Raw genomic sequence first — 143473 nt, 5'->3', positions numbered from 1 at the left:
TTTTTTTATATAATGCATGCATACAAAAGTGTTAAAAGCGAACATTATTATGTAACTATTATATAAAAAAAGGTCATCATTTTCGTGAGCTTTTCGCGAATTAAAGGATTTTTTAGTATGTTTGCGAAAAACTCACGAAAATTATGACTTTTTGGGTTACATAAAAATGTTCACTTTTGACACTTTCGTATGCATGCGTTATATAAAAAAAAATTTAACTTTCCCTTAACCCTTGAGGTTCCATTCCCGATGGAAAGCCACCACATTCACTGGCGGAAAAACTATTTTTGGGGCGGTAACTTTGACAGGACTGCCATTCGTTTTGATGGGATTTCGTTGATATTTGGACGGTGCTTCGAAGCCTGGTCTGTGGGCAGCTGCTCTTGATTGCTAATGCCAAAATCCGATCGTGAGTGACGTCAGGCTGAATCCATGCGCAGCGAGGTATCGTAGATTGGATAGTGTGATTTAACGCGGGGGTGCTAAATGTATTTTCCCGCCTACCCCTTCCCCGACCGGCCCCTAACGCCTTTACAGGTCCGGCAATAATTAATTGCATTCGGCCCTTGTCCCTGCTCCCCGCACAGAGAGGAGGTCCGCCGTATGGACATTCCACAGTTAAGAAATGTCCCTCAATAAAAGGTTTATTTTTAAGGGAAGTCACTTCCTAAAAGTTTGTCTTTGAAATTTTCAGGGGCTGTAGGTAAAATTACGAACAAAATTATCTGAAAAATTTGAAAAAAAATTTAAGTTTACCAGGAAATTCGTGTTTTATCGAAGGAAATTTGGCAGCGCCTGAAGGTTCATACACCGTTTTTCCTCAGCTTAGCGCTGCCGTGCTAAGGAAGAGCGACGCATATGAGCCTTCAGACGTTGCCAAGTTTCCTCTGATAAAAACCGAATTCACCAGGAGAATTTCGAATATTATTTTCTAAAATTTTCAGACAGTTTTGTACGCAATTTAATCTAAAATATCTGAAAATTTCAAGAGAAAATATGCATGAATGTTATCATAAACACATGTTTTATCAAAGGAAATTTGGCAAATCTCGAATGTTCATATGGCGTTTTTACTTAGCACGGCAGAGCAGAGGTGGTGGTAGTGTAAGCATCTGGTGAAGTATCTAGTGCACATACCGTGCGCTCATCGTGCCTAAAATTTGGTGCAGGATTTGGCGGGTGAGTTTTGGACGAAAATATCAAATTTTTAATTTGTTTTACTGAATGATTGGTGGTGCTGAGTGGTGGTAATGATTATTAGGAAGATTTTTTCAGAAACTCTTGACAAATTGCTACGAAAACGAAATGCCTTTCCAGTACTTTTTCCAGCAAGACGGTAAGTAATAGACTAACTGGACGTACTCATTTTATGCTAAAAGATTCCAAAGACGGTTAGGAAAGATGTGCTCGTTAGTTGAGGGCCGTAAGAATGAATGGGAAGTAAGCGCTAGTGACGTCAGCGGCGACGACCGAGCTGGTGGACCGAGGAGATCGGTGGTGGGGCACTTTAACTCATAAACCCTGTCCACAACGATCTTTGTCACGTGCCCACGGCTAACAAGTTAACATATTTTGGCGCTTAGTTCCTTTTCGTTTAATGTGAATCCTCACTTTTCCATTTTCCCAAAAGGAATCACGCCCATTCGTACATTGTTTCTTATGCAACTCAAACGAGCACATCCCTTATTTCCCACGCCTCTAGTTCCTTTTAACATAAATACGTCCATTTAAAGGCAACCCATGGGAAACCCTTTAGACTATAAAAACCCTTTAGTTTAGAATAACAACCACCCAATTAAAGCAACAGGGTTGCTCCATTTTCCTTTTGTCTATGGTTTTGTCTATCAATTCCAAAAATCACCCCGCTGATGTGGATGCATCGTGCCGTGGTTCCGGGACATAGCTAATTGAGTAGTGCTTAGCAAGGATCCCCTACAGTGGCGTAGCGTGAATTGCTATATATCGATTGTTATGCCTTTTAAACCTATGGTAAAGAATCGATTACGAGGTGTTCACTGCGAACACCCTAGTTATCGATCCTTTTCCATAGGTTTAAATGGCATAACAATCGATGTATAGCAATTCACGCCACGCTACTGATCCTCTATGCTGCCGAGCCAAAAGAGAACGCCTTTTTCAGAGGATTTCGTTCGCAATTCGATCTAAAAAGTCTGTAAATTTAAAAGCAAAATATTCGTAGTTTTCTTCAGCAATATATGTTTCCTAAGAATAAATTTGGCAACATTCGAATGCTTATATGGAGTTTTTACTTAGCGCGGCAGAGTAACAGACGAAGTGGACACGAAGCAAAACGACGGTGAAACTACCAAACCACGTATCTCGTTTGCGGTGTTTAAAAATCTACGCTCACATTTTACTTTTTTGAAGTAGACCAAATCAATATCATTCCTTGAAATTTTCACGGAATTTTCTCCGCACAAAGAGGAAAAATCACAGAAATTTTCAAGACTGGATGTTAAGTAGTTTTTCATTTAAAAAATAAAGTATGAGGGTGAGTCTAAGGAGGATAAGTATGGGGTATGTGTCTCTGGGAGGATAGGGGGCAATGGCGATTGGGCGTCGCAGAGCGCGAGGCGGCGCTATAAAAGCGACTTTATGTATGTATGTATGACAGGAAGTCTGCGACGTCGCAAACCGAGATACGTGGTTTGGTAGTTTCACCGTCGAAAAGTGGAGAAGGCGTAACGCGGGAAATTTGACTGGCAGCGATGCGGCGAGCGCGTAAAGCACACACGGCGGGATCGAGGGGAGGGGAGCGGCGACCTTGAGCCACTAGGCCTAGTGACAGGTGAGGTCCCCGTCATTCATAAAAAGCCGGGATTCCTCCCTGCCCATTCACCATTCACCCTTAATCCGCTACCCTTCTCCCTGTCGCCATTCTCGCTGTATTAACTCCACTCAAATCTCAGCAGGCCATTGCAAAAACACTCTATTTTAAAGACCACACAAGGGTCGTGTTCATAGTCGTTCTTTAAGCAGCTCCTTTCCTCTGGCAGCCCCGAATAGTTTGCATTGTCCTTGACAGAGCTTCTTGCACATTCTCAACGTAAGCACCCTTAAAATTTTGACGTATTTCTATCAAAGAGAACTATACGCAGGTGGGAAAGATGGGGTCTGCTCGTTAGTGCTTGGGCCATAAGAATGAATGGGAAATATAAAGCGCCAGTGACGAAGCTGTCGTCGTGGCTCCCTGCAGTGGGCATTGACTCATGAGCCCTGTTCACAACGCTCTAGACACATGCCCATGGCTCATGGGTGCCGCATTCTGATGGCTCACAATTCCGTTTGCTGAATTGGAAAAGCGGGATTTTACATTGTGTCAAACGGAACTATGTGCAAATTGTATGAGCCATGGGCATGTGTCTAGAGCGTTGTGAACAGGGCTCATGAGTTAATGCGACGACGGCTCCGTCACTGCCGCTTTATATTTCCCATTCATTCTTATGGCTCGAGCACTAACGAGCAGACCCCATCTTTTCCACCTCCACATAGTTCTGTTTGATAGAAACACGTCCTTTTTTGCAACCCTCGAGTTAAATTCAGCAATATACCTAACTATCGGTCAGGTTGGCCTAGTGGTCAGCGCACCTAGCTCTAGGTCAATAGGGTCCGGGTTCGAATCCCGGTTGGGGCGTCAATTATCACGGAACTGACGAGTGCATCTGCAGGAACAGAGTCTATCTCGCCCTAATCCCTGAAAATTAGAAAAGTCTGGAGCATGGACTTGCCAATCCCTCGATGTCTCCGGACAATAGGATACGGTCTAAGTTGGCTGAAGGTGCTAGACACAAAGCCATTAAATCAGCAGAAAAAACTTTGAAAATGGGCCTTTGAAACGCATTACAATGATTTACCACGACAACGAATACAAAACAAGAAAAAGTGCACTGCGAATTTTGTACAAAGGTAGGATGGTGTTTGTCAAAATCATGGAACTTCCCCCTGTATTTTGTACTTTTTGCAGTGGCAAATCATTGTAATCCGTTGCAAAGATCCATCTTCAATGTTAAACTGCTAAATTTCACTCAAGGTTGCAAAAATTGCCATTTTTATGAAGCTATACCGAGGACCTGTTTGAACTTCCCTTAATCAGAATGTAAACCATTCGGGGCCTCCTAAAGAAAGAGTTGTTTGAGGAACAGTTTTGTTTCAGGATATTATCAACAAAACGACTTCTTAACAGGTGGGTTCAACTGGAAAATTGGCAACACCATTAGAAAAGAATCATGGGAATTCAGAGACCTAGGGACCCAAGAAGTTAACTTTCCGGGACTGGAAAACTTTGGAATCTCATTACTTATTAAAATTGAAGCTGAACTCTTCTGAACGCACTTATCCCGCCACACGTAAAGAGTCAACTTTGCGTGGTAAAAAGAATCCGCCAAACTAAGATTTATATCGAGCCGGCCCTCTCCCAAACTTTCGCTCGGGCGGCACCTCTCATCGTTTAGCTTTTATCAGGGGGCCCGGCCATAATATCTACTTTTCGGTAGCGTTGTGAAGACTTGTGCTAGCTCTGTTGTGTAATTTTATGCCCGTACCAAAAAATCAAGGCTCCTGATTATGTCTTTGCTCCTGATATCACGGGACTTTTTTCGGAGGTTATAGACCACCGGCAGTACCGGCACCTACAAAGAACGACCTAAACCATGCACCCCAAAATTCGGACTTTCGAAACAGTCACTTTTGGGCAATGACGGATCTGGTACACTTGGTACGTCACAGTGTGCGTCAAAACCCGGTCTCTTCATCGCTCACTGTGTTTTTCTCCATGAGGGGTTGGCAGTCGCCTTTTTAATGCTACTTTTGAGGCAAGCGACACCGAAAAAAAAGGAGGTGCTGTAGTAACACCACAGATTTTAAAAACATGTGCGACAACTCTTGGATGTTGTCATTAACACTCTGGTGTCAAAGGATGTAAAGGTAACATCCTTGGATTACATTACATTGACACTCTGGTTTTACAGAATGTTACTTTTACATCCTTTAACACCAGAGTGTTAATGACAACATTCAAGAGTTGTCGCACATTTTGTAACATATCCTTTTTTTTCGGTGGACGATTTATCGACAAAAATGCTTTTCAGAAATGGAATCCTTGGACTTTTAAATGCCTATAACCCTCATCAAAACCAAGAATAATTTATAATTTATAATTTGTATTTTATAATTAATAAATCAACGGTATCAACCCTGTTTTTAAGGGGATTTACCGGTTTAAGTTGTTGTTTCACCCTCAGATGCTCCAAGCCGGGTTGAATTGACTATAGCACCATGAAAAAAACAAGGGGAAAAATGCAAAACAAGACGAAAAATACACAATAAAACACCGAAATGTTGCGGCTCAGAGCTGAGCCATGTTCAGTCAAATAAATGATTAAAAAATAAAAAAATTCGAACAAAAACCCGAAACCTTCATGACGGTGGCCGAGATTCGAGAAAGACAAACGAAATACACAATAAAGCACCGAAACGTCTGGGTGTTTTATTGTGGATTTTTAGCCTTGCTTCCCGTTTCCCCTCATTTTTTTTCATGTTACATTTGACTATTTCTATCAAACGGAACTATGTGCATTATGACGTGAGCCCTGTTTTGCTTATATTCTTATGGCTCTCAGGTCTCATGTCTTACTGCACATTCCGTTCGGCAGAAATACGTCCAATTGACCCGTGGCTTTATGAAAGCAAAAGTCCCGCGGGTTATATGCTTGACTGGTACATACAAGCTTTAGAAATAGGTCTATAGGTACATCGTAAAATGTAATCAGAAATGAAATTGAAAAGGAGGAAAAAAACCGAGTGTTAACGTAAAAGGTATGAGAGATGTATTTGGGCTGGTTAAAAGTTGAAACTTTTCTCTGGAATCCGAGCGACATCTCATTGACAGCATGGAGCGGAGCATCGCGAGTTCACGCCTCGCGCCATCGCGCCTTCAATTTTACAGATACAACATGGCCATCCATCAAGCACGAATAGTCGTATCTCTGCGCCATCATCAACGCGCACCCTTTCCCTCGCTCTATTTTCATGTTGCTGGTTACGTTTGTCTCATTAGTTACTGCCGTGCTAAGAAAAAACGCCGTATGAACCTTCAGGTGTTGCCAAATTTTCTTTAATAAAACACAAATTCCCTAGTAAACTTATAAATATTTTTCTTCAAATTTTTGAGAGAATTTTGTTCGTATTTTAATCTAAAGCTCCTGAAAATTTAAATGAAAAATATTTATAATTTTCCTCAAAAATAAACGTTTCATCAAAGGACATTTGGCAACTCTCAAACGTTCATACGGTTCAATGTTCTTCCTTAGCACGCAGAGTAGTGGTGCTTTAAGGCCTATAATATACTTAGACATCATTTATTACTCATCAGATCGCTATATTTACAGATAAGTCTCTCCGCTCTTTCACAGGAACCTATTCTACTACACAAAGAAAAACGGTATTCATTGCAACGAGGAAAAATGAATCCTTGAAATTTTTTTATGAAGCGGGGGAAATACTCGTTATATTAAAAAAGAACTTTTCTTACCAGTAAAATATTAGTTGTGTCAACGGGAGTTTTCCTGTCGCGCCGCAAGTTTCTGCGTCGCGATGGAATATTTTAATTGTGACACTCTCGTCGTCACAACTGAAATATTATTTTAAATCTATCGTTCATTTATTGAATTTATTCGTGACCAAAAAATTCTGGTTGCGACAAGTACTCATAGATTGTCTCGACTGAAATGTTACTTGACGCGGTAAGTTATGGCTATGTAAGCTATAGTAAAGAATCGATTATTAAGGTGTTCGTTGGGAACACTCTATTTATCGATCCTTCTCCATAGGCTTAAATGGCAGATCAATCGATTAATCGCGAAGCACGCCACGCCACCATGCGATGGATAGAATGGTTGGTCATTTAAACCTGCGGAAAAGGGTTTAGATCTATTATGTTCTATTTTTTACCATAATCTATTATTAATCATAGCTTCAAATGGGATAATGTCGATAGTTGATGATTCACGGCTCGCTACTGCTTCCAATTAAGTCTAGCAAAAAATGAGAGTGTGCGGTTTGAAACAAGGAAAAAAAATTGTGAACAAACGTTAATGCGCGGTGAAAAAAATAAAGATGACGCAGATCCAAACCTTAAAATACCCTAAAACGCTGTTTTGCGTGAGCAGAGCATGATCCGTTGAATTTCGAAAACAAACAAGCGGAAAACATTGTTTTTGTGGTTCAAAAACGCAAAAAAGTAAGGTCGCAACGAGGGTCAATAGCTCGTAATAGTATCTAGCAGGCAGTGGCGTGGCGTGCTTTGCGTTATATCGATTGATCTGCCATTAAAACCCATGGAAAAGGATCGCTAAACAGGGTGGTCCCAACGAAAACCTTAACCATCGATTCTTTAGTGTGGCTTCAAATGCAGAAGTATCGATGATCAATCATTCGCGCCTTGCTACTGAATGAGAAGGGTGATCATACCACAGCTAAGAGGGCTGATTCTGCATAGTTCGGCGCAAATTATATCAGAGGGTTGAGACTTGTATAGATTAATCCAAAAGGGAGCCTGCAATCGCGAGAGTGAGGAAAATGGAGACAAAGTTCAGAGACCTTCTCATTGAGATACGTAAGTCAACCTCGATGCAAAGGAAGGAATTTTTTATTGTATCTCCTCAAATTTTTACTCTAAATTCGATAATTGATCGGGGAATTATAAATAATGAAAAGAATCATTAGTAATTTATAACTTGGCCTCAGTGTAAATGTTAAAGCCTTGTTGCCGCTCAGCTCAACGTGGCTGCTTTCTTTTTATAAGAAGCGCTACTTTCAGCGGCTCGATTGTCGAATCGATATCGAATGATCATGATGGATAAAAAGCCTTACTCATGTACAGCCATGCTAACGAAGAACGCCGTAGGAGCCTTTTGACGTTACCAAGTTTCCTCCGCGATAAAAACCGAATTTACTGGAAGAATTGTGATTATTATATTTTCTAAAATGTTCGGACAATTTTGTACGCAATTTAATCTAATATTTAATTAAATATAGCAGGAAAGAAAAATACGCAACTCCACCACTACATATTAAGGGTTTTATTTAATGTATTCATGTCAAAAGGAATGAGATAAATATAAGAAAAATAGAGAAAACTGTGGACATGAGATGTGTGCCCACAGTTCCGTTTGCTCCATTAGTTCTTTTAAATACCTATTGACACATTCCTCTTAGCAGAAATTCGTGTAATTCTGTATTATTTGCCACACAGAGCAGCCGAAAAGTCCAAAAATGAGCTCTATGAGGGCGTTTGAAGTTTCAGAATGAGAACTCGCGGAATCGAGGAACATAATTCAAAGTTTTGATAGACTTTCTTTGAGATTAGTTTTCTTCAACATGATTACAAAATGGGTAATTCTCATAACATGCGATTGAGTCAGGCAAAATGGGACATAAAAAGACAGCTCACACTTTTGACTGTAGCTACTCAGAGCACATCTCAGAAAAAACAAATACCAGCTTCACTGAAAACTTACCATCTTCCGGTGCTGGGACTCTTCCTCCCTTCTCACCAAATAATACAAAAATCAAACTATTCAAGTAAGGCATGATGAAGTAATATGAATCATGTTTGAAGCTGGCAACAGCGCATTTGAAAGCTATTCTTCCTAGTTCATTGTAGAGGCAACGCACATGCCACTGTTTTCCTTATGTGCTTCCGTGCTAGGGAAAAACGCCGTATGAGTCTTTAGGGCGTCACGAATTTTTTTTTTTTTTTTTCGATAAAATGCGAATTTCCGGAGGAAATTTTGTACATCTTTCTCGTAATTTTTCAGAGAATTTCATCCACAATTTAATCTACAGTATCTGAAAATTTCATGGAAAAACTTATATATTTGCTGAAAAATAAATATTTTACCGCGGAAAAGCTGGCAACCATGCGGTTTTTTCCGTAAATGAGCTGCGGGTCGATTGTTGGATCGTTATCGAATGATCCTGATCGATAAAATTCCTATACTGCCGTGCTAAGGAAGAACGCCGTATGAACATTTAAGAGTTGCCAAATTTCCCTTGATAAAACATGTATTTTTGACATCATCTATGACTATTTTTCCTTGAAATTTAACTCTTCTTTTCCCTGATCCCGTCACGATACAATTGAAGGAAGGATAAAAAATAAATATGTTTACAAAGTTTAACATTGATGATTTATTCATTCAGGTGGTTCATTATTTTACCAGGTGGTATCCCTCAATTCGAGGGCAAGAAACTAGGAAAAAAATTTACCATAATGAAAATTCAACGCTGTCAAATCACAAGTTCAAGGTGAATTAAGACATTGTTGATTATAAAAACCCTATCTACAGATCAACAGTTAGTAGTTTTTTGGTGGAATTCAGTCGAGTTACTGCGACGGGATGTGTTTCCGAACTATTTTTACGGTTCTTCTCGTAAGTTAAGCGTCTTATTTCCTTTAAAAAATTGCTGCGTAAACACATTCTTCACACGTAACATCACATAACTTTCATTGAGTAGAATCAGAGAACTTCTAAAGGGAGAGTATGGCCGTCGGTATATTTTTTATCCTGGAATGTCTTGCCGCTTTTTGATTGGTCTACGAGTTTTAGGTTCACTCCTATTGGTTGATAGACTTTAGGAATTTAATGCCAACCCTCTTACAACAAAATACTTCAGGTGTACCCTAGGCTACTACTACTTGGCAATTTTAAACAAACTTACTACCAATTATAAAGCGGCACACAAATGGTAATGCTGTCCTTGTAACGGTACTAAAAGTAGAATCATTGGCAACCGATTTATCTCAACAGTAAAAAATGGGTCACGTGGAGGTACGTTTAATTTGATTTCAATATTTAGTTGCAACCGCGAAATGAAATTGAAATGATTTACACGCGTAAGAGCCGCTCTCACAGCGCTCTCCGGCGCCTAACCGCCACAAAACTCGGTCCTCCCTCAGGTCATCAGGGAGTTGGCACTCCCTCATCTCATCCATAACCCCCTGTTGCCAACCTTTCACCCGGCGTCCCCTTCCTCTCCTCCCAGGAGGAACCCAATCAAGCATCTTTTTTGGCGCCCTCTCTTCCATCATCCTATTGACATGACCGCACGAGTTGTTTGGTCATGACGTCGAACACGATGTCATTTTCGACCTCCATTACTTGACGCACTCTATCATTACGGACCCGATCTCTCCTAGAAATTCCTGCCGACCTCCTCCAGAGCCTCGCGACTAGGCTTTCAAAAATTAACCGCACTATTTTCTATGAAGTACACCTTGAACATACACCTAACTAAATAGGTATTGGACTAACTAACGGTAACCCACGAGAAACTCGACAGCTAGTCCATCATTTTCTCCCTTAGTCTATAGGAACAGCCCCTTTCAATCAAGAGGGTCGCTCCATACTCCCTATGTCTTCTTTGTCTTTAGCTTTGTCTATAAATTTCGATAATCAGCCAGCTGATGCTTTGTTTTAGATCGTTAGCGTTGTTGGAGCCCTTCTCATCCCCAATCCGACGACCCGTAGAAGAAGGCGAGATGGTGATGTAAGTTCGGATTTCAATATGAAGTGATTGCTTTATTTATTTTTTTATCTTTTATTATTTATTTTCTTTTAAATTTTCAAAAGCATCGAATTACTCAAATCTTATATTCCTCATATTTTCTTTCCTCAGAAGTGAAAGAATTTCCTGGTTGGTCATGCTCGATCGTCCCTTTAAATTCCATACGAAATGCGGAGGAATTATAAATTCGTCGCTTGGCTCACATAAGGGAGTAACTGCACATTGAGATGAGCCGGGAAAAGCATTGAAATGTATGGAAGACAGGGCGAATTGCAGAGTGTAATTATGCCCTTATGTCCGGTAGACGACGAATTAACGCAACGTTTAGATAGTAGAAGTCAAAGCGAGAGGAAAGGGGTGATATTTCGATCGATCTGCCATTTAACTAAATGGAAAATGATCGATAAATAGGGTGTTCGCAACGAACACCTGAATAATCGATTCTTTTTCATAGTTTCAAATAAAGAAATATGGATAATGGACCATTCACACTTGACCACTGGAAAGGGGGAAAAATTCATATGTGCGATAGCTAGGCACTGGTCACGAATGAACTACATTTTCCAATATAGAACTACGATTACTATTTCAGGTTCAAAGAGGACCCATCTAGACGGGGAAATAATAAATGGCGTGTATCGACGGTGAAACTGCAAAAACTTGCATTTCGTTTGCGCCATTTCAAAATCTCCGCTCTCATTTTATTCAATCAAAGGAGAAAGAATAAATGTCATTGCTAGAAATTCTCCAAGAATGCTCTTGAAACAAACGAGAAAAATCAGGGAAGTTATCGAGATGTGACGTTGAGTATTTCTCCATTTAAAAAATCCCCAAGTCTAATAGAATGATTGTGTTAAAAACTGAGTTGTGGATTTTTGCAGGGCGGTCCTCCTCCGCTGAATTACGGTCCAATTGCACGTGGAAACCAGCCGTCCAACGAGCCGGCGACACCGGGTAATCCCTACGGACGCGGTTGCGAAAAACCTGAACAATGTAGTAAGTATATTTCGCCTATTTCATCGTACTCTTGAAATTTGTACCTCCCTTAAAGTTTGTGAAAATTATCACATTTTTTCTTGCGAATTTTCAATTTTTTTTCCTAGGGTGGATTTTTCTGATTCTTCTCAAGGATCAGTTTTCGAGGTTATTTTGTAGACTCCACCCGAGATTCGTTGAAACTGTCCTTTTCATAATGCGACGTTGAGGAGTTAAGGACCTACTTAAACTTCCCTGAGAATGAAAAACTATCCCTAACCTAACTCGAGGTTATTTCGTCATATTTTCTCTAATAATTGTCCAATTTAGAAACCAAGGATATCCTCGTACTAAGTTTTCCTAGTAGTATCATTTTAAAGATGAAATTCACAACATTTAAGACACTTGCAAATCCTCTGTTAGAAGAAAAAAACCGATATGTATAGTTTGCGAACAAGGAACCGATATTTTATCTCAATGAACGTTGATTGATAATATTGAATTTGTGCTGTTTTTCGCAGATTTTGATCGAATTCTGTACGACCGGGAAAAACCCGCAATATCAGAGGCATTGTATAATTAATGACAAACTTTTCTTGCTTGGGATCCCCGATTGATCAGTCGCTTTCAATTACGCACGTTTGCAACATCGATAACAAAAAAATGACTCCCTCTTATTTTTCTATCTTCAGCCGCTGATATGATTCCAGTATACGTCTTTAAAGCATGCGAGGCTATTCCTCCACGTATCGCGTGTAAAATATAGAATGAATTGCAAAAATAATTTTCAGTGCTGGTTTTTTTTCAATTCAATATATTGTTGCTATTGTTATTCTACTAACATATTATTATTTTTTTTTCTTTTTTTGTATTCTCTTGTTGTAGGGGGTCCACCGGCGAATAAAACACCCGGATGATAAAACAAGGTCATAGTTCCAACTTTCAAACGTTACAGAGTCTAGGGTTCACGGAATGCGAAATCTTGAAACCATTATTTTTATTATAACTATTTTAAGTAAATGTCATCAAACACGCTCTCACGGAAATCCCCTTCTGGCAGGGCCGTGCTGGTCGCAAGTGAGGAAGACTCAAAGTTTGTCGGTCGGGAATTTGTGGCTGCCAAAACAACCACGGGTTGCATTTGTATTATAAGGGTACCTGAGAAACCTCCTACCTAAAGGAACCTAGGGAACCTAAGGTACCTAAGGGAAGACCTGAGAAAACAATATGAACTGTATTCCCCAAATATACACATTTTCCAAAAAACTTTGGCCTTCCTGGTTTTTTTTCCCCGTTTTCCTTATGAATTTGATTATTTTCATTGATTTGCTTTAACAAAGAACGAACTATTTTAGACCTACCGACTGTGCAGGCATATGACGCTGTACAATCTCCTTCAGTTTTGACAGTTATGCAATTTGAGCTACTCACCGCGCGGTCGAAATGAAGTGTCAAAATCACAGTGTTTGACGGATAATATGTAATAGCCTATTACATATCCGTGCATATCCGTTACATTATCCTATTACTAATAGGACCATTTCCACTGCCTTTCTTTCCCCCTCCCTCATTCTGAGGAAAAGTATTTGTTTCCCACTCTCCTCCCACCCATCCTGGTTTTTACAATTACGGCCTTATTCATCTCAAGTATAAAGAGAAAAACTTGCGAGTTGGCAGTACAATTTTGAACTTTATATGTGGATCGACGGCATGGCCGACAATTTCAAGCAGAATAAATAGAGAGAAACCACGCGATTTACCTGTGCAGAATCTACTTGCATGTCAACGGTGAAAGTCGGCAGTCGCATATCTCGTTTGCGGTGTCTGAACATCTCCGCCTCTACGTCATTTTTTTAAAGGAGAACAAATTAAAATCATTCCTTGAAGTTTTTGCAGAATTTTCGTCGCACAGAGAAGAAAAATTACGGCAGTTTCCAAGAATTGCCGTTGAGTAGATTTCCGTTTAAAAAATAGTAAAGTATGACAGGAAGTCTGCGACGTTGCAAACCGTGTTATGTGATTGCCGACTTACACCGTCGATGTGTATTATTTTAACAGAAATATTATTACTCCATATTTATTATTAATATCCGTCAGCTTTGAAAAACAAAACAAAAAAATCCTCTTTTTATGGACATGCGTCAGCCATCCTCACCTCTGCCGAGATCGCCTTTGAAAATTTAACATATATCTGAAATTTCATGAAAAATATCCTGAAATTTAACCGAGATATTTCCTCGTGGAATTTCAATTTCTTATTTTCTATGTTTACCATCTCAGCTCAGCAGAATCTTCTCCACCGACGGAGATTATTTGAGTGTCGAACTCACAAGCTAAGCAAGAGAATGTCAGATGCATTCGGTAGTAGCTCCCCTACTATGATGACTGCTCGCTCGTGAAAACCGAACATTATAGTTTATCGATTTTACCTCCCGGTGAATACAGCTCAATTTATATTTCTCACTTCATACCTGCAAGCTTGTTCTTTCGAGCTACTCCTCGTATTCTCCAGCAGAGCTCATCGGTAACTTAACCGTTGGAAAAATCGATTACCAACTTTCATGACCGAACGATTCGAACTGTTACCGACTATGTTTGGCGATTCATTTCGACAGCCACCGACTGATTATTGAAATTGATAAGCCGAACAATTGATAAGCCAAGCAATTGATACGGAAGACGATAGGAAAATGGAGCAACCTTTTTGGGTTGAAACGGGTCATCTTCGTAGACTAAGGGGAAAAACGATGGAGTAACTATGGGATCCCTTCTAGGTGGCAGTTAGTAAATCTACTACTTACCTCCTTTGTCCATTACAACCATCTGCCTCCATCAATAGGATCACTCCATTTGCTCCTGGTCAACTTTGTATATTGATTTGTCTATCAATTTCAGTAATCAGCTCGCTGAGCTAAGAAAGCATTATCTAGGTCCGCGACGTTGTCGACCTCCACGTCACAGTTAATTTTCTGACTAGGAAACTTATGTTTTGTAACAACAAACGTGTTTTCTGAGTTAGGCAATCGATAGAATCGATTCATCGGTAGAAATACTTGATGTTCTTGATATGGGTAACATAGTCTTCGTCTCATGAACTGTAAAGGATCCGAATCAATGCCGGGGAAGATTTTGAAATTTACAAGTTGGTTACCGTCCAGAAGTCCTCCTGGTGAAATCATTTTGGAGAGAATAACCACGACCAAAACGGAGCCACGTATCTCCGTTAACGATGCTCCACACTTCCTGTCATACAATATTTTTTTTTCTGGGGGGGGGGGGGGGGAGCTAGTGAACGTAATTTCTTTTTAGCTTCCTTGGTTTTTCCTCTCTGCTAGCAGAATATTCTGCCAATTTCAAGCCATGAAGTCGGCTTGTTCCTCCTTAAAAAATGAAATAAAATAGGGGTGGAAATTTTGAAACGCCTTACTTAATGGAAATACGTGGTTTTGCACTTTAGCCATCGACAACCTACTCTGCCGTGCTAAGGAAGAACGTCGTATGAGCCTTCAGACGTTGCCAAGTTTCCTCAATAAAAACTGAATTTACTGGGAGAATCGCGAATATTTTTTTCCAAACTTTTCAGACAATTTTGCACACAATTCATTCTAAAATATCTGAAAATATCAAGGAAAAATATGCATGAACGTTGTCAAAAATACATGTTTTATCAAGGGAAATTTGGCAACTCTCGAATGTTCATACGGCGCTCTTCCTTAGCACGGCAGTGCACAGGAACGGTTACGCATCGTTTCCGAATAACCAAGGATACCCGTCGAAAAATTCGGTTCTCTCCGAACGGCGGTAAAGTCATCCGAATTTATTTGCTTTCGTCACATATGGTTGCTGGCGGGGCGCTAACGATCCGGACGCGATAAATATCGGAGCGTCGAGGCTAACATATGTGACACGATCCCGGCATCTGTATCAACGGCGAGGCACCCAACATACACACACGACGATGAAAATAATGCCCGCATCGGGAAAGCAGAAGCAGCGCTCGGGTTTCGGGCGGGCCGTGGGCGTGGGGTATAAACATAACCTAAGAGGAGCAACAAGTCCTGGGCTTACCTGCGCTGGCGAGGTCCATGGTGGCGTCGGACGGGTCTTGACGGCTGGAAAGTCCGAGTCCGGGGTCTCAACGGGAACGGCACATTTCGGGTTGAGGCACTGGCCACGGCGGAAACTCGACTCGGGAGGTGCGAAGGAAAAGCGGAGTGGCCGCCGACGTCCGGATGAGCAACGGGAATGAATGTAGGGCAATCGATAAAAACGTTGGGGACGCCAACGGCGGCGCGGCGCGGAACGGCGCTGGCCCGAGCGGGAGGACGAGGAAGTGCGATAACGGACGGCTGCGCTCGCACTGCCGCCGCCACCGCCGCCGTCGACGGAGCCCCCGACGCCAGGACTCGCACGCCTGCGCCGCGACGCCCGGCAAACCGCCACCGCCGCCGCCACCGCCCCGCCACCCGAGTCCAGTCCGGCCGAGCCGAGGCATGACCTTAAAACCGAGGCGTTAATATTGAACTTGACTTTGCAACCCTCCCCTCCCCACCATCGCCATCGCCATGCAGCCAGGGATCGTTCTCCCGGGGTAGGGGGGGGGGGTGGTAGTGGTGGTGGTGAATGAAAGACCGTTAGGTGTGATGCCCATCCTGCGAGTATGGACGGAACCATGAGTTTTTGGGGGAGATCCTCGCAATTTGGGGAGGCCTCGGATACAGAAAGATAATTCGAAGGATCGTTTCCCGGGGAGGGGGGGGGGGGGGTGAATGAGGGACCCATCCTGCGAACATGGTCGGAACTGCACATTTTTGGGGGAATGAAAGACCGTTAGCTGTGATACCCATCGTGTGAGTATGGACGGAACCGCGACATTTTTTGGGGAGCTCCTCGCAATTTGGGGAGGCATCGGATACAGAAAGATAATTCGAGGGATAGTTTTCCCGGGGAGGGGGAGGGGTGAATGAAAGACCGTTAGGTGTGATGCCCATCCTGCGAGTTGGACGGAACTACGACATTTTTGGGGGAGATCCTGGCAACTAAGGGAGGCTCGCGGGCTGATTATTGAAATTGATAGAAAAATCGATGAGCGAGCGGAGGGAGAGTAGGTGACGGTCAGAGGGTCATTGAAAAACTCATTTCCACGTGGAGCCAGGTCACTGTCCGTATGCACTTATTTATGCCAACATCATTGGTGAGTAGGTCGACGTTGATACAATCACGAAAAAAACGGTGTTCAAAGGTGAAAATCTCCGACGTATTCTGATTTTAGCCGCTGGCTTACTATTGGCAAATTATAGACGGATTGAAATTAGAGGTGACGACTTCTTTTGGCGTGCAGGGGAAATTGGACAGCGTCTTCGTAACAGAGCAGCACCTTCGTATTCAAAGGTCAATGACTTTCCTATCCATGATTTTAGACTATGTGCATCATCAGGAAGTCGCTATGCAGATATGACCCCTTCCAATTTATACAGGCAGAGTGATGTGCGGTCGTCATGACGCCTTCATTTATTTGATTATGCAATTTTATTCCGTAATGCACGAATAGTTGCATCGCACGAGCCGTTCGTGTCTTCGAACAGAGTATCGAAACAACTCGTTTAAAAGGTTGACAGCCTGCAACATCGGGTTGAAAGCTATATTTTTTCTCAGGAAAACCCTCCCTCAAAGATTTTATATCAATAACGGAGGAAAAGAAGAAAATTTCCTCCGAAAAGACTGTTTTTTAAACTCTTCATAAATAAAATGAGGGCGCGGAGACTTGTAAAGTCACAATCGGATACTCATTTTTCGACTTTAGCGATGAAAATATTATTTGTCATCCTGTGTTCAAGTGTCGATGAACTTTCTTAAAATAGGACAAAAGAGAACATGGTAAAGTAAGGCAATCCAATGAATTCCAGTTGGACCCGGTTCATCAGAAAGGAACCAACCCACATTAAGTTGAAACTGAGAAAAAGAGGTTTGAAGTTTTATTCCTGCATAAGGCTCAATATAAAAAATCAACTTTAACCCTTCTTTTCACAAAAAAATTTGTGTGTTAAGACTTACAGTTTTTGGCAGGAGAAAATATACGGCTAGCAAAACTCAAAAACATTCTTGACTCAATTTTTGGAAAATGTGGATTGGTTCGCCTTTCTGATAAACTCGGTCCAATTCTATATTTCTGCGATATAGTGCCACCGTCTTAACAGATTATTGTTTCTTAAGGCAAGTAGAGCTCGTTGAAGTTGCAAATGTCCCAAAAATAGTTCGTCTTTGCTAGGAATTTTAGGATGCACATCCGTATAATTTTAACTTGAAACATTCTTGTTAGTCTCTGCTACGCGCACTGAAATCCTGAAAGGGTGTCCCTGGGTAAGGGCACCAAAATGCCCCTCCTCACGGATTTTGAATTTAATGGTCTAAACCCTTTTAGAAGATCCTAAAAACATGGTTTTGGGCAATTTTTACCTCTTGACCCCAACCATCCCCCTCCAGCCCCGAAAAACCCATTTTTCGGGGAATTTTAGGGTATTTTCACGTTTTATTTCATATCTCCCGTATTTTTCGATGAAAATGCACCAAAATTTCACCAATTACACATCAGACCAATAAGATTCTTGGGTAAAAAAATAAAATTTATCGTACCATATTTTGACCCCTAAAAAAATTCGTAAAAATCGTCAATTTCCATTTTTTTTTACAGATTTTAGCGGTTTTAAAAAAAATGAGGACACATAAATTTTTTGTTTTTGCCTTAGTATGTACGTAATATACCCAGTTATTACCAAAAAAATTTCAAACCTTCACGGATAGTGGCTCCCACCGAAAAAATGGTTTGTTTGGCGCCAAAAGGGTCAAAATGGCTATTTTGGCAACGGAGTACTCGCACGCTATCAAGATAGTAACACTAAAAACAATAATTTTTGGTTTCAATGTTTCAAAAAGCATGCCCTAGTATCGTCAGAAAAGGTTTCAAGTCGATCGAGTCCTTGTGCCCCACGTAAAGTACCGGTTTTAGGCGCCAAAATGGTCGATATTGCTATTTCAGAACAGAGGTTACTCGCGTAGGGTGGCCCTAATTTTTGACTTTCCGGGGGTTAAAGTGCGGAACCCTGCAAATGGTTTCATTTGATGAGAGAGTAACGGGGATGAAATAAAGTGGAGAAAAAAATATTTTAAAACGCGCCTCAAAGAACCTAAAGCTCCGAGCGTGGCGTGCAAAGACGCGTTTTTTCGTCATTTCGCGAATTTTTTTCCTCCCTTTGAAATGTTTCTACGGCTTTAAAATTTTTCAAAGTAATACACTGTTTAGATTATTTTACGAAAAAAATAACAAAATTTACCTCGCTACTTTTAAAATGCCCCGTTTTCCCCTTCACAGTGGCCACATCGTGTAACTTCGTCTTGTATCAAGGCGCCGTAGAAAACGCGTCCCATTGTTTATCGTTACAGACGAATGTAAGTTGAGAGAGGCCAGTCATAATGCCTTCAATTTTATTCATACATATTTTTTTGGGCAAAATGAGAGACGACGTTTCTCCATTTGCGACGTTGCAGACTTCTCTAGAAATTTTATTTTTCTTTCGAGAAGCTGGTCAACATAAAACTTAAATTCTCCATGATTTTTCAAATTCGATAGCAGAAGATTTGGTTCGAAATTTAAAGTCGTAAATTTGGATTGTTTCTCATGGAAGAGATGAATTAAGAAGGGAAATTTTGAAACACCGCAATGGAGATACGTGGTTTCGCACTTCAGTCGGTGCGATACGGACATCCATCAAGTTTAAAAAGTTGCATCAAGTCCCCGTCACCGCCGACCAACGCGTTTGTCGATCGAATCAACTACAGGTAGTATGGTACGCGTAGGAAGTCAAAACGCCTTCAAATTTTTGAACGCAATACGGACATCCGTCGAGGTTGTATAGTTGTATCAAGGCGCCGTAGCAAACGCGTCCCATTGTTTATCGTTACAGACGAATGTAAGTTGAGAGAGGCCAGTCATAATGCCTTCATTTTATTCATACATATTTTTTTGGGCAAAATGAGAGACGACGTTTCTCCATTTGCGACGTTGCAGACTTCTCTTAGAAATTTTATTTTTCTTCGAGAAGCTGGTCAACATAAAACTTAAATTCTCCATGATTTTTCAAATTCGATAGCAGAAGATTTGGTTCGAAATTTAAAGTCGTAAATTTGGATTGTTTCTCATGGAAGAGATGAATTAAGAAGGAAATTTTGAAACACCGCAATGGAGACGTGGTTCGCACTTCAGTCGGTGCGATACGGACATCCATCAAGTTTAAAAAGTTGCATCAAGTCCCCGTCATCGTCGACCAACGCGTTTGTCGATCGAATCAACTACAGGTAGTATGGTTTGCGAGGAAGTGAAAACGCCTTCAAACTTTTGAACGCAATACGGACATCCGTCGAGGTTGTATAGTTGTATCAGGCACCGTAGCAAACGCGTCCATTGTTTATCGTTACAGATGAATATAAGTTGAGAGAGGCCAGTCATAATATACCTATTATATGAAATCACTTCCGATTTTCTTCTCCATGAGCTTTCATCACCTTTTATTCGTTCGTGATCACATTATTGAAAAATATAGTAAGGGATTCTAGAAGCGTTTCTTTAATTCCTTACAATAATTCCAATTATTATTACCCTACTTCCTTTAATATGAAAAGGAATCAGGGTAACAATAATCGGTTTTGTTTGTTTTTAAAATGATTTCCTCTTTGATTATTGACGCTGCCATGCGCACGATTCTGAGTTGCATATCTCCTTCTTTGTCTCACTTTTTTGCATACCAGGCATCTCGCATCTCCTCTGTTTCTACAGTTCCTTTCAAATCTGATGCTGTATCATCGTTACTAATCTCGCCAAACACAGTGCGGCCGCCGGATATTAGCGCCTACAAGTCTGCAGAAATACTTCACGCATTGCGCAAAACGCATAGTGCGGTCGTCGGTCATGGTCAGCGCGAGAGCATATGAGCGCCTACAAGACTGCAGGAATACTTCACACATTACGCCAAACCCGGTACGATCGCTGGTCGGCGTGAAACGCACACGAGGACCTTTGCGACAAAACAGCTTATAGGTACCCATGTCAACGTCGCTGATGCCGCAACCTTTCCTTTTCTAACAAAAATCCGAAATCACACACATTATAAAATTCTCTGCCGATGTATTCAGGAAAAAAGTAAGAACATTTGAGGCGAATTTCAGAACAAAGCTTGCAGCTCTCTAATTAACAGTTGCATGTATGCATAAACTTAGCAACGTTAACATGGGTATAAGCTGTTCGGTCGGAAAGGTCCTCATATGGGCCATTCTATGAAAACTGTCCAATTCGATCTTCCCAAAACTAAGAATTCAACTTGATCATTTTGGATCGAGGGTTTGTTTCCCTGGTCAAGTATGGTATCAAGCTTAAACCTTTATTATGGTACCTTTTTTCATCGGGCCTTATCCCCACTTCTTTTTAAACACAAAATATCCTATGCGGTGTGACGGTCGTAACAAATTTAAAAAAAAAAAAAAAAAAAAAACGGCGAGTATACTCCACCGCAATAAAGTACAATCTCTAAAGCCGGTATACGTGCAATTGGTAGTAAGAACTATAAAGTGGATACAAAGATTTTTCAGAATATTACAAGCTTCAAAAATAAAAATCGCGACCCACAAGAAGGTTCAATGGAGTAAATTTGTGTTTTACATCCTTCCAGAATTCTCTTAATTCCGGCAGTGACTGCTGTACGATCATATTTTAATGTGAAAACTTCACTCAACGGGATGGAACATTTTGTAGCCATTTCCACTGCCCCTAGCGCCCGTTTTGTCCAAAGACGTAAAGACGGAGCGCTAGAAGAAAGAATGAAGCCACCTATCCAATTGGCTACAGAGGATTGGCGGCAAAATCGGGACAATTTTGAAATTCAAATAAAGAGCGGCAACGGAATAAAATTGCGGATACAAAGTGTTCTAGGTTGATTTTTCCTTACTTCTCTTACCCACGTGTATTTTTTTTTTAGCTTCAAATTATTTGAGGTCTGTCATCGACCGATTTACCTCGTTTGGGAGTAATGATCATCTGGGACTGTGACGGCTTGTTTGAACCAGCGCGCGGCGGAACCACCATGAGCAACAGAAAAATTAACTTTATCTGAGATCCTCGCTTGTTACCGACTCTGCTGAGTCAAAGTAGGTTTATTATAAAAAGTCGTTCTCCCAACTTTATTGATTTCTTCGTTTTAGACATTTAAAACTACTTTAGAGCAAAAAATGTGGAAAAATCAAGAGGAAAACTTCAATTAAATTTCCGCTTGCCGTCATGGGCTCCCGCAATTATTTACACACTCACACAAGCACAGAGCGCAAGGGCGGCTTCACTTCTCACCCTCCCCCGTCTTACTAGATACGAGTGCTTCGTCTTCATGTCTATGATTTTGACCAACAAAAACATCTGTGACGATTGTGACGTCGTAACTTCAGGACAGCATATTTTGGGCAAATAGTCGCGTGGAAGACGCCTTCTTTCTTTTTTTTAAAAAACAGAATTAATTGTTTATTCGACTGGAAGTATTTTTGATGCAATCATCACCAAAATTGAAACTGTTTATCAGATCAAAAAAAAGTTATGAGGCTGTAAACATTGCAAACCTGACAATCATGACGGTGACAGCCGTCACATTTTAAGTACCTAGTAAAAGCTGAAACTGAAGCTTAATGCATCGATTTACACAATTTTAGCTGTCAGAATTCCTTCAAAACACTTACTTGCCATAAGATTAGGTAAAATGTGAGATTTTTGAACACACATCTTAAAACTACTCTCCAAGTTCGTGACTGAAATAGGACACTTTTCGTAAAAGTGCCTTTATTAGCGCCTACTAGACTGTAAGAATACTACACGCATTGCGCGTTCACTACAGTGCGCGCTTTAATCGTTGAAAATTCGTAATATTTTGGTGCCGGATCTATCACGGTCCACACTATTTCCGACCAGTGGGCACCCCAAGCCTGCAATCCTAGGATCGAGGGATTGTAGAGATTTTGCATCCCTGAATGGTATTATCATATCGACGGTGAAAGTCGGCAATCACATAACTCGTTTGCGGTGTCTGAAAATCTCCGCCTCTAGGTGCGTCATTTTTTTAAAGGAGAACAAATTGATATTATTTCTTGAAGTTTTTGCAGAATTTTCTTCGCATTGAGAAGAAAAATCATGACAGTTTTAAAGAATTGCCGTTGAGTAGTTTTCCATTTAAAAAATGAAGTATGACAGGAAGTCTGCAACGTCGCAAACCGAGTTATGTGATTGCCGACTTTCACCGTCGATATGGTAACCAGTGGTCTTAAACAAACATGTGACTGAATCTGTTAAATGAATGAGAAACAAATAAAACACTCTTTAAGAAAAAACAGAACTTTTACATTTATTCACCTTGATAAAAAATATTTACATACATACATTACATACATTCACTCTGATGGGAGAATATTCCTTCAAAGAGGGATCAGAGCGATAGCAAAATCTCAAAGAGCAGACAAAGGTGTCACCAAGAAGATCCAGAGCTCTAGGTAGTGAAATCAATTAATTCTAGAGGTAATATTAGGTATGTTTCAAACCTCCTAGATTCCAGAAATACCTTCTTGAATAACAAAAAATTACACTAAATTTGAACTAAAATCTTTCCAGAAAAACAAAGTATAATTGTCATGAAATTGCTTACCCTAAACATAACGCTGCACATAATCTTAAAATTTTGCTAGGTTTCAGAAATGAAATGAAGTTATACCTCAACTTTCTTAACATACTAAATTAGAGGGCCTAAGAATCCAGGAGTATCAGACATCTTAAACACAGGGAAAAAAATGTTAGAGAATTCTTCGCTGGCCACAACGTTTGTACCATACCAAGAAGTTTGATGAAATAAACCAGACATGAGCAAGGCTGTGTTTTGCGAATTTTTTAGACGAAAATTATAGGACCATCAGTCACACTCCATTATTCAAGTTCTGGAAGGGGGTTCTCATAAGCGTTAGGGATTTGCGATTTTATTTCGCTAGAAACACGATGGTACCACTGCTCTTCTGTGAAACTGACTCTCAAGCCCAAAGAAATCTCTTAAAGTAGAGAACATACCTAATGGAGGGTGTCCCTTTGCTACGCTGAGATTCCATCTCTATATCTATTCAAACTCTTTATGCACTGATAGGGAGCAAATACATTGGCAGGGTTGCTTTGGTTCCAGCCTCATAGTCTCAAAAAGGCAGCCCTGCTAATAATTTTGCTCCCTATCTGTGTATTGAGAGTTTGACTAGAACTGGGGAAAGAAAAGAAGAGACAAAAGTCACACAGTCTGGATGCATCAATCATCAGTTGGCCCATTGGTTGGCATGTAAATATCTGTTCAATGGTGCAATTTTTGGATGTGACATTTGTCTCTTCTTTTTTACCCCCAGTTCTAGATAGAGCAGAGGACTCTCAGTGTAGCCGCGATGGATATTGGATACCCTTGCAGTCTCAATTTTAAGAGCTGTTTTTACAGCTAGAAAGTTCATTTCAGATAACACCATTTGCACAATCGTTTTTCTAGTGATTATTTTACTTAAAAAAAAGAGAAAAAAAAAAAGAATTTAATCTGTAAATTTCTAACGCATGGAAGAGCTACATTGCTGTAAGTCTGGTTATACTTTATGATTAAGAAATCGAGGTTCTAAGCTTTAAGTACAATTGAGAGATTGAGATAACGAGCCTATCTTATTTAAGATAATTAACCTGCTCTTAATAATTACACTAAATGAATTACAGGTACTGCAGTAACCTAAATATGATGCAAAATTCAGAGGAAGAATCGAATATTATTAACAATTAAATCGACAGACTTATGTATATATATTTGTGCGGTAGCTGAGTTATTGCCTACTTAAACTTATTTCACTGCAAAGCTGGGCCAAAGTGTCTATTTGTTAGATTAAACTGAGCAAAATGCAACGAAAACTGATGAAAACTTATAATTTTCTCCAAAAAAAAAATTGTTGGAGCAAAATAAAGTTCACATAAGAAATAAAAAGAATGGGCTCAAAAAGTGGGAGCAATAAAAAATTACAACATTGAAAAGTGAAGCAAATAAACAAGTTGTAAGAAATGTAGTACAAGAGATTGAAAGATAAGTCATTCAAAGTAAAAGCAATTAATAATATTTTCTGAGCCAAAAAAAAAAAAAAAAAAAAAAAAAAAAAAAAAAAAAAAAACCAATCGAACACTTTTGATGTGTAGGGAAAATTATATGTTATTCACTCCATTAGTTTATTTTCAAAGTTAAAGTGCTAGGAGGCTTTGAGTAACTCCTTTTACATTTGAGTGTACTCTTGATACAATTCCGGTGATTTTACTGAACTCTTACTGATGTAAATAATCGAACTAGTAATAACATTATCAAAATCATAAGATTTCAAAATCTATTAATTTGCAGACAAGATAACACGTAAGGTAACATGCAGCATTTGGTTTTAACTTTAATTACAGCTAGCTAATGTTACATTTTCAGGGCATGATACTGACTCAAATAAAACATTTTACAAAGAATAATTTAGTTTTTAATTGCTCAAACGTTAGAAAACACATTGCTCCGTTTATCTAACCTTCGCATTGCCCATGCTACGTACCAAGATCCACCCATGGAATTGTACATTGCTGGATGAAATTCTCTACCCTTGTTGTCGATTGCTTTACAAGAAAGTACTGCTGGAAATTTTTTCCTTGGCAAGATGAAGGATTTCTATGGTATGGATTTTTAAAAGGTGCATCAATATACAACTTCCAGCTCTTCCCTTACTAAAATTTAACAATCATCGTTCTGGTGAGAATGTTGCATTTCATTAGAGGACTCTCTCTAACTTAAAAAAAAAAAACGAGATGAAGAAGATTAAAGACAAGGGATACACTCAGAAGAAGAGAGAGAAAAAGTCTGTCTTGATTATTCGCCTCTAAGTTAGTAATAAAAAAACTGAAAGCACATTGCAAAATAGCTTGAAAGCTCAACAAAACCAAAAAATGTGGGTAGTTACAGAAGAGGCATAACAAATAACAATATGCCTGGAATGTTAAGTATGGTACCATCCTTTCGAAGACTAGAAAACTGAAAATAATGTAACAGAAGTAACTTAAAATAAAACCCAGAATCAAGGTTTCTGATAAATTCAAGTTTTGATTTTCGTCTCTTTTATTCCATTATTTTAAGTATCCTGGTTGAAATAGGGGCCGATGCTATCCTTAAAAAATCCAAGGCATAATGTCATCTATTTTACCTCAGCCTTGGTTACCCTATTTTTGTGTTTTGCTCTGAAACCAATCCTCCAGTTTTCTGAGTAAAATGTGCAAAATTGGTAAATGAACAGCGATATTACTTTTGAAATTTCTCTTCAACTTGCCCAGCAAAATGGACACAAAAACGTCCTTACAGCAAGATTTCAAAAATAAAGTTGTAGCAATGTCTTTCCGCTTGTAATGAACGCAGGTTGGTAAGAAACTTTAAAAATCCTGAAATAATAACCTTAAAAGTAATAAAAAAAACAAGAACTCATTAAAATATCATTGTGATGAGAAATAATCAAAGAAAAACGTATCATATCGGGAAAGGTCTCAGAAATGAAAGAACATCTCTCTTGAAGCTCATGAAATTTACATACATATACATAATAAAATACAAATTCTTAAACAAAAAGGAAAACTTATAAATTTACAGGTAAAGAGATCTACTCTGAGTTCCAGGTGATTACAATTATTGGTACAATGTATTACACTTGCAAAATATCTGAAGGCAAAAAGCCATTTCAATGATTTAACCTAACGGTCATGATTTCTATTTAACAACCTAACAACATGAGGGCATCTGATGAAAAGATATTTATATGATAGAATCAATTTGTTTAATTTTTAGATTCACTAGGAGTTACTTTGTGAAATTAGAGTCCAAAAACGACCTTTGATGCTGGTTCAAACTTTGAAATGAGAGTAGAGGACAAAAAAATTCCCAACGTGAAAATGAAAGTCGACCATGAACAATAAAGACTATTTTTTACCAAAACTTCGACCAATAGCTCTTGAGAGTTTCTTATAAAGCTTTTCCTCTGTGGGGCGATCTGAATGCTAAGAGCAATTTAAACCACCGTTGATAAACACTCCAAATCTTACTTAAAATAAACAATATGCAAATAATCAAAGCAAGTGTTTCCTTCATGAATCTAGCTTAATCTAAAATTAAAAGTGAAAAGCTGCTCATTGCTTATCAACCAAGCAAGGATGTTTAGCAAGCATGCTCTGTACGAGAAATAATGGATACTAAAATAAGGATAAATGTTGGTTATAAATTGAAAATGTTCAAGAGAGGGAAAACTTGCGACTGAGAAAATTTTATAGATTTGAAAATAAACTTCAAGGAATAAGATTAAATACAGAGCAATAAAGATGCTATTATTGAATTTAAGAATAAATAAAGAAAAAGATACGGTTAATATTTGAAGACACTGGGAGAGAATTCTTAATCCCTAAATAAACAATAAAAATAAAAGATGTAGACTCTTGAAAGTACTTACAAGAAATTGACATTTAATGGGTACAGTAAGAGGGAACAAATAGACAAAAATACGAGAAAATTATGAGTTGATGTGATTTTAACCAAGTAGCTAATTATTACACTTTGACTAGTTTGGCAAAAAACTGGTTGTAAATAGAAGTGAAATAAATCTAGGTTTCAAAATCCTCAAGCTCTTCACCATTCTCGTCAAACTCAGAGAAAGATTCATGTAAAATGTCCTGAATGTTTTTACTCGATAAAACATCATGAAGAACATTTTGTTTTTTAGCGCTGCTTTCTTCTGTCTTAGATTTGGGCCGGTTTTTTTGAGGAGTGCTTTGGCGAACTCTGTTTTCCTTCGTACATGAGGTTGACAGGGCAGCTACCACTGATTTGGTGTCGCAAGCTTCTGACAGAGTGTCCTCGGAGGTATCTTCTAATTGCAGTCGAAATTCTTCATCTTCCTTGGGTTTTGAATCTGACTCATGGCTAAACTTTTTTGCAGGGGAAATTTTAGCTGCAGAATCAACTTTTCCGTGAGCTTTTGAATCAGCAGAAATCTTATCTGTTGAACAATTTTCATCGGAAGTCACTTCAACTCGTCTTTTTTTCAAAGAATTTTCGGCAGATTTGTTTTTAGTCCCTGAGACAGTTTCAAACTCTCCTGTAAATATGTGAGTCAATTTGACTTCCACATCTGACAGTGTTGAGTCTAAGTCTTTGCGTCTTTTTCTTTTCTTGGTCCGGCTACTTTGAGAGGTTTGACTACTATCGAAATCAGACTCTTTGTCGGACTCAGAGTCACTGCAGGTTGCGTTTTCCTTTCTATTGGATTTAATATCAGAATTTATGTACGATTTCCTTGGTTCTTTCCGTCCTTCTTTTGCTTTAACCTTTGAGGTGTCACAAGCATCAGAATCTTCCGCAGGTACTTCTGGTTTCTTTTTAAGTTTCTTGGTTCTAATATCTGCAATAGACATAGAGTCTGAATCACTATCTGTAGACATTGGACTGTTCTCTTTCTTAGATTTGACATCAGAGTCTGAATCATTGTTTTTTGGTTTTTTCTTCCTGTGTTGCACTTTAGCTTTTGCAGTACTATGGGCACTAGGTCTTACGACAAATGCCTCAGGTTTCTTGTTCAGCTTCTTTGACTTGATTTTTGCTAGTGACTGGGAGTCAGAATCAGAATCACTATCAACGGTTTCTGGTTTCTTTTTAAGTTTTCTGGACTTTAAATCTGCAGTAGACATAGAGTCTGAATAACTATAAATATTTTTCTCCTTCTTTGACTTGATTTCTGCGATAGACATAGAATCAGAATCAGAATCAGTGTCAATGGTTTCTGATTTCTTTTTGAGTTTCTTGAACTTATTTTTAATAGACATGGTGTTGGAAGCACTATCAATAGTTTCCAGCTTCTTTGCCTTAATTTTCGCAATGGACATAGAATCTGAATCATTATCAATGGTTTTTGGTTTCTTTGTACGCTTCTTCAACTTGATTTCCGCTTTGTGCATCAAACCAGAATCACTATCAATAATTTCTTGTCTTTTCTTCAGCTTCTTAGTCTTTACTTCTGCAACAGACATGAAATCTGAACCGCTATTAATAGCTTTCAGCATCTTAGACTTGATCTTGGCGATAGGCATAGAGTCTGAGTCACTATCAACAGATTCTGCCTTTTTTCCTAACTTCTTGGGCTTCATCTTGGCAATAGGCATGGAGTCCGAATCGCTACTCTCAGATTCTGAACAAGATTCAGTGCCATTTGGTTTTTTTACTTTATTCAACTGTTTGTTTGGGTTTGAAAGTACTTTTGAAACAGTTTTTGAACTTTGCCTTTTCACTTTACTTTTTTTCTGAGACTTCATCCGAGATTCTGATCCTGAATCAAAATCTGAGGCTGAGTCTTCAAGTTTCTCAGATGTATTTGACTTGATCTTTTTATTCAAGCGGGTTTCAGAATCTTTCGATTCCATTTTCTCACTTTCATCTGAGTTTTTCTTTGTCTGCGATTTTGGAGCTAAGCATTCGAGTGGTTTGTTCCTTCTTTTGGTTTTCTTGGTAGACTTTAATTTTTTGTCCCCCTCTTGTGCTGATTCTATTTCCGTTTCGGTATCTCTTTTAATTGATACTTCCTCAGATTCAGCCTCTTCTTCTGACTGATTAGAATTGTTTCCTCCTACAAAAAGTCTACGTTTGACTTGCGTATCAGACTCAGAGTCAGAATCAATATAGATTGCTTTTCCTTGCTTCATGGATCCACTAGCTGCGGAAAGAAGGGTTTCTTCATCAGAATATTCAGGAGAAACTTCTCTTTTCTTTTTGACAACCTTCTTTTGTCTCTTTTCAGTCAAAGAATTTGAACTTTCACTTGATATCATTGCACTGCTTTTCTTACGTTTAATGTTTAGATTAGAATCATTAGAAACACTATCTATACCTATCATTAACTTTTGTTCTGAGGCTGGGGGACTAGAAGAGTTGAGGCTCCTGTCCTCTGGCTCTGACAGATCCCAGAATGACCGTCTGGTTCGTAGAGAACGACCTGTGATGAAACAGAAATTATTCAAGAGATTAAAATCAAAGTATGGCATGACAGGGACTACCTCATGCTAAAAGTCCCAATCTGATTTTTACTTATGTTTTAACTAAAGTATTCTTTAGCATGGTTTTTTTGCCCGGTAAGGTACTGGATGCTTCTCTAGCTTTCTCTCTGAAGATGAACTTAAGTAATGGATCATGAGACAGCCTACAAAATGAAGCACAGCAGTAAATGTACACTACCGTGCTAAGGAAGAACGCCCTATGAGCCTTCAGACGTTGCCAAGTTTCCTCTGATAAAAACCAAATTTACTGGTAAAATTGCGAAGATTATTTTCCAAAGTTTTCAGACAATTTTGTACACAATTTGATCTAATATATCTGATAATTTCAAGAAAAATTATGCATGAATGTTGTCAAAAATTTATGTTTTATAGAGGGAAATTTGACAACTCTCGAATGATCATACAGCGTTTTTCCTGAGCACGGCAGTACACTCATTGAAACTTTCTTAGAATACGATTGACACATTGACTTATACTAGATTCAACTCATAAGAAGAAAATAAGTGTTCTTGCCAACGTTAATGCACGCTTCTCACTGACTTAAAAACCAGAGTCTACTTGAGTCAAATCCAGCACTGAACTAATTTCCGTTTATTTTACGATGGTAAGATTTTCCGGTGTAATAACTTTTTTTGACAAGATTAAAGGTACGTGTCTTTATCAGAAATGGAAGAAAATGTGTGTGAAACCAGGCTTTAGGTATTTGCCAGGTATTCAATGTCTAATGTGGCCTACATTCACTGTGTTTTTTTTGCACAGGAGAAATTCGAATTTACAGTTTATAATGTAAACTACGGAATTCCTCACTTACAAGGTTGATTTTGAAAGTTTTTGATGTGTTCAATGTGTTTTGCATCAAATTTTGAAGATAAAACAAGAACTGCAGTGCTTAGCTCATTGCACGCTGTACTGTTGTGTTCAGGGGAAATGCCGTATAAGCCTTCAGGCATTGCCTAATTTCCTCCAATAAAATATTAATTTTCAGGGAAAGTGGTGAAGAGTTTGCTTCAATTTTTTGGAGAAATTTAAACAAAATCAGATCTGAGCTATCTGAAAATTTCAAGAGGAAATATTCATGAACCTCCTTAAAAATGAACATTGTATCGGAGGAAATTTGACAACTCTCAAAAATTCATATGGCACATTTTCATGATATCAGAGTAGTTGACAAGCGTAAAATTCTGAGAATTCTGCGTTTTGGTTTTTTGTTATTAATTCGGTCAGATATGATGATACCAGTCTCATTCGAGAGAATTCTCGGTTTCATCAAATTCTAACAGAAATTTGAGTTTAGATACAGTCTGAGAAATCCTTTAACTCAAAGCTAAATGTACTGAGGATTGAAAAACTGGCCATCCATGGTCACAACGAGTCCTGAATTTTACATTCAAAATTTTCATCATTTCTTGAACTCAAATGACAGGAGTAGCACTACCATTCTAGCGGAGCATTCTGATTTTTCCCCATTGAAAGCATCGTATAGAAGTCAAATTTTTCCTAGAAAATGATAACACAGCGCAAGGCCTCACACTAGTAAACTTTCTCTTCAAGAGGAAAAACATCAAAAATAAGGCCTGCATCCCGTAACTAACAGAATGGTGCTGGGTCCATAATGTTTTTAGGAGAAATCAAACCTAGCAAGAACAAAACTTAGGATGAAAAAAAAGAATTAAAGAAAAAATTGTTTCAAAATGGGTAAGCTGAGAACTTTTTGCAACTCAGGTTAACTTTTTTTAAACAGCCTTACGAAATTCGAATTAAACTTTTAAATACTAACTCGTCACTTTAAAATCTTCTAAAAAGTTGTTCATTTAATTTTGATCATGTGTCTCGATTATCATACAAATATGTAGTATCAAATGAAACACTGTGCTTACCCTTTGATATGATGACATTGCAGTTTAATGCTGCAACTTCATCAGCAAGTTTTTTTTTCTTTATTGCTTTTATCACCTTTTTATTATTCCATCTTCCTGAAACATAAAAAATTGCATATGATGTTATTTTTCAAAAATTCACTAGGGTGCATAAGAAAAAAATAAAAATAAGTTGGAGATGCCACTGAGCTCTGGTAACGATCAGTTCCACTGAGTGAAAACAAGTATTTTCACTTCAGAGTAAAATTTTAAGGGGCATTTTGGCTGGTAAACCTAATTTTTGATAGCCATCCACACTTTAAGGACCAAAATGATTTTTAAAATATGCACGCATATTGCATTATCATTGCTTCAGCAATGCGCAGCGGGTTTTGTTGACACTCCTAGTTTTTAAGAACAGAAGCCTGATTTGTAGGCGCATTGTGCAAGGCACCGAGCGTCCTGTGAAAATGGAACGTTAATGAAAAAAACATTTTTGCAAAAATTTGGAGGAATTTTATCTGTTTCTCGTGGTAATATCAACTTAGGCTGTTATGAGATCAATTCCCGTTTCACAAAAGTGCTTTCCTCCAAGTTCTATGATGATACGATCAAATGTATTAAGACTAGCTTTTAAGTCTGATCATCTTCATTGTTTTATATTTGTATATTGTATAATACCTGTTAAAAAAGAGAGAGAGAGAGAGATCAATTAAAGGCAAGAACTGATCAAAAGATTTTGAAGCGTAAGCTATTGTTTCAATGGGCCTCGAGACAAGATAAGAATTTAAGCAAAATGCTACGTGTTTACTCTTCAAAATTCCACAGAGAAAACGAATGACACAACAGGGAGTCTAAAATCAACCCTTCAACAAGATGTAAGTTTTTTCTATCAGCTTTGGCAAAAATAAAATGGCATTGGCAAAAAATACATACGGCAAAAATACAAATGACGTCATTTGTTTCGTCGCACTTCCATTTAATCTGCGTTCAAAAGACTTGATACTATCTGGCCCAAGAGTTGATTTCAAAACTTTCCTGGGTGTGAATTGTTTTCTCTGTAAGATTTTGAAGAAAAAACATGGTAGATTTCGCTTTTCTTAAGACCTTGTCTAGTGATCCATTTCATGAGTAATTCTTGTCATGAATATAAAATTTTAACACTCAAACACTCTAGAACTATCTAAAAGGCTGAGGTTTTATTTCTTCTTATCAGCATATAATTGAGGACAGAGGAAAAATGAAATTGCATGAATTTAACTGATGAGATGAAGAAAGATGAGACGAGAAAAAGATTACATGAAAAAGTGAAAGGATACAAAGAAGGAAAGAGGAAACAAAAGCATCCTGAAGACTTCACAAAACCCCTTAAAGTAATTTACAATCATCATTTATCATAGTCATACACATACAAAATATGATAGAAAATTATAATTATAATTATTTTACCTGATAAATGAAGCAGACGATCACTGGATTTCTGTGAAGAGAGGAAACAAAGAATATTAGAGGAAACATAGCTCAGTATCGGAGCAGAAATCTGAGATTGCATCGAAATTTTTGTTGGCCTCTGCTGGAGAAAGATATTCAAACGCGAATACATCTCAGAAAATGAAATGATTTCGTAATTTAGGTTTGGCTGGATTTTCAAACCGATTGTGTTCATTGGAAGCATTGGCCAATCTCTTGCATGGTACATGTACATACAAGCTACTCCAAGGTGCTTGCGTACTTAAGTTGTTTTTGTCTCATTTCATATCAAATAAGTTATGGTATTTTTAAGGATTAGAAGTGATTTTTGAAATTTTAGATCCAATTTTTAATGAAGCCGATTTGAAAATGTGTATTTTGAAAGCATGTAGCTGAGTTGGAGAATTATTAAACCTAGAATTTTTTCCAAAAGAGAAAAAAAAAACACTTCAAGCCATTTTTCGCAGGACAGGCAGTGTTCAGGTCAAAGAAGGATTTATTTTTTTTTTAAAAAAAATGAGATATTTTTGCTCTTGTGAATGTATAAAAGATTACTGATTGTTAGCTATTGCTATTCCTATCATACCAGACAGATTAATTATACCTCTATGTTGAAAAGTATCTGTTAAAGTTCATTCTGTATTTTTCAGTTTTTTCCCGAGGGAGAATTTGAATTTCATAAAATATAAATACTTTCACATTGCGACTGTTGGAGATTTGGTCTTGAAAGAATGATGAAAATTTTCAGAGAGTACAATAGACAAAGGTTACCGTCTCTCCACTTGGAGAGAGAGGGAAAAAAAACTGCAGAATTTTCTGGATTTTTGACACGGACTTTGCTGATTTTGACAGAATAATACTGTGCATTTCTCGGTTTAATTTCTGGACAGAATCTATTTTGTGAGAAAAAACCCAGTCCTCTGCTCAGTTTCAAATATTTCCACAACGTTTCTTAAAAAAATGTGTGAGCCATGATATGAATTTCCCCAAAAATGTCCATTATCTTCTTCTCTTCTGTTTTACTTCTTTCAACTCACTTTTCTAAAGATGATAACAACATAAAAATTGCAAGTAACTCTAAAACAGAGCAACAGACTTAGAAACCAATTCAATTATGGAAGCCGAAACTGGTTAGGCTGAAGACCTTACCTCTTTTAAAACTTCGAATGATTGTAGAGATTTGGCTTGTTGGCAAGGCCAATTCCCCACAAACTTTAGCCAGCGTGGAATGAATAGCACTTTGGGTTTGACCGCGCAGCACTTCAATTTTGATGAATCCTACTTGGTCCTCTTCTGTAATTGGTACCTTTTTCACTTCAGTTATTTTTTCTTCAGGGGAACTTTTTTCTCTACGGGATTTTTTCCCGTTATCACTTGTGTCTTCCTCGTCAAGAGCTAGAAACATGTCATTTTATTTGTGAGACAGGATGAGAACATACCGCAGGGAACAGAAAAATTGAAGAGAAGTTTGCTATTCTAGATTGCATAGATTTTGACCCATAAATAATTATTGAAGTAGGTAATGAAGATTTTTGGTAAAAACTTAGAATTTTAGTGCCTCTAGAAATTCATGGGAATCTCATCAAGAGGTTTTTGAAAAAAATGGGCAATGAACTTCTGAACTTCTATCTAATTTTTTGACAATTTTTTTGTGTCCCCTTCTGGTTTGCCTCAGAATAAAATTGAACAGAAAGACAATGTGCATGAGGAAGATAAGATGTGATGGTGCAGTTTTATGAGTCAGTTTTGCCAATTGTTCCATTTGCCTCATTCCTAAAAATTGACTGTTTGCAAGTTAAATCAAAAGTAAGAAAAACAATTTTTCGTCGCTCAACAGTTCTAAAAAAAGTGACCAAAAATGCCATTTGAACCACAAACCTATAGTTTGAGTCCAGAAATATAGAATGATTTCATCATAACACATCATGATTGAATTAGAGATTTTAGAAACACCCCACCTCCTTTATCTAAAAAGGTCTTTGCAACACTTGCTGATGAAAACCAAGATTGTCCTAATTTCTATTTTTTCCTGCTGAAAATAATCTCTTGATGTTTTCATAAAAGCGTTATACAAATTCTATACATTTGACATTGAATGGATAAAAAGTGTTTCAGAAAAAGGGGATGGGTTTTCCTTCGAAGCTTTATTTAATCCCTCTTAAGGCTAGACTGACTCATTAAGATTATTAGTGAAAACATGAAACTCAGGCTTTTGCGTGCATACAACCTCATGCAATTTGCCATGCTCAGACATAAAAAAAACATGAAGTAGCAACTACAGGAGAAAACAAACTGATGTGTTTCTGAATCGTAAGCTTAGCAGCTATTAAACTTTTCTAGCTACAGAGACATCAACTGGTGATGAATAGCAAATACGAAAAAACAAATTACGGAGAAGAATTATTATTTTGCAACAAGCTGGTGGTTATCATGCTCTGAGAAAGTGTATGATTACTACAGAGAAAGAAATGAAGTGCTCAGAAAATAATCTGGATTTCTACATAGTCAAAGTGGTTGTGTTGAAGAAAATTCTGTTAATGCAAAATATTTGCTGAGTAATTTTTCTTAGCATTGATAATGAAACAAGATGTTAACTATTGCGGTTCACTTTAGTTGAAAGAACTGAGTAGCCAAGGCTAACGTGAACTTTGGGGAAAATCTCCAATGCAGATGAATAACTGATTATTACGATATGAAACGTTTTGACTTGTAGTGCTGGTTGTGAGTATAATTTTTAGGTATAAACGTATAAATCATGTATAAGAACACCCACAGAGGACAGGTAACAAATTCTAGAAAACCTGATATAGAAGTTTAAGCTATCCAAAGCCTTCTCATTCTTTCATTTGAGTGATCCAGACCCACGATTGTGAAACAACTTTTAGACTAGTTTCCAAGTTAATTTCACGTCATAGGAATTATTAATTGGAGCCGAAAACAAAAGAATTTCTGCAATCGTAATGGATCCATTTATTGTTAAGAACAAACTAAGAACACCAGTGCTTCACAAACTTTAGTTGATTCTCTCCTCCTTTTATTTTTGCTCCACTTAGCTACGATTGTAAGCTGAACGTTCAATCAATTTCCATAAATTTCAGGGGACAAAAACAACTCTACAGGAATGGATTTATGATGGAAAGAAACACATCCTGCTTTTGAAACGTTTCCTTTGAAACAAACAGATTAATTTCTGAGCAACAGCTTTCTCTAGTCCTGATAAGTCCACAATTTTGTTTCATAGCAGAGGGACATTGAATGATATGAATCATTAAATTTTTTTCATTTTAGAAATGAGAGTAACACCCATGTATTTCCAGAAATCGATGGGTTGTGTTGATTGTGAAACAAAAAAGGGGCTGTGAAAGATGCTCCTTCGAGGGGACATCCAAGAATCTCACCAGGAAATACAAAAAAAAAAAAAAAAAAAAAAAAAAAAAAAAAAAAAAAAGGTGAGTTTTTCTACTTAATCTTAACCAGGGACCAGTTCTATAGGACCCTGGACTCCCGTAAGAGTCAATGTAAAAATTCGTGAGCAGGTACTAGTGCTGCTATCTCGCGTAGGATCCTCGCAACTCACTGCTGTTATCAGTTGTTGGACTTCATTAAAATCCGTAGGATCGCGTATAACTGCAAAAAATCGAATTTTTCACCGTACTACTACATGCGGCGAGCCCTTCCTTGTCGAAAGGGGTCGAAAAAACGCCAAAAATATACTTATTTTTCAAGAATTCAGCCGCCGTATGTGTTATTTTTCAATCTCCGGCTTAACCTCACTTTTGGAGCGGGCGATGGATGAGTCGAGGTTCGGGGGGAAGGATCCTCTGAGTTGACTAGGATCCTACGCGAGAATGCGCTGCAATCACCCGCTCACAACAGAACGGCGTCCTATAGAACTCGTCCCTGTCTTAACACACAAACTTAGGATTCAAAATCTTACCTTCAACTTTCACTCCATGCTCTATCAGAAATTTTTTCAGTTTGTTGATTTTCATCTGTCTTGTGGGGCAGTCTTGCCAAAAATTTTTGTAGTTCTGGATTCTGTGACCAGACATCGAAACGTAACCCTTCAGTTTCTCTATGAGCTTGTCGTTCTTGTCTAAGGGTAATTCAACCTGAAAACACCAGAAAAACAGCGTTTAGTAAAAATCTAAAGGTACAAGAGGGCACAGGAAATAATAAGGGATTGCTTTCTCTTTTTTTAAACATCATTAGATCAGTTTGTAAGTTTGAAAACGTGATCAAACTTGCTTTATGGACAAGGAAGGTCACTCCAAAATTAGTTCTAATTTATGAAATGCCTACCTCTTGCAATTTAAAAAAATCGTGTGCTCAACTTGACACCAAATATTTTAAAATCATGTGACACATCCATTTCGACACATTACATGCTTTAGGGTATTAAAAATATTTGACCCTGATTCCCATTCAGTGCGCACACAACACTTAACAAAATCGATTTATGAGAAAATCGCAGCATTTATGGCATAGAGCAGTTTTTTCTTGCTGGCATGAATATACACCAGTCTATTGGAAAAAATGTAGACAGAAAATAGGCATGAACATATTTCAAAGTTTCAAAAGCGTAACATATTGATGTAAACAATCAAATAAAAAAAGGACTGCACGAAAACTTGAAATCTAAAAAATCTTGATAAGTCACATGTACCAGTTTCAATATACTCCTAATGTGTTTTGGATGTTGGAGCATTCATCTTTTCTTTGCTTCTATTATTATTATTTTTTTTTATTAGAAATTGGTACATTAGCCTGAAAGATAAAATGGCTTGATACAAGTCAAATTAAAAAAAATTACCCCCCCCCCCAAAAAAAAAAAAAATTACAAATTTAAAAACTCTTGTAGTATGCATTTTGTAAGAATTTTTCTTGTTTTCATGTGATGGTCATTTTCACTTCTCTCCTTACTTAAATATCCCATTTTTACCGCTTCCTTGTTTGTGATAAAAAATTACCGAGAGGGAACTGTCATGACTCGGAGTTCAGAAAACAGCCTTCTACAAGACTCGAGTCTACCTTTTTTTGAGATTTTTCGCAACACTTTTTTTTTGGGGCTGATAGGATATCACTCACATCTGAGGCATGTCTCCACAGATTGAGGGTTGAGGAACATCTTGAGAGATGTCCTTGCAAGACATTCAGATAAAATTGAAATTTGTATGCGTCAATTAGTAAGATTATGTTTGAGCCTTCAGAAATAAGAAGATCTGTCGTACAATGAGCACTAAGTTTCTACCTCCTATATTTAAGGTGCAACTCCTTTGAAAAAATGGTGAATGATTTACATAACTACACTTCTACCTCAAATTCAAGGATGCAAATAGTTAAAGGCCATTGCGATTTTCGAAGAGGCCTTCACAATTTTCTGGAATGCACTGAGTTTTTGCAAAGTTTACTACAAACTGAGTAAGATTTTTTAAGTCTATTTGATTTGAAATTTTCATTCAGATATTTGGACGAACTGTCAAATCGTATTGTTTGCAGGAGCCAAAAAAAGAAAAAACTTATCAGTGTCCAAAATTTGGTCTTGACCCGTCGGTTGTACAGTTGAGAACTATTTGCATCTCTACTCAAATTAGAACAAAAACAAAAGGTAAAATTTCAATACAGATGAACTAACCTCTTTCGACGTGGACTTGCTCTTTTTGGACTTAGTCGCTTTAATGGTGGCGCTAGGCTTTGGTGGAGAGATTGAACCGTTTCTTTTAGCAGTTTCATTGAACGAAGCACTTGTGCCTTCAACTTTTGGACCCAGTTGAACGACAGGTGAGACTTCAAGGGCTTCTTCTGGAGACAAAAATTGTATCGGACTACTACTTTCCCGAGTGCGACCATTAGACAATCTGCTCGACTTTTTGACTGGTGAATGGGTGGTGTCATCTGTTTCACTGCCACTGGTCCTTTTCCTCTTTTCATTTCTGCTCTTAAGCATAGAGCTTGTTTTAGAACTAGACACAGATTCTCTGTCACTGCCAGCCAATGCCCGTTTCTTCTTTCTCGACAATGGCACATCTGAGTCAGAGCTAACCTTATCCGACTCGGAGGTTATTTCCTTTCTCGGTCTGCCCCTCTTGGCAGGACTATCTGATTCTCTAGAGCTTTTCTTGGGGCTATCCTCATACTCCAGCTTTTCAGGTTTTTTCCGCACCCGCTGAGAGATTTTCTGCGGTGACTGCTCACTGCTCTCTTCCCCAGACTCATCTGCACTGGCGAGCTTAACTGGTTTTTTCCGGGCTCTTGGCGAAACTTTTTGCGGTGATTCTATGCTGCTTTCATCTCCAGACTTCTGAACATTTCCTTTCTTACTTTTAGAAGCGACTCTCTTTGGTGAGGTTGATTCGGATTTAGAATCATCATCTGTTTGTTCGCGGTCAGACTCACCTGGCTTTTTTCGGGCTCTTGGTGAAACTTTCTGGGGTGATTCTTCATTGCTTTCATCTGCAGACTTGTCTGCCTTTGGTTTTTTGCTTCTTGGAGATTTTTTGAGTGAGGGTTCATTCGCCACTTCAGTCTCTAACTCTCCTATGGGCTCTTTTAGCATAGAATCTTCAAGAAGATTGCTCTTTCCTTCTTCTGCCTTTTCCTCTGAGTGTACCTCCTGTTCAGACTCTAGAGCTTTATCAGTTCCATTATCGTTCTGTACAGTATCTTCTTCTGGGATATTCTCCTCATAACCCTCAACGACAGCTTCCTCAGAGGTTCCAGCTTCTTCAGGGGCTTCAGCTGCCTCAGAGGCTAATGCTTCACTGGAGAATTTGCCTGTCTCTTCTGGTTCAACACCATAGTCTTCATCGGAAAGAATATCTTCAAGACCGTCAGTTCCATTAGGGAGGGGAATCGAAGAAATGACATCATCGACAACAGGATCTGCGGCGGCATTAGTGCCATCTGCCAAGGACTCCATTGCTTCTTGGAGTTCCTTCTCTACTATTGAATCACTATTAAATAAGTCCTCGTTTACTGGGTCAAGTTGCTTGGCCACAAGCTCACTATCGCCATGAAAATCAATTGAAAAATCCATTGCTGATCTAATTCGATAAATGCAAGAGAAGGACTTGTTTCATTTGATCATTCACCGCTACCACAAAGAGAAAAAGACGCTTGTAATAACATACCAACAGTATGTCGAACCTGAAACAGAGAAATTAAAAATTCACTCAAATTTCATGTGATGAGCACCTGAAGTGAAAAAAATTTACTTCTCTACATCAAAATTATCAGGATAAAACTGATAAAGAGACTGCAATCTTAACAGTTATTCATTGATTTATAATATGATGTAATCACTGTAAAGCTATTCATTGTTATCACAATGTTGAAAAACAAAAATACACCATTGATCAAGATAAAGAATGCATCATAAATTATATTCTGTATGGCAATTTTGACAGTTTTCTCACATCTACAGAAAATTAAACCTTTGATGTTGATCTTTTTCTTCAATTTTCATCGGGATATCCTGAATCTGGGAAAATAAATAAAAAAAAGTTTTAGAGTATGTGCAACTAAAATTTTGCTTGGAGTTTTTTCAGAGTTACTCTCCGTACTCGCTTTGTCCTTTGCCAGAGAAACAATTCAAATGCAATTAGTTTCCCTCGGCGAATAGGTGCTTTTACCGATTAGCCGGAAATGTAGGTTCCTACATGCATGTAGTCCATTCTAGACGTTGCCAGATTTACATTGAAAAAGTTCGAATTTTGTGGATAATGTATGAAATCTTCACAGAATTTCACTTGTATTTTCACTTACTGATTTTGAAAATTTCGGAGAAAAATATTCAAAACTCTTTTCTAAAATAAATACCTTCTTTGTCAACCGCACATTGATGCGCTGTTTTTCCTTGCCACAGTAGTATAGTGCAAGAGTTAAAGGGAGCCACAAATAATGAATGCTACAATAAAATGTCCAAAGACAATGCTGCAGGTTTAATGAAGATAATGGATATTTGCTCAATGCATCTGCACTTTATTGGCAATAAAAAATCCTAGATCATTGGCTTAATTCAGCTTACTTACAGCCTTATGCTAAATAAACTGTCTTTTGGACTTGGGTTACAAGCTTTGCTACACGTGACACATATGCTATTACATACTACTCATAGCATAATCATAGATCTAAATTAAACAAGATGACAATGATGCTGAGTCTTATCAGTCAAAAATAATACCTACCATGGTTCCCTTAACTAATCATCTTATCTCCTGAATGGATGACTCATAAAATTTTGTAAGTGATTACGTTCCCTCTTTCTCTGTAAATGGACTGTCTAACAAGTGTATTCTACTGAAAATTAAATGGGCAGATTTGATGGCCAGATTTTTGTGGTGCAAGCCGTACCACATTAGTTTAAAAAAAAAGAAAAAAAAAGAGAAAAAAACGAGAGAAAAATAAAAAGAGAGAAAAGAGAAAAACTAGGGAAAAAAAGATGTCAGCATTTTGATCTTCTGTAAAATATGTATAATTACACATATATTTTTCATTACGATTGCAAGCTAAATCTGAGCCCGTTGCAGTAAAGGAAAAATTCACAACTGATAAAAAAATTGCTTGGAAATTTCTTGTCTACCTGAGGGCCATGATGACAAGGGTAGGGCCGCCAGGTAAAGACTAAAGGGACACAATGCGAACAATATCCCAGTAAGCTTAGCGCAGACCCAACAGCTCCTCGCCAGAATCCGAGGTTGCAATTCTTGGTTCGCCCTAAAGTGCTCGAAGTTTTACTCTGTCTAATTCATTAATCTAGACTATAAACATGGTTACTATTTAACCAGGTTAACACGAGACACTAATTTTGAACTAGTAAAAGGGATAAAGTGAAAACCAGTCTGATGACACCCATGCACAGGGACGAGTTATCTTAATAGAGTTCAGATGTCAGTTCTGGATGAATCATTCTAAACTTAGTACTTGGACTCATTGCAACCCAGAGATTTCTGAAATGATTCCACTTGCTTATATAAACCCTGGAGATCCTGGGCCCGTCATGAGTGGTAAGAATCCGACTTAACCTAACCTCAATTTTTGTTTTCGCTATGTCTAACTCATTCGCCAAATTTGAAAAAATTCACACCTTACTGAAAGGGTTGGATTTGGTACTGCCTGGTGCTCGCAGTTGAAGCCGCGTGTACCTGAAACAGGTCCCTTTAACATAAATGAGCGCTTACACAAGCGGCATGTCAAATCTACCTCCATGTAATCATTAATTCTATTGTTTGGGTAACTTGAGTCATCAAAAGTTTAAAAAATCCATGAATAGGTGACGAATAATCTGTAAGGCAATCTACGGGTGGTTCAGACATGATGTTCTCCCTGTGCTTGCAAGGTGGAGGAAGAGTCTAGAAAGAACATGAGGCAGAGGGAATGCTTGCTGTTACAAGGATAGCTAAATGATTAGCTTAAATAGCGTGTACCCCGTGTGTCCAGCCAATGATGTTGACTTAGACCACGATTTTCGACCGATCGGAGGAAAAGTCTGGATACTTGTTTTTCATACCTGAAACAAATGGATTCAAGACCGGGCTTGCAGAGATGACAGGCGGGACTAATACGGAACTTGTTGTCACGAGCTGAACTACGAATAACGTCAACAGGCGAAACTAGAATGATAAACTCGGCAAAAGACGTACAGAGTAATTCACGAAGTTCAATGAATGGACATAGTTGAATGTCAAAAACAATTAAACAAAGCTGAAAACGTATGGATACCGCGACGCAGGAGCTTTCGGTCAAAAATCTTCGAACATAAAATCGGTGATATTCTTTCATCAAGCTTTTGACAGTTGTGTTGCGTCAGATAAGAATCAGTCGTTCATCGATTAGTCGAGATGGCTGTAATCGTACATAATGATTTACATGAAATTTAAATTGGTAACTCAACGTTGAAGCCCGTTGAGGTCACCGTTTGATAATCGCTGATTTTAATTCCAGCTTAGGAGGTTAGAATCTCTACATAAACAAATATGGTTTCCATGCATTTCCCGCATTTCCGGCCACCACTTCCCCACGCTTTTCTTCTTCAGTCCACTCGAATCCAGCCGGTCTTTGTGCGTTCTGTCATCTTTGTGATTTTTCCTGAGTTTATAATCATTGCCTTATTTTAATCTCATTTTAAAATGCTAATTATTTTCTCCCTGGCTCAGGTTGTCAATTTCATCCTCTTAGTAAAATCCCTGAAGATTCGACTGTCCCTGGATTAGTGAGTCGCCTTCTCCAATTTTCAAACCATCGATATCGCTTTGCAGCTAATCTTATTAAGTACAGCAACTCAACACTCTGTGTTCCCATTCACAAAGAGAATGAGGCACAATGACTGAAGGATTTAAAGACTACTCCGCAACATACGATGAGTTTTTCTGTGGCATCCTATCTTCGGAGGGAGACATAACGTCATTTCTCAATGCTGTGTTTGGATTTTTGTACCGCAGGTTGGTGTAATGGATTTAATACTCTGTTACCAAGTAATACTCCCTCAAGCTTATTCATACTTCCTCTCACTACTCCAATGATGGTTCTGGGAACCCTAGAGGAGCATAGCAAAGCGGCTGTTTTGGAGTTACTCGATTAAATGGGCATGGGAATGTCAGTTAATTATTGAAATCATGGGTTTGTTTGCCGGGGAAGACAAGACTAAGGTGGAATAAAGCTATGAAAACAGGCAGCTATGTTGGTCAGACAAGCATCAACCTCTTCATGAGTTCCTTTTTGAGCTAAAAGTAACTCATTGCCTCACTTAAAGTTGCTTTTAGCAAGTAGATGATACGGCCTGGAAAAAGGCTTGTAATCAGGTTACCAGTGCCTGATGAACACCCTTTTCTCTTTGTAGGTACTATCAATTACATTTTAAGGTGGACTTGGGTGAAACCATAATTTCTTACGATGATTGCTGTGGTTCGGTTTCAGGACTGATTTCTTCACAGTTCAGGAAGACTGCAGCAGTGCAATTGGATTTCCCCCTGGTGTAGCAGAACAGGTACTAGTGAGCGCTTTCAGAAAATGGCAGTTGAAAGGGCTGAAACCGAAAGGAATTGAAGAATCGCCAGAAAAAAGGAATGCGAAGAAAACAGATCCTGTCTTTGATTCTCCTTGGTAAATTTACTTGCCTTATCTGATCAGTCAGTGGATCCCATATTGGTCTAATTGATGTGCAATGCACTGCATCAATGAGGTTGAAAATTTGGTAAAATTATGAGGTGCAGGCCAAATGCAATGGCTAGTAGGGTATTGCTGGTAGCAAGAAATTTTCACAGGGTTAGTTTTAGTTTGTTTTTTTGTAGAATTTTGTAAAAAAATTTAAAAGTTCGAAAAAGCGCTTCCAAGGAGAGAAAGAGCTATTCAAAATCCGATCAATCAAAGCCGACTGTTGAGTTGGCGTAGCAAGGCAAAGCTTGAAGCTGAGTTCAGCCAATGAGCAAGTACTTTGTTTCTCCTGCAGAGCTTAGAGTGAGTTCTAGAATTAATCTTCGTGAAGCGATTCAATCCAAATCCATCCAAGCGTTCCTAGGTTCTGTGATTCCATCCAGGTTGATGAATCCAAGCGTTCTTGTAACTCTGAGTGAGTGACTCATAACGTCATTACTTGTTCATCCAAATGCATTCGATCAACCCACCTCGGGAGATGGATTTAGCTGTGACTCTCGATGACTAACCTTAAAAAATTTGAATCCTTCCAAAGTAGCCAGTAACTTGTCCCCTGTGGAAAGTTTTTATCATCTTTTTTTCATCTAAATTGATAATACTTAAGTAACCTGTCAAGTTTTAGTTTTATTTTTCATTAGTTACGATCTAAATACTGAAACGTTACTTTGATCATCATCAAGAAAACAACTGCATTCATCCAAGCGTTCTCTGAGATTCTCGTTTGACGATCCATCGGACTCCATCCATGTCGTCATGACCCACATTATTTCTGTTCATCTCCAGTTTTTGGATTAAATCCTAAGACGAATTCTAAAACTCATCCATCATTATCAGAGTTCGCTAAAAATATAGTTTCACACTGCTCCCATTTTTGGCATTTTAAAAACAGGGTTTTTTGCCATTTAGACTTAAAAAAATAGAGGCGCTGTTTTCTGCATATTTTCATAAAATGAATTTTAAAAAATAGGTGCCACCAATCCATGATTGCTTATTCAAATGTGTAGCAATGCAGCTTAGTGGCACATCTGGCCCCTATATCCTTCAGACCCACCTCAAAATAATCTCTTTGTTTGTGGTTTTTTTCCCCCTCCCTTATCAAGTTTTTTGTTCCAATAATATATATTTGCTTGATTGTCTCTTTTATTTATTGATTACAGTCAGGAAAGAACAAAGGTGCCTGTTCCAAGTAGCTCACCTGCAACATCGAAAAATACTAAAAATAGCGAAGAAAGCTTGAAAAATACCTCAGATAAGGATAGAAATTCACAAATTACTAGAAATGGCGACTGCAATAGGACAGCAGCAGAACAGTGCTCAGGTTCTCTAAAAAGGTACGTATTTCTTTGGGCCTTTAGCAAACGACTTTTCTTTATGATTTTGTAAGAATAACTGCCTCTTAAATGAGAGGCTCTGTCATTCCTTCTACTGCGATAATGAAGTGATTACTGATTCTTTATGCTGAAAAGTGTCGAGAAATTCACATAATTGATACCTGCAGTTATCTTCAAGTTTTAAGCTTGTAATATGACTACTTTTAGTTAAATCAAGTTTTCTCAAATTGGAATCCTGCCAAAAAATCAGCATTCTGCAAGAGAAGACATGCAGGGAAATATTTGTAGTTGAATATCACTTCAAACTTCCAGAAAAGATTAATAGATTTGAATAATTGAAAAAACTGGGCACAGAAAGGGCATTTCTTGGTTGCAATGTCTCAGAATCCCTGTTAATATTTCATTCATTACGAACAAAGGAAATTTATATAATTCTTTGAACCTTTTACTGAATATTCTTTATGATCTTACAATGCCATAAATGGAGATTTTCAGAAAATTTACTCAAGAATTTTCTCTCTAAAATATAAAGTAGAAAAATAAATTTTTCTAGAGCCTCAAAAAGTGTGACTTTCGTCCACTTTATCCACATCAATGATCCAGTTTCATGGAATAAGACTTTTTCACTCCAAGAAAAAGTTTTTCAAGTAGTGATTTCAAGACAATGGCCTTTGGGTGACGGGAAGTGCATGGGTAATCTAGCTGCAAGTGTGTTTCCCTGAACAGTTAGTAAGAAATTAAGTAAGAACTACCAAAAAAATGTTACAACTCAATGAAAATCATTGAATTATCCTTAAAAATTAAATTATTTGTTAAATTATCCTTTCCTGAAGCAAACTACGGAACCTTCTGTCCCTCACAAAATTTACTTCTTTTCTCTTGCTTATCTTGAGACTTGAGTTTGGAGGATTCAATATTTTTCGTGAACTATTATTTTATATTATTCATAGTAATAATTACCATCAGTTAAGTTTTTCAAATTAAAATGAGACTGTGGTGGGTGTCCAGCTCTCTTCAATTTCGTTCCATCTGTGCAAACCTCTCCAAAACAAGAATTCATCCAAAGCTCACCTTTTTAGTGTATTTTCCGAAGGAAATACACTATTGCATTCTCCCCTGATGTCAGACCTGGACCAAAGACCATGTAATGAGCATTGTTCATGGGTCGTAGATTACGAATATGCATGCCGTTTGAATTCATGTTTATTATTTATATATTTATGCATCTGTTTATACAATCGGAAACACAGGAAAATGCGGAAACAAGGCTAAAGGTCGTTTCCGTTTTGGGCTGCTTTTACAAGTCTCTTTGTTTTCCTCTGTTTATATATTTATGTATCTTTTTATTTTTTACTCTTATTTCATAGATTGGACAAAGCAGGGGAAACATACAATGGAGCTTATTGTGGAAAGTACTGGTGGATGCAATCCATGACTGACCTTGATGTTTGTGTAAGTTTCTTTTATTTTTTTGGTTTTATATTCGTCAATAATTCCATTATTTGAATAATAATATCAAGAAAAACTGTCGGTTAGTTCAATGGAATTGAACTGCTATCTTTTATAAACTATCAGTTGACTCCAACTCTCATTTTGACCTTGATGCATTGGTCACAGTGTGCAAAGGTTTAAATCAAAGTTGATACAGTTTATGCAAGTGGTCATATAGTAACAGAAGTGGCAGACAAGTAAGCCCACGTTATCAGTGAGATTGAGAATAAACAGTGTAAATGAATTTGTGGCCTCAAAATAACTATTGTCGAAGTCTTATATGTAGTTACACATTGATAGTATTCAAAAATACATATCTTAGTTGCAGTGTTTCCAAATATCTATTCCTATTTCATTTTTTCAAAGAGATAGAACCATCATCATGACTTGAAATTTTCACAGAATGTTATTTACTTAAATAAGGAAAATCACTATAATGTTCAAGAATGACATCTAGTAGTTTTTCATGGAGAAAACAATGTATGACAAGAAGTCTGCAACGTCAAGATATGCATTTTTGAAGTTTCTCTATCGAAGTAGAGTCGCAATTAAAAAAAATATGCCAACCTTTCATTGTCTTATAACAGACTTTTGAGTTCCAAGCTGTTGCACAATCAGTTTAAAGAAGTTGTTTTATAGTATTCAAAAACCAGCAACATATCAATGACAGGTGTTATTTATTCCAGTGGAACTCTTGATCATTGTCAAAATTCAGCTATGAGAAAAATAACTATCGCTAATTAGCTAATTGTCTTGAGTGGAGGGTTGGAACGGTGAAAATGGCAGCTATTGCCCGTTTTCACAGCACTCTTTGGCCTCCTCAGCTGTATCAACTTTTTTAAAAAAAAAAAAAAAAAAAAGTCCAATCAATTTTAAGTCAAGATCACAATCTGCAATCAAAATGATAGCTTGTCCCCTCAGATTCATCTTCAATCAGCCTGATTTGCCTGATTTTTTGCCTTCAGGTTCCAGTCCCTCCTCATGTGAGGAAAGGTAATCAGATCAAAGTTGCAGTCAACCACTCGGAGTTTCTAATCAAAATTAAGAATGAGTCTGCACCTGAATCTTGGACCACCATCATTGATGACAAGTTAGCGAATTTTTGCAACAAAGGCGATACTGTTTGGTCACTCGATTCAACTCGGCACTTAATACAGGTGAGGACTTCCTTTCAAACTGACAGAGCGTGAAATAAAAAGCATTGGAGGACATAAGCGAGGTGTGTATTTGAGATAGATGGCTGGGGCTAGACTCCCCTGCCTAACATGCTACCAACTTAGGAATAACAGATATAACACGAACCTTTAAAGAATTGACAGTAATTGCTAATCCAATCTGATGTGGCTGAGCAATTGACACAAGGAAATATGGTTTCCTCCAAATCCAATATTTTCTGTAAATTTTTCTGAATTCACTTCCAGTCGACATAGTTAATTCAAAAGTCACTGGATTTGGATGTGGTCAATCTGACATCCGGTGCACCATAGCAAAGTTTTGCTAAGGAATACAGGGCAAACTTAATTGCACCAAAATATGGTGAAAATGGACCATTGAACAAAGTAAGATTTAGACTTTCAAATGACATGTTTCTTTATCAAAATTTCAATCAAAAGATGTGGAACATATTGGAAACTTCCAAAGTTAACTCATAAGTATGAGGAATTAGCGATTGTAATCTACTGAAGAATCGATTAGTATTAACTTCCCACCCATGATCATAGAAAATCAATGTGTTTCAAATAAAGCATTGAAAACAATGTTATCTGATCAACAAATGATCAGTGTTTCGTTTAACATCATCGTTATCAATTTTTAAATTGCAGAACTCCTGAATTGCTCAAAAGAAATTCGACAAATAATAAAATTCATACGACTCAAAAAATATTAAAATTACTTTTTTAATTAATGTGACCATAGTAAACTTAAATTTTTTTATGCACTGGTAAATTGATCCAAGCAGGTGCAGAGAGACCGTTATTTTCTTACTTACAACATGACTTTAGTATTTTTCATAGTGTCGATCGTATTTTTATAAAATTTTGACTAAGCAGCATTTTACGGTGCCTTTTTTTTGTATCATGCCTATTAGTCCATTTCTGTGCATGAGTGTGTATCCAAAAAAAAATTAGCATTGGTCACGTCTGCTGGAAAGTGGACTTTATTTCATGGGGAAAGTAATCATAACATACAGAGACAAACTTTCCCGTCGAGCCTTTTTGTCCAATTGAGTTGAAAAATCACTTGGTGAGTTTTTAATGGATTTTCAGGATTGATTTGTTGGTTTTATTTTTGGTGACAGCTTCATTTAGAAAAATCTCGGGATGCATGGTGGGACCAACTCCTCATATCAGAGTCCAAAATCAACATGAAGGAAATCGAAGCAACCAGGCCTTTCTCTGAGCTTTCGGAAGAGGAACAAATAACTGTATCAAATTTGATGCAGAAAGAAAAACTCAAGCAAGAAGCCAGAGAGCGAGGTGACTTTTCAGCCTCAGAAATAGAGGTGGGTAATGAAGTTCGTAAATTGGGGAGCACTAATTGAATCAGTCACTTGTTTAGTTTGTTTAAACTTCGTAATTTTTAACGTCAAAATTTATTGACTTGCCTTCCACATCATCATGTTTTTAGGTAGAGATTTTCAACTATTTTTTAAATCATTTTTACGGGAAGGAAGATAAAACCGAGGTCAATCAAACAGCCGAGAAGTCAAAATTAATACCTATAAGAAATAAATCACTTACTAACCCAGAGAAGAAAACCGGTTTGTATTGTTTTTGGAGCCAACCTTTGAAAAGTTTAATCTTGAAAATATGTGAATTTTTCTTGGAACTTTCTTTCGTGAAATCTCTCTCTGTTCAGCGCGTACCCACAGAAAAAATTACATTATTTTCTAATTCAGAAGATGATTTGCAAAACCACAGCGAAACTGCAAAAATGCAAAACTTAGTTGCGATGTTTAAGAATCTCCCCTCTTATTTTTTTTTGAAAAGAAGACTAAACCAACACCATGAATTGAATTCTTCACAGAATATTCTCGACATAGAGAAGAAAAATCACAGAAGTTTATAAGAAAAGACATTTTGTAGTTTTCCACAAGAAAGTGAAGTAGGTATGACAGGAAATCTGCAAATATGCAAACCGAGATATGCATTCTTGCATCACTATCAAAAAGCTATAATACTTGAGCATTAGAAACTGTAGAATAGAAGATTTTTCAGGAAGCCCAAGCCAGGTGTCAATGAGTTTTGTAGACTTGATTACTCTGTAATGATTTATTTATTTATTTACATCGGATTCTTTCAAAATATCCTAGAGATGTGCAGTTATCAAGAGATTATCCGTCCAAAATTGAAGACTAATTCTTTTGAGGTTTAAATTAAAGTACAAAAGAGGATCGAGTAGAAAATTTCAATATTTTGCTGAAGCTCTTTCTTTTCAACTTTTCAGCTCCGTGATGTAATTCAGCAAGTCGGTGTTAGCAGGAATGCGCCCTTCAATCTCCCCTCACCATCCTTGCAGCGTTAGAATATTGTTCTCATGTTGATCTTGTTGATGGTGTGTACAACATGACAATTTTCTCTCTAACTCCAATCGTTTCTAACATCCATCAGATGGGCAGAAGCTCACAATATTTATGTTTCTATCAACAGAAAGTAATTTCCTCAAATTGGTTTTGGTCTTCTCTTTATGTGCCTTTTGGATTCTGATCATCAGTACAGAACACATTCTGTGATTTCAAAACCAAATTATTTATTGTTTAAACAAAAGTATTTTTACTTTTAGCAACTTAAATTTTTAAACTTTGCGCTGACAAGGTTCAAATGGTTGTTCAAAATCACTCCTCCGTTTGTGTACCCTCAGTTTTTTACTATATATTTGTATCAGCTCCAATGTATATCAAACTTACAACACATCACTCAAAATTAAAAAACAATGCATTTCTCAAGCTTTTTACTAGATGAAAATTTGTGATCTCTCATTTTACTTGATAATTTGATGAAAAAAGAATTATTTTTTACTTGTAATAAATATTTTTGTTGTAAAATTTGGCTTTATTCAATTATTTATGTCAATGGAAGTCCCCTGTGGAGGAATTGATTGAGAAGTTTTAATCGTAACTGATCATGCAAACTGTCAGAATGAGCAAGCAAAATAAACTTTACCTAGTTCCTGTTAAGTTATTACAGTTGTATTGTTTTGTAGCAAAGCAATTTGGACTCGTTATAAATTTTTTATTTTCTCCTCAACAGACCAAAAAAAATTATTCATTTGCTAATTGAAAGAATAACCGAACTTGCGGCCAGTTTGTAATTCGCACTCTTAATCTCCGATGTAATTGAAGTTTTAGAACTTGTACGACTAGTTATTCATTATTGCAGAAAAAGTTCCCCTCGTTCAATTATATATTCACTGATTTTTTATCAAGACTTGTTCCAGAAAAATCATCCATTACCCTTTACTTGAACTTTTTCAAGTAGTCAATAGTAAGTTTCTTTACTTCAAACTATTTTTAATGCATCGGAGAATGAGTGTGTTATGTATCACCTTGGAATTTGGTTGTTAGATATTACAGAAAGAAAAGCTAATCTACAGTCGTAACTATTGAAAGACGTTCATGTTTTAAAACGTTGAACCTGATTTACAGCAATGAGTAAGGTTCAACTTCACCATGTTCCTTTGACATCAATGTATAGATTTGATGATTCTTTAGAGATAAAGGACGCAATGTTACCTGCTTTAGATGACAGGTAATAAAATCAACTTGCCAGAGGCTCCGGATGATTTTCCCAGAATGCATCAGATTTTAGACTTTTGAACCAGAACGGATGAGGTAAAGCTGAGTAATAAAGAATTGCCTTACTGGGCATTAGTAGGGAAACACTTATTGAAAAGGAGACAAGTACGTAGGTGTACTGAGAAGCAAATCTCCAAGTATGATAGGCAGAAAAACATTGAATGAACAAAGCTGGAATTTTTTTTAAAAATAAAATTCAATAATTTATTTTAAAATTAAAATAGACAAAAAAAGGAAACGCAAGTTAATTTTTCCAGCAACGCAATATCAAGTTAAACTTATTCACTATCGCTATCAGACTCTTCCTCAGCTTCTTGCATCCATTTGATGAAAGGCATCAGCTGTTTCTTCAACGATTCTGACTCATCACTTAGATTATGATACCACTTCATGATCTCTTCTTCCGCTAAAATGTCTTTCTCATACAAAAAAACGAATACTTTAACCGCCACTTTACCGAATAATTCATTCGACGAAGCCACTTCTTCTATTGCTTGCAGACAGTCCGCCTGGGCATCTTCATTTCGCACATAATTCTTCAAGATTGGGAGGAAATAGATTAGTCTTGATTTCAGTTGCTGCAGGTATTTCCCGAGTTTCTGTACGTTTTCTAATTTCTCCAAGTCTTCGTTCTCTGGCAATGTTAGCAATGCCCGAACAACGTGAAAATTGACTTCTCCCACGCTCACATTGTATGCATATCTTGATGAATTAATTTCTAGTATTAAATTATCACAGAGCAACTTATCTTCAAAGCCACGAACAAGGGAATCAACTACTTCAGAATAGAATAAGTTAGTATCGTCAGGTAGTGGTGTCTGAGCATGATGATCTTCATCGTCACTGAGACTTGTATCACTTTCTGAACCAGCAACTCCGTCTTTCTCTTCATTATCATCATCGCTGAGACACAAGCCAAGGTATTCTTCATTCGGACTATCCTCTTCATAATCGCTGTCCGAATCATCAGCATCTTTGTTTTCATAAATGTAAGCTTGTGATCCGACTTTATCTTTGCTCTCCGAAGCCTGCAACAACATACTCTTTACACACGTTTTTGAATCTAAGACAACATGAGGACCGAGAATACATCCATCCAGTACAGACGAACTCTCCCCTACTTGAGACACAGATCCTAGGACTGCATAGCTGATAGTGCAATTATCTTTCACAATGCAGCCGTCAAAGAGAAAAGAGTTTTTGATGGTAACGTTAGAACCAATTTTACACTGGCATCCGATGACACTATTTTTAATTACCGTGTTATTCCCAATTTGCGATCCTGCACCAATAATCGTATCTTGAAGAAGCTTGCAGTCCTTGGAAAGTGAGATATTCTGTTGCAGATAAATATTGTTCCGCCTGTAGGTATACGGTGCTTGGACATTATTGTCAGGCACTTGTGGGTGTACCCAGCGGTTAATAACATCAGCACTAACCTGCTGGTAAGAGCTCCAACTATTAACGCAGGCAGTATACTCATCTCCTAATAAGACATGACTATAAACTGAACTGGCTAGAATTTCTTCATTGATGAGTAAACCTCTTACAAAATCATCTAAGGTTTGAAAATCAAAATTGTCCGAGAAGAGAGGTGGTACGGCTGCTGAACAAACACAGATATTGGTATCAAGAAGATCATTGCGTATATCAATACTTGGGTACTGTAAAACAATTTCTAGAGGAATATTGAAGCGTTTTGTGGTCGATTTGTCTTGACATAGAACTCGCCCTGTTTTAGAATCAATTGCAAGAATAACATTTTCTGCATTAGTTTTCCTCCGTTTGCCAGCTTCTTTCAGAATTAAAGTCATTACAGCCCCTTTGTCAACTGACTGAATGTATTTATGTTTGTTGAGAATTTTCTGGAACTTGACATTTGATACTGCCGCACCAGTAAAGAGCAGAAAATCGCTCTTGATAATACCTTTGGCATCAAGATCCCGCATGGCATTACCTAAAGAGTAACATCCTTCAGAGATGACAGTGGAGATGGACAGGCCAGGCCACGACTTGTTCTTCACATGCTGTTTGATTTGATCCGCAAAAGTAGAGCAAAAAAGGATGACTTCTTGAATGCCAGCAAAGGAGAGAGACTCAAGGGTGTAGTCAAGTAAAGGGCGATTGACTAGAGGCATTAAACAGGGAGCAATGTCACTGCACACTGGCGCGAAATTTTTGTTAAACGTGTCGGTTATAACAACCGCTACTGTTGTAGCTTTCATCAAATCGCCTGACATGGTAAAATATTTCTGCAGCACTACAAGAAAAAGACAAGCTGAAGGTGTTTTATGTATGTTTAAGATGAAAGTGCTGTTTTAATCACTGAATAAATTGTTTTGAAAACAAAATTCACACGTCGAATCAAGAACACATTCTAAGGATCACACCTTGACAATTGATGATGGGACTGATGGGAGGTCTGATTTTAGGACAGAATGTTCATGACCTAGGAGAAAAAAGGCAAAATACATTATTGTTCAGGGGATAAAATTAAATTTCTTCGTGATAACACTCAGAAAGCACTTAACATCAACTGACTGGGGGAGAACTTTACCATATTTTCTAACCTCTTTCATAATATGATGAGTGATGATGCAGTGAATGATGCAATCGATGATAAACAAACTATTTCTCTTTGGCGCTATCTATTGGCCATGTATTCAATTATTCCCAGCGCCTCGATTGTTGAATCGTTATCGAATAAGTTTGATCGATAACTCCCTACCTTCACAATGATATATATCGGTCAAGGCCATTCGATAGCGATTCACCGATCGACTCTCTCGCAGCAGATCGTCTTGATGGTTGCCGGCATCATATCACGATCACGGTGTGTCTGTGTCATCCGATTCTGATTTTGCAGCGTGTTGAACTTTTTTCTTAGATTTCATAAACTTTTCACCCTCCATTCTCGTGAGTTTATCTGTAATTAACTTCCCGTGAACAGTTTCAGTTCGTAGATATTTTTGCACGTAATTCTTGGTTAATGTTATCGACTTTTTGTGTGGTTCAGGACCTTACCTACAAGGAACAAGTAACAAGCCTTTTTCGATGTTCAGTAGGAAATTAAAAGCCTTAAAACATCACTCGCCCGACTCTGTCGACGTGCGAGATCAAACGCAGTTCAGGAATCTTGTCTATTGGCTGGAGGATCAGAAGATCAGAAATTATCAAATTGATCAGCGGGCAAATCTTCAGAAGATCGACTCTCCTGATTGGCCGAAAGCTTTTGTCAAGTATTGTAAAGACAATGATTGTCCCATAGAGAGTGGAGATCAAATTGAATGTCTTGAGTGGCTGCTGGGTCATGCTGTCAAACTAGAATACGCTGATAACTTCGAAAAGTACAAGAACTTTTCTGCAGAGAAACTCGTCCAGACATCAAGCTCTGCTCCGACAGTCAAATCCGCTAACCCTCTAGACGCCCTTGATTTTGAGAGTCAAGCATTCAAAGACGGTGTGAATGCACTTGCAAAACTTTTGAACATTACTTGCCATCCTGATCACTTGGTAACATTGAAAGCTATCAGTCAATTTGTCTGCCAACGTCTCAGACCTGAAGTTATCGAAAAACCAGAACAGTTTATTGTCAAAGGAAAACCATTCCCAATAGCAGATATTGATTCTGGTTTCAACGAACCAGACCACGTTACGAACCTTGCTGCCAAAATACTGCGTCTATTGTACATTCACGACTTGCGGGACCTGCAAACAAAAATCAACGAGTGTATCGTCAGTACTCAAAGTTTAACTGCCAACCCCAAAACAGACACAAAATTAGGAAAAGTTGGGCGTTAAGATTATATGATCAGAACCTGCGTCACTCTGCATCTTTTGTTATACCTGCAAACCTGTCAAACTCAACCAAGTTGATCATACATTTACCCACTTATTTTGCCTGTCTCGATTAATTTTGACAGTGAGTATCAAATTCTAATCTGTTTTGAATCTATCTACAAAACCGTATACTCAGGTACTCCCCACCAAGTAGATTCTGTTTCAGATAACTTGCCCTTTTTGCTGCACATGTGGTAAGTAGCTATAGAGAATTTGCTATTCCCCGCCTGCTGTGAGATAGGATACATATGTTATCTGAAATGGGCTTTGACATCATATTATTTGCTAGCAGACAGCCAGTCTCTGCACCGTATCATCACTTGTTTTCCCTTGCCATACCTAACCAAAAACACCTGTGGACTTTTATCAAGATAGGTTCTGTTGATGTGTGAAGCCCAATTCAGACAGTCCAAATTTTCTTCCGACAAAAGCAGACAAAAATTTGACTAGAAAATTAGAGGACCAAAGATTTTATTCAAATACTGTTGCCGTATTATATTGTCATAACACTGGACATTAGCATTCAGGTATTTCTGTCAGCTTCTGCTTTTTCGAAGATACAGTGAACCATAACATCTTTGAGACAATTTTGAATTTCTTAGTCCTATATTATTCCAAACAGATGGATTGTCTTCCAATTTCATTTTTCAGCACAGACCTGGAAATGACCTCAACCCTCCATGAGTAATCTCACAGATCTCATCATATCATTAGTCATTAAGAGAAGTAGAAATAAATATTTTTCTTTCTCACACCCTATTTGTCAGCAAAATAGGTATTTTTTGCATAAGGTTTGTTCTGTCTTTTTCACCAATTTTCTGTCAAAGAACATTTCTGTCTCCTTTTTCATGTTCATTTTGTTTATTTAATAATGACTGCCGAAGTATTTTTATTGTTCTGTTAATCAAGGGAGACGAATTGAATAGCTTTTCAAGTCTAAATTGTCTTCTCTGTCTAGTGTATTAGACCTGTACTTTTGATGAATATAATTACAATATCCATATATGTTACCAAACAAAAGATGGTTTATGAGGCATCACAAAATCTCACCTTTTCAGTTGGACGATGAGCCTTCGGCCACCAAAATCGTTTTTAGATCATATTGAGGATAGAAACCAGCTGCAAAGCCATCAGCATGCAATGCATTTTCAGTGATAATCTTTCTCCTTCTTTCAGTCTTGCAGTTCGCTTTTTCCCACTCATCAAGATGAAAGGAATCATCGACGTCCTTCAGCTACAAATAGAAAGGGAGCGAGTCAAACCAATCGTTCAGCCTATCGACTATACTCAACATAATAGCACCTTCTATGGAGCCAGATACATTTTTGAATGCGGTTTGTGTCAATTTTCCTGAATATTGCCACAGTTATTCTTTTTGCTTTAAGACTTAATTTTAATCTGGAACCTTGAGTGAGAGAAAAAGGGGCCTTTCATGAATATTCAAAATTGAGGTTTTGCAAAATTTATTTTGAACAAATTTAACAGGGTCCCTGTGCTGTAATTTTTCATGGAGGTTTTCAGCTGAAACAACTTCAAACCTCTTGTCCAAAGCATACTTAGTGAAAATTGAAGTTCACCTACTTTTTTTTAGCATTGGACTCGGTAGCATTGCTGAGCTTGATGAAAAATTATTATACTTCAATACTAAACCTTCTGTAATTCCTTTTTTCAAAGACACTTTCAACTCAAGAATGCTTTTGAGCCAATAGTTGAAAAATTCTAAGCTTTCATTTCCCCTGTAAAAACTTCAACAATCCACAATTTTTTCCTCAGGAGAATGTAAAAATTTTGCGATACCTTACAGTTTTTAGTTGCTTAGTAATTTCCCTCTGTCTTTGTTCTATGTGTTTTTCATGAAAATATTCCATTCAGTACTTGATCTCCCCTTTCTCATTAACTAATTCGTAAGTCTTGCCCCCAAAAAATAGCTCCATCTCCCAATATCATCTCAAATTGAACATTTTTAGCCTTCCTGGTGCAAAGAATAATCTTTTCATGTATTTGTTTCCTATTATTTTGATCCATTTTTCACAAGTAATAATTAAGATGTGTCAGTTTGACCTTGTATTGTACAAATTATTTTCATACGTTGCTTTGCTGCATAAAACAAGAATGTCCCGCCTATTCGTGCCAACTCAATTTGTATTTTTCTTGTGACCTCAACGCTCAGCATAGCATTTGTAGTATGAGTTTCTTGTGGGATTACATATTCATTCCAAAAATACAAAAGATGAAGGGTTGCTAATTTTCTTGTGATAGAATACTTGGAGACAAGAAAAATAAATAAATTGGAACGAGGTTTTGGAACCAAACTAATCATGATCATAAAATTTTGATAGGACAGGATGATTTGAATGTGTTGTTTTGATACATACCCAACTCAGAATATCTCCTTCATCTGATTAGTTGTAAAAAAATGATTCTAATAGTTGATTCCACTCAATTTTTTTTCTTCAAATGACCAGCATGAAGTTTTACATACGTCTTACTTGCAAGACTTGATCAGGAAACAATGAATTTTTGCAGAATAAATTCAGATGCTATTTTTTTCCTAATTTTATTTTTTAAATGAATTTCAGGTTACAAACTGAACATGCAACCTTTGACCATTGCAACTGCTGCCACAATATTTCATAGATTCTTCAAGAAAGCGGAATTGAGCTCATATGATGTTTACGTGAGTTCTATTTTTATTTATTTCTTAATTCATGTATGCAAACACCAGCTCATGAAAGCCTGAAAAATGCACTATAGAGTAAAAAATGTATGGTTATTCTACAAAAACAAGTTTCTCCATTGCAGTGTTTCGAAGCTGCTTCCTTCTGTACTTTTTTAAAAGAGTAACACATTAACGTGTTTTTACGAAATTTTCAGAGTAGTTTCGAGCAATGAAATTATCTGTTATCAACAAAAAAAAATGAAATTTGAAACTTTGGACCCTGGTTATCCATTCAGTATTTTTCATTTATCCTGATTTTATCACTGTTAGGAGATGATTTTCTCTAAAAATGATGTGGGAAAGTATATAAACACAATTTTGGTCAATTACCCAGGGAGAGGCAATAAAATTTATAATCCTTCGTAAATTCCTGAAGTAAATCAAGATTTCCCCCAAGAAATTCTTACAGAAATTATGAAAATATCTGGTGCCTGCGTCAGAGATTTTTTCGCTGTGACGAGGAAGAATAAGGGAAATAGTAGGAATTGAAGCAATTTAAGCATTCTAGGTACCATGGTCTACGTTTATAAACATTTAGTTTTGTTTTTATGTATGTAACTCCCTTAATGCCTCAGCTCAAAATATAAAAAGCTGATATTTTGAGCTACAGCAACAAGGCAACAATGGATTAAATTTAAAAACAGAGCAGTTTTGTTATGATCAGCTAAAAGCTGATGGTTCACCGTAAGTTTTAAGACCAAGATCATCTCTCTACTGTTTATATGCCTCTCTTGAGTTGGAATTTTGACCCCCTCCCTCCTAATAATTCGTTTCCAAAAATCGTGATTGTTTTGGGCGCTACAATTTATTCTCCATCAACCCTGTAAATTTTTCGAAAGTCAAGATTGGCTGAAACGACCAATTTTGGTCAAGGTCCTTTGCAATTCTTCTGCATGATCCCTCTGTGTGTAACAAAAAGAGAAATTCCGTGAAATTGATCTGGACTACGATTTTTTTTCTCATTCTCAGTTGATAGCTGCAACTTCATTATACATTGCTGGAAAAACGAAAGATGATGCCGTGAAGATCAGGGATGTGATAAATGTGGCCAACAACACCCTTCACAGGGGCTCGCCACCGCTGGATCTGAATGATGAATATTGGAGCATGCGAGATGCAATTGTTCAAGCAGAGTTGCTGCTCATGCGCATGGTCCGATTCGAAGTGACCCACGTCCACCCACATAAGTATCTACTCCACTTCTACAAGTCGCTCCAAGGATGGTTATCACCCTCAGACTGGCGCGAAACACCCTTGATCGAAGCAGCCTATGCTTTTCTGCAAGTATGCTGGTTTTGCCTTTTCCTTGGTGCTAATTTGAAAGGCTTTGATTCCTTTATTTCAAGTACATAATTTTGCGGAACCATGGTGACCGAAGTGTAAAACGATGTTTTTCCATGGTGGTGTCTCAAAGTTTCAAAAGGCAGGCTTATTTTATTTTTTTGAAAGGCAGCAAGCCAACTTCATAACTTGATATGTATACAGAATATTATGCTAATAGAAAAGATAAATCAAGAAAGTTTTCAAGAAATTGTGTTGTCTGGTTTTCCAAAGAAAAAATAAAGTATGACAGGAGGAGGTCTGGAGGTCTACAAAGCTGCATACAGAGATACGTGATTTTGCAATTTTTTCCCCAACCTTTTATTTTTTGGAAAAAACTTGAAATAGCATAGTATGAAAATATTACTAATGTATATCCAAACTCCTAAGAAACTGGAGGATTAATTATCAAAATTTGTATGTTTGCAGAGTTTTTTGTATGTACCTACTTAATCAACTTAGACACAAAGCAAGGCTGAAGGGCTAAAGCTGTGGAGTTTTACAGAGGTGTTGGCAAAAATTTCAATTTCATTGACTCTCGTAGATGATACAATTCAAAAACATGAGACCAAGCTGGATGATGTGCCACCTAAATGACGAGCCCAGAAATCAGGATTTATTCAGGAATATTGATTTCAAATGAGAAAAATGTAGAGATTCATTCATTCATTCTCAAAAATACTGAAAGGCCCTAATGTGTTCTTTTTCTTTTTTATTGTTTCAAAGTAGAGAACTACTCAGAAATAATGGTAATCCCATTTTGAATTGCCTCACTATACTTTCATGAATATTTTCTGAGTTCTGAGGTTCAAATATAGGTTGATTATGACCGTTACAATTGTTTCTTTCCTGTTTTTATTTCTGGCGCTGGACCCTTTTTAAGAATGACGGATTTACTGATCATCAATGGCTACAACTTATCCTTGTATATCTATTCCCTCATTGTTTCAGGATTTTCACCACAGCTCGGTTGTGCTGTATCATAAACCACAGCACATTGCGGTAGCATGCCTAAATCTAGCCATGCAAGTCTACGGTATCCAAGTGCCATGCACCGATGAAACAGAGCGGACATGGTATAGTGTGAGTATCTGTTAAATAACTCCATGTCAATATATCTGTGTGACTGTTTAAGATGTCTTTAGGCAATTGTATTTTCACATAAAAATTCTTCTGATAGTTTTCTCTAAAACTCAGATTTTTTATTCTTGAGACTGCACAAGCACAAAAAAGTATTCTAAGTTAAAAATTTAGATTCCAATTTTTTTTGTCAGTCAGTTTTTGAACAATTTTCTTTAAGGAGCAAGTTCCTGCTTTTGTAGACGGTCAATATGCTTACTTAACTGGATGCTAAAGTAATGCTGGGCTCACATTCTTCTGATTTTGAAGAAAGGAAAAATAGTACGAAAATTGCAATAGGTACTCAAGTTACAATCAAACTATTTTTCTGTAAATATTTATTTTTATCATTTTGTTCTGTTGAAAAAAATGAGTTCTTCAAGCACCCATTAAATTTTTAGTCTATAATTTTGCATTATTTTTACTTTGCAGGTATTTGTGAATGACCTCTTAAACGAGACCCTGTGGGAAATTATGGAATCAATAATGGATGTTTACTCAAAGAAGTAAAATTTCAAGAAATCGCTCAGAAAGATTTTGCATTTAAGCTTTATTACTATTATTTTCATCAAAATTATACGCAGGAGACCAGAAGACAATAAAATTTAAGTCCGCTAAAAATCTGTTTCATTCCTCAAACTTTGTCACAACCTTGACATACCTACCTCCTCAATTTGTATGAGTATGCGACCCAAACTCCTAACTATTTACCCAAGTTTGAAAAGTGATGAATTTTTATTCCTCCTTAGCTCATTATGCCCAGATGTTGAATCAATGAAAATTAAAGAATGAAAGAAAAAGAGGCCATCACTATCAAAACTTAGGGGTGAACAAGTTTTCTTAGCTTTAGGCAGTAGATCGGTAAATCTGTCCTTGATGGTGATCCTTTTTTTTTTTTTTTTACGATTTTACAATGGAAGTTATTGGTCCTTTGAATTAGGGGGTTTAGCAGTCAACAACACAATAAAAACTTGGAACTTAATTAAAACAGTTTCAATTATTTTAGTTCTCTATAAGGGGATATACCAATGGCTTGAGTCATAAACGTATCTCTCCTGTTGGAATCTCTCCTGTTGGAACGTTACAAAACCACTCCTTTTTTTCCCTATACTTCTCTGTGAATTTTCCTCACTTATTTAAAAGATTCACTGAATATTTCAATGAGATATTTTGATTATAGCTCTAAATTAAAAAAATCAAATGAGTGCGAGAGATTATGAAACATTAAATTGGATGCACTTATATGTTTTGCTGCAAGCCATTATTGTGCAGTCAGTTTTTTTCATAATTGTATAAGTTGCAGAAATCAAACAATAAAACAGCAATCAATGCAATAATTCAGAAAATCAGTCAAAGATTAATTTATTTCTTAAATATTTCAAGAAAATGATTTTATTAAGATTTTCGATTTTCATTTTATCGAGCATGAGTGATCGATTTTCTTCTCCTTTTGTTTTCCAACAGCGGAAGAATAATCGGGGTAACCCAGGGAAAAGTAAGTTGATTTTAATCAGCATGCATTTATTCAGGTACATACCTATAAGTAATAAAATATTCTCTGGCAAATGAGGTGACTCATTTATTATTGTCAAGTGAAGAAACATTTCCAAGAGGTTGCATCACGACCCTCTATTTAGCTCATATTCTCAAGTGTTCGTCTTATTATAAATAAAATATTTTCGGAATAACAACGCGAAAGGAATTCGCTATAAATTAAATAAATGTTGTAGCAAAACTTTTAAGCCACCGGTCGCGGTAAGTCCTTGTTGGCGAAATTCAAATTTCGCGCCAGTTTGGCCGCGTTACGTAGCATCTGATGATTCGTGCATACCCCCCACCACCACACACTCTTTCTCAGGCCATTTTCTGACCGTTGTGTGAGTGCGTGCCGTCGAAGTTCGTGGGCAACCAGAGGTCTATATACATTAATTAATTGTTAAAAAATTTCTTTGTGAAGTTCATTTCCAAATTATTACCAAGTTTCAATCATCGTGCTTTAAGAAATGGGTGAACCAAAGGGGTAAGTGTCGTATTTTCACCGCTATCATCGTTAACACAACTGTCGGTCTCTGTTTATTTTCTAACCAATCCTTCAAATTCATCCAGTCACTTGTAAAGTGGCCTATCCTCAATTCCTCGTTTTTATAATTTTAACCAGAATTCTATCTACCTTAAAACGCTAATCAAATCACTGAGGATTCAATGGGCCCTAGGCTCAGCCCGGCTTCTTCAGAGATTTCTTATTTTCCATTTCAATGCACCTCCACTTCCCATGTCTGATACGGTCTCTAATCAGGAAGACTGCTCTTCCTGATATCAGTTCCTTTATTCATTTTTTGCTCAAATTTTTTTCCGGAATTGAATACGCTCGGAAAAAACTGCATTTTCCTCTGTTCACTAATATGGAAAGAACTGTGTGCAATTTTCAAAGTTTTCAGTCTTCTCACTTTGTCTCGGTAGCTTCTGGAAGCTAATCAGATGTCCTCATGCCGTACTTAACAAAGGAATTTTATATTATCTCTAAATATCAGAGGCCTCCCCCAAAATTGAGTTCATTTTTCTCCCTGGATCCTCTGTTCCTCAGCTCTAGATTTTCTAGGTGTGAATGTAACTTTTCCAAAGTGAAATTTCTCTTTGTTGATAATGAATTATAAATTGGAGGTTAGAATGACAAAGCACCTTTGTGCACTTTCATCCAGCCAGTCAATATCAATTTTTCCTTGTTTTCTTCCTCTAATTTACGAGGTAGTTGAAAGGAAAGTAAGATCATATTAAGATAGGCTTCACACAAATGAAGTTTATCAATCCTCTTTTTTTTCATGCTTTTCTGAAATTAGGTACTTCAAAACTCTATGAAGCTTTCTCTGGTGCTTGCTATCACACTCTTACCAGTGAAAGTCTGAAAGTTACATCTTTTTGCTCCATGTCAGGACATAGAACAATGCATGAGATCGTTAAATTCTCTGTTAATATACCTCTTTTTATTAGAGGACAGAGTGTTTTTTTTTTTTTTTTTTTATTTTTCAACCAAATTTATTCTTCTATGTTTTGTACGTTTGAAGGGAGTTTCACTGGAAATATTTTTATCCCGAAGTCGTTCAATTTTTTTTTGTAAGGTAATCTTCATTTTTTTACAATAACTCTTTAATATCTTTTAATGCAACGTGAAATACCTATGTTGCCAAAGTTTTTTGGGTCTAGTTTGTCACCTAGCATCCACACCGAAGAGGTTTCCCAGTTCAGTGGTATAACAAAAGATGCACCTTGATAGCTCACAAACTCAGTAGGCGTGGACTTCAATGTCTAGTTGGATCCAGAGTTCTGGCTCTACTTGTGAACTTGACTCAGTCATTCTGGCTGTAATGTTTTCCATTTCTAATTTTCCCTTCATTTTCTTTTCTACAGGTCTGAAGATTTGTCCACAGCAATCTTGAAGAAGAAGGACAGGCCAAATAGATTATTGGTTGAAGAAACCGTGAACGACGACAACTCTGTTGTTGCTTTATCTCAGGTAACTTTTTTGGGTCAATATGTCCGAGTTTTTAAATATGACGACATTGTGACTCGAAGGAACATTGTAGGTGTTAAATGAATGTGTACGGCTGAAAAGTATGTTCAGACAGAAAGGAAGAATTCCTTGAAATGTCTTAAAAAAGGGTCTCAGAAGAGGAGCTATTTCTATAAGTGGGAGGATTCATTATCCTAGAAATCAAAGGAAACCTCGCAGAGGTGTGAAAACCTTGACCGCACCATGATCGGTCGCTTTCAAAAATTGTATAATGTGAAGAAATACTAGCCTGATTCGGCAACATGGCAATCAAAATTGTTTATAGTTGCATCAGCAGCTACTGTGACATTGTTTAGTCTTTTTCTTCAAAACATTGCTGCCCTCAGCAGAGCTGATGAGAGTTTTAGGGCAAGGGCTCATCTAATGTGCAATGTGTACGAGCAGTAAGAGTAACTAGAAGCATCTCAGTTTATCACATCTCACGTGTTACCAAATGAAATGAGTTGACCAAGGCTTACTTACCTTGTAGGAACCACTCTAAGTAGCTCAGCTGTAGATGTGTGTGCAAACTTGGCATCACATTCTAACATTATCTCTGGGGTTTCTTCTATTACATTTTTTCATCCTGATTGCATTGTAGCATGCCAATTGGTAGCTGGGAAAACTGCAAACTATAGTTAAGCACAATGAGTAGTCAAAAATCAGCCAACCATATATCAATGAGCTATTTATATATCAGGACCAAGAAATGAAGTAGGTAAGATACTTTATTTGGGAGGGTTTTGTGATGTATGAGGAAATTAACAATGTATCTGTTGTTTCCTATCTTAAATTTTGCAAGAATCCTGGTGGTGTTTGGTAGTGATTTTGCCTTTCATAAACGTTCAAGCTCTAGAAAAGCTCATTGAGGTAAGGCCGTAAAGTAGAAGCATACCTTTTCTCCAAGAGTGGCCACCCCCATACTCAAACTTTCCGCTCTAGGCAGGGATCCCAAACATTTCCAGCCCTCCCATTTTAAAAACCCCTTTTTTCTCCAAATTTGCCAAGAGATGACCTCTTTTTATTTTTTCTCTATTTCTGTTTTGGCGGATTCCCTTAAAAAAATAAATTAAATTAAAATAATAATAATCCATGTGATTTTTTACACAAATGTTAGCCAGCTTTCCCATTTTTCATGAAACAGGGGCTGCATGTTCTGAGAGTGTCTCACCCTGTAAATGATCCAAAGTAAGTTAGAACTCCATTCGCCAAAGATTATGTTCACATGGATGATTAACCTCTTTTCAAGGCCTTCAGCTGTGAAAGAATGAATTGCCTTGAGATCTATTTTAAGATCTGTCTTCTTCATTCATTCTTTGTGATGGTTCAGTATTCTGCCTCTCCATATAATAACCATTCATTTCAAAAGGGAACAAGGAAAAACACTCGCCCTCAAATTACCCCAATGCACTTTTCCAAAATTTTGCTACCAAGAGATTTATTCAACTTGAAAAGAGTGTCACTCCATCAGTGATTGACTTATATTTTCTGGAACATGTCTATCTTTTAAGGGGTCTAAGAAACTTTTCAAACTCAACCTTATAATTTTGTGCTTTCACATTGTGTTACCTAGTCATAAACCATGGGGAACGTAAGTGGTTCACTTCACAGTAGATATTAATAGATTTTTCTCTGGACTATTGCTTTATTGAAAAATTTTCCCGTAGTGTTTTTACAAAATTTACTCTCTTAAGGTAACAAATTACGTTTTAACCAAGCGGTAAAAGAAGTTTCTAGAAGTCATCTTCCCTGAAGGCTCAAATTTTTATATATGTCATAGTTTAGATTTGGAAAACCATTGGATGAAGATTGTGGGAGAGCGAAATAAAAAGTTGAATTTCAGAGGCCGAAAGAAAATTGTGTATTGAATTTAGAAAAGTTAAATATACATGAGAGTCACACTTTATAGCTAAAATACGCCAGAAGGGCTTGAGGGTGTAATGCATGTACATACGGGTCAGGGATGGAATGGACCAAGAATATTGGGCAGCTCATGCTTTCGTAGACTTGATGACGTCACGGGTGGTGAGACTTCAAGTCTATACGCGATTGGCCGGCTATAATCAGTGGAGCTATCAGTTGCAAGCCTAGTCATTAATTTTATTTGGTGATGACTGGATGATAGGAGTGAAAAAGTGAAAAATGTACAAAATCCAGCCATCCCTAATAACTAGTCTGAAATTGAAATGAAAATTGAAAATTTAAGGCAAAAACATGAGAAAATGTTGACAGGTTATCACAGCAGTTTCCAGCAAAAGAAATACTTAACTAGGGGAAGGGGAGAGGGGAGAAAATTCTCAGCCAAGTTCCAAAATTTGTCTTTTATAATCATATGATTGAGGTGTCCGTCAATGAATAAATCTGTAGACTTCTCCTCAAATTGGAACAATGAGATTCCCTGTTTTAATGCATTTCATCTTCGTAATGCATGCATGCCTACCTATCCCTCTTATACATTTCATCATTCCAATGGAAGAATTGGCTTAAATTCTCAGGTATAACAAAGAATTAACTACGTATAAATTTTGCCGGATCTTTTAGTAAATAGAGCAGCTCTCAAGTATCTAAGTTTACTCAAAGATCAAGGTTTCAAGGTAGCAGGGTCCAAGGAAAAAAATTTCAATTAATTTTTCCTTTGAATTCCATCATTCTAAGACCACTTCCAAAAAATCTAGTATACTGTAGCTTTACAAAACCCTGCCTCTCTAAGCTGGAAGTAATGATGACCTTGAGAACAAGGCCCATAGTGAGATGAGGAAACTGGTTTTTTATTAACAGTTTTTTTCATTTATACCTCTCTCAAATCTTGAACTCATGAATTTTTGCTGGCTTAGCTCTTGTCAAATGAACTTCAACTACTATTTCTTGTGGTGCTCTTTAATTCTCTTACCGATTTAATTTGGCTTCTGGCTCAAACAATGTTGATTTGTCCCTTTTCTGCCATTTTTTTCTCTTCTCTGGAAAACCATGTAGCGTAGCTAATGCACTGGCATAAGTGCTCTCTTTTTGTGTTTGAAAATACAGCTGTGGTACCATGAAAAAGAACCTCGTGAATAAAAATCATTGGATAGCTTTTTGCATAGCTTTAACAGAACAAAATGAGGAAGAAATATTTTTTGGAAGTTGACATAATGGCCTCATTTAAGAGTTCATAATTTTGTAATCTGCAGAAGCTCTCGAAAAAAACGCAATTTCCACATATATCGATTTACTTCAGATGTTGAGCAAAGAATCAACTTGATCAATGTTTTTTTCTTCTTTTTGTTCAGGCAAAAATGGATGAACTCCAGCTCTTCCGAGGTGATACAGTTCTGATTAAAGGCAAGCGCAGGAAAGAAACTGTGTGCATCGTTCTTGCAGATGAAACTTGTCCATTCGAAAAAATCCGCATGAACCGTGTCGTGCGGAATAACCTGCGCGTACGTCTGGCTGATGTCGTTTCCGTCCAGCCTTGTCCAGATGTTAAGTATGGAAAACGTATCCATGTTTTGCCCTACGATGATACCATCACAGGAATTTCCGGGTGAGTAAAGTTTCGTTTTAACATACTTAAAGTAAAAGCTTATGTAAACAGGGCTGTGCTTCATTTGAGCTGCAGTTAGCCATGGTAAACCAAATTTGTTGTACTAATGTTGTAAAGCCTGTCACAAGTTAGTGAGGTATTTCTCTTCATTTTCAAAGCAACAGCTCATGTAGTAGATTGATCTCAGGAAAGCAAATATCTATTTTGGACAAGGAAATGTGTCAATGGCGTGTTCTCAAAATTTCACATTAATTTTTATGGAGAATTCTGCTTTCTTGTCAGGGAACAAGTTGACTTCCATCTTTCCTTCAAACTTTGTTCTCTACTGCAAAATGTTGTTCACCTAAAGAGAGGAGAAGCTGCACCCGAAAAACTGCTGCTTAGAGGTGTTCGTATGTGTTTAAGTTTAAATTTGCTCACTTTAATTACCTTGCTGTAGAAATAAAAAAGATTTTGTAAGCAGGTGCTTTCCAATTTTTCCCCCTCAGTTTTCAAGCGTTATCCAATAAAGTGACAGAAACTTCCCCTCTACTTAATAACCTCACTCCTTGTTTCAAGGGACCCATTTAAAAATTACTTGAGGCACTTTTTGGTATCCAGTAGTACTTTAATTTTAAATCACCTCTGGTTGTGGTTTTTTCTGTTGGCAGCAGTTACTGTGAAAGAGAGTCATTCACAATATCTTAGTAGTATTTTATCTTAATCCTTAAAGACACATTTCTAATTCTAGATAAAAATTGAATAAATCTCTGAGGAAAATTCGGGCCGTGGAATACTTTTAGGAAATTGATTGTCCTCTTTCGATGAATGATTTCCAACGTATGCACATACCTGCTTTCAGCAACTCAATCTCTGTGTTTCTGTTTTACAGCAACCTGTTTGAAGTCTATCTTAAACCATATTTCTTGGAGGCTTACCGTCCAATTTACAAGGATGATTCATTCATTTGCCGTGGTGGTATGCGAGCTGTAGAATTCAAGGTTGTCGAAACAGACCCTTCACCCTACTGTATTGTTGCCCCGGACACAGTGATCCACTTTGAGGGTGATGCTGTCAAGCGTGAGGTATGTTGAGTTTGTCAAATTTGATCAGATTTTTTTATGTATGCACCTATTTATGGATGGTTTAACCACGCTGATTTAGCAACCAATTTTTCACAAATCTCAAACTTAGAACTCCTGTTAAAATCTTTGGAACTTGCTCATTAACAATTGACATTTTCAAACTCAGATCATTATTTTTTTCTTCTTTTTTTCTTTTGGTATGTGTGTGTGTGTGTGTGTGTGTACTTTAAAAATTCTCGGTGAGGATAAAAACGAAGACAAAAAGCCTCAATTGATGTAAAAAAGCTTTCATTTTCTTTCTTACAATCTTCTTAATAATTAATTTTAGGAAAATCATCTTAATAAATCATCTTAGTAGAGTTTTGGAAGGTTCCATTCCAGTAAAAATTAGATCATTGAAGGAGTCAAAAATCTTCAAAAAAAATGGTGATGAATTGTTCCTACTGCTGTGCTGAGTGATGATGAATTACGCCGTTAATCATTGTGAAATTATCGTAAATACTGAAATACCGATACCCACCCAGTCTCAAGAAAAGTGAGATCATAACTGCAGTTGTGGGCAGGTATAGGAACGAGATATATGACTCTTTGAATAACTTCAAAGATAATGCCTTTCACCTTGTGCAAAGATTTCTAAGTGGTTTCAATTCTCTTTTGTAAAGTTTCGAACGCAAAATGCCTCCGATAAAATGTAAATCAAATATGACGAGATGCCCAGCTAAGATTTTTTTCCTTTTTCTTTTTTTTCGTCTACCATCGATTTGAGGATGACCCTTTTTGATTATCACTTAAGTTTCACTTGGCCTTGCTCATTCAAGAAAGGTTAAAGTGTGAAAGCTTTATATCAAGTTTGTGATGAAAAATCCCCAGCCTACGTTTTGTACTGCTGTATTTTAGGTAAGAATTAATCTTTAACAAATATACTAGGAATTTTTTATTATTGCTCAGAGTTAAAAATTGATTGTTTTAAATGAATCATCTTTTTTTCTCTTATTTTAACTATACAAATCCTTCTGCAGGAAGAGGAAGAAGCGTCCAGTGCTGTAGGTTACGATGACATTGGAGGTTGCAGGAAGCAACTAGCTCAAATTAAAGAAATGGTTGAGTTGCCGTTGCGTCATCCTTCTCTTTTCAAAGCTATAGGAGTGAAGCCACCGCGTGGTATTTTGTTGTATGGCCCACCGGGTACCGGAAAAACACTCATCGCCCGTGCTGTTGCTAATGAAACCGGTGCATTCTTTTTCCTCATTAATGGTAAGCATTTCTATTTTTCTTCTATTCTGAATTGTCTTTTTCCTTGCTCCATCACGTATAATACTTTAGATTCAAAATTTAGTTAAATTCTTAAGAGATCAATTTTATTTTTAAAATTTAGTAAGAAATATCAACGTTTGATAGCACCTTTTTAATCTGTTGGAAAAAATTTTTATTCCCATTAATGTAATGAAATTTTTTTCAGTTCCTTTTAGTATGTGTCATATACTCCCTGAATTTTGTGTAAATATTGTGGTGCCTACAGAATCAAAATCTGTCAATGTGAAACAGAAATGTGCAAAGCCTCTAAATGGAGGATATTCATTGTCGCATGGAAGAGAGCAATAGTTTTCAGTATCTCAATCATCATTTGATTTTCAATTTGTCCTGAAAAATTCTACTGCATCTAAGTGGATTGTCTGTGGACTGCAGATTGAATTTGTAATCAGCAAGAAACTGCAGCTTAAACAATTTTCTTATTTTTTTTCTAGGTCCGGAAATTATGAGTAAATTAGCCGGTGAATCTGAGAGCAATTTGCGCAAAGCTTTTGAAGAGGCAGACAAACATGCTCCAGCTATCATCTTTATCGATGAATTAGACGCTATTGCGCCCAAAAGAGAAAAGGTAAGTTCACATCTTTAAGTACTATTATTTATAAGTATTTAGGAGAGTAAATCAAATTTTCACTTGTTGTCTTTCATATGATTCAATTGAGTATCAAAGATACCATACTATTCCAGGAGTTTAATTTTGTATTCAAACTGTCAGTTGGTAAACAAAAGAAAATAATATCTGCTAAAATAATGGTCAGCTGGTGCTGAATTTTGTAATTACAGAATTGAAAGAGAATAAACTATGATAAATGAAAAAAACCAGACTTGCACAGTAAAAATACAACATTTTTCCTCAACATTTGATGTTCGGCTGTTTGGGCACTGCATTATTACGTAATTTAGTTCTCTTTTTAATCAATTTTTTTTTGTTTTACAAGACTCATGGTGAAGTTGAGAGGAGGATCGTCTCGCAGCTTCTGACACTCATGGATGGCTTAAAGCAAAATTCTCACATCATTGTTATGGCAGCCACAAATCGTCCTAACTCCATCGATGCTGCGTTGCGTAGATTTGGCAGATTCGACCGTGAAATCGATATTGGTATTCCAGACGCAACTGGCCGTCTAGAAATCCTGCGTATTCACACCAAGAATATGAAATTGGCCGATGACGTTGACCTAGAACAGGTAATTTTCTTCTTTTTTTTGTCTCTTTTTCTTGCTTTTGGGACTGGGATGAATATCCACTAACACAGTATTTTTCCCAACTTTGCAAGCGAGACTTCACTGGGGCAAATCCCACGAAAACCTCCTGTAAAAACAGGAAGGCCTAAGATAGATTTAAACTAAAAATCGGTTTTTCTCTGAATGTCTTTTTTAAACCAGGAATTTCCAACAATAAACTCTTTGCTGTGGTTTAAAATTTTTGGATATTTATCGTGCTCAATTGTTTGTGTAGTATTGTCCTAAGCAATGCTGCCAGGTACTTGATTTTGCATTTTGTCCTTTAGATTCAATGAGGTCCTTTTTCCTATTGATGATCACTAACTTGTCGATTGTGTATTGCTAGAAGTCAGTTAAGATCCCGAAAAATTAGAAAAAAGAAATTTCATAAAATGAAGAATTATTATTTGTCTAAATATTACTGATTAAAATGCTTATTCATCCACAATATTTGAAATAAATATTATTTTTTGGAGGCTGCATGATTACTTATTCTCATTGGTAATAATGGTTTTAATTGTTTATTTTAGATCGCAGCGGAAACTCATGGTCATGTGGGTGCTGATTTGGCGTCCCTCTGCTCAGAGGCAGCTCTTCAACAGATCAGAGAGAAAATGGATCTTATTGACTTGGAAGACGATCAAATTGACGCCGAAGTCTTGAACTCTTTGGCCGTTACCATGGAGAACTTTAGGTATGCGATGAGCAAGAGCTCGCCAAGCGCTCTGCGTGAGACTGTCGTTGAAGTCCCCAACGTCACTTGGGAAGACATCGGAGGTCTGGAGAATGTCAAGCGGGAACTCCAAGAGTTGGTGCAGGTAATTTCTTTTGTTTTGCAGTCAGCGTCTTTCTCAAATTTATAACATGCTACTTACAATTACATCCTTTTTTGGGGGGTTTTAAGGTCTCAAAAAAATCAGTTCAAGTACATTTGACCTCTACTGATCTTTCCATGTTAAATTCTGACATCACTTCTCATAAATTTAAGCTCTAGCATTTGCTCTGTCTCCAAAAGGTCTTTCATTGTATCGCACTCTGGACCGAGGAAATGTAGCAATTAATATTGTTTTTCAAATTTGCATGTGATTGTAAGTTTAATGCTGGGCTTTAGTTTTACTCATGAATGTTTCTGATTTTCAGTACCCTGTTGAACATCCTGACAAGTTCTTAAAGTTCGGTATGCAGCCGTCTCGCGGTGTGTTGTTCTATGGACCACCAGGTTGTGGTAAGACTTTGTTGGCCAAAGCCATAGCCAACGAATGTCAGGCCAACTTCATCTCAGTCAAAGGACCCGAGTTACTCACCATGTGGTTTGGTGAATCAGAGGCTAACGTCAGAGATATTTTCGATAAGGTAAGATTTGGATACTTCAATATCTACCCTTTTCCTCTTTCAATTGGATGCAAACATTTACAATGGAAACCTAGGTGAATTTGAAAAATAAAAGAAAGAACCACTCACTCGTCTATTGAATTGATTTGATCATCATAGGATTATAGTTCGCAATCTGGTCTGGAACAAAATACTCCAAAGCTTTATCAACAAAGGATGGTAAAAAGACATGTCTTAGCCTGAGACAGATACAGCTGTTTTCCCCCCAAATTGTCATGCAGATAAACTCATTGAGATTCGCATTTTTGGGATTCAGCCATGGATAAAATACTGCACGTTCATGCACTTTTCAAAACTTCCAGTTTGGATGGACAGCTTATGTTAAAACTGGCCCGACCAGAACAAATAATACAGCTCTCATAAATTTTACTTAAAAGTGAGAATCAGTAAGTCCTCCCAAATTATTTAAACATGCTTAAAAATATAAAAAGAGAGCATCTCCTGACTCTGCTTTTTCTCAAATTTGGACAAAAAACCTCTCTTAAGCGTAAATATAAATCAGTTTACGTAATAATATTTTAACTTGAAACTAAATGCTGCATGATTTTATTTTACAGGCACGCGCAGCTGCTCCCTGCGTATTATTCTTCGATGAGTTAGATTCTATTGCCAAATCAAGAGGTGGTAATGTAGGAGATGCAGGTGGTGCGGCCGATCGTGTCATCAATCAGATCCTAACTGAAATGGATGGTATGGGCGCTAAGAAGAATGTCTTCATCATTGGAGCTACGAATAGGCCCGGTATGCATAGATAGTTTTATTTTCAATATTATTCAATAAAAACCAAATGACTCCTAAAAAGGCGAGTTTTTGACCACCTTAATTTTCTGCTCTTAAGAGTCAACTTTTCTCCTTGTTGTAATCATCAAAAACAATCAGACAAAGAGAGCCAAATGTTTCAATTGGTGTAGGAAAGAATTGATTTGCCTTTCTCACTCTAATGATGTCTAACAGTGGCTCACTGATGGAGAAGTTAAAGTATATTTACTACTTATTTTTGCTAACTATTTTTATTTCCTTCTACAGACATTATTGACCCTGCAATCCTCAGACCGGGACGATTAGATCAGCTAATTTATATTCCACTGCCTGATGAGAAATCGCGTGAAGCTATTTTCAAGAGCAACTTAAGAAAGTCACCTGTTGCTGGTGTAAGTTATGTTTTACTGTCATGTTACTTTTTTTTTTTGCTTCGTTCGATCAAAAGCGCCCTTTACGGAAAAATATAAATATGTATTCAGATTTTTTTCATGAGCCTGTTGCAAACTTTAGCTGGAACCAAAATGAGAGCTTTATTTGATGAGAATTGGCCAAAATATTATGATGAACACTCTGGCGAGGTCGGAAATTCACTTCTTGCCCTTCAATTCATGCCAGAAATTTGTACTCTTTTAAAATAACATCAAGCAATGTCACAAACTACTCTCATTCAACATGTTAATTTTCCTAGACTCCAAGTTTTGTTCTTGTCAAAGTTAAAAACCTTTCCCTTCGAAATTGTTAACCTTTTGTTGATGTTAGAAAGAATTCTTGTTTTAAACTTGTGTTAATGTTTTCAGGATGTGGATCTAACGTACATAGCCAAAGTTACCCACGGTTTTTCGGGTGCTGATCTGACGGAGGTGTGTCAGCGGGCTTGCAAACTTGCCATTAGGCAGTGCATTGAAGCAGAAATCAAGAGGGAACGGGAACGTGCAACCAATCAACAACAAGGAGCAATGGACGTATGTACCTCATTTATAATATTTCATGTGATCAGATACCTACTCCTTAATCGGACATTTCAAGAATCCTAGAATCATTTAGTTTGTATAACCGAAATATATTTTCATTTACAGTTTGCGAAAGCACTCATATCAATTTTTGTTTTGCATAATCGAGAATTTCCCTCACCAGGAGCGTTATTTGTGTCTGACACTGAATCTGTTACCGTACTTCTGTAATCTAAAGATGAATTTCAGGCTGCGAGTCGCCAAAGTTTTATTTTTCAACTGTCTAAGCTTTTTTACTTTTGGCCTGGAATGAGAACTCTAATATTCTGTAGCAATGGAACTTTATGTCTGTCTGGTAAAATTACTATATTTTGTTTTGTTGATTTTCAGATGGACGAAGATGACCCAGTTCCAGAAATCACTAGAGCCCATTTCGAAGAGGCGATGAAATTCGCCAGGCGGTCGGTCACAGATAACGATATCAGAAAGTACGAGATGTTTGCACAGACTCTACAACAGAGTAGAGGATTTGGAAATAACTTCAGGTATGTTCATTACTTATGTTTCATCAGCATCAATAGAAGGCTATGAAAAATCATTTTTCATTAAATTTTCCAGGATCTGAAGGATTCTGAAAAACCGCGGGTAACTTTGGCCATGTACGTTAGAAACCCATCCTGAAAACATTAATAACAAGTTTAAAACAAGAATTTTTTCTTACATCAACAAAAGGTTGACAATTTTTCAGTATTCATTGAAGAAATTATTGAGAAACTCGATAATGATGAAAAATCTAGAATGATACTCGACGTCTTAAAGATGAAATGGAGGCTTTCCAAGTTTATTTATGCCTCTTCAAGCAAGAATTAATAATTGCCCTGCTGAAAGAATAATGAACTGTTTTGATTCGAAACTTCCTGAACGTCTTGTGAGAATCAGGAAAAATTCTATGCCAAATTTCCAGGAATATGGCTCATCCAATTCCATATCACTATTTTTCTGCTAGCAAGAATGCATCTTCTTGAATTTCTTCGAATTTTGACCTGCCTCGATAGACCTTGAGCAAGTGCTGAAATCGGTCCTAAATTATTTTATTGCGTGCTTAAAAAGTAGTCCTGAATTTTTTTTTTTTTAAAAAAATTGAAAAATCCAACAAATGTTGAAAACGAACAGTTCTATGAATTGATAGCTTTGGGTTTCAGGACCAGTAACTTCTAAAGCTCCTACAGTTTGATTTAATTGCTATAAAATACGATTATTTTTGTTGCAGATTCCCGACAGCAGCACAAGGGACAGCTGCTCAAGGCACAGGCGGGGACCAAACCTCGTTTCAAGATGACGGGGATGATGACTTATATAGTTAGTTAAATTAAACGAAAAACGGCAAACATGAATGCGTACATACTCCCTCAAGCTGTGTGTGCTTTGTATGTACATGGATATTGATTTACATGTAGGTTTTTTTATTTATTTCCTCTTTTTCTATTCAAACTGAAAAGTTAAATTCAGGAAGCTCATGCCTCCCCATAAAATTTCTGCATCCTCCTGAGTTTTTACTGACCGTACACGCAATCTTGATTTAGAAATCTTGGGAGTCAAATTTTTACTGAATCCTGAATTTTTTTTACAACGTTTGTACTTTTCTCTTTTGTTTTTAGTCCACTGTATCCCCCAAAGTTTTATGTTTTATTTCTCTATTTTATTGTATCTAAATTTTTGAGGCAACTTTGGAAACGGGAACTTTTCGAGCAAATTTAACAAGGCTAGAATTTTTGGAGTTCCTCGAGTGGAACCTCAGCCTGCGTTTCTTACTCCATCCTCTGCTCAGATTAGGCCGAAACTCCAGAACGTTCGGTGATTTATTTGTAGTATTTTTTTTTTTTTTTTTTAATTTCCCTTCTCCTAATGAAATGTGCGTTAAGTTTAAGCTAATTTTGTAAGAGACTTAACTAAAAGTAAGAGAGCTGCAGAAAATTCAAGCTGTCATGCCAATAAATCAGCAATGAATTCTCCGTTACTTTTATTCCTTGGCAAGATTTCGATTTTCTCTTTACGTTCTCTGTATTGATGTACAGTTCTTGAATCAGATTAAATGGTTTTTAGAAGTTATATATCTTAGTAATTATGTTTGAACTGTTCTCATTATTCCTCATTCTTTTTTTTCCTTTTGTCCTTGGAATTATATTAATATTGTGATAAATATATTTTTAAATTTGTAAAAATTTTCTGAGCTTTATCCTCCTGAAGCCTGTAAAGTTTCTCAACTCTACTCTCAAGCATGCGGACGTTGAAAGTTAGCCCCGATGCACAATAAACACCAAAAGGAGTCAAACCAACTGCCTTGTAATAGGGGTTATTTACGTAAAATTTATTATTTATTTCACCTCTCACAATTTTTAATCTCTCTTTATTCATCGTTTTAAAAATAGTCACTAAAATTTTCCCTCATGATGCGCAAAAAAAAAAAAAAAAAAAAAAAAAAGAAATCAATCATTGGAGGGTTTGCCAAGGTGGAAACAGGCATTCTACCTCTGCAAGCTATTGTAGCTGGAATATATGATTAACCATGAAAATTATTCGGATTATTTTCAGAAAATTAGATTCAGACCATGAGGATGGATGTCTCTGTAGTAAATATCAAATTTTTAGCCCCTTAGCACTTATCATCTGAAAATAACGGCAAAATTACAACAAATTTTCTTTTTTCATAGACAATATTGATCAATCAAAACTTCTGTCGTAGCTTTGCCTTTGTTTTCAAAGAGGCTTTAACATTTAAACTGAAACTCCGGACCAACTAGGCACATTGCACAAATCAAATTCGTCGAAAAAAGTCAACGTCAATAAATTTCATTATTTGAAACCAGTTTCACATGGTTCTAAAACTGCGAAGATTCACCTCAACAACTCAAACATCATGAACAAACTTGATCTCATTTTTCTCATAAGGATGTATACGGCCTTGTCTCCCCGGGACATTTCATGGGATTTATCCCAGAGAAAAATCTCCTTTGCGAAGTTGGGAAAAATATTAAGTTAATCTATACTCATCACAGTACCAACTAGAGTCTTTGCAGAGTCTTCAGAGAGAATAAGAAATTTTTTTGTTTTGTTTAATGGGGAAAAAGCCCAGAAGTCTCATCCCTGCGATTCGAACTTGGGACAAATCCCATGAAACGTACTTTAGAGACGAGGTCCAAGCATTTGTGCCTCTGCGTCAACTCCTACGGGTAGCGTTCTAAGTGTTGATGCTGTATCCATGGTTTTGTTTTCATAGATAGTGACCTGGTGCTTAGACTTTTTAGAATAGTAATCTGTCAAAATGCTCACTTTGAATTCCGATTTGTTAAACAAGTAGATGGTGTCACTCTTTTTTTCCCCAAGAGTGATTCCTACATTCACTGTCAGATCTCACTATTTCCTGTCTTTCCACAAAATTCCACCATCAACTTAACTTTTTAATAGGTAAAACTAATCTACTAAATGTATGAAAACATCGGAAATCAATCCATGGTAGAGAATGGCGTCAATTGTTCTTTAAGAAATTAAAAAAAAAAAAAAAAAAAAAAAAAAAAAAATTACGACGATTGAAAACTTTGGAGGAAGGTAGGAAGCGGCCGCTTCCAGCCCCCCCCTCCCCCCTCATCCACGCGCCGTCATTTTTTCTTGGGTCCCACGGAAGAGGTGGGTGGCATCTGCTTGTGAGAGTTTGTACTTCTTAAATGCTCCTACAGAGTGCGATGATTTCTCTCGTAAAAACGCCTTCTATTAAAAGAATAAACCAAATCGCAATGCAACTGTCACGCACATCATTGCTGCATTGACAGTTGCCGCTCACCATATTGAAGGCGTTCTTAAAATAAATGGAGTTCAAGCGTCGGAAGTGTTATACTCAAATGCTTCACTATCGTTGATCGAAACCGGCAACAATAAATTTTTTCAATCATTCATTTTGCCATGGTAAGTGAAGTTTAGTGGTAAACTTACAAGATTTTGACTGCGTACATACAACGTATATATAGTATAAGGAAGTAACTTTATTAGACTATTTATTAGAATCCACGGCTGCTACGAAGAATGAAGAGGACAACGCTGCGGATGGGATGGCAAGTGAAGCTTATCTTTATTTTATTGAGAGTTTTAAAGCATTATGTGCGACCATCCTCCACTTCCTTGAAATTTAAAAGTGATGTGAATTTAAGGAGCAGAAAAACAGGGACACACTATGCTGCCGTGCTAAGGAAAAACGCCGTATGAGCCTTCAGGCGTTGCCAAATTTCCTCTGACAAATCGCTAATTTTCGGGAACATTTTTGAATATTTTTCTGCCAATTTCTCAGATAATTTTGTTTGTAATTTGATCTAAACTGTCTGAAAATTTCGAGGAAAAATATTCACAATTTTCCTCCAAAATAAACATTTTATCGTAGGAAATTTGGCAACTCTCGACAGTTCCGGATTTACCTACTTGCCGCCCATGGGCCGCCTAAATTTTGCCACCCCCTTCTCATTCGTTCCGAAACATCAATTAAAACCATCAAGTGCACGTGCCAGAGAGGGAGGGGTGCATAAGACGCGTTTACTCGTGTTGGACACATTTTTTGCGAAAGCCGTGTCAACACTATACTAGCAAAAGTTCTCGAAACTTTCAGCGGAAGTTAAGTTCCGTAAACCGATCTCTGTGTGGACAATAAGTCTCTCCATTTACAAGTATTGAACGAAAAAATTATGAAAGAACAAACATAAATGTGGTTACTTCCGGCGCGCCGCACTGTATTTGGCGCAATGCGTGAAGTATTCATGCAGTCTTGTAGGCGCCATGCGTTTCACGCCGACAGCTGCTGCTGCTGACCGCACAGTGTTTGATGCAATGCGTGAAGTATTCATGCAGTCTTGTAGGCGCTAATATATGTTACATGCCGACCGCCGCGCCGCGGGCTTCTCCTTTTCATCTCAAGTCCTCGTCATCATTGCTCTCTACGTGTTTGGTTTCTCTCTTAACTCGACTATTTAAAGGTGCTGCCTTTTATATCACCGAAAGACGTCAAAATTAGAAATATTACCATTCTCTCAGGAAATGAGAAATTTTGTCGCGTTTTCTCGTTTGTAATTTTTTTTTTGAGTCCGATTTTTTTTTATACCTACCTACATTTAAAAAAAAAAATTCAAAATTTGCCCCCCCCCCCCCCCCCAAATCCGGCCCTGACTCTTGAATGTTCATATGGCGTTCTTCCTTAAGCCCGTATCCCACGATCAAATGAACCCATCAAATGCAAGATGGCGGGTTCATCAACATTTGGCGGCCCGCTAACATTTGATAGCGGACTTGCGCGAAAACCTGTCGCCATTTTGCATTTGATGAGTATTTGATAGGTTCATTTGATCGTGGGACACGGGCTTTAGCACAGCAGTGTGGGTGTGGGGGGGGGGGGGAAGGCTGTCTATGTCCAAAGCCCCTTTTTTGCTTCTATTTTTCGCAAGTAAAGCAGTGAAAGCTAGAAAATACGCATTACTGACTGCGGCGTTGCAAATTTCTATTGTTTAGAAGAGACTTTATGTTTTTTGAAACTTTTTTGTGAATTTTCTTCACTCAGTAAAAATATTTGCAAAGATTTCAAAGAGATTTTTAGTTGGTTTTCTTTAAAGAAAAAAGAACAACCCGACCGAATCGAGACATTTGAAACTTCGCGATTAAGATGTACTCTTTTCTACAATCATGCAATATTGAATTGAAAAAAAAGGGAAGAGCTTATACCTCAGGCAACTTATTATTTTGGTTCTATCGTTTTATTGCTTAAAATTGCCTCATTGGACAAAACTTGTCAGAAGCGTTCAATCATTCTCGGAAGGAAATCAAACGGCTCTGCGCGACAAATATTTTATAAATGAAATTAAATAATTCAGGTAGAGCGCTAGAGACATATCGATCAACGGTGAATCATCGAAACCATGTTTCTCGGTTTGTGACGTTCCAGACTTCCTGTCCCACTTCATTTTTTAAATGGAAAATAATTCAACAGCAAGTCTGAAAAACTGTATATGCGGCAAAAACTCTGTGAAAATTTCAAAGAATGATGGTGATTTGTTTCCTTTTTAATAAATAAAATAGGAGCAGAGATTTTAAAACACCGCATACGAGCTACGTGGTTTGGGAGTTTCCCGCCGTCATTTTGAAACTGGCGGTACTGTTTCGGTCATCGGTGACAACACGTCGAAATCGGTGTTTGATGGTGACGTACTGTGTTTTGCTGGTTTGGTTTTGCGACTCCGTAAATCGCGCTTGATTCTGGCGATTTTCGTTATTATTTAATGATTAATTATCTATTTTTATTTTCAAATCCGGTACGTGCTATCCCTCAGTCGGTATTCGCTATTTATAAACTTTGTTAAGTGCACCCGGCAGTCGTTAACTTCAAACTGGACCGCCCCATTGACAGATGATCAAGAATCCGTTAGGCTTTTCTGGCGTACATTCTTCTGTCAGGTATTTAAATTTTTTACCCCTAATCCACGTATTTGTTTTCTTTTTTCTCGATTTTTGAAGTCGAGTCTCAATCACTCCTAAGAAACCAAGGATACGGTTCGCTAGCCTTACCATGGTTGACAGTAACCTGAAGTCAATCGGTCATCGTCTTTGCTTTCATTGCTGGCATCTTATATCCACTGAATGTTAACGCTTACTTGTTTCGTTCGTCGTTGGCCCCTGTTGTTGAATATGTCTGAAGTTTTCATTTGTTCACCGATATCTTATCGAAAAAATCTTTTGTTAATTGCGACTTACCCATGATCCATATTCTTGGGGCGTATTAAACGACTGCAGATTTAGTGGTCATCTGTCTGTTTACACTTGGATGAATCTAGCTCTAGTAAGTTTAAATATTGGATGAACAATTGCTCATTCAGACGCATTCCTCTGTAATTTTCAGTGTGTATCATTCAAATCACATGATTTGTTCTAACTGCATCAGCCAACTTGTTGGCAACAGAAACGGTCATGAACCGGAAGCAAATATGACTGTCTGTTAGGAAGTACCTAGATCTTAGTATTAAAAGAATCAAAATTGACCTAGTAGTGACCCTGCTTGGAGGGAATTTTGTTGACATTTTGATTCAGAAATACTCCTAAATGTCTTACAAAGCCAGAGCCGTGACGGATTGAAGTCTGCAGTTGGAGAAACGTTGTTTTAAGAAACAGTGAACTTTGTAATGGTCAATTCTCTACATTTAAGGCTATAAGTTGTTGAATTAAATTACAACACTGTGCTTTCTACAGCTCACAGCCTGTACGGTTACATCTGTATATCACGTGTTCTCCGTCAGAAACTTTTCGACCTACCATGATGTCAAGAGTTCTCCCCGAATATTTGCCCTGTCATTAGGGACACTCTCATTGCAAACGGTTTGAAGTATATTTTCTCTCACATTTCAAGCAATTACGGTATTTTGTCAATTAAGTGCTAATATGTATCATCAGCCCTGTATTGAGATTTCAGAGTTTGATGTTAGATGTTGGTCTATCATTCCAACGCACACATTGGTTGTGTCGAAGCGGGCTCCATTGGTGGATAGAATTTCCTATAGAAAATGTAATTACGGCGCCTTTGTTGTTGACTTTAATAACATCGGGGTCCCTCATTTAGGACCACTCAGAAGACTGCTCTTTTTTCTTATGCCATCAGAGCTTTCCAAATGTCATAAAAAGTTATTAGCTTCCTCATGTTTATGGAGCAGAGAATTGAACAGAAATATTTCCCAGCAGGGATGCAAGTTGTTCCTGACAGAGTGGTGGACCAAATTGTGAAATTGCCCTACGAATCGTGGAGGTTGAGATATTTTTTTTTCAGTTTTCAGATTTTTAACTCTCTCGGATTAATGCGACTTTGGCACTTATTCTAGTACTTATCATCAAAAAGTTCAAAAGTTTATGAAAAGAACTTGAAATATCTCTTGAAAATCCTCCATTACACCAATCAAATATGCTTGAGAAGTCCCTAAAGATTTTTATTCCGAAAAGCTGTCATTACCCTGACATGAGTCTGAATTTTTGCAGCGATTATGAATTTTCTTGAAATTGTTCATTTGATATGACGTCATACTTTAACGGCGTTAAAACGGCTTCACTCCAGCGTGGCGCACATTGGATCAGTGGAGCAAATTAGTGGGACAGCCCAAACATGCTATGGAAACTTCATAAACTCAATCTTGTGAATTCGTAACGTAGAAGTTTGAAAAAGGGTCCTATTGGTTTCCTTGTAAAATTGCTTCTCAGAAGTAGCGCCTTCTGAAATTCAGAACACGGCGGAATGAACATCAACAAGTGGAATTTCGGTACAAAATTTGTCCTATCCAACTCAATGGCTGTGCCCACTTTGTGGGAGTTGATACCCCTTTTTCACCCCTTTAAACGTATTAAAAATTCGGAGTCAACTGAGCCGCTGAGAGGACAGGTGAGAAGTGTTAATGTAGATTTGTATTTGATGAGAGCTTAGTTATGCATTTGCGGGAGAAGAGGGCGTGCGATTTGTTTTCATTAACACAGCCTGACCTACCCTGCACAGTGCATCTGTAGCTTCCAAAGCTGGTTCTTCGCACGATTTCAACGATGACGGGGCTGTCACTCAACCCTCCTGTAGAAAAATGTTTTATGAACTTTTGAACTTTTCCAAATCAACTCCCAGGTTTTTTCTTCTTCTTCTTCTACCTAGTAAGAAATCATGAGTGTTAATTTTTTCTTGACATTTTCTGATACTTTAAATTGAATTGCCAATCAAAGCCTCTGAGAAATGGGAAGAAAAATACTACCAGTAAATTCGTATTTTATCGAAGGATATTTGGCAACGTTTGAAATCAACGAGTCCGTCTCTAGCGTGGCAGCATCACAATCAGAGGGGTTTAAATGGAAAATGCATTTTCGTCCTCGAGCTTTGTTCAAATATTTCTGACGAGAAAAGCTATGGAAAAGTCGGCAAAATCCCTCTTATATTTAATCGGTCTCGGTTAAGAAAATGAATTATTTTGAATTATTTCTGCGTGTTTTCAATATTTTGTAAGACTGCCAGTGAAAAGTAAGGCCTTTTGGAATAATCCAGAGAAATGATTCGAATTCTGGAAGTTGGGAGATGCGGGCAAGTCCGTAAGCTCCGTAATTCCAAGTTTAAGGGAGGGAATTCGGACATAGCTCCGAATTTCGAGTTGACACATGGATCTCACGACGTGAGCAAGATGTAGGTGACTAATCAGTTGAAGCGCGTGACTCAATTTGTAGGACCCCCGCTCGAAGGCTCCAGGGTTTGGACCAAGCGGCGGCGCGGCGCCATGTTTCTCTCGATTGTCCGGGAAAAAGCCGCCGGACAGAAGGTAGAGAGCACCGCCCATCACTCATCACAAAAGGATTTTCCCAACGGGAGGGGGGGGGGGGGGAGATGGTTTTTCCAGGAACGTGGCGTGGGCTCGTTGGAGGATTTCGTTTTCGACGGAAATGTCGTCCGGGAACTAAAGCGAGGACAAAAGTGGTCTAGCCGCAGATCTGGAAGCACTTTCGTTAAAACTCAGAGCAAACCAGTTGCATTTGTGAACTTGTAAGTCCGCCACGTTAAGTTTCAGTCGGCATCTTTGCTCCAGTTTTCGTTGGGTTGGCGTCGAAGACATGGCAGGTGGTCCAGGCCAGTGGCGTGGTGTGCTTGGAGATATATCCATCGATCTATCAATGGACCACTAGACAAGGTACGAATTTAAGCGATCTGATACATGTTTCTTAACCAGAATTTCATGTAGAACACGATTCGCACAACGAAAATTATTGAAACCAACTCCTAACGGAGATATTAACGTTTTTATTTCACATTGGTTACGAGGAATTTGAACTACCCGCTCACAAGAAACTCAAAACTCTACGTGAGTCAAATCGCCCACTACAACGGTTTCAGCAAGCTTCTCAATCGAGCAATGTTCATTTCCCATCATGTGTTGTTCAAACTATTAGCAATTTGCTATAACTGAGCCAAAGCGTCAAGATTAAGGTTGCCAGATTTTTATATCGCAGAGACTGTCTTGATAACGTTTAGCGCGCGATGTGAATCACGTAGAGCATTGTGTTTTCATGAGCGGGTGGTTTGAATTCACGCATTAAGAATCATTAAATATCTTCGTAAGGAGATAATTTCGGTAATTTTCGTCGTGTGCATCGTGTTTTACGTAAAATTTTGGTTGAGGAACATGTATCAGAATGCTGAAATTCGTACCTTATCTAGTGGTCCATTAAACCTATGGAAAGGGATCGATGAACGGGGTCCTCGCAACGAACATCCTAACAATCGATTCTTTACCATAGTAAGTACTAGTGAGCTCTCCAATCAGCGGGAAAGTAAAAGTTGCCTCCTGCCTGATTTAAAGTCAGGCTCTCATCACGTGACTATTTCGGGGGAGAGTGAAATGAGGGTCACGGCAATTTCCAGGTAAAAAACACGGAAAGTGCCCGATCAGGCAATCCTGGGATCTCGGCAAACGCGAGGTAAATCTTCGGGATGTGAGGCAATTTTCCAAATTATTGACCTTTTTTTTGCTCCACACTCGCAAAAAGTGGGACAAATGGCTCATTTTCAGGGAAATGGGAAACGCGCCGTGAAGCAGAAATGCCGCACAGTGGGTCGAGTCAGTAGGAGAGGTCGGGCAAAAGGCTCAACAAGAATCTTTAAAACCTCGCAACTCCGTTCATACAAAACTTTGAGATTCCAAAATTGATTTTATTGCTTTCCTCGGGAAAATTTCTTTTAAAAGCACGCCTTAAAATTTAAAATGTGACGAAATAAGCATCAAATTATGCAGTTTCAGTATGAGGCCTCTCTAATAGACTCGATCCACTGTGCGGCGGACGGTCGGCGTTGTAGCTTTGTTGGAGCCTCGGATTAATAAAGGGATGAAACTGAGAAGGAATCCGACATCCATGAGCAGAAGTGTAATCGTATTCTCTGCACTGCCGTGCTAAGGAAGAACGTCGAATGAACATTCGAGAGTTGCCAAATTTCCCCGGATTAAACATGTATTTTTGACGAAATTCATGTATATTTCCCCCAAAATTTTCAGATATTTTAGATTAAATTGCGAAAAAAATAGTCTGCGAAAAAAATAGTCTGAAAAATTTGAAAAAAAAACATCGACAATTTTCCCGCAACAAATTCGTTTTCTATCAGAAGAAATTTGGCAACGCCTGGAGGTGCATACGGCGTTTTTCCTTAGCACGGCAGTGCACTTCTCATGAATTTAAATGTGTACGCATTTTCATTTTGACGGAGAGGCTCAGAGGTGGGAGCGTGGAGTGCGAGCGGCGAGCTAGGCATATCTAAAGGTCTTCTCGGAATGAGCGCGAAATGCCCGCCGCCGCGCGCCGAGTATGAAAATTCTCGGTGGAGCCAAGAATGTTGAACTGACAGTGTTAGTGTGGGTGGCACGCTGCACCGTCCACACTCCACGGGCTCGTAAAATGCACAATGTCAAGGGAATCAACTCAACTTCAGTCGCGTGAATTTCGGCACCGCACTGCCTAGCCGTGCTTAGGAAGAACGCCGTATCAACATTCGAGAGTTGCCAAACTTCCCTTGATAAAACATGTATTTTTGACAACATTCATGCATATTTTGTCTTGAAATTTTCAGATATTCTAGATTAAAGTGCTTACAAAATTCTCTGAAAGTTTTGGAAACTAATATTCACGATTTTCCCAGGAAATTCGGTCTTTATCGGAGAAAACTTGGCAACGTTTGAAGGCTCATACGGCGTTCTTCCTTAGCACGGCAGCGCACCGGGCACACCGTGTCCCGCCATTTGTACAACCCCAGAGTGGTGTACGGCCGTGCTAAGGAAGAACGCCGTATCAACATTCGAGAGTTGCCAAATTTCCTTCGATAAAATTTTCATTTTTGGATGAAGCTATGGATATTTTTCCTTGGAATTTTCAGGAATTTTAGGTGAAATTGCGAACAAAAATATCTGAACAATGGACCACTAGACAAGGTACGAATTTAAGCGATCTGATACATGTTTCTTAACCAGCATTTCACGTAGAAAACGATTCACACAAAGAAAATTACTGAAACCAACTCCTAACGAAGATACTAACGTTTTTATTTCACATTGGTTACGAGGAATTTGAACTGCCCGCTCACAAGAAACTCAAAGCTCTACGTGAGTCAAATCGCCCACTACAATGGTTCAGCAAGCTTCTCAATCGAGCAATGTTCATTTCCCACCATGTGTTGTTCAAACTATTAGCAATTTGCTTTAACTGAGCCAAAGCGTAAAGATTGAGGTTGCGAGATTTTTATATCGCAAAGACCGTCATGATCACGTTTAGCGCGCGATGTGAATCACGTAGAGCATTGAGTTTTCATGAGCGGGTGGTTTGAATTCACGCATCAAGAATCATTAAATATCTTCGTATAGAGTTAATTTCGGTGATTTTCGTTGTTTGCATCGTGTTTTACGTAAAATTTTGGTTAAGAAACATGTATCAGAATGCTGAAATGCGTACCTTGTCTAGTGGTCCATTGGAGGAGAAACGTTTACAAATTTTCCCCGAAAATTCGTGATTTATTAAAGAAAATTTGGCGACGCCTGAAGGTTCATACGGCGTTTTTCCTCAGGACGCGGCAGTACAGTCCTCATTCGTTTTTGCGAGTCCGCACCTCTTTTCATGCAGCAACTTTGAGAACCATTCCTAAGTCTAACATTTCTAACAATCCAAAAGAAAGTTCTTTGCCTTCAAATTGCATTAGCCTTTACGTTGCTGTCCATGTTAAGACTGTTTCCTCTTCACAGTTTTTGAGGCAGTTTCTGCATGCGTTTGAGAGCGTCGCCGTGGAGAATGGTCTGAAACAACTCTGGAAATATGTTCAGGGTGGCTAAGACATACTAGCCCAGAAATAGTAATGATTTTTTAAGGGCGGTCCGGAAGTACTGAAAAAATGCGGAAATTCCGCAATAAGGTCCGACATTTTTGCCTTCATTCCAGGCGTGTTTATTAAGGAAGCCTGGAAAGTTTGCAACCCGCTATGCGTTGATTCTCAGAGTAGTATTTGCCTGCAAGATCGCGATTGTGCAGTCATTTAATCTTCAAGCCACCAAGGAAATGTGGCTCCGTCATTTGTGTCGCAATTCGAGCGAGAATATCAAATATTGTTAAATGGAGGTACTGAATTCTTCTGTTGAGGAGGTACTGAATTTCTTGAGAATATCCTGAACAAATATTGTTAAAGTACTGATTTTTGATCAGCCTGTTTTCGCAGACATCCTGATGTTGCCTTATGATTATCAGGAATCAATTTCCCTTTTATACTCGGGACTATTTCAGATAAAACACGAAAACCAGGGGGAAGAACATTCGATTGAAGCGCCCTCAAAATCGAGGTTACAAGCAACGAAGATTACATCCATCTATTCCACTTCATTATCTTACTAGTGAGAGTTCATGAAGATAGAAGTTCTCTGCCTCATGCCGGGCGATCGTAACACCACAGCCTCAAAGGAGATTCCTCCATGATAAAAGGAGAACTTTAATACCTTCAAGTTAGTGATTTTAAAAAAAGAAAGAAAAGTATCTTCATTTCCAACCGTTTCAATTTACCTTTCTATGATAGTCTAATCAGCCTGTTTCTTTTTTTGTATGTTTCAGGTAAAGGCTTTTATCATGTCTTTTTGGCTTCTCTATGGATTGTAAGTAGTTTTATTTTATATCTTATTTTATTTCTCCGATCTTTCTTAATACCTTTGTTTCGGGTTTTTTTTTTTTTTTTTTTTTTTATTTTTACGAAGCGGGGTGGGGGTGCTAGGACGAATTTGAATGTCATCAACAAACGCGTTCTTCACCTCATCTACAAATTGATTTTAATAAATCTTCAACATGTCTTACCTACGTGATGGCCATCAGTTTTTGACGAGAGAACATGTCATGTGTAGCTCGCCGAGATTTTGAAGGAAACGTTTGGAAAATATTATTTCTTACCGCTCTCATGGGTAGGACGATAGCATTAAAAGCGCTGAACACATTCTGCCGCCAGTGGCGCGGCGTGGCGTGAATTGCGATATATCGATTGTTATGCCTTTTAAACCCATGGAAAAGGATCGATAAACGGGGTGTTTGCAGCGAACCCCTGAATAATCGATCTTTACCACAGGTTTAAATGGCATAACAATCGATAATCGCAATTCACGCCACTGTCTGCCGCGCTAAATAAGGACTCCCCAAAAACATGCGAATGTTGCCAAATTTCCCCTATAAGATATCCGTTCTTGAGGATCGGTATGAATATTGCGGAGTTCCAAAATTTCCACTCTTATTTGATTTTCTAAAAGAAAAACAAGCAAATTTTATAGCTTGAGATTCATACAGAATATTCTGCCGACAGAGAATGAAAACAAGGAAGTTTTCAAGAAATTACGTTGGTTAGTTTTCAAAAGGAAAAATTATGTATGATAGGAAGTCTGGACGGTCGCGAACGGAGAACATAGAGTACATAGAGTCGTAATGTAATTGGGAGAGCTGGCGCCACTTTTAAGCATTTTCCATGTCCCGAATTCCGAGACTCCTGTGTGACGCCGGGTCACTTTTTCGATACATAATCGATTGTTTGCGATACACGGGTACCCGGCCATCCGATGACAACAACAACAACAACGGAGATAGGAATTACCACGTATTCCACACCGCCATTTTGGATCGAAAATGTATCGAAGAAGCGACCCGAACTCGGCGCACACCGGGCTCGGAATTCGTCGAGCAGAACATGGCGCCAGCTCGCCCATTTACATTACGACTCTATGTACTCTATGACGGAGAAGCGCGGTTTTGCTTTTTGACCATCGACCAGTTTACCAGGAAATTTTCGTTTCATTGAAGACAATTTGGCAACGTTTGAAGGCTCTTATGAGACGTATTTCCTTGGCCAGGGATGGCCAGGGAGCATTGTGGGAAGTTGGAAGCGGGAGGGAAGTCGGGACCAGTGGCGCGGCGTGGCGTGCTTTGCGATATTATTTCGATTAATCTGTCAATTAAACCTATGGTGAAGGTTCGATCAACAGGGTGGTCGCAACGAACACCTCAATAATCGATTCTTTACCATAGCTTTAAATGGTGAAATATCGATAGTCGATCATTCATGTCTCGCTTCTGCGGGTCGATTGTTGAATGATCCTGATCGACGAATCCCTATATTAGCAATGCTTTCTATCGATCATGGTTATTCGATATCGACTCAACATCGAATGACTATTCTGCCGTGCTTAGGAGAAACGCCGTATAAACATTCGAGAGTTGCCAAATTCCCTTCGATGAAATGTTTATTTTTGAGGAAAGTTATGGATGTTTTTCCTTGAAATTTTCAGGGACTTCAGGTGAAATTGCAAACAAAATTACCTATTTGAAAAATTGGAAGGAAAATATTCATAATTTTATCCGGAAAATTTGTGTTTCATCAAAGGAAAGTTGGCAACGCCTGAAGGTTCATACGGCGTTTTTCCTTAGCACGGCAGTATTGGGAGCCGGCTACGTATGTACAGAGAGAGAGAGAGGGCTTGTCGCGACGCTCTCGGCTCTCGAGTTGAAGTGTGGCTGGACTGTGGAGTGCGAACCGGGTGACATGACAAGTCGCACCCAAAAAGCAAAGAAACTCCAACCGCTTTTGCATTCTTTACCTCTCAAAATTTGCTAATCACCTCACCACTAGCCTCAATGTTCAACTTTTTCTCGGCAGGGTTGCCACAGTCGTGGAAAACCGGGAAGTGCCAGGGAATTTTAAAAAGTTAGGGAAAGCCGGAAAATGACGAAAATATCAGGGGAAATTTGTTGAATCACCTTCATTTGCTTTCTAGAATGTTTGAGACTTTGAACAAGAAATTTTGCCCGAAAACTATTCTCAATCATGCCTTCTTAACCATCTGTTAGATCTTCAATTGTTAGGGAATTTCACCAAAGTGTGTCAGGGAAATGTCAGGGAATTTCATTTTCTAAATTCTGTGGCAACCCTGCTTACATGCTCAATGTTCAACTTGTTCTCGGTTTGGGAGTCGAATCCAAACCGTCGAGTTTTATCTGCTGTATCGATTTTTTGGGATTTTTTCTCTATTTTCCTGCGTCTTACCGCTTTCTTGATTGGTTGCGTGGTGATCGCTGTAAAATCCTTTAACAGCTGCCAACATCCTTCTTTACAATATATTACCCAGAATCTGCGGTCATGGACCTAAATTTTTCGTTGATTTCTGTACCCGTCTTGATAATGAGAAATATTTCTATTTGCATGAAAAATTGAAAAACGGCCCCCGTTGAACAATTACCGCCGAAGCACTCAAGTTGAAAATAAGAATTTTCAATTTTTTCTGGGAATCAGTTAAATCGAAAGAAATTCTTTTGCATCATTCAGTGAAAGTCCCTTTCAAATATTGAATTTATAGAGTAGGGCTGGATTTTGAATTTTTGGACCCTATGTAGGCCAGTCCTGTTAGTCTGTGGGATGCCGACCCCCTTCTCCCTCTCTCCTCAGGGGAGGGGAGTTCAGTGGTGACTTTTTGAAAATAGGAAAGTCCTGTGCACTCCCCGAAAAAAATTGTGAACCCTCTCCAATGCAACTTGAGGCATTTTTTGGGCAATGTCGGATTACGTGGATGAAAGAGTCAGTCAAAATTTTCTCGAGAGCCTGGAAAAATAAGTTGCGAAAAGTTGGGAATGTTTACTATCAAACCCAGAATTTTCTCGTTCTGTTGAAACTATTGCATGGCTTCGATGACACTCACGCGCTGTAACGGTGGAACGCAAATTTTACCCATTATTTTTTTCTTCTTCTTTTTTTGGTCCCAGGAAATACATTTTTATGCCCAATATCCTCGAAATCCACGAAAATGTCAGTATATTATTTGAGAAAATCATCCGAACAATTTAAGGAAAAATTATGGTCGCTGTAATTTTCAGTGAAGCTCGCCCCGTGATGTATAACGAGAGAAAACTTGATGGTTGAAGCTTATTTTTTCGCCCCAATCTTGGAGCTTAAATTGAGGCACTGGATGCGAAAAGGGCACTTCTCGGTTGCAGTGCTTCAGAGTCTCCTCTAATATTTCATTCATTGTAAGGAAAGTGAATGTATCCATTTCACTAAAAATTTCACTGAATATTACTTGTGATTCTACAACTTTCTATGGAAAGAATTCTGGAAAAATCACTCATTAAAGTCTTCTCCAAGGGATTAATTAGCAACATAGATTCTGAAACACCGCAATCGAGAAGTGCCCTTTTCGCATCCAGTGCCTCAATTTCACCTGTCAGTCCTGTCACCATAAACTCCCGCATAAATCTTCGACACGCGTATTTCTCGGAATCAAACAATAAGCATTTTTCTCAACCCTTTCAATTTTCTTGACCCCCCCCCCCCCCAAACGACCCTTCTTTTTCTCTTTTTATGTATAAGAGTTGTTATAGTTGAAAATGGCCTGAGAGAAGTGCAGTCGGCCGTTCTGCCCGGCGGCGCGTCTTGGCGAAGCGGGTGGGGGAGTATTTGTTCCGGTCGAGTAGGAAACCTCTTGACCTCTCGACGTATCCAAGTGGAGCAAATAGAGTGATCGTAACGATGAATTAGCTCTTATCTCAAGAGTAGTAACAGAGCGGTAGTAACAGGAGCATGAACTTAGGAGGGAACAACCGTCGCGTAGGTCAGTGATTGGATTAATTTATGCAGAAGCCCCGCTCGTGCTATGAGGTTCTGTTAATTATTTTAGTGTGCCCGCGCCACCCCCACCCCCACCCCCACTCGTTCTCCCAACGCCCATCGGAGGGCATGATAAATTAGGTTGCCAAATTTTCACTTTCACTTCCTTTGCATCGGCTTCCTCATTCGGGGCAGAGTCGAGAGACATTTCGAAAATTTGTCGATTTATGGTGATGTACCGGTAACGAATAATCGTGAATATGTCGCGGGTGATTAGGGATCTGCCATGCTAAGAGAGAACACCGTATGAAAATTCCAGAGTTGCCAAATTTCCTTCGATAAAATGTTCGTTTTTAAGGAAAGTTACGAATATTTTTCCTTTCAATTTTCAGAATCTTCAGGTAAAATTATGAACTAAATTATCTGAAAAATCGGGAGGAAAATATTCATAAATTTACCAGGAAATTCGCGTTTGGTCAAAGGAAATTTGGCGACGTCTGAAGGCGCATATGGCGTTCTTCCCTAGCACGGCAGCGATCGCCGGTGATTTGCGAGCGGTTTGCATGTCGCGATGGCAAATAGGAAACATTTGCTTTGGCATGATGAAGGTTTGATTGCCCAGTACTTCAGCGACGTTAGCTTTGCTTGGAGCGCCTTAATTTCGCATTGATACCCAACGCTTTGTCACGCAGTTCGTTTAGTTGCCTACCCGACCCGAACCAAACTTGGGTTACTGCTAGAGCTCGTGAACGTATCAGCTGGACTACATATTGCAATACTACCGTGCTAAGCAAGAACGCCGTAAATCCATCAAGACTTTCCCGCGTTTTTTGGAACTTAACACTTTATAAAATAGAAACTGTTTTACCCATGCATCTCAAATTTTCAGGTTAAGTTCTTGATAGTATTTGCAAAAGAATTCTGTAAAAACATTGTTCCAAGGTACACAAGTTTATTTGCTATGATGCATTGTTTCCAAAAAATGTAAAATGGCGTTTACGGCGTTTTTGCGTTGCACGGCAGAATAGGGAAGTACAATATTTGGCTCATTTTAGAAATAACTAAGGTGCCATTGGTTTTCCTGTGCAGATAGGCGTTTTTACGGACAAGTCAGCAAGTTTAGTTCCTTATTGCCAAATGGCGTCCAGTTGTTGGAGAAAGCGCCTTTTTTAATTAGAGGTAAAATGATCGGTACTTAGTCCTTCTATTTCTCTTTGTCTCCATTTTATGTTTTTTATTCATCACTAGTGGCTTTCAAATTGCCGTAGCGATCGCTAACTGCCAGCAGCAAGTGCTTATCAAACTGGAGTTTAGTATTGTATTTGCTGCAGGCATTAAGGAAAAATCGGTAAGAGTTGGGGAACAGAAAACTTTTTTCATGATATCTTAAATAATGAAACGTTAATGATACTATTCCAAATAAGGGAGCAGAAAATGCTCGATCACGCGCTCGAATGAATGCGTAAAAATGTGGAAAGGTCCTCAAAAACGTCAATAAAGAACAGTTTTTAAGGGCCAGAAGTCGAAAGTACCAGGAAAAATGAAAATAAAAGGGTCATCATTTTCTAAATTATGATGAAATTCGGTGAGGGACCGATGAGAAATCTGTGGGAGAAAGCCGGTTGGCGGGTGCGCGAAAATGTGGAAGTTCGAAAGATTCTGCAAACTGGTTTCAAATGGCCCAAGGGGCTGCAAATTGCATCGAATACTTAAAATTCTATTTTGAAATCTAATTACGAGTTAAACTTCGAAGTTCCGCGTCGAATTTGCGAGTTGCATTCTCAGGCCCTGAAAATTCTGTAAAATATAAAGAAACTTGTGTAGTTGATGAGAAATTTTAGTAAGGAACTCTAGTCACGGTTAAAATCATGGAAAATCCGGAACTTATTTAATTCCAAGGAAACTTGTCACAAAGCAGATAGTCTCATCGAGAAGCTGAGGTGAAACAATTCATGAAAAGCAAGAATTTAAAATTTCGCGTAACATTTAATTTAATGAGAACTTCCCGTGAAACTTTGAAAAATTGAAATATAAGGCTTTTTTAATGAAATGTATGAAACCCTAGGAAATCTGAAGGGCGATCTTAGTAAGGAGGTGTAAGTAAGGAAATGAAGAAAAGTGAGTCGCCTTCACGATGAACCCTCTCGTCCCTATAACTCGGCGATTTCCCAGGCTCATCTCTTAGCAGGGTGTCTGCAAGTCCGGAATTTTCGGAAAGCTCTAAAATGGTACTGATTTTTTAAGGGCGGTCCGGAAGTACTGAAAAAGTGCGGAAAATTTGCAAGAAAGTCTGGAATTTTACTTTTTTTGGGGTAATTTTTGTCGCAATTTAAGCGAGAAATTAAAATTTTTCGAATTTCGTCAAATGGAAGCACTGAAAAAGTACTGAATCCCTCTCTTGAGGAGGTAATGAATTTCTTGGGAATGTACTGAAATAGTACTGATTTTTGGGCAGTCTGTTTTAGTAGACACCCTACATAGTGGCGTTACACCTGCCCTCTACCAGGGTGTCTGCCGGTCCCCAAAAGTCTCCGATTATCCCCAATTTTGGAAGGGTGTCCCCGATATCCCCGAAAGTCCCCAATTTTCTTGCTCAGGTCCCCAAAAAATGACAAAAATCATCCTAAACACTGGCATTTTCAAATTTTCCCGCCAGCCGCGGCGGCACGGTATAACCAGAAATTAAAAGTAAAAACTTAAGTGTTGCTCGGTTTTTTTGTATGTTTTCATCGGTTCAACATGACTTGTAAAATTAGTCGTATAAAATACGCCTTTTAACGCTCTAACTAGCTCCCTTTTTCTTACTATATCGGGGAAAAAAGTCCCCGATTTTCCTAAAAAAACACCCCTAAAAGTCCCCAATTTTGGTTTTTTATAACTGGTAGACACCCTGTCTACTCTCGTCGCCGAGCATGACGCAATTTTTCATTTCAAATCAAATTATTTTCAAGCACCCGTCCGCTTCCGTTCGTTGATTCCGCGCTTATCAGCCGAAGCATCTCCCGATTTCGATTGAGATTAGCCGGTCCAGCGAGAAACCCCGCTCCGCGCCCAAGACTTTTGAAAATCATCTGTGATTACATCGGACTAGTCTCATAGGAAGGAGTCCACAGTATAGCATTCGACTTGGTGCACGGTGAGCTCGAATATCTGATCGGATTTGGAACCCCCTTTGTCCTGGGTGCCTGCGTCCAGCCCCGAATCAGTCTCCCCTCGAAAATCTCAGGTTCCGTGCGGTTGCCCCCTCTCTTTTTCCACCCTCTTTGCTTACGTCACACGTGGAGCCGAGCACGATGAAGATCTTCGGCATGAGAGTGTGCCCCTTCATGTTGGCCGCCGTCGCATTCCTCCCCTTCGCCGTCTACTTCTCGGCCAAGTTCTTCTTGCCGTACTTCCACCATCCACAAATGTACGACTACTCGGACGCCTAGCTGTCTCCTCCAGGATGTGGTCCCGGTCTACCGCGCTCATCTACTACTACGCCACCCTATCCGTCATAATCGTCGGCTGCTTCCTTGTAGATTTCCTCGCTCTCCCCGTCTCATGAACCAGGGGTCCTGTGACGTCATCGGGTTGTCGAAATGGCGGCTGTAGTACTCTGCCGTGCAAAGGAAAAACGCCGTATGAACCTTCAAGCGTTGCTAAATTTTCTTCGATAAAACACGAATTTCCTGGTAAACTTATGAATATTTTTCTTCCAATTTTACAGAGAGTTTTGTTCGTATTTTGATCTAAAGTTCCTGAAAATTTCAAGTAGAAATATCCATAATATTTCCTCATTAATAGTCATTTTATCGAAGAACATTTGGCAACTCTCGAATATTCATACGGCGTTCTTCCTTAGCACGTCAGTACGGCTGCTGCACCCGGTCTCCTCGGAAATCGCTTTTAACCTGCACCCTACGCCGTATTCACCCGCGCAGTTCAAGGTTCCCACCGCTCATTACCACACTAATTTTTTTAGCATGCCGATGTATAAAATTAGATTCAGTTTATTTTTTTCGGTGGTCCGTATTTAGCCTAATATTTTTTCATTTGTAGAGATGAATCTGATTATGATTTAAATTAATTGAAATGGTGTTAACGAATCGTTTAAATATATTATTCAGTTTACTTTTTGCTTTCCGCTCATATTCTCTTTTCTCCTTTTTCAACTGTTAGCTGCCTTCAAGTGTCTCAGAATACTTTTAAAAAATCCTAAAGGAAATTAACATGTCATTGTTATATCAGCAGCTTCAAGCAGAAAGGATGTAACTATACTGTTTTGTCCGTTTCGTGGTATCCTGAGATGCCTGGCGGCTCCGCGGCGCGCGGCGCCCATACTTACTGTCTGCGATGCAATTCGCAATTTTTAAAGCTTTGGATTTCGCGTGTAGAGTCAAGTATCATCGCTAAATTTTTTCACATTAAAAGATTCCCCTCAAGAATATTAAGAATGAGAATGATTCGTACTTTCGTTTCTAAAGTTTACCGCTTCCTTTTTTCAAGAAAATACCACGTAACTCGTTCCGATCCAAGGAGACACCTCTTAGAAATTTGCAACTAATTTTTTTCGTCAGCTTTTTAAAAAATGACTCAAAAATGGTAGAAATGATCTACTATTCGAACTTTTACTAACAAATATAATGCCATCCTCATTTTAAAGTTCAGCTCATCAATTTCCATCGTTTTGATGTGCATTTTCAATGTACCTATCAAAACTTCTTATTGAAAATGTAAGTTATTGCGCATTGAGAAGAAGGGGGGCATTTACGAGGATTGTTTTTGAAAAATTTCCAGGTTATCTAAAATGTGAATCATTGCAACTGTCAAGAAAAATATTGGAACAGGTTTTTAACTTACGTAACGGTTTACGTTAACGGCTTGTGCCGTAGAGTACCCATTATGTCCGAAGACTTTCATCTTAAACCTCCTGCAAAACGAGGTCGTCAGTAATGATTTACTTCATGAGCACACTAGGAATGCTAGAATTAAGTTAAAGTGTAAGAGAAACAAGAGAGCTTCAGTTAGTGTCGCAAGTGACCAGGGCCTGATTTAGGGGGCAGCCACATGGGCCGTAGCCCATGGCGGCAAATTTAGGGGGGAGGGGGGCGGCAAAGTTTGAGCGAGCGGTCGCGGTCGGTGTGAAATGCATCGCGCCTACAAGACTGCATGAATACTTCACTCATTGCGTTAAACAAAGTGCGGATACAGAAGCGGTCGGTGTGAAAGGCATAGCGCCTACAAGACTGTAGGAATACTTCACGCATTGCGACAAATACAGTGCGGTTGGCGCGGCGGCGGAGGTTAAAATTATTAAACAACACTTATGTTTGTTCTTTCATAATTTTTTGGAAGGCCTTGTCCACACAGAGATAGGTCTACCTTTACGGAACTTAACTTCCGCGCAAAGTTCAGTGAACTTTTGCTACTAGTGTTGACAGGGCTTTCGCAAAAAATGTGTCCAACTCGAGTAAACGCGTCTTATGCTTCCTCTCCCTCCGGCACGTTCATTTGATGGTTTTTATCGATGTTTCAAAACGAATGAGAAGGGGGCGGCAAAATACCGGCGGCCCATGCGCGGCAAGTAGGTAAATCCGGCCCTGCAAGTGAAGGGTTCTAAACGAATTTCATTTTAACGCCTGGATGCAACTATTTGGGCTCCATGGATGTCCGTATTGTATACGCACGGAAGTGAAGGCGTTTTGACTTTAGACACCAACTACCTCACCAGCAGCGGCGCTCAGTGGAACAAGTCAATGAGAGGAATGGGACAAAATGCGGAAACATTAAAAGCTCGTATCGATGTTATAACGGAACTTATAGGTTTTAAAATTGGTTTCATTGATTCTCTCGTAAAACCTCTTTCAAGGAGCAGCACCCCTTTAATGTGTAGAAATCAACATCAAAATTTGCAGTTTTAATTAAAAGGCTTGTTTCATTGTGCGGCGGCGGGCCTTACTGCGAGGATCTGAAACGACAGAGTGCTCTCATTTAGGACCCCTCAATTCATTATTATGCTTTGAAGACATCTCTCAGGCATGAACAGTCTCTACCAATCATGCTCAGCACATCGCGATATCAAGACGGGAGCACAAAATATACTTACATTCTGCCCTTGTCTGTAACTATTCGTGCCTGAGACTTATTTTTGCAGAATAAACGAAGGATTGAGACGGCTCTGCCGTTTTATATCGCAGTAAAGCTCCCCGTTGGCGCTGCGCCGCAAATGAAGTGGTGGTGGATGTCTGAAGAGTCTGAACGCCCTCAAGTCCGTGCGTATGCAACACGGACATCCATTGAGCCCGAATAGTTGCATCCAGGAGTTAAAATTAAATATTTATGATGCTCGTCGCATTCCACATTAATTAGGGGCGCTTCGCTTGTTTCCCTTCCACCGCAACTTAATCCTAGTGTTGCCTATTGTGCCGATGAAGTAAATTGTCCCTCATATTCATCGTAACATTGTCAATTTTCCGAATAATGCTTTGGTGGCTCTAAAGGTGGAATGCGATGACGGCTCCTACCTTCTCTGATTCAAGAACAACGACTGCCTGGCTTGCAATTAAAAAAAACATTATACAATTAGTCTCGTTACTTAGCACCTATTGTGTCTAGCTTAAAAGGGTTTAGATTTTTGAGCCCCTAGAAAAAAAATTATCATTTTAACCTCAAATCAACATGTGTGACGATAACTATTGGACACTCCATTCATACAAATTGTCACCACGCATTCAATTTTTCTCTTCGGATTACTTAAAGCTAGACGAACGCTATCAATTTTGATCTCTCATCAGCGACAGCATCTCTCGATAAAGCCTTGTGACTAGGAAGGTCTGCAGAATTTATCCGGCGAATACATCTCACGCTTTGACCAATTGACGTGTCGTGTTCGAAGCCGGGGCTGCTATACCGAAATCGTGAAAGTAACCGTATTTTTCATCCGTTTATACTTAGGTGTTGAGGTGCGGATCAAGAATCCCTCCTCTGAAATCTCAGCCTTGTCTCTGATTTTACAATCGCACTCTCTATCACTTTTTCCAGCCTGCTAGTGCTCTCCAATGTGGATCCGCGCCGCCGCATTTCTCCCTTTCGTTGCCGTTGTCCTCTCAGCAGCTATGTTTTCCCTGTGGTGGGACCACCATTAGATCTTCCACGTTTAGCCATTTTTCAAGATGGAGATCCGCTTCACCTCGATCATCTCCTACGTTACTCTGCCCATAATACCCGTCGCCTCGTTTGTTCCGGATGTCTTCGGCCGCCACGATCCAATCTTCTCCTGTCAATCTCGGCGGGCTGAAACCTCGTTGGGTCGTCGACATGAGGGTTGTGACACAGTCGTAAACTTATTACCGTTTATACCACCTTTTTGAACATGGTAACTTTTTCAAGCCACTCCCCCACCCTTTATAATGTAGTTTACGGAAAGTAGTACTTCCACTGGCTCATGATCTAAATTTTTTTAAAAAATGACCCGAAGAACTTTATATTTTAATTATACTTTCGCAGTTTATTTCTCATCTACCGTGCATTTTTTTCTCTTTTCCCATGGGCTGCGCGGCTGCCCCTAATTAAAGTTCAATAGATTTTGAAAATATTGCCGTTTTAGAGCCACTCCTTTGACGGGTGATCTCATGAACGCCTCTTACCGAAAAGTTACTCAGAAGTTATAAAACTAACACAGGTTACGTGTCTAATGGGTGGAAAATACCATGAGTCTGTCTGCTCACCGCATATCATTTTAGAACGGACATACTTTCACACATCATTGAAAATTTCGACCAGGATGTTTTATTTTTCATTATTTTTGTTTAATCAGTCACATCAAAACATTATTGCTGTAAGTACGAAAGGTGCGTTTTAAATTCATTTGTATAAGTAAGGTTATTTGCTTCAGCGTAGCAAGGCCTTGACGCGCGCCAAAAAATGCCCGCAGTTGGAGTTAGAAAGATTGTTAAAATGACGCATTCTACTTTTGCGTGAAAATAGTATAAATATTTTCTTTACATATTTTTGGACGAAAGCGCACACGCCCTACTAATTTCTTGTGCCTATTCCGAGGTTTTTGGACTTTTTTGTAGGTTTTCCGTAGTAGACAAGATTTGGTGCCTGAAAGATTGATAACGGCGCCGTAAATTCTCCTCTAACAATTAGGAATGGTTTCACGATAACCGGAATATTTTTGTCACTGTAACAGACAACACATTTTCCGGTCATATTTTTAGTAGTAATGATAATCGCTCGAATTTTTTTGCATTACTCTACACAGGGTTACGTGTTCTAACGCTTTTCAAAGATTTATCGCTCTACTTTTCAATTTTCATATACAAGTGGCCGAAAATGTGCTGTCTGTTACGCTGAATTTTTACCGCGTAACAGACAGCACATTTTCGGAATATGCATAATATTAATTGAGAAGTAGAACAGTAAGTAATTAAAAAGCGTTATAATACGTAACCCTTCGAAGATTAATGCGAAAAAATTCGAGCGATTATCATTTCTACCAAAAATATGACCGAAACATGTGTTGTCTGTTACGGCGACAAAACTATTCCAGTTATCGTGAAACCACCCTTAGACACTTGAGGTGCCGAGGATCAAAAGTGCAATCTCCTCATGATGTCTTTTGGAGAGAACAGATAATACTCTGTTCGCGTACTTTCTCAAGAACTGTCTACCTACAGGGTGTCCAAGACCCCCCGCACCAGGCTTCTTTCTCGGTTGTTCAATTTTGGCATGATGCTAAGCATCGTCAGAATAGCCCCATCAAACCAATTCATCACGCGAGCCTTCAATTTTTCACTTGGGATCACGCCTCAATCCATGGGGGCTATCGATTCTTATCACTCATCTGCCGCGAGATGTCCCCGCTGATCAAGACCCGCGATTAGCACTGGCGCTCACAGAGCTCTAAACTTGTGAAAATGCTGTGCGACTATGTTGGAACGCTCCTGAAATACGGTGCCATGTGCGTTGGATTCGAAGTCTTAGTGGCCGAGCTTGTGAAATTGATGATAGCTTTCGTTTAGCCCCGAATCAGGTGTACCCCCACAAACCCCCAGCTTCATCTCTGGTTTTCATCCCTGGCCCGTGTGGTGCTGAACCCGATTCAGATCTTGAGGATGACCCTGCTCAATTTCCTTTCAGCCGCTGCTGCAGCCCTTCCGTTCGTCATCCTCTTCACGGCGACGTACTTCCTTCCGACCCCCCGTGACCATTATTAGGTCCATGACGCGACACGACGGCCCTCTTTCAGGATGTGGACCGGGCACACATTGGTCATCTACTACGCCACCTTGCTTATGATCCTGATCGCCTCGTTTATTCAGCATATGTTCGGTCTCCACCTTGATACATAGCTTCGGTCGCCGACTTGAGGGTTGTGCTATTCTACCGTGCTAAGGAAAAACGCCGTATGAGCCTTCAGGCGTTGCCAAATTTCATTTAATGAAACACGAATTTTCTGGTAACCTTATGAATATTTTTCTTCTAATTTTTCAGACAATTTTGTCTGCGATTTCTTCTGAAGGTCTTGAAAATCTCAAGGAAAAATACTCATTTAATCCCTTTAAAATAAACGTTTTATCGAAAGAAAGTTGGCAACTCTCGAATGTTCATACGGCGTTTTTCCTTAGCACGACAGTATTCTCACCTATGCATCCGGCGACCCTTTTTCTACCATATTCACAAGGACAGCTCAAGTATCTACCTTTTATACTCTACATTTCTGATCAGGGAAGCTTTTTTCAATATCCTACCGCCCCTTCTCCCCCGGATGATACAGTTCATGGAATGTCGTCCTTTCACTAGTGGATCTGATCCTGATTTAAAGTAATTCCAATGAGCTTCATGAATGAAATTTTGTGTTACATCTTTGCAGTTTGTATCTTCGATGATCAGTTTGACGATCTCCTTAAATTTAATACATGAAAACGAAATAAATATGCTAAAATTAACTCGATAAAAGAACCACTCAGTTATATTTTGCTTTTTATTCCTTTCGTTCTTTTTGTTCTCTCTCACCTCGAACTATAACCCCTAAGTAGCTTTTAAAATCCGAACTATTCGTCTGAAGATTCTTTTTGTTACGCAAAAGGATGATGATTTCTGAGAAACACTGAATTTTTGAGGAGGATTTTCTGAACCAAGATTGAAGCACGTATTATTCAATGCAAATTCGTGTTCCTTTCCATAAAGGGGAAGATTTTTTTTCATTATAAAGAAAATCAAAGTCAGAAAGAGGACAATCCAAAGTTGCTCGAAGCGTATATGGCTATGATGCGGTTGAAATGACGGTGGCATCAGAAGACCCAAACACGATGATGTCATTCTTACGTCGAGCGTTGAGCAGTGTCTGCTTGCATCAACATTCGAGCATTTTTACATTTGGACCTGAGCAATGCATTCTGTATTCATCAAGCTATGACTACATCGCTGTTAATGTCGTTCTGTGTCTCACGTGAAAGTAAAATATATGAAATTTCAAACGACGGCTTCGGAGAATTTTAAATTTTATTTCTTTACAGGAAAAATGTTCTGTTCGATGAATTCATTAAACAATAAATTTTTATTACTATTCGGCTCGAATGAATTTAGCCGTAGATACTTCCCATCCCTAAAATGGAAGATTCTAGGACTGGATATACGTTCGAAAAATGACTAAATGTCACAATCTCGCGATAAACGTCAGAAATTAAGTATCATTTACGGATGGTGTCTTTGAATTATCGCATAATAGTGCGCGCAATCTAAATCAGCCACTGCCAGCTAGTTTGATATCTTTATTACTTTCCACTGAAGCAGCAAGCTGATTTCTTTTAAAACAGAATCTCTTTTTTCGGACATGCATTCTTTGATGTTAATCTTCGACATAATTTTCTCGCGGATTTTTGTGCTTTCTTTTATCATGAAGTGTTTCCAAGGGACATAAGAGAAAATTAAAGATCTCCTCTTGTGTCAATTCTTGGACAGTTGGAATAGCTGGTTATTGTTCATGGAAGCATGGTTGAACGCCCTATTTTGAGCGATTGCAAATGGCGTGACCGAACGAGCTAATCCAGTTTCCACCTTCAGGGCTCGCGCAGAGCTCTCGCAGTTGCCGTTCTCTCTTGTATGATCCTTATTCATACGATTTGAAGCGTCCTGCGGACACAAATTTCCACTCAAAAGTTAGCAACAGTGGGCCTGCGTCAGTAAGAAACATGTAACTTAAAGCAAAACTTCATTTAAAAAAAAAGAAAAAACACTGCAAATGTTTTAAGTATTGTGAGATCAGGGAGTGTGAAAATTTGAGAATTTATCGAACAAATGGCAGAACATATCCCGTTGAAAATAATGGTTTTCAAACTGTTTTTTTTTTTTTTAAATTTTAAAAAAAATCCCTTTGGTTTTCAGTTAAATTTTTTAAGGAAAAACAATTTTTTTTTTAAAAAAAAGAAAATTCTTTACCACGTTTGATGCTTTCAACAATATACCGATTTGCCTCAACACTGTTTCTAGCCAAATCATGGGGTTCCGCCCTTAGAAGGGAAGAGGGTGCGGGTAGCCTTACCTAAACCTTCGGAAGGGGGGGGGGGAGGTCTCCAGCGGGGTGATTGTTGAAATTGATGATAGACAAAGCTATAGGCAAAGAAGACAGAAAGGATATAGAGGGATCCTTTTGTTGGAATCAGGTGGTTGCAATGGACAAAGAAGGTATGTAATAGACGAACTAACGGCAACCCATGAGAGAACCTATAGTTAGCCCATCATTTTCTCCCTCAGTTTGTAGGAACCACCCATTTCAACCAATAGGATCCCTCCATACTCCCTATGTCCTCTTTGTCTATAGCTTTGTCTATCAATTTTAACAATCAGCCTGCAGGGGTGCCTCACGGGAAGAGGTGAAGGGCCTTTCATTCCAGGAAAGTGCCTTAATTAATTCATTAATTTAAGGAATGAAGAGGCAACATCGAACGGGGCCGGGGGGGGGGGGTCTCCGTCGCGTAAGCGTCGTTATTGTTTTTGGCCGAGCCCACGTCACGACCCGTCCAGCTTTCAAGTCGAAAGCGTCGCGACGCCACCGAGCAAATGGAGCGTCGCACAATGGGATGTCCCGTGACGTCATCCAGGAGCACAACCGCAGGAAAATTGCCCGACTGGTCACGAACATCGGATGATGTTGTTATTTTCACAGCATTTTCATCAAAATCTGAAACCTAAAACTTGAAGGCTTTACTGAAGACACAACTGTTACAGGGCTACACCTAAGATCTACCAAACATAAGGTCAAGTCTACCAGTCTAGAAAATAGAAAAATCGTGAAAACTATAATCGGACCGCAATTTGAAGAGAAGACAGGAAATTCTCCATAGCGAGTCATAGTCCACTGACAGTCGTGCAATTGCAGGCAATATCAAGCAATATTAATAATTAACCCTGGGAAGTCCGGAAGCGTTTTAGATGGTCTTCCTCTTGATGCGCCAGTATTATACTTACCCTATTCAGGTGCTATACATAAAAGGGACAAAAATATCGGCGCCAATACTTGCGCTGATATTCTCAGGAACCTCTCAAATTGTCCTCTTATTTCCTTTTCACCCAACTTTTCTCGACACCGCACCGCACTGAGAAGAATTTTCCAGTTAACAATACCCGGCCGAGAACTTTCGTTGAGTCAATCGGACATTTTTTCAAAGTGACAGGACGTCTCTTCGAAATAACAGACATACCTTTCGAAACAGGGAGATTTGCTGTTGACTCAACATACTCGTCCGAGAATTATCAATTGGAATTTATATTCATCCAACTGAAACTTTTTCTCGAGCGAAGGAGGTCTGCGCAGGTCAGTTACACGCCTCGCAAGCCTTTTAAATTCTGCCAACGAATTCTCAGGCCTTGTCTCCACGAGCCGTTTCACGAGATTTGTCCCAGGGAAAAATCCCACTTACGAAGTTGGGAAAAATATTGAGTTAATCAATATTTTTCCCAGTACCAAGTATGGTACTTGCACTCCTAGGACTCACTGAGAGAAGAAGAAGAAGTGAAAACGAATTGTGCGATATTTTATTCATTACTACATTGTTCATGTTTGTTTAATTAAAATAATGTGTCTAATTGTCAATTGAGTGCAATTATCATTTTAATACCGGTTAAATACTCGACTTTAACTAATTTATCTTCCCGCGCAAACTAGTCGCAGGACTGTATGAGCCCCGTCCCGTGGAGACGGTAACTGGAGAAAATCCCGAAGTTTCAATCCTGCGATTCGAATTTGGGACAAATCCCATGAAAACGTCCCGTGGAGACAAGGCATCACAGGGAACAACGAATCCAACATCCAACGATTATTTTAAGTTTTGATTGCCGAACTTTCGTCCTCTCAAGTATAATACACAATTAATTTTTTTCGAAAGAAAATTTGAAGTTGCTCGCCCTTGTGCGACGACGCTTCGGTCGTGAGCGCGGGAACCTAACCTAACTTTTCGACTTCGTCTCATTCACGAGACCACGTTGTCAACGCTGCACTCTGCTCTTACTACTACGTTACTTTTCCTCTTAGTCTTCTCGCCTGGATCGGGTTCAGGATGTGGATTTTGGGCACCTACGTCAACAACATTCTGGCTATTATCTTAGGGATTCTCTTATTGGACATCGTATACGGTTAGCGGTGTTGTCTGTAAGTCGCTTGTCATCTTATTTTTCCCGAATATACGTCCGTCTTTGGTCTTGAGGAAAAGCTTAAATAAAAATTAAAGAGGTATCTGCCATCAAGAAAACATGCAGATTCACTATTTTATGTTCTAAGACTTGTGGAAGACATCGTCAAAATTTTGCTGGAAAACAAATTGTCGAAAGTTGAAGAGATGTACTTAGCCTGTAGTCAATTGCATAATGCTATTTTTTTTTTGCCGACTTTGAAGTTTTTGAAAATTCGTTGTTTGGTTTATTGTGAAAATGAATTAATTTCAGAGTTTCGCAATCTATTTGAGGTTTTCGCAAGGAAACGAAAATTCGGGGTTGTTTTAAAGGTTCAGGCGTCGATCCAGTACTCTGGAAAAAAAAAAACACATTGGATCTAGAGTCCAGACTCTTAAAAACATCGACAAGAAAAAGTTCTCTTGATTCAATCAGAATCTAGCTTAAATCAAGAACCAAGCCTCCGAATTTAAGCGGATTTCGTTTTGATTCAAGCAAAAATTCGATTGAATCAAGAGTATTTTTTCTTGTCAATGTTTTCAAGAGTCTGGACTCTAGATCCAATGTGTTTTTTTCCCAGTGTATATTTTAAGACTTTCATTCAGTCCGTATTTACGACCGGTAATTTTAATGCTTGGCTCTCATCTTGATGTGAGACATCATTTTAATATTAGAAATTGATAAATTTAATAGAAATAAATAAATAAAACCTGTGCGTGATCAGGTAATTTTCTTTTCTGCGAATGTTTCCTTGCCCGCATAATGATTCCTAAAGGGTGCCATTTTTATTCGCAGAGACTTTCATACGAATCGAATCATCGCAACTCTTTATTTTTAAGACGGAATACTTACAACATTTTTTTCATCGAGTATAGCTCTGAGCCTCCGTGGAAAGTAATTTGTTCAGTAATCTACCAATTTGATCTGAACCACAGTGATAATATTGGGCTACAAAAACAATTAATCATAATGAATCATGGTTCGTGAAAGTGGACCTGAAGTCTCTTTTTATATCATTAGTCGATTTCATCGATTTTGAGTGGAATTAGTCAACGACTACCCGATTAGAAAAAATGTAAACTCTCTAGACAGTGCGATTTTGTTTATATTATCTCTTTCCGTTTTGAGACCTTTCTGACTTGAGCTCTTGATTCTGGTGTTTCTATCGGCCATTAAATAAAAATAAATAAAAAAAATCCAATGCCCCAACCTTCCGTTAGCTCACATCATGTTGCCCATGAATCAGCCTTATTACCCTTTTCCCATCCAGGTGGCCATTTTTAATTTCATGCAGCGGCATTTAAATAGAGCTCAGGCCTTCGCTATTTTGGCAAGTACAGTCACCGTTTGTTTTTACATTATGATGATCACCTAGCCCTCTGGCTTTCCTGACTGTGCCTCAACCCTCTAAAGATATCGAGGTGCACTTTCAATAGAACTTTCTGTGTTAGCCGAATCTAACTCAAAGGTATTCTTGTTTTTCGGGTTCGTCAGATTTTCTTGGAAGGATCCGAGACTTTCCCATCGTTCGAAGTTCTAGCCGAAGCGTCCAAGCCACTCGAGGAGCCATGGGGTTCTTTTCTTGGCTGGCCGTCCTCTCCGTTTTCCATTTAATGCTGTTCGCCGCAGTCCCAACTGCTGTTGCTCTGTACGACATTTACTCCGTTAATTTTGTAAGTTATTCAAACACAAGCCCGTTTTTCGCACAAAAAAGAATAATTATTCCATTTGAGGTTCAGAAAACTATTCTTTTATAATCAAAATAGTAGAGACACTAGGGACAGTAGATTAACTGTACCGCGTTAAGCAAAAAGGAACCAAGCCACATCAGCTGTTGCCAAATTTAAGTGGGCACTTTGATTTTTTACGTGAAAACGGTTGTGCGGATTTTTGTGCTAATTGTAGTGAATTTTCTGCATGGTACGAAGCAACTTCCTTAACATTTTCAAAGGAATCTGCACAAACGTTTTCTTGTAAAAAATTAAATTGCCCGGTTAAATTTGGCAGTAGCTGATGTAGCTTGGTTCCTTTCTGCTCAATGCGCGCGGTCCAATTCTACTTCCGAGGCCTGACCACTCAAAGTCAAGGGCGCAGATAGTTCCAAAACTTGGACCGCTTGCTCTGCCGTGCTAAGGAAGAACGCCGTATGAGCCTTCGGACGTTGCCATATTTTCTTCGATAAAAACCCAATTTTCTAGGAAAATTGTGGATATTTTTCTTCAATTTTTTCCGACAATTTAGTTCGCAATCTAATCTAAAGCGTATGAAAATTTTACAGCGAAAAGAGCATAATTTTCTTCAAAAATAAACGTTTCATCCGGGGCAATTTGGCAACTCTTGGATGTTCATACGGCGTTTTTCCTTAGCACGGCCGGTCCGGCGTTTTTGCCTTTTGGCTTGTTCCCGATTCTCCACACAGGCAAACGCTGCATTTTAAGGCACAACAACACACATACACACAGACCAAGTACACAACCAAGAAAGCCTACAGGGGGAAAATAGCAATAAAGGTAGCACCACTGCACCAGTGCTGGGGCTGGATAGAGAACAAAGATTCTGTGCTAATCTTCGTCCTTATCACTCTCGGTATCGAGTCCCCGAGGACGATCAGGCCAGGACCCTGTTGATGGAGCTTTAAAATAGGTTGCCACTGTTTTGTATTAAACGATCTGCCTTTCTGTTGTAACACATCTAAAATGTAGGTATAATGGTATATTACTCAACTCCCCAGCATTTTTGACACCACCACCCCCCTCCCCCTCGTGACGCTTTTGTGACGTAGGTCCCTATCCTCTAACACCTAAAAAACAAAATGGTGTAACGCTTTCCTCAACAACACCCCCCCCCCTCCCGGTCCAGAGCGTTACGTAATTTAGAGACGGGTACGAGTAGTTGAATTTTCACTCTTCAAATTATTGTCTTCGAAGTGAGGCGCGAGGAGCTGATGTGGCAACCATGGGTTGATGGTGGATCCGCGGAAGCGCTGAAAAACTGCGGGGCTTTCCGTGCATGGAGTGACTCCCACACTTTGGCGCTCTTTGGATTTTGGCCTGTTATTCGGATCCCCGGACTCCGAAACCGGGAGCCGGGAGCACCCCGCGTTTGTGTTTTTGTTATTCCAACCGGGGTCGTTGTCGCCCGTTCGTTTCTCGCTCCTAGAGCCAGAGCCATACCAACTTGATCCTGTATTTCCTGCTCACCGCCGCCGCCCGTTGCCCACCGCCCAAGTGCATAGTCAACGCTCAAAAGTGAAAACTATTTCCGCCCATTCCCAATTCATGCTTTCCGTTTCGTCACCCACCGCGCCGGCTGGTATCCTCTAACACTAGAGGAAAAGCACTGGAAAAACGGTTTAGTGCTTTCGTCTCGAGAGCTACGTCAAATTAGAGTATCTTTGAAGGGAGAGTATGGGCAACTCGATTTTTCAAGCTCTTAGGGCCCAAAACAATCGTATTTCTGAGGTGGGTCAACAGTTCTGCCGGAAAAAATTATGAGATCTCTGACACACGTAATAATGTTCATGGGGCTAATTTGTATATTTGTGGGATTTTTCAAAAAAAAATTAGCATGCTTATGTCACGAGAGTATTAAACGGTCAAAACTTTTGCCACTAAGAATCCAGAGAATTTGGCTGTGTGTGGAAAAAACTGTGTCAGACGTTCCAAAAAAAATTGATCTTTCTTTGTCTTTTGATTGACCTACCAGAAATGAGCGCAGAAACCCATCTGTATGGCTTTCATTTTGACCTGTTTTGGTCTTCATCCAATAACATCACGTAATCTTTCAAGCCTCCGCGGCAATCTGAATACACAGTTTAATCGATGTAATCACTGATTTTAATCATCAGTTCAAATGTTTTCCGTGTTCTGGAAGACCACACAGATCATCTCATTCCATCTCCTTTTTTACAATCTTTCCTCTTTTTATACACGGATGTTGTGCTCTTTTTTTTGTCCTTGTTCATCGACCGTGTTAACTTGATTCGAAGATTTAAAGTTGAACTTAACTAGTTGAACTTGATTCGAAGACTCGAAGCGCCTCTTGTGTAACGTAACCATATTAAACGAGGGAGTTCCATGTTACACAGTCGTCGCGTCGCATCCTGTAGTTTTGTCAAGTGACCGACAGCGGACATCGGCCTTATCTTTCGTGAACGGGCATCTGTAGGAGTATAGCGCCAACTTCCGTCCAGCTTTTTCTACGTTAAGTTCACTTAAAAATGGCTCTAGAAGCACTGTTGAATGTTCTTCAATTTTGTGTCGATTGCCTCTTTTTCGACTTGACGCTCATAGGGATCGGTGTCTATTACTTGTACCAACACAAGAAAGTCTGAAGCGGCCCCCAACCCACCCTGGTAACTTTCGAAACTTGAATTTTTTCGCTTATCGCCCACACTGCCGTGCTAAGGGAGAACGCCGTATGAACATTCGAGAGTTGCCAAATTTCCTCTCAAAAAATAGTTATTAATGGGTATTTTTCTTTGAAATTTTCAGGAACTTTAGGTGAAATCGCGAACAAAATGATCTGAAAAATTGAAGGAAAAATATTGACAAATTTTCCAGAATTCGTGATTTACCAGAGGAAATTTGGCAACGCCTGAAGGTTCATACGGCGTTCTTCCTTAGCACGCAGCTGACAATTTGATGATTTTATTGCCTCTATATTGCGAGGCGGTATGAGTGACGTGGCGTGCTTTGCGATAAATCGATTGATCTGCTATTTAAGCCTGTTGAAAAAATATCGATAAACCGGATGTTCGCAACGAACACCTCAATAATCGACATTTTACGTTGGCTTCAAATTGAGAAATATCGATAATCGATCATTGACGCCTCGTCACTGGGCGATATGGGTCGATCTCACGGTGAATTCTCAGATCACAGGTTTATCTTGCACCGAGAAGGAGAGGAATGAGACTTATTGTTGGTTCAGCACTGAGAAAGAAATGTTGCGTTGAGAACTTGTGAAAAATGATAACAAATTATCATTTTTCGCTGATTCTATGACATGTACAAGTAGCTTTATTTTTAGCGGCAGAGAAATCCAGTTGATTTTTTCTCACCCTGCAAGACTCCCCGTAAACGCTAGGAAGGGGCGAAGAAAGCGGGGGATAGGCTGAGACGGTAGAGAGGCCTCCTTAAAATTCAAATGTAGGTAAAGGCGGTGGAATTCATTATGCAAGTTCACGCTTGCGATCGGTTGAGAACCTACGCGCGGTGCATAGTGCATGGTGCAAGGTGCATGGCGGCTGCAACAACAAGTGCAGTCGCTAATAATTGGCCTATTTTTCCAGGTGGCCCGCCTGCTTTTTTAGATCCAACCCGTGATTCGTTATTAACATCGTAGTTATTCTCGCAGTGGCGTGGCGTGCTTTGCGATGTATCGATTAATCTGCCATTTAAACCTATGGCAAAGTATCGATAAACAGGGTGTTCACATCGAACACCTTAATAATCGATTCTTTACCATAGTTTCAAGTAGAGAAATATCGAAAATCGATCATTCACCCCTTGCCACTGTATCCTCGTGGTCTGACCCAGTTAAGCGTGAGAAACCGAACCATATTTTGAGGAGGTGAGAATAATTGAAAGGTGAAGGAAATATTGAATTTGGAAAAATCGGAGCTAGAACTTTTTTTCTCACAGATGGTCGTCCGAATTTCGAGCTTTTTCCCCTCTTTTTCAACCGATTTGGCTTGGTTCCTTCCGCTTGCATTGGATCAAATTTTCTTTTACCAAGCTTGCTGCAGGTTTTAAGGAAAGTTCATTAGTTTTCTAGGTGAGCTTTCAAAGCTCAAAAGAACCAAAAATTTAGCCGAGCTGTAACTTTTTGAGGTATGATTTGCTTTTTAGCCTATTTTTTATACCCGAATGCTTTACTTACCGCAGCAGAAGGTTGGAAAAGTTACCAATCATCACCATATATAATTCCGTAAGCCTTTTCTTTGCGTCGAAATTCAGCGCGAACCGCCGGGCCGATCCGTGCGCGGGTGGTACCGGCTCGACGGTCCCGGTCCCCCGACGGCGGGAAAAATATAGGGATCGGCCGGCGTGCCCGGCCCCCCTCGCCCCCTCGGCAAAAACGGTTGTCCCGTTGGTCCCGTTGGGAGGTGCGCGATTTTTCGTTATTTATTATCCTAAACGCGAGTTCGAAGCGCCAAATACGGTGCGGTAGGCGTCAAACTTATATCAGCGCCTGCAAGACTACTGGAATACTTCACGCATTGCGCCAAATGACTCGACACTCGACCGCGCTCCGCGCTCAGTTCCCTGGCTTGCGCAACGCTAAAATTGCCGCAAAACTAGGACCACGCGTCCTTCTTTGGACGGCCCCTGCCGGTTTGTACCACAATTAAAGGCAAATATGTATCTTAATTGCAACGATTCAGAACTCGGACGATGTTTAAGTGGTGCAGGGAATCTGAAACTTGATTCGCGTAGAATTAATTTTGGTTTAACACAAAGAAAACAGAACGAACGAAAATATCACGTCGAAATTTTCGACGCTTTGATTTGAGATCATTTAGAAAACTGCAAGGAAACTCTTCAGAAAAAGTGTGTGTAGCTTTTTAAAAACCGTGATCGAAAAAAAACATAAAAAGTGGTGCATACCGTTGGAATCAGAGATAAATACGCTTTCATTCGCGTCCACCCGTCGGCCTTTGAATCCATTCATCTCTGAAATAACTTGAACATGGTTGTTCTGCTATTTTTTACGTGTAGTTTCTTTTTCAGTGGTTGGCGGCCGCGTAGCGGCCACAGGCCCCTAGTTCCTTTTCTAAATTCGAATAACACTCCGGATTATTGGTAGTTTTTTCGGCTTTTTTTTTTCATACAGTGTGTGTATGATTGACGTAAAATGATAGCTTCAGGTCAATTTGTCCTTGATAGGCATAGTCCACAAGTTAAATAAAATTTACGATAGTTGAAAATCTGCAACCTTTTCCCTCTTAAATAATGTGCAAAGAAAAATTGGCTGGGCCTAAAATAGATGTTTTAAAGTGTTTGTAGCTCTAAAGCTTTTAAAGGGTTTTAATTTTGAGAGGTAAATTTGGCGCACGTGATTTGGAGCTGCTCGGCGGGTAGTCTAAACTTGACGGATGTCCCCGTGAGCGAATTGGCTCCTTATCGCATAGCTGTTGCAGCGGCCGCGGCGCATATGTAATTACGCCAATTAATTACCTTGTTTATGGGTTGATTGGCACTTCTCACTGTTTGACGACCCGACCGATGCACCCACACAGGAATATTTCATTCGTCGCTCTTCGAAGAAACATTGAACTTCTCCCATCAATGATTTATACTCGGAACGGGTTTCGATCGTTGATTTCTCTTTGTTTCTCTCTTCCAGTATTTTTCTTCCTCTTTACCCATGTTGATGCTTTTTTCAGTGACAATTTTTCGTCATTCACCTAATATTTTACATATGTTATCAAAACTCATGTCATTCATGTCTTTAAAATCCAATTTAAAGCTCCGCGATTGCACTAAAAATGCGAATGTGATACCAAAAAATGGTTTAAGGTACAACTCACAACGGCGCAAAATCTCTGGCTGATTTTATGTTTCGGAATAATATTACAAAACATAATATAAGAGATATCTTTCCTCTCTCCAAGTGTCGTGCAAAAATCAACCCAAGATACGTCAATTTTTTAATCTGGTTTTTTCTTTTTTTTTGAAATGACTGAGTTTCAAGTTACAAAAATATTGGGATAACGCTTACGAGGCAACCCTCAACTGACTCTTCGCCAATCTATTTCCAAGTATCTAAGTATCAAGTCTCTATCTAAGTATTTTACCTGAGGCATGATGGATTCGGTCACCAGGAAACGTTGGTTGTATTTCGTAGGAATTTTTGTTTTGGCCATCGCACGTGTTGCGATTCCGATAAAAATTTTGAGATTATTCGCTGGTCTCTGATTCGTGGTCGTGTGGACACGTATAATTCCGTAAAGCTCTATTTTTCGGTTTTTTTTTTTTTTTTTTTTTTTTTTTTTTTTTTTAAATTCTCATTTTGGCACGCTAGTCGCCGCAGTTCTTGTAAGTCCTTACAGCCACTGCAATTAACTGTTGGTATGTTGGCGATGAGCGTGAACTTACTGAAATCTTGTCCGCCCATGCACTCAACTGGAGGAATCGAAGGGACCAGGATCGTTCTACCGTGCTAAGGAAGAACGCCGTATGAGCCTTCGGGCGTCGCCTAATTTCCTCCGGCAAATCACTTATTTTCAGGAAATTTTTTGAATATTTTTCTACCAATTTCTCAGTTAATATTGTTAGTAATTTGATCTAAAACGTCCAAAAATTTCAACGAAAAATATTCTTAATTTTCCTCAAAAATAAACATTTTATCGAAGGAAATTCGGCAACTCTCGAACGTTCATACGGCGTTCTTCCTTAGCGTGGCAGCGTTGATCTGGAGATCTGGCTCAACGTAACCGAGTATTTCTCCTACACACAAGTTTATGTAACTCGACCATTAACACACGTATGTGAGCTGTGAGCCGTTCCGAACGGATCCCCGCTATTTTGCGCCTTGAATCATTGATGAGACACCCGCAGTTGCAGCTAGCTTAATTTCCTCCCTTTGAATCTGTTCCTTCCTCCAAGGAATTGTTTAAATAATTCAAGGGATGGATTTCAATTCTTTTTTCTTGGGATTGTCTGCCTTGCGGTCCTTCATCTCTGTAATTTGTCCTTTCTATCTTTTGTTTGTAGCTCTTCAGACAGTTCCGGAGCTCGACCTATAATCGATAATCGTTTCAAGTTCGTGGCTTAGAAAACATGTTTTGAAAAAACGTTTTCACTCTACCATATTCTCTACTCTCGTTTCTTAGAAGGAGGAATGTAATACTTTCATCCCAAGATTCCAAAATTGACCGAAACTACTCAATTTTTTACAAAAATGTATCTGTGCAATTTTTGTCCAAAATTTGTCTGATTTTTGTTTGAAATCAGGAGCAAAATCAGCGAAATTTTTAGTTAGACTAGTCCAATATTTTTCTGGTACCTAAAACTGCAATTTGCAAGAGGAAATTCGTCAACATTGAAATTTAGCTACGTTCTTTCGTAAAAGAAACGTTGATATGTGCAATTTATCCTTTTGAATACTTTGACGATGGTTTGATCCAACTTTACAAATATCGCTCTCGTGAAATTTTCTCTCTATGCACCAAAAGAACTAGCTTTGTCCCAGCATCCTGTGTCTACTTCCCATTTTTCAAAACTGAATACAACTGATAACCATAAGAGCATCTAGTGTAGTATTAAATTCAACGGAACTGATTTTTCCTTTGCTTTTTGTTTATGTTACAGGAATAGATCGAGGACATTGTGAGCTTATATCCTGCAGATGATTCAAGAATAAAAGCAGTCATTAATGCAGCCATGGGAGTGTGTGATTGCAAATGCTAAATGAAGGATTTAGCAACATACCCTCAACCGCCTGATATCTATGCCTTCCATTACCTTAGCATTCTGCTTTTTCTAGGGTAGGTACATTCTCTTCCTTGGTGTTTTCTAAATTGGAAAAACAGTTTCCTTTGCCTAAGTAAAATTTTTCATTGGGTTTAAGTCATTATTTTTTTTCGTTTGGTCTTCATGATAATGGCATCTCATTCTTCTCCTTAATTTTATCCGCTCTCAGTATAGTCTTAAAAATTTCTGCATTTAAGTGCCCCAAACGAAGCTTTTAGAGTGCTTGTATCATAGAAAAAGCAGTAAGTACCATTTTTGGCATACTCAAATTTCAATTTCCAAATGGAATATGTGAGATTATTTATGTCCAATTGTTTTTTGATTGAAAATTTTATGCCCTAGAATTTTTTCACCGAAAGATAAAGTAAGGTGAATTACAGTGGTTTCATGCGGGAACTGATCATCAGGCGCTGCATGTGTTTTTTTTAAAACACAAATGAATCGGTCAGTTACAAAAGGGCTCAAGCGCCAGATATCAAAGTATGGAAAAAACAGTAGAAACTGTATGAACCAACACGTTTTAAATTGCAGATTAATTGATAATGTGATTAATTAATTCATCGCTCTAATATTTTAGAGCTCTGAGATTTATAAGAGGTCAATTAAAACGGTTATCACCATTTTTCTTGAATTCCTATTTTTAACGCTTGAGCCCTTTTGTAACTGACCAATTCAATTTTGTAGTAGGTAATCGCATTTTTTTGGTGCTCCTGGCCCTATGACCTTTTTTAAGCTAGTAATTTACAACGTTTTATTAATCTCTATGTTAATTGTTATTCTTTCCACAGAAGAACAGTAAGATGGGCAAGCTATTGTCAAAAATATTCGGCAACAAGGAAATGAGAATACTCATGTTAGGTCTTGATGCAGCCGGCAAAACAAGTATCCTTCACAAACTTCATATTTTGTAGCCAGTCTCAAATATTTATCTCTTCTCTCTTTTTTCTTCAGTTTAATTTGCTCTTCTTTTTTCAAATGCTTGACTTCCATGTTTCCCTTTAATTATCCAGTGCTCCTTTGCTAAATGAGTTACAATAGAGTACTTTTACCTCCAGCTTCTCACTCCCAAGGAGCAAGAAAAAACTCGATGTATTTACTTACTTTTTAGTATGTATGTGAATTATACTTTTTATGATGGCAAAGTTATTGTCGTTTTATCTCCACTCTCATTCATCACCATATAGGTTTTTACAGGTCTAAGAACGGAGACAAATTGAGATGAATGACGTCTCGTTTCAAGGAACCTGTTCTTATTTTGGCTGTTAATCTAGCTGAGACATAAAACTCCTGTAACCTTCGAAACGGATGCAACCACCATCAATGAAGATTTTCCATTAATTATTATAAAGCCTCTTAAAGGTCATTAAAACCGAAAGCTTAAAGTAGGGGTGCTGAAGCGTCCAGCCGCCTCTTTTCAGAAAATTTTAAATTTTTTAAATTTTATTGTGATATTTTTTTTTGTCTAGTCATGTTGGTGTCCCTCATGCGCTTTTTCTATGCGTATGAAAGCAACTGTTTCCATTTTAAAACAAATTCCGATACGAGCGGTGGTGAAACCTAAGAAAATGACTAAGTAAAATAAATTGTACGGAAAGTAAATCATGGGTGAAATCAAAGTAATAAGAAGTTCGATGGACTTAATATTTGTGTTCATACTATCGACTCACAAATGAGTTGAATGTGAATATTTAAAATAAAAATAGTAGAAACTCCTTAGCACGTTAAATAGTTATTCGGTAGATTAAATAGCTGGTGGATTAGTTCAATTATTCTGAGTGGAACAATGGGCCGGAGCCCAAAATGTGTCTGCTGTAATATTGAGTTGAGGTGCAAAAGAGTTTTTATTATTTTTATTTCAAAGTTCCACCGTTAATTTCTCTTGTTTTTTACTCTGACCTAGTACAAGTGAGTTGCGTGATTGTTTGATTCATTAGTTGGGCGTTGAAATAATTTCAATCATAATGAAAATGCCATTAAGTTTAAATGAGGAGAAGGGTTGAGTATATTTAAATAAAAATAAATAAGAATAAAAAAAAGACAATTAAAATAATGGACAGATGAATGGATAATCTTATGAATTCATTGCATTACATAATGCCCAATTTGCCCTGGCAAGTTAACAAAGAACAATAATTGAAGTGACTAATTAGCAATACAGGATTTGATGTAATCATTAATGTCCATTATGTTCAGTGAAAATGGAATTTAATATCTGTCAAATACTTCTCCAGCTTTGAAAGAATATGAAAGTAAATAAGACAGAACTCACAATCTTATCTCACCGGTTCGCTGTCTGCTGTCACCAAATACTAGCATACAAATGTTGCACTTATATAATAGGGCTCACGATTGCAATTGCTTCATTGGAGCGCAAGGCAGCCTTTTCTCTTGGTAAAAATTGTGCCTGACGAAATAAGCACGCTTTTGCTAAAAATTCTAGAAACTAACCCAAGATCAAGCATAGTTGGACAGACTACTGACATAAGTATGAAGGAATTAATTCCGCAGCTTGATTCTTTGAATTGCTGCCAATGAAGCAATTCAATTGACGAGTTAAGAATTTTGTCATGTACATTACCTGGAGGGGAGCATAATTTTGCCAGTGAATAAGGGGGCGATTGACAAAGTAACGCTCCTCTCTCATGATTCCATGTGAGTAATTAGGTGACTTATCAATAGGACTGCTTCGTTTCCATTGAGTCACAGAATCAGACTGATGGTTAGTATCAATCAATACACAGTAATACTTTTGATTTTAAACCTCAAATTCATCATCCTTTTAAGCCTCTTGAATGAATTTTCTCACACTATTTTATTGCAATTATTTTATTGAATTTTATTGCACTATTGTCACTAGAGAATCACATCTGCCTGTGGTTACGCGTGCACCTGCTCACATGCTGCACTGACCGTAGATGCTGACTCTGTGCTCAAAGCCGAGACAAGTCTCAAGTTTAGCGAACATTATCACTGCTAGTTAGCATGCCTATTGAACGGCCCTTTTTAGAGCCACCTGTTGAGCACCTAATGGTTTAACATTTTTGGAGATAGATTTGGAATTAAATACAGATACACCAATCGTACCAAGTTTTTTGGAAAGGACTCGAACCACCCTTTAGAAAGTACTAGATTGGAAAGGACTAAACCCACCTTTTGAAAATAATTAAATTTAGACTAGTTTTGAGCTTGAATACCTAGTCATCAATTTTTCTTATCGAAAATTCAAAGTCAAGATGAAATATTTTGTGTACTAAATTAAGTGTTAAAATGTATTCCCACACTAAGTCTCAGAGAGGAAGAGGACTTCAAACCGCTGTCTAAGACTCAACTTGATAGTAATCGGTTTCTGTCTGCCAAACCTGGTTCAATTATGGAATTATATGCTAAAGCTTAAGTTGAGCATCAAAGATGAACAGAGATTTACTGGATTGATTTCTGACTGAAGCAGGTTAAAAGTTGACGTTAATTACAAATAATAAATAGAGAATAGCCAGTTTCTAAAAACCGGTGGTATCAATGAAAACTATTCTCTTGGCAAGAAATTCTCCATCTGTAAGGAGGGGCCTATTTTTAGAGATCTTTTTACTAACGCTTATTGGAAGGCAGGCTTTATATTTTATATCTGTCAAGTTATTTTAGTCATTTTAATTCGTTTATCTTTAAGATTCTAATTTCTGACATTTTCTGCTTCATCTTTCATCTTTTGCCTTCATTTATTGCTAGTAAATTTTAAGATTTTCCAACTTGTCTTTCGTTTGTATTTTATCTCAGTCTTGAATTTTTTGTTGTTGAAAGTTATCTGTTTTCCTTAACAATGTTTCTCCAGCAATTTTGTATAGATTGAAAGTTGGGCAATCCGTCAACACAATACCCACAGTAGGATTCAATGTCGAGACAGTGACTTATAAAAATGTTAAATTTAATGTATGGGTAAGTATTTCCTCCTGTTTTTCTCTTCCATAATAACCTTGCTTTTTTTAGGTAGGTAACTTGAAATTATTTAAACATTGCTTACTCTGTAAAATTGAAAAATTCAAGCAGGGTAGTTATTATTTGGTGATTTGATGAGAAAAAATTCTAGTGCACTAAGCTGTAAGCAGGCTTTACTCGTTCAGACTACAGTCAAAGCGGCCTCTTTAATTCACAATAAAAGAACGTGCATTTAAGCGGTAGTACCTGGTTTTAAGCCGTACCTGGTTTTAAGCTGTACCAGGTTTTAAGCTGTACCTGAGCTGAAGTGTCTCTCTTATTTCTAATCTATCCAGCTGTAAAAAGTCCGACTTGCCGTCGTAATTTTCATCAATTGAATATTTTTCTAATGTATTTTTCACCATCTTGCCAGATACCAAAAAATCTCCTCTTCTCATCTAATTCCAAGGCTGCTAGGTTTAAAAATTTGGATGAAAGTATAAGATTACAATTTTTGACATTCCTCGAATTGATGAAATATTTAGATATTGACGCCCAAAGTAAAGAACAGCATATCTCCATTCCGATGTCTAAAAATTTCTGCTCCTTTTTCATTTCTTGGAAGAAAATCAAACCAATTGCATAGCTTGAAATATGTACTGAATATTCCTCTAACAGAGAAGGAAAGTCAAGTAAATTTTCAATAAGATATTTTTAACTAGTTTTTCAAAGGAAAAATAAAGCATGATAGGAAGTCTACAATGTTGCAAACGGAGATACATGGTCTTGCTCTTTGACCATCAATATACTTTTGGTTAAGTCCTTGAAATACTCTTAGACCACAAACGAAACTTACCAACAATTTTGTAGATCTTTAAAAATTGGAAAAATAGCAAGACCTTGAAGAGACAAAAATGACAAAGTCAAAAGTACAACATTTTTTTGATAAACACAATCTCCTACCCTTTTTTTTACTTTATTTTTTTTTGTATTTTTTTTCCCAAGTCTTTTCAGTGTATGTTAATTAGAGACTCCAGTTGTGATCTAGTAGCATTTTTTTATGTTAATCCTTAACTAATTCAATTGACCTTGTGCCAACAGGACGTCGGTGGACAAGACAAGATAAGGCCCCTTTGGCGGCATTACTATACAGGAACGCACGGATTAATATTTGTCGTAGACTGTGCCGATAGAGATAGAATAGATGAAGCACGACAAGAATTGCATAGGATTATTAACGACCGAGAAATGAGGGATGCAATTATCCTCATTTTCGCCAACAAACAAGACTTACCAAATGGTCAGTACACTCTTCCGCTTTTTGCAAGCTTTTCTTTTTCTAGCTGTTGTTGTTAATAGTTCTATACTTCATACATACATATCAAGCCGCTACCTCAGCGCACTAGAGCGCTCTGCAACTCCAAATCGCCATCGGAATCGATCCTCCCACAAATCATCAGGCAGATTACACCGTCTGATCTCTCCCTATACTTCATCCTTTGTTAAATTTTTGGCCTAAAGGTGACGAAAATAGAAAATAAAATAACACAGTTGTGAGGGGTTGATTCTGCATAACTTGGTGCAAAAAAGCACCCATAAATTCCAATAAATTACGCTAAGGCAGTGTTTATAAGTCAGAGAACACTACATCGTAAATCTGAGAAAAATGCAGTCAAGTACTTAAATTATTGCCAGCCTAAGAAACTATTCATATGAAATACTGATAAAGCTAAAGAGAAGGCAAACGATGGCCTCATATTTTGACACATTGTTCTCTAGAGTATCAGAAAATCCAACATTAGTTATTTGTCGAATGATTATTAGCAACAAGAACTATTAAAAGCAGATGCATGTTACTGTAAATCTCTTAAGATCATTGGTGTCTGAGGGATATTTTAAAGTTTTCCACCCTCTCCTTAACACTGAAATTTTCTCTAAGTTCCATAAGTAAGGAAGAAAAAGCTCCTTTTTTCTATTTGATGTCTTTTCCTATCGTTTTGTTTTTATCAGATTTTCTCTCTTATTTTCTTGAACCACTTGGTGGCATTCTAGCTCAGCATTTCGTCACCATTTTGTTTCTCTAGAATACTCAAGATTTCAAGATTTCAAATTTTAAAATATTTTTTTATACCCTTCAACTTGAATAATTTTGTCATATTTCTGAGCTTGTGAATATAAACAATGTGATCCTCAAGTAGTTCGAACTTAAATTAAAAGTTGATCAATTGCTAAAATGTTTCATTTTATGCATCAAGACAATTTGTATGTTTGAAGTTACACCCAACTATTTCCATTAAAGTGTGGATTGTACTACCTAATCTGTGGACACATTCTACAAGATGAAGGGATTTTTATTTACTTATTTTTGTTTTTATTTCTTTACTTTTAATTTAAAAAGGTTGAATCAACTGATCAGTGAACCATCAAATCAATTCCTTTTTGTCACAAATTATTTGTATCATTTTAACCTAATTTTTCTTGTGATTGAAGTATGATTAAATCTAATTGCCCTTTCTATGATGAATATTTCAGCAATGAAGCCTCATGAAATTCAAGAAAAATTAGGATTAACTAGAATGCGAGATCGAAACTGGTACGTGCAGCCATCTTGTGCAACGACGGGAGACGGCCTCTACGAAGGACTGACGTGGCTCACAAGCAATCATAAAATTTGAGAAGTTGTTTTCAGTATACTCCCTGCCTGTAATATACTCATGTTTAGTCATTGATTAACATTAACAGGTAATTTTTTTTTGGTCATTCATTAATTTTTCCCCCGGTCATTCTCCTTGCATTTCTCCTGCATATTTGTACTACGCAGAGATACGAGACCCTCCAGTGGCCTCTTGGCGACAGGTGGAAGCTTTTACTTTCGGAGATTCAACACCTCCTTAAAGATAATTATAAGGGAGCAATAGTCATCATTTTTTTCTCAGCTGTTGACCTACCTACATGGTGGATGATGAGCTTCGAGTGACGTCATGAGTCAAACAAATTTTCCAAACTTTGGTTTGTTTTACAAAACAAACCTACCAACACGTTGTTTACCATCAACTAAGTAGGTAGGTCAACAGTTGAATGTTGAAGTCCTGAAAGTAAAAGCGTCCACCATTGCCATGAGCCTAGTGAAGGGTCTCTTATCTTTGATACTGTGCTAGCAAATGCATCTCAGTCATAGTACGTTGGGATTAGAATTTTTAGATCTTTATTTCCATTCAGATGCATTTTGCAGATTAAAATAAAGTATACGTGTATCAACTGGAAATTTTTTTGGTACCTTGGAGACTAGTCAAAAGACGTAAAGACTTAAGGGTGAAAAATTGAATGTCTAGGGCCTGCATTTAATGAAAAAAAAAAAAACAAAAAAAAACCAAACAAAGAAAGTGACTCTTAAAATATGGGAGACCATGATAGTATCAAGCTTTCACATGGAAAAGTCAAGTTCTTCTCTGTGAATTTACAAGAAATGTTTGTAAATACTTAACACGCCAGAAGAGGATCCCGCGGGTTGGTGACGCTGGCTTCTCTCTATTTAAACCTGTATTGAATGATCAATTCTTATCGGAGCGCCTGACCTTTCTGAAAAGTGGAGAATCTCTGTATTCCTATAGTGTAAGTCTTTATGGAGAGAAAACAATGTTGCCAACTTGCTGGATTTGCCAATGTTACACACTCAACATTGAGAGGATTTTCAGGGGTGCAGAAAGTTTTCTATTGACTAATAGCAGGAGAAATGCGGCACCTCCAAAAATGAAAAAAAGTGGACGTCTTTTTGTGAAGGAAATCATGAAACGAGTTCATTTTTTCAGAAAAAAACTACTAAGCTCATTACTTTTGGCAAAGAAAACTGTGATATGCTGTTTTTCTGGAAAGATAATTGTAAAACGCGCTCCTCTGTGAAAAGAGAATAGCAAAGTGCGCAGTCTTATGTAGACAGAAATTTGAAGGCTATCTCTAAAACTTTGAAAAGAAAGAACTCTCAGTACCTCTGGGGGCTTAGGAGAGAGAGGAAAAGGTCTGCATTTTTCGCAATAAATAACTTCATCAAACATTAATTTCCTAAGAAATATGAGAATTTTCAGTGGGAATGCATCAAATTTGTACTATAAATTTTCAAAACTTTCTGCAGCCTCCTGTTCGACAATGAGTGAGGTAAATTTGCTTGAAGTGTTTCAAAATTTTGCTGGAGTCTCAACCCAAGAAATTTTAAAAAAGAATAAATACAGAAAGACTGTGGGAACTACAGAGGGTTAGCGGTGACAGGAACGATAAGTAAAATTTATGGAAAAGTGTTGAAAGCGAAGATCGAAGAGGAGTGGGACCCCGTTCGAGGCGGAGGAGCAAGCAGGTTTTAGGGCTGGTCGGTCTACCGCTGATCATCTGTTCTGTGTTACCCAGTTAACCTGAAAAGAAGAGAATTGTTGGCCAGGAGCTTCATTTAGTGTTTTTGGATATTGAAAAGGCTTATGATAGTATTCCTCTTGTGAAACTCTGGGAAGTCCAAGAAGAAACTGGTTTTAGTAAAGGACTTATTGGGGAGTCAAGCAGTTTTATCGGGGGGCTTTTGCTAGAATTAAGTGCCAAGGAAGGCTTTCAGACGGTTTTTTTTGTCACCAAGGGGCTTAAGCAGGGATGTTGTCTGTCACCGACGCTGTTTAAGATATATCTAGAGCACGTTCTGAAGGAATGGAAAAGAAAGTGTGCCGGCATGGGCGTCCCTCTAAATGACCAAGAAACACTGTTCACGCTATGCTTTGCTGACGACCAGGTAGTCATAAGTCAAGATCACGATGACGCGGAGTATATGACCCGGAAGTTGGTGGAGGAGTACCGCAAATGGGGCCTCGAGGTTAGTGTCCGTAAGACAAAAAAGATGTCAGTCGGAGGTGCTCAGCAAAGCATAGTCCTGGAGGATGGTCAACATATAGAAAGTTGCGAACAATACAAGTACCTGGGGGTGAACCTGACTTCGGATGGGAAGCTGGATCAGGCCATTCGGGACCGTAATCTTCTAGGAAGGAAAGCCATCGCCATGCTTAATGGGATCCTTTGGGACCAAAGGATTTCCAAAGACAACAAGAAGAGGATTTATAACTCGGTTGTCAAGCCTATTATCACCTATGGCAGTGAAGTGTGGCAGTTGAAGAAGCGGACCCAAGAAATGCTCAAGGCGACCGAGATGGATTTCTGGCGAAGATCGGCTGGAATCTCGAGGAGAGAACGTGTCAGGAATGAACGTGTCCGAGAGATAATGGGCGTTGAGGGGACGATTGTGCACGATATCATGACCAAGCAATTGGTATGGTATGGGCATGTGCAGAGAATGGCTGATACCAGGTTGCCGAAGAAGGTGTTGGAGTGGGTCCCACCAGGTAGGCGACGGAGAGGGCGTCCAGCCAAACGGTGGGTAGAGGGCATCCATGAAGAGATGGAGAGATGCCACCTTCCAGAGGATCTCTACCATGACAGATTCCTGTGGAGAATAGGCGTCGCAGAGCGCCCTAGCGCGCCGTAAAAGCGGCTCATACATACATACATAAATACAGAAAGAAAGAATGATAAAAGGAAAAAAAAAAAAAAAAACCTTGAAAAAAAGTCACCGAATAAATTTTTGAATGGCTCTGTATTGTCTTTTAACGTTTTTAAGTCAGACAAAAGTAGTCTCTACTGCTTTAAAATCTCTATATATTTCTCTCCAATTGTATGATCGTTAGTGAAAGGTGCTCATGCTGATTTGTCATGAAATTTGTTTTGTTTGTTTCAGTTTGCACTTAAAAAATGCTTTCTTCGTAAATGTGTTCAATGAATCCGAGACTGACTTGGCCAGATATTTCTGCACATCAATGATTTCTTTTCGTTTTTTTCCTCGATCCTTTTCCAGTGAAATGAGGAATTTTTACTCGAGCTATAGTTTTCCATTTTTCCTAACTAGAATTATTTTGTAAATAGAATAATCTTAAACTAAGTTCTCGCTCCTCTTTTTTTACCTCTTTATTTATTTACATAGCATAATTTCCCCTTGGCAATAGTTCAAGGAGCAACTAACGTTCACATTAATGCAATTATGCAGTCCTCTGTCACTGTCCTCGTTCCATTTTTAGTCCAATTAATTTAAATAAATACCAATCTGAAATTATCATCTCAAGTTTCACAGCTTGTATGATCTAATTCCAATTCGAAGCAATAAATTTTGTTACAAATGTTTGTTAAGCAGAACAGAGTCTTTTAGACTGCAGAAGAATCAGGGTACGCCATGGAAAATGAACCCTAAAAATATTCTAGAAATTCCTCTTTTCAATGGCCATCTTTTTGAAAACTCGTAACTTAATTTAAGAAGTTGCAAACACCCCGTTATGTTTTATTTTTTAAATTTAAAATTATTCCACACTATTCCCTGTTTTTCCTTGCTGTGTGATAAGTATTCTCAGAAAATTTCAAGCAATAAAATTGGTTCTTTTTCTTTTAACCATTGAAAGAAATATGTGACATTTCAAGATGCAAGCTTTTTGGTACATATGTTTAGTTCCTTGTTTTCAGAGTTTAGCCATTGATTTTACTTTCAGTTATGTTAACTCGGGAACCAGTTTCTTTTTAAGAAAGTTCGAATAGAGGCTTCGTTTCCACGGGTTTTTTGATGAAGACAAATGTTTTTACACGCATACTGTACTAAATTAAGGTGGCACCCTTCAAATATGATGATTTTCAAAATTACATTATTTGGTTTTAGTGCCTGTTTTATTTCCAAAGGTTAAGATTTCTGATGTCAATTCTACTGTTTTCTATCTTCGAAGCAGATCTTATGAAGCCAATTTTTTTTTCTTTCTTTCTTTATTTTTTTAAAACTCTGTAGTAATTTGTCCCAAGCTCTTTCGTTCTAAATACCTACCTCTTTTTTGGTAATGAAAGTTTTAAAAATTAAATATTAATTTTTATTACATATACTCTCCCAAAGTCTTTTCAAACCATTAAATTCCTCAAATGAAGATTTGGGACTTTATGCTGGGAAATGAATACATAGTGACATATTTCAAAACCCAGTCCGCCGAACTTGTATCTGCATTTTATCTGTAGATATCATCCTTTTGAAAATAGGTCTAGGCTTCTCAGACCTCCAAGTTGTTACCTATTTTATTTTCATCATCATGTAGAGACTATTTTAGGCTTTTGGAATTGCTTGTGACTAAATCCTCTCAGGAACATAGGTAATTTCTAAGTGGAATGAATCAGTAGTTTGGAAGATTGCACAATATTGTAGTTTGGAGATGTCTGTCGATGAAAGGAACCAAGCCAAAATTTTGAAGGCAGAAATTGGATGACCAAGCTCTGAAAAAATAAAAGAAAGTACTTCAAATTGTGATGTTTTTAAATCATTTATCGTGTAATTTTTAAATGTTTCTCATTTTGCATTCGGCGAATTTCCCATCAATTTTTATATTCAGGCTTGAAATAAAATACTTGAAAATTTTAGCAGCCAAGTTGTACGATGCAAGCTTTTTTCTGGAAAGGAAGAAATGAAAGTGGAAATTCTAGAACATTTGAGTTTAAAGATCTGGAGTGTTTCCCAAAAATATTTTTCAGGAAAAATGAATCAACCAAGGTCAAGGTTATCCTATTGATAATTTAATTTCAATACAAATTTACTCTCAAAGGAAATGCTAACAGCGATCTACTTTGTCTCCACCCTGAAAAGCAGAAATATCTGCAAAAGCAAGTCTTGCTGAAGCAAATGTCCAATAAATAAATGGGTAACCTATAACTGAAACGTTCCCGACATCTTTGAATTGAATGTATTTTCATCTTCTCTCTCAATACCAAAATCTTTCGAGAGGTCCATTCATTTTTTTTTTAAAATAATTTTTTCTATAAATTGTTACTAGTGTTAACTATTTGCTATTACTTACAGGAACTACGATAACGATTATTATAATTTTATCCATACTTATCCATAAGATGTCGTTATCTCCAACCCTTAACCCTTCATCAAAACCCTTAGTTTTAAAATTTCAAGATGATAAATGAAATCTTTTCACACATTTTTGTAATTCCTTTTGAGTCCCAGACTGTACGCATCTTTGTTTTTGTTTTAAATTATCTCTTTTTCATGAACTTCATCTTCTACATTTCATTTGTAACGGAACATTCCTTTGACTTTATTTTTTTTTAGTCTACAGAACTTGGAAACAGTTGTTTCAACTTGATTGTTTTGGTATCCATCCTCTCACAAATAGTACATATGTAATTATGTAACATGATTAGTTTCACTATCGTCACACCATCAATGAGTAAAGTTTACTTTTTAATAGGGTTTTCTCAGCTTTTAAACTGTCATTCCAGAAGATAGGCATCAATTTTACAGAATAACAAAGTTAAGCACTTCTCTCTCTCATGAAAAAATGAAGTGATTAACTCAAAAGCAAGGAACTGCAAGTTTTTATTTTGATTTTGAAGCTAATTTCGTTTTAATGATGATAAAGGAGTATTAATTTTTTGTATGCCTGATTTTTCAATTGTAAATTTTGACAGTCTGGTTGCTCGTGAATTCCTCATGACAATTTCATTTTGAAACGAAGAAAGTATGATGTTAAAAAATAGTTTCTTTTTCTAATCATGGAAGCCTTTGTAAGTCTTTACTCTTCCTTTCATGTCCCTTATGTGCAGTGGCGTGGCGTGAATTGCGATATATCGATTGTTGTGCCATTTAAACCCATGAAAAAAGATCGATTATCAGGGTGTTCGCAGCGAACACTTTAGTAATCGATTCTTTACCATAGCTTCAAATGGCGAGATATCGATAATCGATTATTCACGCCACGCCACTGCTTATGTGTTATATGTACTTGCTTTTATTCAAAGTGAAGATATACATTTTTGGCTTCGAATATTTTCATTGCAAACTCAGCAAAAAATTTTATCTCCATGCCATCAAAATTGTATTCTTTTTACATACCTCAAGTATTAAGACTCATGAGCGCTCTTATTAAAACTTTTCTTGCTAAAAATCTCAATTGAATTGAAAATTATAAAATCCTGTATCTTCGTCAAATTTTCTTTTTCGCAAATAAAATGAATCCTCAAATCCTCTGATTTTTGAAGAAAAATGTCATGAACTTTACTCTATTCATGGTGGAATACTGGACTTTTTACATTTCCATGTTTTCTTCTCTTGGGTTAAGGGTTAAGCATTTTCATTTTTGGCGGCAGTTGAACGGAAAGGCTGCCCTTTCTATCCATGACAAAATAATGTCAGGCTAAACGTCCAAGTAATTCTGGTCAGAACATTGGAACCTGATTTTTAAAATGTGATTCAATGCTATTGTGTACTCGACTTGATGAAGTTGGAATAACTTGCAATTAGATCACTTTGTAATTTTTTTTTCTCGTTGATTTTCACGTTGCTTGCCTTTGATCGTACGAATGTTTATTTGAGGAAGAATTAGATTACAGTAGTCTCAGAATTAGTTGAAGCATTACCTTCAGAAAATATTATCTCTCAAGTATGGTATTTCTCGTATTTTAAACATGCACAAAGTTAGTTTTTGGCCAATACGACTACTTTTTTAAACGTCATTGTGATTTTAAAATTGAAGATATGCCCTTAGCGTTCAGTTTGTAACATACTCTAATTTAATTCTGTTTTTGTTTTTCCTCCGTGTAAATTGTTAAAGTTACTGCTATCATCATTATTTTATTTACTACACCTTTTATTTATTCAGTTTAGGTTATTTATTTTGATCAAATATTTTGTATAGTCCAAAATAAGTGTATAAATTCATTTTCTCCTTTTTTTATTATTATTTATTTATTTCCGCTGATTAAATGGTACGTACTTATAAGTGTATGTTGTCATAACAAAATTTAAATCAATAAAGTAGGTCAATTTTTTTCTTTTTCCTAAAAATTTTTCAGAGAAGTTTTAAGTCAACTTTTTTCCCTGAAAATGCAAAGCAGTGAAAAATTCCTGTTCAACTTTAAACCTTTACCCAATTAATAGGTAAATAAAACAAATGCATGACTTCAAATTACGATTTATGAATCAGGAGAAAAGCAATCATTAGCAGCGGTCCTGATCATGGACAAGTGCAATAATATCTCTAACCTAGTTTTATAGCTAGTTTCCATCCACTGCTCCTTCTTCTTTTTGGAGATATCCTCTAAATTTTTCAGAGCCTTGAAAGAGTCTGCATTTTCCTTATTTTTCAGCAATTTGTAATGGGAACATATACATATGCATAAAATTGAAAGGGGAGTTAAATTATTAAGAGGTCCCACTTATATCTAAGCAGAATTTTTTTATTCCAACTGAACACATGTTGGTACATAGATGATAGGAGGTATGCAGTGTGTGAGTATGTTCAGAAATCTACTGTCCTATGTAAACTTTATCAAAAAGAGATTACTCTTAAATTTTGATTTGAAAACAAACAAAAAATCTAAGAAAAACCGTTGAAATGTTTTAATTAGAAAACCCTTTTGGGACATACATATTGGTAAAATGTACTTATAATTTATGCCCAGAAAAAAAAATAAAAATAAAAATTGGGAAAAAAAATACGGTTCAAATCTGTTGAAACAAAGTGATGAAAATGTAAGGTGGTAGGTGACATTTCACACTTGGAAAAACGAAATTTCAACTGAAAAAGATTTCCTATTTATATACTTTTAGTCTGTTCTCATATGTACAAAAATCCAGTCCCGTGTGCAACTTTCTGAAAAAAGTTGGCGAGTGGTATCAATCTCTTCGTTATGATGTCTAGAATCAGAATTTGGATGGTGATAACCTTGAAAATCGTGCAGGAAGCGCCTAAAGCCCAAAAACAAAATGGCGGCCGCTCGGTAGGCCTTATTTTTGAAAATTCCGTATTATGGCATGTGAGGTATCGATTCCTATGTTTTTTGGGTCGTAAAATCCGAATATGATGTTTAAAATACCCTCCGATCAAAAAAAATGTCGCAAATCCAACATGGCGGCTGAAAATACCCACCCGGCGCGAAAATCGCTGAGTTCTCATTTGGCCGTCTAGTAAGGCGGCCAATGATTGTATTGTGTGGTCCCAGGTTTCAAAACAGAGTTACAACTCACTGTACGGCCCATAAAAAAAAAACCAAAATCCAATATGGCGGCCAAAATGGCCGCCGATCGAAACCTGTATTTTTGGTATCGGCGTATGGCGTCGAGTGGGGTATCGTTTCTGATGTATTTTGGGTCGCACATTACGAATATGAAGTCAAAAATTACTCTTGGCCAATATTGAAGCTCGTAAATTCATCATGGCGGCTAAAATGGCAGGCATGGATAGAATAAAAGCAATTACACACAGCGGTAGTCCTGATTTAATACATTTGTGGGGCCTCTCAAACCAAATTCAAAGTTAAAATTCATCTGATCACACGTATACGCCTTTGCCATCCATTTTGACACAATGAATGACTGCTCTTAAAGCAGTCTTGAATCTAGGAAGCACTCTGTTAGGCGTGCAAACTAGATATAATGACTGAAAAATCATGTTTTTTTTTCGTCGGATTACACATATTTTACTGGTATCTCTGTAATCGATAATTAGATATTGCAAAAATCAAACATTCCGCGTTTTTTTCACATAGAAGAAATGAATTAACCGACAAATAAGAGGAGACATGCGTCTGAATTTAAGAACAATGTTTCATTATGGTTGCGCGCGCTCTCTGCAGTCTCGTATGACAAAAATTAAAGATAATTCATTTGCATCGGCATCAAAAAAGATAAAAGTATGCCACAAAGACCGTCTAATTGTCATGAAAACGGATTTTTCGTTAATTTCAAGATTGTTAATTGCATCGCGACGTCGGCCTGATGTCGATGTAAAATTTAACATCAGCACATACGAGTTCTCCGCGTTGCCTAAATCATTATTTGGTCCCGACGGCAGAATGCTTCACTGCACAAATAAATCGAAACTCCTGTCCATTTTGGAATCTCTACCAGGAACTTCAATACAACAAGCAGATGAAGGAAATTCCTCATCAGTCACTAATGAATCGCCAGACTTGAGTGGAAAAAAAGCAGCCATAATAGACGGTATGGCTCTTTTACACTGCTACTTCAAGCCAGCAGGGCTCAAGACGTGCGAGGATCTCTCAAAGGATTTTTCCAACTGGTTGATTAAAAAATTCAGCTGTTACGATGAAACTCATATTGTTTTTGATACTTACCAAGCTAATTCTCTGAAAAATGACACAAGAGTACGCCGTCAGCAAGGTAATGAACCAATTCATTACAAAATATCAGCAGACATGAAAATTGCATCTATTTCAATGGGAAAACTTCTGGCCCATGACAAAACGAAGGATGATTTGACTAACTTCCTTTCTATTCAAATTTTGAAGTCAGCAAAGATTAAGAAGTTGAAATTTATTGTGAGTTGGAGAAACAACGTGCAATCTTCGGATGGCACCGATGTGCAGTGCCTTCAAACAACGCAAGAGGAAGCTGACACAAAAATGATTCTACACGGTGTTTTTGTCGCTACAAAAGGAGTAATTAGCACACACATATATTCACCTGATACAGATGTGGTAATTTTAGCTTTGCGACGCATCCCCATGCTCACCGCTGAAGTTGGAATGTTTATAGGGCAGGGTATGAAAAAGTTTATTGACCTACTTCCAATTTACAACGCCCTTGGACCTCTTAAAGCATCTGCTCTTGTAGGCTTGCATGCGCTGTCAGGCGCTGACATTACAGGATCCTTTGCACATAAGGGGAAACCAAAATGGTGGAAAACCTTTCAGTCCGCAGATAATGAATTATTGGAAGCATTAGTACAGCTTGGGAAAACATCGCTCCTACCTGAAGACGTTAGAGCACAGCTAGAGAAATGTGTTTGTCAGCTGTACCTTCCAAAGACCACATTAACAGATATAGGCGATGTAAGATGGTGGCTGTTCTCCAAAAAGCAATGCCAAGATGAAAATCTGCCTCCCACAAAAGCAGCCTTAAATCCAGCTCTTCTGAGAGCACACTTACAAGCTTTAGTTTGGAATCAGGATCTGGTTCAATTCCCTGAAACCCCTTCACCTATCAATTTTGGATGGCAAAAAGTTGAGGACAAATATGAGCCGATAACCTCAACTATTCCTTGCATTCCAGACTTGGTCTGGGAACTTTGCCGATGCAACTGTGTTAAAAAGCGCTGCACTTTACCTTGCGTCTGTAGGTCACAAGGGTTAAAATGCACAGAAATGTGCAAATGTGAAGGTGATGCTTCAAATTGTGACAACATAGAATCCTCCGATGATGAGGGAGAAGACGAAGAGGCCATTGATGAATCCAGCGACAGTTGTGATGAGTAAATCAATCAGAACTCAAGATATTTTCTCAGAGCTTTTATACTTAAAATGTTAATATGTTAAGGAAAAATTGGCAAGGTAACATGGTAATTGGTAAGGTACTAGGGTACGGCATTGTCATACAGGGTGTTCGTAAAGTCCCCTCCCCCCCCTCTAACTTTTGACCTAATTGAGGTAGAGATTTGAAACTTGGAGGGTGTTCCTAGATCAAAGGGAGCTACTTTTTGACCCCCCCAAAATTTTGGGGGGCCCCATTTTGGGGGGGTTACGGACCCTAACTTTTAATTTTCAAATGAGAAGACCCCCTTTGTGATACCTCGTTCGAAAGAGCATAAAAAAAGAAAATTTTTCGCGCAAACCGGAAGTCATTATCTCAAACCGTTTCAAAATGGCGGCCGGTCAAAGTTCCAAATGGCCGAAAATTGGCACCTCTGCTATTTGCACATGGATTTGCTTGAAACTCGGTATCTGGGGGTATTTTGGCACGAGAAAAACGAATTTAACGTTAGATTTTCAAAAAAACCCTAATTTTTCAAAATGGCGACCCGTTTAGGCTCAAAAAGGCCGAAAATTTGACAAACTCGATTTTTTTGCCAATGGATTCACCTGAAATTCGGTATCTGGGGGTATTTTGACCCGAGAATAACGAATTCAACGTTAGATTTTTAAACAAACCCTAATTTTTCAAAATGGCCGCCGATTAAAGTTCAAAATGGTCAACAATTGGCAACCTCGACTTTTTGCCGATATATTCGCCTGAAACTCGGTGAAATAACGTCGAATTCGTTTGTTTCCCACCCAGATACCCTCAAACACCGAGTTTGAGGCGAATCTATCGGCAAAAAGTCGAGGTTGCCAATTGTTGACCATTTTGAACTTTAATCGGCGGCCATTTTGAAAAATTAGGGTTTGTTTAAAAATCTAACGTTGAATTCGTTATTCTCGGGTCAAAATACCCCCAGATACCGAATTTCAGGTGAATCCATTGGCAAAAAAATCGAGTTTGTCAAATTTTCGGCCTTTTTGAGCCTAAACGGGTCGCCATTTTGAAAAATTAGGGTTTTTTTGAAAATCTAACGTTAAATTCGTTTTTCTCGTGCCAAAATACCCCCAGATACCGAGTTTCAAGCAAATCCATGTGCAAATAGCAGAGGTGCCAATTTTCGGCCATTTGGAACTTTGACCGGCCGCCATTTTGAAACGGTTTGAGATAATGACTTCCGGTTTGCGCGAAAAATTTTCTTTTTTTATGCTCTTTCGAACGAGGTATCACAAAGGGGGTCTTCTCATTTGAAAATTAAAAGTTAGGGTCCGTAACCCCCCCAAAATGGGGCCCCCCAAAATTTTGGGGGGGTCAAAAAGTAGCTCCCTTTGATCTAGGAACACCCTCCAAGTTTCAAATCTCTACCTCAATTAGGTCAAAAGTTAGAGGGGGGGGAGGGGACTTTACGAACACCCTGTATAGTGTGGCATGGTACTATGGTAAGGTAATATTGTATGGCATGGTAATATTGTAAGGTAAGACGGTATGGCATGGTAATATGTGAAGGTATTTAATGATTTTGGGTAATTTGAGGCAAAATCTATATAACACAACTTTTAAATTGAAAATACATTTTTGTAATCATTGAAGGAAATACATCGAAAAACATGATTCATCTACTTTGCTTATTATTTATTTGCCCAAACACACATAAAATCTTCTAACAGTGTTAAGTCTTACTCGCTTGTCGGGTCCAGTTTTAGACTTTTGTGAGTATTTTGTACTTTTATTTTTATTCGCGGCCGATTAGCAGACTTTGCAGACAAATTCTCCTGGATACTCCGATAAGAAACTTCGCAAAAGGTAAGTACAACCCTAAAATTTGATAGCCGTCCCGAGGATGCATGGTTTCACTACTTACCTCGACATCCACATTTTACGTGGTTATTTTATCATTTAAGATCGGCTATTGTAGCAGCCATTTATAGTGTCAAAGTGGATGGCAAAGGCGTATACGTGTGATCAGATGAATTTTAACTTTGAATTTGGTTTGAGAGGCCCCACAAATGTATTAAATCAGGACTACCGCTGTGTGTAATTGCTTTTATTCTATCCATGCCTGCCATTTTAGCCGCCATGATGAATTTACGAGCTTCAATATTGGCCAAGAGTAATTTTTGACTCCATATTCGTAATGTGCGACCCAAAATACATCAGAAACGATACCCCACTCGACGCCATACGCCGATACCAAAAATACAGGTTTCGATCGGCGGCCATTTTGGCCGCCATATTGGATTTTGGTTTTTTTTTATGGGCCGTACAGTGAGTTGTGACTCTGTTTTGAAACCTGGGACCACACAATACAATCATTGGCCGCCTTACTAGACGGCCAAATGAGAACTCAGCGATTTTCGCGCCGGGTGGGTATTTTCAGCCGCCTTGTTGGATTTGCGACACTTTTTTTGATCGGAGGGTATTTTAAACATCATATTCGGATTTTACGACCCAAAAAACATAGGAATCGATACCTCACATGCCATAATACGGAATTTTCAAAAATAAGGCCTACCGAGCGGCCGCCATTTTGTTTTTGGGCTTTAGGCGCTTCCTGCATGATTTTCAAGATTATCACCATCCAAATTCTGATTCTAGACATCATAACGAAGAGATTGATACCACTCACCAACTTTTTTCAGAAAGTTGCACACGGATGTACATATGAGAACAGACTATTTAACATCTAGTGCAAGAGTTTTTCTCTTTGAAATTCCTAAGTCTTTCAACTTTTTTTCTACCATCAATGTCACTCAGGGTCAAGTCAGAAAAAATAATAACCCTACAAGTATTGAAAAGCACTTCTGACCCAAATTATGTAGATAATACTTTTGCGCTGCAGAAATTTTTCATTAAAAAATTATCGGAGTCAATCATCTGGAAGGCTCATGCAAGAGGACAGTCGGTTCCTTACACCAGCGCTTGATGCTGTTAGCTACCACCCTTGGAGCACAACCCTCTCCCTCCAAGTACATTGAGGATCGTTTATGTAGAACCTTGCTTTTGGCCTTCTGCCTCTTTACGGGCTTGAACATCCTTGAGAAAAAGGGTAACAATGGCGGGCTCTACAGTTGCAGCAGTGCGCGAGGATGCATTGACATGTTCTTCCTCTTTTAACTCCCACTATTAATAAAGTAAAACCACCTTTCTCCAAGGCCCAAGTGATCCTTTTTCTAAATTAGGACCCATCCATTCAGATTATACTTAACTGCATCAAATAAAAACTGGTAGATTTTCAAGAATTACCTTCCCACCATTAATCTGATTTCAGCTTTCCTACAGGGCAGAAAGTTGCTCGTCTATGTAGATTTATAAGCTTCAAACAAAAAATAGTATAACTCCTTAAGTACTACATTGAAAGAAAAATAATATACTCAAAGCATGAGCCATTTACTCTCCTTATTTTTCCATAAGTTTTGCCTGTATACTTACAAAGGAATCAAGAAGTACAAAAACAATCATAATTATTTATTTTATTTCTAATACCTGCAAAAATTCATAAATTTTTTTAAAAATTCAGCAAAAGCATTCAAAGTGTCTGAGGATGAGTTAGTTCATTGAGTTTATTAAATATTTGGTTTTTCTCTTATTTTTGTGACGGAAATGCAGAAATGTGGGGCAGTGGGGCAGTGTACTTACAACTTTCTTAGTTCAGTCACTAATTCTCAAAATCTTGGATTTTGTCCATCCTAAGTGATCCTTAAGTTCAATCTATAAGTCCTGAACAGATCAGTTTCTGCTTCAGACCACGTCATCTGTGCATGCTCAATGCTCATGGTCAATGGCAGTTGTATAACCATAGGTAAGTAGATTATACTGTAGCCACAGTAAATCCTGACTTAGACATTATTAGACTTATGTATAAGTGCTAAACCAGAATGATTTTATTGAGTTGTAAGCCAGGACGATTATCCTAGACCAACCCAAGATGTTGATCTACCTGGCCAGGCATGCTGCAAAGTAGTGAGAAAAATCGGAAAGTTTCACTTTAAAGCAATTATAGCGACCTGTGAAATATATGTACCAGCTTTATTTCGTTTTTATTTTAATAGAATACGGTACTACGTTACTTGCACACTTGAACCGCTTTCAAAAAGAAGACCATGTAATAAGCCAAAATCGCCGTGTTTAACATATGTGGAACGACAATTGCTGACTTCTAAATTGAAGGCGAACTGAGAACATTCATAGCTTACATTATGATTATGCTTTACACTTTCATGGATGGGAATCCATATTTCACAATTTTTTGAAGGAAAAACCCCAGCTTACAATCTTAGAAGGAAAGAGAGAGTAATTAGTTTTTTCTTTTTCTTTTTCCTTGGAGTTTGCCAGTTTGAAAAAGATTTGCCATCCGAGGGAATAATCTACAGATTTCCATCATCATCAATCAGGTAAGTTCACATTTCATGGTTCACAGGTGAAGTTCACATGTGACTCACAAAATCTACAAACATGTTTTTGGACAGGATTTGTGCGTTCGACAGTTCTTTAATTTAAATTACTTTTCTTATTTTTTTTAAAAAATTAAAATAAAAATACGGGCACGTCAAGAAAAATGATATAGTGCAAAAGAATTTAAGGAAGGTATTTCTGCAGAAACAAAATTAGTGGAATCTTGGCTCTTGGTTTTCTCTAAAAGTCTCCATATCAGGGGCCTTAGTGATAAGAGATAACGCTGATAAGGCTCGTAAAGAGTGAAAGGAATGGAATGCGCAGACCGCCGAGTGCCGAGTGCGGACAAATTGGTGCGGAGTATTTCGTGTAGATATTGTTGCCAACCGTACAAGATGAAGGCTCCTCAAAGTGACGGACTTCGGCCTTTCTCAAAAGACGTGCATTGTTTTTAAAATTACAAACATTCGTTAGAAATTAATGTTTCTCGTGAATTGGTGGTTTGCCATATATAAAGCAAAAAGAGTAGAAACTTGTTTTCTCTAGGAAGAATTCAATCAAAAGGGAGTATTCATGTGAGTTGCTGATTTGACTAATGAACATAAGGTACTCTAGTTTTGACTCAAGCAATTGACAGAACTGTGTGTTTTCTTTTTTGTGTTTTGTTATTTTGTTTCCTACTTTTTGACATTTCGTCAAATTTGTTAAAATTATTGTGGTGTTTTGATACATATCAAATAGTTTTTGCTTTATTGTATACGATGATTTGTTACGGATAATAGTTAGCAGGGAATTCTTTTTCCTCTTGTGTTAGTGCATTTATGTCTGCATTAGCTCATTCTGTCCTTGGTAAGTTGGGGACCCACTTAGGGTTTGTTCCTCTAAATACTACTTTATGCTCTCCTTCCCCCGAGTTTCCTCGACTAAGCCGTGTTTCAGGGGTCCAGTAACATGTTTCCAACCTGATGGTTCCATAAGTAAGGCAAATAAATCATTGGCCACGACTGCTATTTGGTTTGTGTGTGTACTTGCACTACTAGACTGCCTACCCTTCACAACCATTTTAAATGCCTAGAATGTTAAAGTTCTCTGCACTGATGTTATTGCACCAATTTTCTTTGCAGTGAATGGGAAATAATTAGTTTGCTTATCTAGGAATGATTATCGAGGAAACGGTATCAGTAGTTTCTGAATTCTAATTAACTCTTGGCTCTTGCGTCAATTTGAGGTTAACAGATGGTAAACCCAGGACTTAGCTCCACTTCTAGGGAAGTCATTTCTAAATGTTTTAACCCAATCATTAACAAATGCATGTAACGAGTTACCTCATTAAATATGATTCTAACAACTTATGCTCATCGTAGGAACTGATCACCAATGTAGCTTCTAAGTGTATGGAATGAATCATGACAGTACTTAACAGGATAGAGTCTTTGCCAAATAAGTGTATGCACTTTTAGACTCATAGAAGATTGGTTATCTTGATTCTTCCAGATAATTTGCATGTTATATGGGATTAGCCGACAGGCTACTTGAAAAAAAAAAAAAAAAAAAAAAAAAAAATAATAAAGATCTTAGACGATCTAGGTCTTCTAGGCTAATTGGTCTGATAAAATTATTGCGTGCCATCATTAAAATCTCCACCAATAAATCTATCTAAATACACTGACTTATAATCTCATGCATATATAATCTTAGAATAGTCATTACTTACCGAAATGTTCAAAACCAATTGTTTATGCAAGTACAACTAAGTGTTGAATGTTGAATATCTGTTTTTTTTGTTTTTTTTTTCAGGGATCAATCCAAGTAATGCTGTTCAAAAGCGGCACGCTAGTTCTTTAGGGTAAGTTCTGATGAAGTATGCATATATTTTTGACCAGGTGGATTTTCTTGAACTCTTCCATCGCATTTTTCTCTCTTTTTTTTACTCTGGAAAACTGCCATGGTTAGAAAGGGATTGTGAGAATATGTTTGGGCTGCTTTTTACTATTGTGAGAAGTTTATTAGAAATTTAAGATGGTTTCAGACATTTTGCAACTTTCACCTTCTTACCTACTTTATTCTAGGTAATAAAGATATCAAGGAAATTAAATGAAGAGTCGGACTCAGTACGTTTGAAGTTTTTTGGCTATGTATATTGAGGAAATGACAGAATTGATGTCTTACAATTATTACACAATTACTTAAAGTTACAATTGAGAAGGATTACAGATGATTTGGTTACAGAGGTTTTCTACTATGATTAATTTGGAATAATGAAGTGCAGAAATGGAAGAGGAAATGAGATTGGAAAGAATGAAGAAATTTAGGATGATGAGATGAATTACTTTAGGGCCCCATGTACTGAGAGATGGTGTAGTTTTGTGTGCAATTTACGCGGTTGAATGTAACTTATGTGTTACCTCCGATTTTAACACTTAACACGTGTAAAACGAGGTGAGTTTGAAGCACTTGAACCAGTTGTGTATTACGTTACACCGTCAAAGGTTTTGAGCCCTAACAAGACTCGTTCGCAGTTACTTAATTGTAAATAGAGCTGTAACGAGACTCAATTGAAGTCACTAAATTGTGACAAGTGCTTAAGGGCACAAGCCGAAGCTGCGAGAGCAGAGATACTTTAAGTAAGAAGGATAAGAGAAGATAGGATGTGAAGACATCTCGGGAACTTGACCACGCAAGTCAAGGTTCCGTCATAGCATGGGATTTCCCCGCGTTGACCATCAATCCGTGATGACTCATCAAAAGAAAGTGCGAGGGAAAGAATTAAGTTGTCAACAGAATTATTGACCTCACAGGATGTGCTGAAATTGTTACTCAGACTAAAGCTAGACTTATTAAACAGAGATGTTTTCTCTGGACAGGAAGGTTGTAAGTTCAGTGGTACTTTGAGAGTTATTCACCACACTTTGAGAGTTGTGGCAGTCATTTCTCTGATTCTTTTTAGATTTTCATGTACATTTCAGTGAATGATATGTCATAATATTTCCTAAAAATAGTCTCCTGGTGGCTCATGCAAATCCTGGAAAATACTGGATTTTTTTGTAACTTTTTTGTGTCTTTGTAAAGATACTTACTCACTGGTAAAAAAACCAACAAAATGTAATTGAGTATATTTCAAACATACCTACCAGGAGAAGACCTAGCTTCCCTACCGAATGTCTTTACAAATTGTGAGCTTTGCTTTTAACTTTGTACCTAGAGTTTTAGAAATAACCTCAGTTAAAACATGGCAGAATTTGCTAAGTCATTTAAAGTTACTGTAAATTACTTACTGCATCTGTTGTGCACATCGGATGAAATAAAGAAATTTTTTAAACACCTTTGAAAAAATACCCCCTTTTTTCCCCCTTGAGAAAATTATTTGCAACAACCAAATTGCAAATTGGTAAACGATTTCAGGAGGGGCGACAAATCCTTGGTATGCGCATAAGTTTTTGCCTACTTGCTTCAATGAAGGCAAAATTAGAAGGCTTAATTCGTCGCACACATGTAACCGTGGCGTTCGCCTGAATTTCTACCGGAAAGGCAAAAAAAGCTCCAGTGTCGAAACGGTGGTATCGCACGAAACTGAAGGGGAATTTTCGCCACGTATATTCGCTCCAACACATCGTATTCGCGTCTCATTGATGAAATGGTTTGGAATCGGGGGGGGGGGGGGGGCATGGGTTTAAGTCTGAGAGATCGTTACTACGAAGGTTGGCAGTATTTTGCCTAGGAGGATTCTGAACTCCCGGTAGGAGGTAGGTCCGGTAGGTGGAGATGCTGATTTCCGGATCCGACCCTCCCCCCTCCCCCCTCGCTCCGTCATCCTCCCGCATCCTGCTCCCCGTTATACGTTGCCGGATTGTCGAAAAATGTTGAAAGAGAACGGATAAGTAAAATGCGGTACACATGAAAGGTTTTTGACCGTGTTATTGCCCCCCAAAATTGCCAAATTCCCCATATTCTGAGCTCTAAGGCGGCTGAAGCATTTCGAATTTTTCACTTCATTAAAAATGCACCCGAGATCCTGGATCTCCGATTCGATGTATCCATGTTCCCTGTTCTCCTTTTGAAACTTGAAGATTAAATCAGTATATAAGTAACAGTATCTATCAGTATCTCTGTTTAACTGTTTTCCCATGCCCGCCGAAGTTTACGGAGCCTAGGCCCTAAAAAATCAGGAACTACCTGGAGTAATCGGGGGGGGGGGGGGGGAATTACCTGGAAAAATTAAGGATTTGTTAAAGAATTGGTGTAAGCCTCGGATTTTCATCTGGTTCAGTTTCGAAAGCATGTTACTTTTAATTCGGTGGTTCGCGCTGACTCGAATGTGAAGAATCAAACGGAAGATGAATAAATATATGGACGTATTTGTGCCAAACGGAACTATGTGCATTAAGACATGAGCCCTGAGAGCAATAAGAATGTATGCGTAACAGGGCTCACGTCATAATGCACTTAGTTCCGTTTGGCAGAAATACGTCCGTACACATTGCAGGCACTCGGCAAACGCCGCTATGTGCAAGCGACATGCGTGTCTTCTGTTAAATTGCAATAATTCGCATCGGCATAGTGAAGGTTTCTTTGGTAAAGAACTTGAAAAGTTGAAAAGCGCCATCACGGCTTGGAGCGCCTTCAGATCCCGGCGATACTCTCCGCTTTGCCAGGAAGTTAGTTTAGTTGCTTAACCTAACCAAACCCAACTAAGTAAGGTCACTAATTTTACAAGCACTCGCGAGTGTGCTAGCATTCTAGAAAAAAAAGGTCCATTCAAGCTAAATTTTCTCAGCTCTACATTTTTTTTTTTTTGTTCATTGAACTCCTTATTTTACGGAATGCATCATGATTTGGTTTTTATTTTTGGTCTCTTTTCGGGTTTAATACCGGCCCTAATTTGGGTCTGAAGGCCGATTTTGGCGAAAAACCCCATTTTTCGACATTCGATTTCAAATCCACCAAATCCTCATTTTTCGCCGAAATCAGCCTCTAGACCCGTGTTTCCAGTAGTAGACCCGAAAAGAGACCAAAAACGACCAAATCACGATGCATTCAGTAAAATGTTGACCTTCAATGAACAAAAAAATCGCGAAGAGTTGAGAAAATTCAGTGTGGGCTCAAAAACGGGCCTTATATCAGAGTTGCAACAGTCAGGGAATACCAAGAAAACCAGGACATGTCAGGGACTTTTAAAGTCAGGAAGAACTTGAAATTGTCAAGGAAAATTATAAAAGTGTTAGGAAAAAATTGTCGATTCACCTTTATTTCCTCTTTAGAATGGAGTTAGCGTTTTGAACAACCAATTTTGCCTTAAGGCTATTTTAAATTATGTCTTTTTAATCATCTGACGTATCTTCAATTGTCAGGGAATTTTACTTAGATGTGTCAGGGAACTGTCAGGTAATTTTATTTTCTAAATTTTCTGGCAAACCTGTTATCGTATCAGAATGCTTAAATTCTATCTACTGATCCATGAAAAAGTACTGAATGATCATTACTCTACTCAGCATTAATTCCTGATTTGAAAAACCTGGAGCACGGATGTGCCTAAATTCCTCGATGTCTACGGACAATAAACATTGCATTCAGTTGGCTGAAGGTGCTCGACACGAAGCCACAAATCAAGCCAAAAAAAAGAAAAACCTTTTCCCCTAATTTTTTAGAAAAAGTCGGAAAATGCGGAAATGATGAGTTGATGGATGGACTATGAAATGACTCCTGAAAGTCTGCCGTGCTAAGGAAGAACGCCGTGTGAACCTTTAGGCGTTGCCAAATTTCCTTTGGTAAATCACGAATTTTCGGGAGTGTTTGTAAACATTTTTCTTCTAATTTTTCCGATAATTTTGTTGGCAATTATACCAGAAGTTCTTGAAAATTCCGCGGAAAAATATTCATAACTTTTCTGAAAAATAAACATTTTATTTTGGGAAATTTGGCAACTCTCGAATGTTGATACGGCGTTGTTCCTTAGCAGAGCAGAAGTGTTCTGATGGAGGTTAAATTGTTGATAAAATATGGAGAAACGGCAAGGCGGAGCGTGGTGAACAGCGGTGGGAGTCTCTGGCGAGAAGAGTTGCTCGAGTCGGTGGTTCCTCAGTCGGGTCTTGCTCTTGCATCGAGCTTCAACATCCATCGGTGCCCGGTCCGCGGGTCTTCCTCCCAACTCGCGTCCAACTCTGCTTTTCCGCCACGCGCGCCACTCCGTTTCCCGACCTCCGCCGCGGCGTCCACCGCCCGTGCTTTTCCGGGAGTTGCGTCAACCACACGAGTAATTAAAACCATTGACGTCATCGCTCAACGCACCGCGCCATCAGTCCATCGCCGACTACTCCTCCAACTACGCCAATAATTCACCCTTCAAGTTTTCATCTTCACCCCTCGAGAAAAACCATC

The 143473-nt window shown here is 38.2% G+C and overlaps 8 protein-coding genes and 1 long non-coding RNA gene across 23 annotated transcripts in view; 6 read left to right on the top strand and 3 right to left on the bottom strand.

The window, feature by feature from the left end:
* LOC109033870 (small G protein signaling modulator 2) overlaps window positions 1–15801 on the bottom strand; it is a 166506-nt gene extending 150705 nt beyond the window's left edge. For both annotated transcript variants that reach the window (XM_072301632.1, XM_072301633.1), the window contains exon 1: window positions 15631–15801. In XM_072301632.1, the coding sequence (XP_072157733.1) occupies window positions 15631–15649 (19 nt within the window). In that variant the 5' untranslated portion in view covers window positions 15650–15801. The remainder of the gene's footprint in view (window positions 1–15630) is intronic.
* LOC140224844 (uncharacterized) lies at window positions 2690–12848 on the top strand. The gene is made up of 4 exons (XR_011900063.1): window positions 2690–2809; window positions 10501–10569; window positions 11469–11583; window positions 12448–12848. It is a non-coding gene; the product is annotated as an uncharacterized lncRNA (long non-coding RNA).
* A 7164-nt stretch (window positions 15802–22965) lies between the features above and the next one.
* Window positions 22966–42863, bottom strand: LOC109033852 (uncharacterized). 2 transcript variants are annotated; one of them, XM_019046670.2, is made up of 5 exons: window positions 42584–42863; window positions 38711–40221; window positions 37013–37187; window positions 31627–31722; window positions 22966–29688 (listed from the first exon to the last, which is right to left on the bottom strand). In XM_019046670.2, exons 2-5 carry the CDS (start codon window positions 40109–40111, stop codon window positions 27308–27310), a joined length of 4053 nt encoding a protein of 1350 aa, XP_018902215.2. In that variant the 5' UTR covers window positions 40112–40221; window positions 42584–42863; the 3' UTR covers window positions 22966–27307. The 2 variants fall into 2 exon arrangements, with proteins under 2 accessions (XP_018902215.2, XP_072158092.1); XM_072301991.1 differs by lacking the exon at window positions 42584–42863 and adding an exon at window positions 40894–41417.
* A 192-nt stretch (window positions 42864–43055) lies between these two features.
* LOC109033854 (nudC domain-containing protein 3) lies at window positions 43056–51093 on the top strand. Of its 3 annotated transcripts, XM_019046672.2 has the most exons (7): window positions 43060–43514; window positions 43990–44175; window positions 45384–45557; window positions 46925–47009; window positions 48014–48205; window positions 49348–49551; window positions 50496–51093. In XM_019046672.2, exons 1-7 carry the CDS (start codon window positions 43396–43398, stop codon window positions 50571–50573), a joined length of 1038 nt encoding a protein of 345 aa, XP_018902217.2. In that variant the 5' UTR covers window positions 43060–43395; the 3' UTR covers window positions 50574–51093. The 3 variants fall into 3 exon arrangements, with proteins under 3 accessions (XP_018902218.2, XP_018902219.2, XP_018902217.2); XM_019046673.2 differs by lacking the exon at window positions 49348–49551 and having other exon boundaries at window positions 43056–43514; XM_019046674.2 differs by lacking the exon at window positions 50496–51093 and having other exon boundaries at window positions 43057–43514; window positions 49316–49435.
* A 927-nt stretch (window positions 51094–52020) lies between these two features.
* Window positions 52021–54431, bottom strand: eIF2Bepsilon (eukaryotic translation initiation factor 2B subunit epsilon). Its single transcript, XM_019046671.2, has one exon. The coding sequence runs from the start codon at window positions 54081–54083 to the stop codon at window positions 52122–52124; it is 1962 nt and encodes a 653-aa protein (XP_018902216.2). The 5' UTR covers window positions 54084–54431; the 3' UTR covers window positions 52021–52121.
* A 205-nt stretch (window positions 54432–54636) lies between these two features.
* On the top strand, window positions 54637–57020 carry LOC109033845 (RNA transcription, translation and transport factor protein). The gene is made up of 2 exons (XM_072301992.1): window positions 54637–55765; window positions 56860–57020. Exon 1 carries the CDS (start codon window positions 54898–54900, stop codon window positions 55642–55644), a length of 747 nt encoding a protein of 248 aa, XP_072158093.1. The 5' UTR covers window positions 54637–54897; the 3' UTR covers window positions 55645–55765; window positions 56860–57020.
* koko (cyclin Q) lies at window positions 56866–61462 on the top strand. The gene is made up of 5 exons (XM_019046675.2): window positions 56866–57017; window positions 58263–58360; window positions 59372–59686; window positions 60674–60805; window positions 61274–61462. Exons 1-5 carry the CDS (start codon window positions 56891–56893, stop codon window positions 61349–61351), a joined length of 750 nt encoding a protein of 249 aa, XP_018902220.1. The 5' UTR covers window positions 56866–56890; the 3' UTR covers window positions 61352–61462.
* Window positions 61463–62680: 1218 nt separating this feature from the next.
* TER94 (Transitional endoplasmic reticulum ATPase TER94) lies at window positions 62681–76721 on the top strand. The gene is made up of 14 exons (XM_019046732.2): window positions 62681–62861; window positions 64247–64352; window positions 67658–67911; window positions 68783–68975; window positions 69995–70229; window positions 70721–70854; window positions 71222–71470; window positions 72037–72324; window positions 72647–72859; window positions 73456–73639; window positions 73925–74049; window positions 74458–74622; window positions 75001–75155; window positions 75881–76721. Exons 1-14 carry the CDS (start codon window positions 62845–62847, stop codon window positions 75972–75974), a joined length of 2412 nt encoding a protein of 803 aa, XP_018902277.1. The 5' UTR covers window positions 62681–62844; the 3' UTR covers window positions 75975–76721.
* Window positions 76722–80835: 4114 nt separating this feature from the next.
* Window positions 80836–129235, top strand: Arf6 (ADP-ribosylation factor 6). 11 transcript variants are annotated; one of them, XM_019046708.2, is made up of 8 exons: window positions 105784–105929; window positions 107444–107622; window positions 115267–115442; window positions 116217–116310; window positions 119255–119358; window positions 120439–120637; window positions 121870–122079; window positions 125102–129235. In XM_019046708.2, exons 4-7 carry the CDS (start codon window positions 116229–116231, stop codon window positions 122010–122012), a joined length of 528 nt encoding a protein of 175 aa, XP_018902253.1. In that variant the 5' UTR covers window positions 105784–105929; window positions 107444–107622; window positions 115267–115442; window positions 116217–116228; the 3' UTR covers window positions 122013–122079; window positions 125102–129235. The 11 variants fall into 11 exon arrangements, with proteins under 11 accessions (XP_018902258.1, XP_072158096.1, XP_018902253.1 ...); XM_019046711.2 differs by lacking the exon at window positions 105784–105929 and adding an exon at window positions 107052–107069; XM_072301993.1 differs by lacking the exons at window positions 105784–105929; window positions 107444–107622 and adding exons at window positions 109790–109920; window positions 109960–110303.
* Window positions 129236–143473: the final 14238 nt, after the last annotated feature.

The sequence above is a fragment of the Bemisia tabaci genome, chromosome 6 (genome assembly GCF_918797505.1).
Source record: "Bemisia tabaci chromosome 6, PGI_BMITA_v3".
In the NCBI taxonomy this organism is placed as follows: domain Eukaryota; kingdom Metazoa; phylum Arthropoda; class Insecta; order Hemiptera; family Aleyrodidae; genus Bemisia; species Bemisia tabaci.
The sequence above is the reverse complement of the archived record's forward strand: the minus strand, read 5'-3'. Positions and strand labels throughout refer to the sequence as shown.

Bases quoted from the DNA above. Each gene is read 5' to 3' on its own strand.
- LOC109033852 (XM_019046670.2), bottom strand. From the start codon at position 40,111: ATGGATTTTTCAATTGATTTTCATGGCGATAGTGAGCTTGTGGCCAAG. The intron at 37,188-38,710 runs GTTAGTTCATCT...TGGTGTTTTCAG, and splicing joins GCAAGTCCACGTCGAAAGAG to GTTGAATTACCCTTAGACAA. The intron at 31,723-37,012 runs GTAAGATTTTGA...TTTATGTTTCAG, and splicing joins GCATGGAGTGAAAGTTGAAG to GAAGATGGAATAATAAAAAG.
- LOC109033854 (XM_019046672.2), top strand. From the start codon at position 43,396: ATGACTGAAGGATTTAAAGACTACTCCGCAACATACGATGAGTTTTTC. The intron at 44,176-45,383 runs GTAAATTTACTT...TATTGATTACAG, and splicing joins CCTGTCTTTGATTCTCCTTG to TCAGGAAAGAACAAAGGTGC. The intron at 48,206-49,347 runs GTGAGGACTTCC...TTTTGGTGACAG, and splicing joins CAACTCGGCACTTAATACAG to CTTCATTTAGAAAAATCTCG.
- eIF2Bepsilon (XM_019046671.2), bottom strand. From the start codon at position 54,083: ATGTCAGGCGATTTGATGAAAGCTACAACAGTAGCGGTTGTTATAACC.
- LOC109033845 (XM_072301992.1), top strand. From the start codon at position 54,898: ATGTTCAGTAGGAAATTAAAAGCCTTAAAACATCACTCGCCCGACTCT.
- koko (XM_019046675.2), top strand. From the start codon at position 56,891: ATGAAAGGAATCATCGACGTCCTTCAGCTACAAATAGAAAGGGAGCGA. The intron at 57,018-58,262 runs GTTTGTGTCAAT...AATGAATTTCAG, and splicing joins CAGATACATTTTTGAATGCG to GTTACAAACTGAACATGCAA. The intron at 60,806-61,273 runs GTGAGTATCTGT...TTTACTTTGCAG, and splicing joins CAGAGCGGACATGGTATAGT to GTATTTGTGAATGACCTCTT.
- TER94 (XM_019046732.2), top strand. The intron at 73,640-73,924 runs GTATGCATAGAT...TTCCTTCTACAG, and splicing joins TGGAGCTACGAATAGGCCCG to ACATTATTGACCCTGCAATC. The intron at 75,156-75,880 runs GTATGTTCATTA...TTTTTGTTGCAG, and splicing joins GGATTTGGAAATAACTTCAG to ATTCCCGACAGCAGCACAAG.
- Arf6 (XM_019046713.2), top strand. From the start codon at position 116,229: ATGGGCAAGCTATTGTCAAAAATATTCGGCAACAAGGAAATGAGAATA. The intron at 116,311-119,254 runs GTATCCTTCACA...ATGTTTCTCCAG, and splicing joins TGATGCAGCCGGCAAAACAA to CAATTTTGTATAGATTGAAA. The intron at 119,359-120,438 runs GTAAGTATTTCC...TTGTGCCAACAG, and splicing joins ATGTTAAATTTAATGTATGG to GACGTCGGTGGACAAGACAA.